Consider the following 144,179-nt stretch of genomic DNA (forward strand, 5'->3'; position numbering starts at 1 on the left):
TCAATTTAAATAGTGTCCAGGCAGCTATACATGTAAAAAAGTTAAACCTTTTTGAACAAAAATATGACACTCTTATTTTTGGGGAAACACTGTAGCAGAGGGCCAGAAAATAAAGATTGCTACCTCAAAGGTGCACATTTTAATTCCTGGTCATATATGTAGAAATGTTTCATGTGAAAGGTGTCCTTAGCCTAAACAAGAAATTGAGCTTCCCTTCTACTACAATTTTACCCTTTTCTTTCAAACGACCACTAGAGTCTTATAGGCAATAACTAAATATCATTTCTTCCAATACATCTGCATATTTACCTATGAAACATGCAAAGTGTGATGTAACCGATAGCAACCAGATTACAGCTTTGCTTTCATCATTTACATGTGCAAACACTACATTACCTGAACCTGGACCGGCCACTAGGGGCAGCACCTTCAATTTTCACAAAAAGTAGTTCAAACTAGCGGGCAGGAGTGACCATGGTTGACGGCTGTATTACAAGGCCATATGTGAAATGCTATATTTAGTGTAACCACTACAGTATTAGCGTGCGCACATCTGACACCGCTAGGGGGAACGGTTCATTCTCCCCAGTGCTTTATAGCAAAATATTCCCATAAATGATCAGTTTACTTGTTTTGGGGGGGGTGGGTCTGCAACCCTGGACCTCCTCTGCTTAGCTATTCATGAAGCCAGTGTGCTGACAGCTCCATTCCTGCTGCAGTGGCCTGACCTTGTATTACAAGCAAAGTTCCTATTTACTTCAAAAGGAACTATTTACCTATAATACCCAACCTAGCCACTGCAGTGCAAACAGAGCTGTCTGCTAGACCAGTATGCTTCCTGCAGAAATCTGCTTGGCACACAAGCAAACACCTGCGCGGGAGGGATCCTGGGTGGCAGACCCGCTGCTGCTCTATTATTGATGGCCTATCCTAAAAATAAGCCAGAAGTAGTTTACAACTGGCCAACCCCTTTAAACAAGCAGCTATATGTGAGTTAATGTGACATCTTCTACCCGAGACATATTTATGAAAATGTGTACATTTCTCAAACTGTACCCCCACTATTTGGCTATTGTACCACTCCATTCATACACTATCATCTAGTCAAAGAACACCGACTCAATACAAGACTGGTTTTATTTAATAGTTATGTTCCTTAAATTATGTAACTGAAGTGTGTTAGCAAAATAGAGCTGGTGTTGAAGGGGGAAGTTCACTTAATCCTGAAGTTCTACCAGACCCGGCCCCTGAAATGTTGAATGTTTTCCTAGAAGCTTGCTCTGCTGCAGCAGCTAGTTAAGGGAGTAAGGCCCACTGTCCCACTGACCAATCTAGATCCTAAGTGTAAAAGTAATCTTCTGTTTTCAACAACAGTTTGCTGTAATCCAAAGTAACCAAATCAGACTGTTTTAGGCCATGATCTTCTCGCCTGGACATACGCACCTATTACAGGCACATTTATGCCTTCATCTTATGGACATATGAAATAGGCCTCAGTCTTACTGCACATTAACTGGGTGTTCCGGGATTTTTTTCTATTGATGAAAGATAGATGATTGTCAGGAAACCGCCCCTTGGATCCCTGCTGATCAGCTGATCTCCATGACTGCTGTACTGAACACAGTGATAGCGGACCCCAGAAACAGCTGATTGGTGGGTATCAGAGTAGCGGGTCCCTGGCCAATCATCTATTAATGATCTGTCTCATCAATAGAAAAACTTCCAGAAAATCCCTTTAATTCCAGATAATGGTGCTTTGGGTCCCACGTACTTGGAGGGCAGTGTCTAATGAAGCACATAGCTCGAAATACTCTTCTGGAAAAGTTCAACGTGGGTCGTCTTAGTTTTATTTTTTGCAGCTCCGTTTTGTTTCCTGCGCACAGAATGTTTTTTCTTGGTGATGAATAGTCTCTGTTGAGAATATTTTCAAGGAATGAAAATGGAAACTTTTGACAATGGTTTTTATTCACTGACGTCTCGTTTGGGCGGGTCTGTGTGATGCATTGGTTGAGACCGGTTACAGATGCAGAACGGTCAGAGGCCTGCTTTATACAAGATCATGCACCCTTTGGGCTTCATACATAAAAGCATCTAAGAAAATGTTGGGTTACCTACAGCTTCCAATCAGATCACAGCTTCCAATCGACTGGTTCCTGATTGGTTTCCATAGACACACTTTTTTAGTAAAACTTATGTATTACAACTACTGGCGTTGTCCGTGATGCTACAACAAGTAGCAGAGAGCAAATGGATAGTAGTAATAAATAAATAATTTGCTGTTATAGGCTTCCTTAAAAACAAAATATACATTGTACATATACAGCAGGCTGTTCACAAACAGCTTAAACTCTAAAATATGGAATCAGTCTCTATTATACAGCAGAGCTTGGGGCGGGCTTGCTTCAAGAAGAGGGAGGTTCTAGTTTTCGGGACAAGGCTGTTAAGATCTGGCTGAATTTTGTATATCTTTCAGCCTGGTTAACTTGGGCTCCTTTGCTCCCCCATAGAAGCCGCATTTGGAATTCTGTCTTAAAGATTTCACTCATCTCTTCATCCGGCGTAAAGCCTACAATGGAGGAGAACAAATCTCAGTAACGACCTTATAAGAAGAGAAAAACAGCCTAAAAACATAATAAATGCTTTGCAGAGAACTGTTCTAGATGACCGTTTTCTCACAGTCTACTGGCTGTGAAGTGTTCTGTTAGTTTATGGGGTGTAGGGAATGGGCAGGCTCCCTTTAACCCCTTGAGTGGCACGCCCGGAAATTTTCCGGGACGAGCTCCACTGCTCATAGTGACATAGCCCGGAAGATTTCCGGGCTCTGTATCACTATGGGAGCTGCAGAGCACAATGCCACAAGCTGTGACAGTGTGCTCTGCATGCACAGACCCACACAGAGCAGTGCAAGGGCTTTGAAAAACCAGCAGAAGATATTGCCGACATATCGGCAACCTCCTGCTTTGTTTACAGGTTGCCATAGAGACCATCGGCTTGTCAGAAGCAAGCCGATGGTCTCTGTGACAGGGAGAGCTTGGTGCTTGGCTATCAGAGGACAGCTAGGTACTAGCTCTTAAAGCAGAGATCAGAGAAAACCTCCGATCTCTGCTGTGTTAACCCTTTACATGCTGCAGTCTATGTGACTGCAGCATGTAAAGGGCTGTCACCATCAGACCCCCGGAATGTGATCAGGGGTCCTGATAGGTCACTGTGGAAGTCCCCTAAAAGGGACAAAAAAAAAAAGTTAAAAAATTATTTTAAAAAAAATTATAAAAACACTTGTCTCCCTTTACTTTGTAAAAAATCAAAACTACAATCACACATGTGGTATCCATGCGTCGTAATGACCCAGAGAAGGAAGTTAATACATTATTCAACCCCTTAATGACATGGCCCCTTTTTTTCTTTTTTCCCCATTTCTTTTTTTCCTCCCCCCTGTTTAAAAAATCACAACTTGTCCCGCAAAAAACAAGCCCTCACATGGCCATGTCAATGGAAAAATGAAAAAGTTATGGCTCTTGAGACGCAACTGCAAAATTAGTTGAAATTCAATGATTAGACCATTTTAAAAAACCTGCCCTGGTGGGCACGACAGGGTGGTAGGAAACCCGCCACTCAAGGGGTTAAAGATACTCTGTCACCATGTTTTTTGCAGCCCTCTCTGAAGGCACCACCAGGTAGTGCCCGTCATACTGACTGCAGCAAGATTTCTGCTGTGTATCTGTGCAGTAGTTTTGGAGAAACTTGCATTTCATTAGTAGCAGCCAGACACAGAACAAGTTCTGCATATTCATGAGCTGCAGGCTGGCCACACCCACTCTTATTTTGCATAGAGAGAGATGCCAATCATTGGCTAGATTGTGGAGTGGGTGTGGCCAGCCTGCAGCTCATGAAGATGCAGAACTTGTTCTGTGTCTGGCTGCTACTAATGAAATGCAAGTTTCTCCAAAACTACTGCACAGATACACAGCAGAGATATCGCTGTAATCCGTGTAACTCATTACCTTATGCTGCCCTCAGAGAGGGGGTGCAAAAACATAGTGATACAGTTTGTTAGGACAATGCATTTCAAAGTTGGATACATTTCTTCCTTAAATTCATAAAGTCTCCAACAAGGTGCGCACTATGCGGGGAAAGATGGCCTGCATCTAGGTGATCCATAGGTCAACAGGAAATGTATCATAGAAGCAGCTTAAGGCCCCGGTCCAAGGCCGAGGCGAAATATTGCTAGCGATATTCAGCCATGGGGGAGGAGGGGGGAGCGCTGACAGGTCTCTATCTAATAGGCTGACCACAGAGAATCGCAGCATGCCGTGATTTAAATCCCATGAACGGAGAATCGCTATGATTCTCCGCTCGTGGACACTGGCGTTTCTTGGGGTGACTGGTATATGGCACCCCTCCTCTGTTCTTACGGATGTATTGTGGCCTGTATACACGGCAGTGGAGGTTTTGCGCTTCATAATATCTTGCACAAATATATAAACTTGCATTAATAACGTGGACACCGTAGAGGTGAGCGGACACTTACCTTCCAAGAGCCGCTCTGCATTGCTTTGATACAAAGCTGCATTCTGGGCAATAAATCGTGCCGATTCCAGATGACTGAACATTATTTCACATCCTCTGTCGTGGTTTTCCCACCAGTCCATTCCCTCAAATATGACGGACTGACGCTCCAGCAACAGTAGTATAGGCATCACAAGCGGGATTGTTAGTGTGTCCTGGGGGCCGAGCATTGTGCCTACAACAGATGGAAGTTATTTACAAAGTTGTCCATGTTTGGAGCCAAGAGATTCTGGGCAGAATATGTAAGTCTTTGGGTGCATTCACACGAACGTATATCGGCTCGGGTTTCACGCCGAGCCGATATACGTTGTCCTCGTGTGCAAGGGGGGGGGGGGATAGGATGGAAGAGCCAGGGCCAGGAACTGAGGCTCCCGCCCCCTCTCTGCCTCCTCTCCGCCCCTCTGCACTATTTGCAATGGGGAGAGGCGGGACGGGGGCGGGGCTAATTACCGGCCTTTAGCCCCGCCCCGCCTCCTCTCATTGCAAGTAGTGCAGAGGGGCGGAGAGGGGGCGGGAGCTCAGTTCCTGCTCCTGGCTCTTCCATCCTCCCCCCTGCACACGAGGACAACGTATATCGGCTCGGCGTGAAAACCGAGCCGATATACGTTCGTGTGAATGCACCCTTTGGGTCGGGGCCCAAGTGGGCGGCGCATGACAAGGGGGTCCAAAGAACAATAGGGTTTATTGATCTCAAAGGAAACCCCATCTATCAATCAGAACAGTGAGCTACGAACAAGAAGCAGCTCCTTTTTGTCAGGCTGTCCATGTATTTTATGGATGGTCGGTCATTAAGTAGCTACATGTAATACTACATTTCCTCTGTAGTGGTCGCTGTAAGGGAAATAAATAGCAGACCAGAACTAGTTCTGGTAAAATCAGTCATTTGCTGGGATCTTAGGGGTCAGGCTGCAGCGCTGATTGGACTGTAGTGGCGGGTTTCATAGCAATGGGTTGTCTCCACGTGTCAAGCAATTAGGCCTCATGTCCATGGGCATAATGGAATTGTGGAATCCGCATGGGGCTCTAATAGACTATCAACAGGCATCTGCAGGTATTTAAATACATGCAGATGTCATTGTTTTTCCGGCGTGTGATCAGCATGCTCCATTTTTCTGCAGATCCCACAGGAACGGCTTCCATTGAACTCAACGGAAGCCGTCGGATCTGTGGCACGCCTGCAGCTGACGCTGCAAACATGCCATGGGTCTGCGGAAAAGGAGATTTAAAAAAAGAAAAAAGGCACAGCACATGCAGAGCTCATCCGTAGTGCAGAAGGAGGAAGATCCGGCTGCAACAGAGGAGACCCGCTCTGCGTCCGGACAGGTGAGTAAATGTATTTTTTGCCTCATGTCTGCAATCATGGCGCTGGACTACCATTTCGGTGGCCCATGGCATCTGGCAGGAGACGTCCCATAAACCGGTCACGTGGGCTTCTAAAAATCACAAATCATGGCTGTATATAGCATGCTGCGATTTTGTATTCTGGTAATGTCGCCGGCTACAAAACCTCGCTCGTGTGAAAGAGCCCATTGGAAACCAGGAGCTTCTCATACAGGAGTTTTGTAGCCCGTGTGGAAGCGGCGCAACTGTTAAGCCGCTTCGGGTTGCAGTCGTGGCAACATGCGAGTCACAAAGAAACCACGTTGAGTTGTATAAGTGTGAAATGCCAAGTCTACACGGCGATCTTGAGCCATACAACCTGCGCCGCAGGCAAAGCTGCCTGGCAGAATGGCACTGGTGACTTACCGGCTCCCTCATACAAGGCTTTGTTAAAAGGCTTCAGCTGTTTCTCATACGTGATCGCCGTCTGTGTATACTGATGCCTCAAAATCGTCCAGGTATTTTCCAGCCTTGTAATCTGATTAAAAGAAACCAAATACCGTTACAACCATGTCAGTGATATCCTAGAAGTCACAGCGCTGTAACTACACCGCAACGTCCCCTTCACGTCTGACTATCCAGGGACTGCCAGAAAACCAAGCTGATACATGGTGGTAATCCTTGGTTTTCTACTTTTCCATCATAAGAAGTCTACCCCTTCTGTGTAAAGACAACGTAGTGATCACGGCTGACCGCCGCCCCAGCGACTAACGCACCCGACAGTCGGTCTTTAACGTCAATAGAGCATCTCTTGTACCTCAAGCATTTACCTTCATACAAGAGGTGTGGACGGCAGAAGAGCTTCAATGGAGTGAAATATTTACTAACATCATTGGAGCTAGTGAGACGTTTGGCTTACTGATGCTGCCTACAGGTACATGTATGCTGCCTCCGCAGCCCCGGTAAGAACACTCCAGAAGACAGTATTTTTGTATAGACCTCAATAACCCAAAAAATGAAAAACTGAGCAAATTTCTAGTTACTTTACCTTCCGCTTTCTGATATTTATATTTACCCAGTCTGGTTCTAATACACAATAATGAACAAATATCCACGCAGCACAACTCGCAGAAGAGACAGCAAAATGTAAAACTTCATTCAGGTTTCTACAACACATCCATTATTTGGTGTCTTGGACTGTACATCACCTGGGGCATCTCCAGTGCTTTCATGATGGACGTAAACGCAAAGAAGTCTCCCAAATCCTTCAGTTCTACTGCCAGTTGGATGATTTTGTTCAGCGTCGCAACTCTTTCCTCTAAATTCCCCGTACATCCCAGAATATCCACCGCGATCCCTATTGCCATAGTGGTGTGCCTGCAATAACAATGTATTTATTAGGTCAGCACTAGAGAACTTAAAGGTGTCATCAGAAAACTACCTACTCTATAAACTACCTACTCTATAAACTACCTACTCTATAAATCACATTTTGTATTTAACATAAATATTAATCATTTGAGGATTTCTTTTATTTACATTTTGGTCAGAGCCTGTATTATTATTTTTTTTTTAATCCTAAAATCCTGCATTTTTCTGACCGACCGCAGAGCCTAATACTAGTCTGTCACTTCCTGATCTGTAGAGGAAGCGCAGCAGCTGTCGTCTCACTATCCCCACCAGCAGGATTACACTGATAGGTGACACATCCATGCATAGATCATACAGGATCCACCATTCGCAAGAGATATAAACTGTGAGATTATCTACTCCCCTCCCTGCAAAATCCCTTTTGCACAGACCAGGTCTAGAACAGTCTCAATACAAGTCACTGGGTCCCCTCTTGTCCATTGTGTGATGGCCCATGAAGCTGCTGTAAAGCATATCTTCTACATACTGTTAAATGCAAGTGAAGCCAGATGGCTGCCCCCGTAGTCATGTACAGACAATTGAAAAAGAAAATAGTCTACACTCAAAACAAAATAGTGAAACATTTTCCATTTTTCTAATGGTTTTTATTTTAATTAATAGAACACATTTTGGGTAATGCAGATGTTTAAAGTAAACTGATTACACGGGATTCTGAGTGCGGTTTCTCATCTCTCTTTTCTCGGTACTGTACAACCTTGAGTCAATTTTTACCATCTATCTCCAATATATTTTACTTGTCCTATCTTTTAATGGATAGTTTTTTCATACTATACTAATTAGAGTTGAGCGAGCATAGTCGGTAAGGCGATTTACTCGAGAGAGCATCGCCTTTTTCGAGTACTTGCTGGCTCGTCCCTGAAGATTCGGGGGGCCCGCAGGGGTCGGGGGCGGCGCGGGGTAGCGGGGAGGAGAGTGAGAGAGATCCCTCTCTCTCTCGATCTATGCAACCCCCCTCCCCTCTCCCCCCCCCCCCTCCCCGAATCTTCAGGGACGAGCCAGCAGATACTGGAAAAAGGCGATGCTCTCTCGAGTATATCGCCTTACCGAGTATGCTCGCTCAACTCTAATACTAATGTAATAAAAAGCGTTCGTCCCTTATCACGACTCAACTCTTAAAGGGGTTGTCTGAGAAATGGAAAAAAATAAATAGATACCTGAATACCTTTAGTTATTTCTACTTATAACACTGTATTCAGTTTTTTTTTTCACTAACTGCTCGTTTTGTCTTGGAATGATGATGGATGCTAAACCTAGAACCCGCCCTGCTAGGATGGGTAGCATCAGGACAGATAGTTGAGCATCTATCTAAGCTAGTCTTGCTCCTCTACCTGTCAGTAATGACTCCCTACACCATTAACCCCTCTGACACAGGACAGAAATAACTAAAAGGTATTTAGGCATCTATTTATACTACTGTATACATTGGGTTTTTCAACCATTTCTTTTTCTTCTATTTCTCAGACAACCCCTTTAAGGCCCAGGCTGACTTTAGAGATGGACATGGGGATACCACAGTCATGTTGCAGAAATACCAATATTCCTGAGCTAATGTTCATTTAGTCTATGGGATTTATGGCGACAGCCGAGTACAGTGCTTGGCTTTTTGGTCAGCCCCCACAGATATTGAATGGGAGTGGCAGTGCACATGCTCGACCACCACTCCCATTGCATTGATTGGTGGAGTTGTAGCAATCAGACATTTATCACCTATCCCATGAATAGGTGATAAAAGTCCATTGTGGAACAATCCCTTAAACATGTCCTGCAGCTTATGCTACACATGACAGTAAAAAACAGACACTCTTCACATCAGTTTTCTTAGAAACAACATGTAGGTGTCCAAAAATGATCTCCAGCCATGTAGATTAAAAAATTCAATCATTATTAAGGCCCATTTAGATGCAACGATGATCGCTCAAACGTCAGTTTGAGTGACAGTCTTGAGCGATCATTTTCCAAACACTTAAGTAGCTGCTCAGCTACTTAAGAGTTTATTAGCGTGCAAATGAAGCCTTTCGCTGAATGCAGATAACAGCTGGAGGTCTGTTATCTGCATTCAGCTCCTTTGTTCTCCAGCAGGATAGCAGCTGAAAGAATACTATCAGCGCTATCCCACTAAGAACAGTGTGCGGTCTTGATAGGACACATGGCTGACTTTAAGCAGGCTTGAAGTCAGCGATGAACAAATAGTGCGCGATGGGCACATGTTTATACTCAGCATTTATCGCTCAAAAGATGGCTTTTGAGCGATAATCGCCGTGTCTAAATGGGCCTTAAGAACAACATGGCCAACACCACACTGGGTGCACATCCATAAAACAAGTCAAAGTTTACGAATTTCGGATCAATTTAGATCCTTACAGCTGAAATCCAAAAGCCATTAACTGTGCCTCGCTTTCTATATTTGTAATTGCCACGTTTTTCCTGATAGGTATGAGCACCTGTTCCTATCACTATGTAAATATGTAGACCCACAAGAGGATGTTTACCTTTCTATTAAGTCTAAGCGCAGTTGGTGTCCATGCGACAGAGTAATTAGTTCCAGTCCACAGTTCACTCCCATCATCTTTTCCATCTCTGGCGTGACATTAAGTATCCTAGCGACCTGCGAGGTGCAAAGGTGCATAAGTGTATTTCAGGAAGTGTCATGATGTCATGTAGATGTGCTGATAGGAATGCAGGGGGATTAAAAAAAGGATCGTGCAAAAGTAAAGCTGATTTCTTCAGACATGAATTGACATAATGGCCAGAATGACATGAAAAGATAGAACAACTCTCCAAGTTTTTATTGCACCTTACAGATGTTCAAAGTGGGTGCCGCAGATGGGGATACTAAACAACCTAAACCATCACATCTGCTCTGCAGTGGAATTAAGAACAGATATGCTGGGACATGTCGGGGCAGAAATGGACTGCTGACTTAATATCTGTTGTGTTACCAATGGTGCCCACATGGAACATCTGTAAGGTGCAATAAAAACTTGAAGAGTTTTTCTATCTTTTCATGTTATTCTGGCTGCTGTATATCCCTTCATGTATGAATAAATTAGCTCTTACTTTTGCACCATTTGTTTTCAATCACCCTGTATTTTACCTAAGCAGAGTTTCTCGTGGACACTGAAGTGCACCGAGTAGTTAATACAGAGTTGAGATTCTTGGAGCAGCTTACACAGGTTTTTAAGTGATGGACCATTATGGCATATCCAACAAAGTGGACTGGATCACTGAAAGACAGAGGCACTGGTGCCAGAAATGGCTGCTGATACATTCTTTGGTATAGCCAATGTATGTCAGACTGACCATGTGATGCCCACATGTGAATGCTGCATCCCTTCTACATAGAGCATCACTATGGTTTTTTTTATCCCTCCCATAATCCATTCTGACAAAGAGGTTTTACCTTACAGTCCATTCTGAGGATGTGCTTGGCAATGGTCCTTGGGTCATTGTTTGTAAAAAGTTCCTTGGCCCGTTTCAGCAAGACGTTTTCCAAGGGTTTGTTTTCCGGTGGGAGTAAAATGGACTCAAAGTCATTGGGTTTAAAAGAGGAGACATTCTCATACACCGGCCTAATGAACTCCACCTCGTCACCTTTATCATTGTTTTCTGTCTGTGAGCATTGAGATATACTGTCCTCCAATGTGGGGAAGCTCAGTTCGGAGTTGCTAAGAGAGAAGGTCTCCTCTTCATCTGTTTTCTGACTTTCTGTAAAACTGTTGTGTGAGGAATGTGTCTTTGTCCACCCAAAGTCCTCGAGAGGTGTAGGGTGTAGTTCACAATAGTTGGCTTCTGAGCTCTGCCATCGAGTAGGAGACTGTGGCTGCTTTACATGCAGTGACTTACTTGGCTTTGGAGGGGGTCTCGGGCAGATTTGACTGTCTGATCCTCTTAATGCCTCTGCAGAGTGAGTCTCGGAGCTGAACCTCCGGATTTCCGTCGGGCTTAAAGTAGGTTCACTTCCAGTCCTGAAGACATGTGGTCTTGGCGTTAACCTCCCATCCATTCCCGGTGACAAGTATGGCTGTCTGCTGCCTACAGAACATATATACATATGCACACACGTTAGTATGGTGTATGTGTACAAAATGGTAAATGTTTAATGACATGCCCTTTACCCTCTGGAACATTCCCATGACCTACGAGGTCGTGGTGAAATTCTGATCCCATGTGGCTGACCTGTGATTTGTCAACAATAGGTTTTTAGTATGAATCTATGGACTCCAGACGTCTGACACAAGACAGACTATATTGTCAGATTGCATGGCAGCAACTTTACAACCTTTGTGCTTCTGAATGCATCCTACAGCAGCTGCAACTCATTAAAGGGTTTCCCAGGAGTTTTAAAAAGTTGGTAAGGGCAGAAACTAAGTAGTATTTCCCCATTAAATGGCCCTCTGATCTACCACAGCCTCCCCGGTCAAGTATTCTTCATCACTCATATGACTGCTACAGCCAATCTCTGGAGTTAGTGGTCATGTGTGTACGTACAGCATGTGACCACTGAGCCAGGGATTAGCTGCAGCAGTCATGTGAATGTTGAATAGCATGTGACCGCTGTACGAGCTTCTGAAACTAGACTGGAGGGGGCAGAGTTGGCGACGCTGGAATAGGAACCCATTTAAAGGGCGAGTACAGCTTGGGGCCCTTCTTGAATTTGACGAACGATAATTTGTTTGCTACTTGTTCGTTAATCATTTTATGCATGTGTAGGGCCCCGAGGTCCATGGTGGGGCCAAGAGACAAAGCAGGTGATGGTTAGGTGGCCTGCCCAGGGGTACACTCTGTAAGAGGGCTATTGGCACTACAAAATGTGAATGAACCCATTGAAATCAATGAGCTCTATTCATTGCGTATTGGGCATGCAAATGTGCCAGCACGAAGCTGGCTTTACACGGGCATCAAAATCATTGGTCACGTCTTAACAGCAATAGTTAACCATTTCATATTCACCATTATGACATTTACACAACTTATCTGCCTGTATAAACTGTCTGACTGCGTGAACTCAGTCCTTGTTTGGCTCTTGTAAATGATTTCTTGCTCACCCGCGTGGAAGATCCGCAAATCAAGCTGCCCATAGGGAAGCCCGGGCGTCTGCACATGAATTAAAGCATGCAGATTTGTTTTGCGGACCTTTTGGTCTGGAAAATAAATTGCAGCACGCTCCATTTCAGTGTGGCTCCCGCACAGATGGCTTCCATTGAAGTCAATGGAATCCTTCTGATCCGTGGCCCGACCGCAATTGTATTGTAGACGGGGCGCAGATTCCGCAAGAAGCAGGAGTTAAGAAAAAAACCAAAAGACTCTGCTGCGCATGTGTGGTGGCGCGTCAGTCGGCGCTTCAGCACACATCTGCAGTGAAGAAAATAGAAGCCCCGGACGGGTAAGCAATGTCCTCGGCCGCGGGCAGGGTCAGATTCCACTGCGGGCTCCTGCATGCGGAATCCGATCCTCTGTGGACATCAGGCCTTAGGTTGGTGTGAACACATTATAGGACAACAGAGTACTTACCTAGCTGTAGGTAGCTTTCTGACTGGTGAGAGTTCAGTGGCCTTCTCTTTTCCCGCATGTTATCTAAACACGATGGATGGCTGCCGCTCTTCTCTTTATTTCTGGAAGGACCAATATATAAAACACATTACAGATGTAACATAGTAACAAAATAGTGCAGAACCCGTCCGCTACCTGATGCCAAATACGCCATAGGCGATACCTTATTGGCTAACCAAAAAAGTGCCTGTTTGTAAGATTTCAGAGCTCGGACGCCTCTTCATCAGACAGGTGTTACATCAAGATTAACCAGAGCCAAAGAACTGAGGCCTGGGTATAGGATGAAAGGAGAGAGTCGATACAATCACAGATGGGGCTGGTGGGTGAGACGTATCCATATAATAAGTCATACAGCCCGGTGTTGGGGCCATTGTACACGGGCCGATCATTCAGATTCCTGCGGTTCTGTGGGAATCTGAATGGCATCGTCCCGTGTAAACCCCTGCAGCGGTCGAAAGTGACTTGTTGAGTCCTTCAGGTTCTACATGCAGATATCTGTACGACGAGCTGCTCAGTGTAAACAATAGTTGTTCACCTGTGAGCGTTTACCTTCCGCTGCCTCCGTTCACAGTCTGCTTACTGGCAGCGCTGTGAGCGATGCCAATGATACTCGCCCCGGTGCGACAGCCCAGGAGCGAGCAGCACTGGGAATAGTGTCCGGCCTCAGAGGCGTAACTTGAGGCTTCTGGGCCCCAATGCAAAACCTGTAACAGGGCCCCCAACTATAATGCTTTATTCATACTACTGGGCTTCCCTATATGGAGAAGAGAGACCTTATGGGCCCCCTAAGGCTCCTGGGCCCGGGTGCAACCGCATCCCCTATAGTTACGCCCATGTCCGGCGTCATTTGCCCAACAGCTCATCCCGTGTAAAAGGACCTTCAGGGCCATTTTCTGTGGAATGATGATCGTTCAGTTTATCAATGGATCGTGCAAATCTGAAGCTAACTGTTCAGTGTAAACGCTGCCGGAATGTGAAACGCTAATTCATTCACTTTTTTTTTTGTTCGTTTTACATAGACATGAAAATTTAACGAGCGGCCTGTGTAAACAGTCACTCATCTACGATCAACTATCTGCTTACCGGTTTACTACAAGGCTAATGTTACACAGGCGAGTGCGATACGCCGTGAGACTCGGCCCAATATCACGCTCGCCAAGATGCGATGTCCCCGTGCATGTGAGGCGTTTTCGTTCTAAGCACGCCTCGCCTCACTTCAGGGTAACACGGCACCAAACGTTTTTCAGAGAAGTAGCGGTACTCCGCTGTGGCTTTTAGCTGCGGAGGAAGATCAGGGAGTGTTTCCAATTGTTTCCAACGGGCAGCCTTGCATCGCACTGATGTGCCCCTCACATGCCTTACGATGCTTTGCCAGTCACATTGAAAACAATGGGCGATGCGATGGTTTCCGAGGGAGCGTCCAAAGAGAGGGCACGCCGCGATTTTTGATTATTAAAACTTTTAGATCCATTAAACCGTGATCTGGTCCATAAAACTGGTTCCCCACGGACACATCAAGCTTCTGGGCACAGGGGACTATTCATTTGTTATGGCCTGATGGAGCGCTTGGTTAGCCGCTAGAGGCTTCACCTCTATAATAAATACTCTTGTATAAAAAAGAGAAAAGTAACATTTCACAAATTATACCTTAGTAAATACATAATGTGTCTTGTCGGCAGCGGTGATAAGATTCTTACAGCCCGTGTCCTGCTAGTAGTTCACAGCAGGACGTAAGCTGTAATTGTGGAGAACAATACAGCTGTTTGCTTATGCAGAACAGCTGTATTGTTCGCCAAGTGATGGCGGCGGTGTCACACTCCGCCTGCATAGCTCTTTAGTAGCTACTATAGACTATGCAAAGATGATCGCTCAAAACTGTCACTCAAACTGTCATTTGAGCGATTTTTGAGCGATCATCTGTCAGTGTAAATGGGGTCGAATACATTTCTAGATTATAATTACTGTGCAGGAAAACTGATGCAGATACAAAGTGGAGGAGTTGTCTATAGCAACCAGAATCTGACAATCATCAAACCTGAGCTGGAAAAATAAAATATCAAATCTTGATGGTTGCAATGGTCCGCTGCATCATATCGTATCTGCTTCATATACCATAGTAAATAATTCTCATTCTACTCTAACTGATGCCAATCTGTAATATACAGTCAGTCGCTCTTGAGGAAGGTAAACCAAGGGTTATTAAATACTGTATAAAACCCCAATATTTCAACTTGTAGGCATCCTGAGCTTTATGCACAGTGCTTGTAAAATTAAAGGTATATCGTCATATTTATACGCAGCATGGCCACTAGGTGGCAGTATTCTCGTAACAGAAAACAAAACAGTACCGGCAAGTAAAATGCTAGATGGAGAGTTTAATTAAAGGGGTATTATGGTTTCAGCAAATAAACGCTATTCTTTGTACAATGAAAAGTACAATGAAAAGCAAACACGGAAGCTTCCTATTTAGAGGAGTTCTCCAAGATTTTTAGTAATTTAAAGGAAAAGTGTATGAAAAACAAAAATTTCCTTTTGAACGTTCCCATTGCTTCACTCCCAGAAGATCCTTAAACAGTCATCTTCCATTCACATGACCTCTGCAGCCAATCGCTGACTTCAGCAGGATGTGTGCATAAATGGTATGTGACAACTGAGGCCAGAGATTGGCTGCCCGCGTCATGTGAACGATCAACAGCATGTGACCAATGCTGCAGCTTTCACAAAACTGGAGCAGCCAGGAGAAAAACTGCAGTGCTGGAGCCGCAGGACATTCAGAAGGTAATGTCTTTTCCATACACTTATCTTCTCCCCTTAAAATTTTAAAAAATCTCGAAACCGCAAGCTGATACAGAAAGTATATGAGAAAGTTGTCTAACTTTCTGCTTCACAAAGAAAAAACATTTAACAAAACAGTAATCGCTCTTTAAGTAACTTTTTCTTGAAAGGGCTTATCCAAGATTAGAAAAACATGGTTTTTTTTTTTTCAGAAACAGCGCCACACCTGGCCACAGATTGTCTGTGGTACTGCAGCTTGGCTCCAATAATTCTAATTCTGTACAATCGGTTTACAGCTTCTAAGGGTGTTTTTATACCTGCGCCTGGGGTTCTCCTATCCTGGGGAGCAGAAAAGGGGAACCTCCTGGCCGAGCAGCTCAGTCTTAGGACATAACTGAACAGCAACAAATGGTCCCCATTGACTATAATGGGGTCCGTTCGCTTTCCACTCAGATGCTCGTAGTCAGAAGAAAAAGCGCTACATACATCCCAACGCAGATGTGAAGCCGGCCTAAACCACATTTTTTGATGCAACAGTAATTTTCAATTACATCTCGTATGGGAAAAATTGTTCCAATTTTACTTTTCACCATTCGCTCATTCATTCATTCATTCATTCATTCATTCATTCATTCATTCATTCATTCATTCATTCAATACAAGTTTTCTCACAAACCTTAGTAGATTTCCCCGGACCACGCTTTGCTCTGGTGTCAGTCCATGCCCATGACCTATATTAAGACTAAGTCTTTTAGGGGTTTCTGACTTTTCTTCCAGTCCTCCCATTTCCAGACGTCTAACCGGGGAGACCCCGTACTTTTCCTCTATACACCTTAACGGCACTGTCCTGTTGATAGGCTGGAAAATGATGGCTCCGCTCTGCTGTGACACTGGCTTGCGGTTCCCCACATAGTATCTCACCAACGCAGGGATGTTATCAAAGCTTTCGTGTTCGAACTGGTACTGAATCCGACTGTAGGCTTCGTTGAGCCGGATTATTACTTTATTTATCTTGAAATGCTGCGAGAGGTTCTTCCACTGACAGGTGAGCACAAAGTTTCCAGGACTGGACAAGGAATCCCTGATGAGAAAGTCTCCATCCCTCCTCACCAGGCTCTCCGATACCTGCAGAGAGAAGAACGTGCATCTAGTGTCGGTGACTGTAAACCAACCAAGTCATAATATATCTCATCCTGTAGAATACTATATGTGTCATCCTGTAATATAATATACATTAACCTGTGTCAGTGCTAGGACAGGGGGTATTCAAAGCAGGCAGCTACCCAAGGCGCTACTGAGAAGGGGGAGCAATTTATGGGATGCGAAAGATGAAACCTTGATCTGCCATACATTTCTTCATACAACCATTGTGTCTGAGCTTAGTGTTAAAAAGTAAACCTCCCATCTGTAACACCTTATATGTAGTCCATCCTCGTTAAATCATCCTCGTTGGGGAAACACTGTCATTGCTTGACCCAAACAGTAGAAAAAAAAAGGTGTTCCAGCTAAAAGATAATCAAGTATTGATTTGACTAACCTCAAGATACAATAAAACTGGATGGCAAACAGACCCCAAATCCAACAGTACGTTTTCTACCTGTTTCAAGCCATGTGCCTCTTGCCATGAGTTAAAATCATAGGGCTTGAAACACGTAGGAAAAGTACTGTTGGACTTTGGTCTGTTTGCCATCCAGTTTTATTTAATCTTGTGGTTAGTAATAAAAGTATTGGATTTTATTCTTTGGTTGAAACAGCTTTTTTCTACCATTGTGTATGAGCCGATCATTCCATAAGTGCTGTGAGATGAGGAGTGCTTCCTTTCATTATGACAGACAATTACATGAATTATTGTCCATCCAGCCATTATGGTACCACACTTCAGGGACCCGTGTCTCTGCCTGATGACTGCATTGTGTATTGAGCCATCACATTTGCTTTTATTACTGTTGGCGGGGTGTAGGACATGGGAATATAGTCCATGTAATGGAAGCATTTTCCTGCTCTCAGCTCTGACCTCATGTCTGGGGTTGGGAACAGAGGTCACCATCCATTACAACCACATCTGACAGATTATAGTCCCTGGGGACAAGGAAGGGAATATTATGTGCTTGTTTCACTTCCAACGGTGACACTGTGTAATAGAGAGATGAAAGGAAAATCAATGCCCTCCCTGCTTTCATATCGGCACACATCTACCAGCTGCATACTCATTGACTCGTTTCGAGCTCTTGCTGGAATTCAGTGACTTATTCAGATACGAGCACGTGTGATCAGGTCACATGTGGCGAACCAACACGGCTCCCTTCCAGGACGAGGGCTGGAAACAAGGATCACAGTTAAAAACCAATTATAGTAACTAACACAGCAACCTACCTGTGGCTCTCTGGCAGTTACTAAATTGTAGCTCTCAGCATGCCTTGTGAGCTGCAGTTTTCTAAATGGCACTTAGATCTACACTGTTAGGACTTAGGCCTATAATAGATCTCTATGCTAGCCTACCAAATGTAATTAATTGGTCACCTGAGCAAAAATCAAAAGTAGCATTTATTTACATGTGTTATACTTAGTGGGGCTTCTTTGGCCCTAATGGTATTGAATATTCTATGTGGCATACTTTGGACTAAGATCTGATATATTTCAGCTCGTATTTCCCTCCATTCATCCTGCAAAGTCTGGCAAGTTCTCTTAAAAGGTGATCGATGCTGTTCATATTTCCTGACATCCAGTTCATACCGCAGTCATTTAGTTTAGGTCGGGACGTTGTGCAGCCAGTCGAATCGTGGAACATCCATATCCTCAAGCCAGCATAAGACAAGGGTTTATGATGAGGCGCGTTGTCTTGATGGAAGTGTTGCTGACCATTTCCAGAGTACTACCACATGGTCAGCAGCACATTGTCTAGAATATCAAGGTCCACCTCCATATTCATGGTTCTTGCCACTACAATCAACAGACCGAGACCATAATGGAACCTGCACCGTACTTAACTGTTGGCACAACACACTCAGGCAAAAGCCGTTCGTCATGCATCCTACACACCCAGGTACGTCCATCTGATTTGAAGATAAAGTAGCGCAATTCATCACTCCATAGGACATTCTTCTATTGCTCAACTGCCCAATGATGACGCTTCTTGCACCATTCTAGATGGGCAGAGAGAACTTACTAGACATTTGCAGGATACATGGAGGGAAATACCAGCTGAAGTGTAGCAGAATAGATTTTTATAGCCTGTACAAGATAATATATTATTACTCTTCATTGCTGGATGATTCTGTGTTTTTTGCTTTTTTTCATAAGAGTCAATCTTAGTAAAACATTGCCGCAGCGCAGAGGTGACATACCAGCTCATCAGAGGACACTGGGCATACAATGGTGCAGCCCGGTTTGTTAAGGGCTTGTGTTATCTCTGTTCACTTATTTATACGAAGGTGTTTTAGGCAAACAAGTCAGGCCTGGTGAGCTCAGTGACAATACGCCCATACACCTGCTGCTTACTGTACACAGCGCCGCAGTACAGAGGTCTAGAAGAACAGACTTTCCTGTACTGTAGGGAATCTCAGGACAGCAACAAGATCCAACCGCATTATTCTGACCGGACTGGACGCAGCTCGTTAACACTATACTTCCCAACGTCTTTATATACTGCTTCAATTCAAGTCATTTAACCCATCAATTCCCTATGGCTGCACTCACCTGGCGAGGAATCCTGCCATGGTACCAGGCATGACTGCGTAAATCTTCGCTGCTCAGCTTCAACTCCTCCTCCAGCTCCTTTTTTAATTTTTCAGGTGTCGCTCCATCCATAATATATCGCTCTTTGGAGAACTGAAAGACAGAACAGGTGAGCGTGAGCCGAGGCGAGACTCTCCCCTCCTTGCCGATATCACCTGGCTACCTCTACAGCCGTCACAATGCAAACGGGAACTTTCATTTTGATACTTGTCACATGCTGTGTCACCAGTCCCCGGGATGTGGGTGTTCCTAAGCCTGATTGCCTGTGTGATCAAAAGCCGTCATGCAAGGATCGGATACACAGAGGCTACACCTGGGCTCATGGACGGCCTGCTTTCACATGCTCCAGCTGCCCTTTGTACTGGGTTTATGAGCCTCAGCCTACAGCTTCTCATCACTTAACTCATAAATCATCAGGTGAAGCAAAAATGAAAGGGGTTTTATGGCTTTATAGAACACAAGAAGATCTAATAAGTAATAATATATGCAAAGTAAAACCTGAACCTCACCTGCCAGTACTGTGAGCATGCGATCAGCCATACGGATAGGCTATAGGTAGCAAGATCTATAGACAAGATATATATAAAGAACTACAGATCATCACCAAGTATTAATAAAGAGTATATTAGGATATCAGAGAAGGTCTCATGGCGCCTTATTAGGTAATGGTGACCAACTTTTCAAACAACTTGTGCTTATACAATAGCCAATGTAATAACCAGCAAAACTGCTATTTACTTCACCTAAAATAGCATTTTCGTGCTGAAAACTCTCTATAAAATGCTAACCACCCTTCCGCCTACCTTACTGTCCACTACCTGCTATCAAATCAATGACAGGAGACCTGCAGATAGTAGAAGAGGGGAGTGGAGGGAGAGACGCACACAGATGTAGCTGCTGGAGCCAATGGGAGTTGTCTGCTGTTTATTCACATGCACACTGCTCTGTGCTGCTGTACACTGAGCTACCGGATGATGATACATGTCTCTTTGTACTACACACAGCTAGGAGACCTGTATACTGAGGCACAGAGAACTGCAGAGTCTGAACACAGCACAGCAGCCAGGTTCCTACCACCAGTCCTGAGAGAATATAAAATCACAGATACATGCTGCAAGGGGGAAAAACGCATAAAAATACATGCTTGACACAAAGACGCCTCGCGCTCATGGTAAAATCGCATGTTCCTGAGCACAATATCAGGCAGAGTTTCACGGCCCGATATATCACTCGCCCGTGTGAAATTAGCCTTAAGCTTTTTTCACATGACCATCTTATCGAGGCGATCTTGCTGCGAAAAAGCGCAGGCCGAAAATCGCAACCATCTGAAGCAATGGATTCCAATGCAAGTGTTCAGAGGAGTGATTTTTGGGGAAGTAAAATCATCTGGCTGGCAAAAATAGCGCACGCAGTGTGGATTCCAGCTGGACGTTTTTACGCAGGACCGGAAAAGAAAGGTTTGGACCTATGTTTTCCTGTAATATAGCGGCCGGTCCCATAGACTCCTATGGAATCTGCTGGAAAAGGGAGGTGGGAGAGAGTTTAGCAGTGGCTCTGCTAAACTCTCTCCCCCTTCCCTGCTCCTCTTTATCCCTTGCCAGCGGCCGGCAAAGAGAGGGGCGGGACAAGGCAGGAGATTAGCGCACTAGCTCCTGCCTCATCCTGCCCTCTCCCCTTGCTGGCATGCTATCTCCCGCTTTTCACTTTGCCCCTCGCCTGACGGTATTCTGCGCTGCGCGTATATATGCTGCAGCCCCCGAAGTCTGAGGGGACGTCAAAACAAGAGCTGTAGCTGCCTCCCACTGCATGTGGCCAAAAATCGCTTTGCCTGTGTGATGGAGCCCTCAGTTTCAGTAGTCAAACATGAGCGCTCGAAATCTCTGACATTGGCATTGAAATGAATGGAGTAGCAGCTCGCATGCCTGACCTCCGCTCCATTCATGCGGGGACCATAGAGACCCCCGTTCTTGGTATTGGTAGGGGTCCCAGCACTCAGGCCTCCACTCAAAATTATACCTTATCCTGTGAATGAGGAATACCTTTAGATTTTAGTACACCTCCTTTAATAAAATTGTAGTTTAACCAGTAGACATGCATCGAGCCACGGGTTATCATATACAATTAGTAAGAAGTTCTAAAGTCCACAGCATATAAAAAGTCATATTATTCACAAATATATAAAGTGTTCCTTGAGGACCTCAGAAGTAGCGGTGCCTGAGAGAGTACATTACTTTTCTAGGTTTCCCGTCACCAATTTCCTTCAGCCTCTTCCTTAGGGTTGTTTTAGAGGTATGATTATTGCGCCTAAGTGAAAGCACAGGAACTATAATCAGTCAATGAATGGCGGTGGAGCGTACCGGAGATGTCTTCTGGAAGCTGCCTCTGATCATAGTAAACAGGCAGTTGTTCATTGATGAACGACTGCCTATTTACTCAGGCTGATCGTCACTTGATTTTTATGCCTACGTAAACTGGACGAACAATAAATGAATGAATTAGCATTCCTCGTTCACTTGCTGGCAGCCTTTACACTGAACGATCATTCAGAATTGCACAATCCAACAATCTGAATAATAATAGTTCTGCCTTAATAAGAAATGGATAACAGGGAACAATAGAGCACATTTAACTGAAAAGCATATTCATGCAAGTATATAAAATTTACACAGACTTTAAAGGACTTTATAGATTTAGTGTTCCTTTAAAATAAGCTTAATTAGCCAAGTCCATTGAATATTCCAGTTATCTGGGTGGTAAACCGCTGGGTATTTTCTCCCTTGATACAGAGATTGTGTTGCAGCTAAAAAGAAACAAGTACAAGATCTGCTGAACAGCTGCAGGCCATCGAGCTCTAAAAGATACTCGGCACATAAGGCGCATCTGATTTGCACTATTAGTGGTGGAGAAGAACAGACTATAGTGATGGCATCATGTGATGGATGAGCATTAGAAGTGAGTCAGATTCCCCAGTACACGGCTTCCTTGGGTGATTGCTAGAAGCCCCTGAAAAACATAGATTTTGGAAATAAACAGAGACAAAGAAGAACTAGCAACCTCGTGACGGTATCAATTTGCCTTTTATAATAATTAAAGGTAATGATTAGTGGGCTGCATCTAACAGAATGCATTCCTCCCAATTAAATACCAAAGTCCTACATCTGGGTAAGAAAAATGAAAGACACAGCGAATGCGAGGAGTTGGGTTAAGCAGCAGCACATGTGAAGACTAGTTGGGTATACTAAGACATCACAGACTGAACATGAGTCAACAGTGTGATGCAGCAGTAAAAGACAAACAATTCTGGGATGTATTAAAAGTAGTGTGGAGTCTAGATCACTTGAGGCAATTATCCCCCTCTACTCTTCCTTGGTCAGACCTAATCTGTGTCCAGTTCTGGGCGCCCCAATTAAAAATAAAAAAATCATGATCTATGAGGAATGCTTAAAGGATCAGGGAATGTTTAGCTTGCAAAAAAGAAGGCTGAGAGGAGACTTAATAGCTGTCTACAAATATCTGAAGGGCTGTCACAGTGCAGAGGGATCAGCCCTATTCTCATCTGCACAAGAAAAGACTAGAAGCAATGGGATGAAACTGAAAGGGAGGAGACACAGATTAGTTATTAGAAAAAAAACCTTTCTGACAGCGAGGGTGATCAAGGAGTGGAACAGGTTACCACGGGAAGTGGTGAGTTTTTTCTTCAATGGGAATCTTCAAACAGACTGGACAGACATCTCTCTGGGATGATTTAGTGATCCTGCACTGAGCAGGGGGTTTAACCGAATGACTCTGGAGGTCCCTTCCGACTATGATTTTATGATAATTCTAAGGGGTTGGACCACCATAGCAACTTATAACGCATTCACAGGATGGTGTCTGATCAACACAGTTCAAAATGCTGGAACCCCAATCAATCATTATAGGGGCAGTCCAGAGTCTCCCCATATAAATGGAGTGGCGGTCACATTTGTACTGTACTAGGGTAAGTCTGGCAGTCCTACTGAGAAGAATGGAGTGCTAATGCACTGGCGTGACTGTTGCTCTGTTCATAATAGTAGGTTTGGTAGAGAGTCACCCAATTAGCAGTTTTGCTATGGGATCCTTGCATATAGAGCCCTATATAAGTAGGAGTCGTTCATGGATAAAACAGAAAACCCCCACTCCCTGGGTGCCACCATCGCACATCAACAGTCAGCTGCTGAACAGAGTTCTTATAAAGCTATACTTGCCTATCCCTGGAATACCATTTTAAATTAAGCACCAACCGAGATACTATATTAAGCATAACCTGAAACGTCACCATCCTAAGGTCATATCTTTAACAGAAAGCCACTTCCCCTTTATATAAATTTGCCTTGGCATAGTAAAAGTATTGCCAGCCATCGATGGGGAGAAGAACAGAACATAACCGTGTAGCAAAAATAAGGCATTTTGATGCCGTATAGACTGAAAGAAATGTTAATCTCAGGTGACAGGCCCACTCTAATCCTCCCATTACCAATCACTCATGTACCAGTCACCATTGTGGGACGTTAAAGACACAAAGGAGTCTTTAGAAAATGCTTAAGAATATGGAAAATGTAATGAGAGGATTGTGCAGCTTAGGTTTCAGTTTTACACAAGCCAACCCTGAAACCATGAGGAATTCCGTCAATTAAGAGAAAGTTCTTGAGAAAGTAAAATTTGCACCTGCTGCAAGAAGTCCCATGTAATCGGTATATATCATATAATTGGGTCCCCTTAAAGTCCCCTTTAAGAAAGCCTTAAAGTATCTTGTATTTATTTTGTTATAGATGATGCTAAAATGATAGTGTAACATACTGCACATACACTATCCCTCATATGAGCTGGCACAACACTACAAAAGAGTTTAATCGTTCTCCTCGTCTATCTTCAGGTTATTACAGACCAAAATTGTTCTTGAAAAGTTCGAAGATTGAACACATTACCATGGTTACCACTGTCAGCCCTATAATGATCTCGGGTTGCCGACACATTCCTTTGCATGTTACTTTGGTTGGTTCACTCTCCTGGTTCGACTTCTCCCCGATATTGCATTTTGCACCTATTCGTTTAATGCTTGGTTTGGTTCTGACAACACCAATTGTCCGCAGTATTTACTTATAAGTAGCTGAAGACAATGACCTGGGGTTCTCCTTACATACCTCTGTGACAGTGTCAAGGTGAAGACTCAGGGAATTCCTTAAAGGAGATGTCTCGAGGAAGCAGTGTTTTTTTTTTTTTTTGCCCAGTCCCCCTAATTAAACATACATTACTAATTACCCCTGTAAATGACTTTCCTAGCTGGTTTCTACTTACCGTTCCAGCGTTTCAGCAACTTATAAAAAAGTTTCCCCAAGATGGCCGCCGGCTCTTTCCCCGTCGCTCGCTGCAGCCCGACGTGCGCGCTCCCGAGACGCTGCCAGCTGTGTCTCCATGGCAACCGGACGCCAAGCAGCCGCCGACCGGACGCCCCGCAGCCGCCGACCAGTCACCCACCGCCAGGCAGAAGGTAACCGGCGCAGCCCCCCCCCCCATCACAGCGACAGCCCCCCCGATCACAGCGACAGCCCCCCCGGCCTAGCGCTAGTTCCCCCATCACAGCGGCAGCCCCCCCGGCCTAGCGCTAGTTCCCCCATCACAGCGGCAGCCCCCCCCGCAGCAGCGACAGCCCCCCCCATCGCAGCGACAGCCCCCCCGGCGCAGCGACAGCCCCCCCGGCCTAGCGCTAGTTCCCCCATCACAGCGGCAGCCCCCCCGGCGCAGCGACAGCCCCCCCCCGGCGCAGCGACAGCCCCCCCCCGGCCTAGCGCTAGTTCCCCCATCACAGCGGCAGCCCCCCCGGTGCAGCGACAGCCCCCCCCCGGCCCAGCGCTAGTTCCCCCGGCGCCAGACCCCCCCCCCCCCCCCCGGCGCAGCCCGGCGCAGCGGCAGCCCCCCCCCTCCCCGACCCATCACTTACCTGGGACGCTTCTCGGGGCTGCTGGGCTGGGCTGGGCTTCTCCGCTGGGCAGCTCCAGTTTCTGCACCTTCCTCTAACAGAGGAAGGTACAGAATGGCCGCTCCAGCGCGCTCCCGAGCAGTGACAGCTCGTCTGCGCATGCGCAGAAGAGCTGTAGCGGGGAGCACACTGAAGCAGCTCGTGCTGAATGGAGAAGACCGGACTGCGCAAGCGCGTCTAAAAAAGCAAGCTGCCGGCGAATTTAGACGGAACCATGGAGACGAGGATGCTAGCAACGGAGCAGGTAAGTGGAATAACTTCTGTATGGCTCATATTTAATGCACGATGTATATTACAAAGTGCATTAATATGGCCATACGGAAGTGTATAGACCCACTTTGTTTCGCGAGACCACCCCTTTAAGCTACAGAGATCATTCCTTCAAAAAAAGTTTGGTACCATGTTAGGCAGTAGAGCAAAATGTGATTGTTCCCAGCAAGATAAACCAAGTAATCTTGTAGATATGATACCTTTTAATGGCTAACAAAAATACACGATGTTGTTGCGAGCTTTCGAATCTCTCAGGATTCTTCCTCAGGCCTGACAGTGTCTTTGTGAGCTTTTGAATCTCTGAGGATTCTTCCTCAGGCCTGAGGAAGAATCCTGATGATGTCGCTGCAAGCTTTCGAATCTCTCAGGATTCTCCCTTAGGCCTGACAATGTCATTGCGAGCTTTCAAATCTCTCAGGATTCTTCCTCAGGCCTGACGGTGTCTTTGTGAGCTTTTGAATCTCTGAGGATTCTTCCTCAGGCCTGAGGAAGAATCCTGATGATGTCGCTGCAAGCTTTCGAATCTCTCAGGATTCTCCCTTAGGCCTGACAATGTCATCGCAAGCTTTCGAATCTCTCAGGAGTCTTCCTCAGGCCTGAGGAAGAATCCGGATGATGTCGTTGCGAGCTTTCGAATCTATGTATTTTTGTTAGTCATTAAAAGGTATCATATCTACAAGATTACTTGGTTTCTCTTGCTGGGACCAATCACATTCCTTCAAAAGGATGTGTCCTGTTATAAAGGTGGACAGCATGGCTCTGCAGCTGTACCTTTGTTGACCCTTTTCTTCATACTCGTCTCCATTCACCCATATTAGCTATTTTTTAGATTTGGCTCCCGATGTTGTGAATTTGTCAAGTGGGCAGACCCACCGCTCACTGTTAATGTGTGATGCAAGACTGTCAATCAAGTCCTACGTCGCCCATCAACAATGAGCGGTGAAGACCACCCACTACTTGACAGATTTACAGGGCTGGGAGTCAAGAGATGTAATCTGTATGGGTGAATGGTGGGTAAGTATCAAGAAAAGGAAAGTGGTGATGGAGTTAACAGAGCGGCAGTTGCAAAGTGATGCAGTGAGCCCTGCTGATATTACAACAAGAGAGGTCCTCTAAGTTACTCATCCCCATACACATGCGCACTTGTCTCGACTGAGCATGCATGTGTATTTAATGTAGAGCAGAGAGAAAGCTGCTATTAAACATCTCTGGCATAGGCTTATCTCCTGAGAACAAAAAGAATCAGGCAGTTGAAGTCCTACTGCCTGTTCCTCATCTACCATGAGGGGAGAGTCTGAAGACCCCATACACATTAGATGATCAGCAGGTCCCAGCAAAATTGGTGGGTTCAGCCGATCTATATTTAAATGAGTTTGGCTACTCTTCGACTTTGCACCTCTGTTTAACTACTTTCAATTTCAAATAGTAATTACGTTTTGAGACAGGAAGGGCAAAGTTTCTACTTAGAGAGAGTATCTAAGAGACATGAGGAGACTTATAAGGAAATTTATGCAAATAGAAAAGATGGAGCAATGCCTCTACAGCGCCACCTTTTAGGAGGCAGCTTTCCTGCAAATTAATGTCAGACCTTTTAACAAGCCTTGTAACAATGACTGGGAATATAAGCCAAAACCAGAGTCTTTCCGAGAAGGAAAAGATAACCATTTACAGACAGCTGTTTCAGTATTTTTGCCCCTCATGCAGTAGAGGCATTGTTCCATCTTCCATTTGCATAAATTTTGAGAGGGATTACGGTGACTGGTCCATATGCTTCATGACTTTGTCTCAATATTATAGTAAATTTTGCCAAGCTAGATACCACAGAATAAAATAGTTCCATACCTGTTGAAGAAGTTTCTACTGAGCAAAACTACAGGAATCTATTAACCTAGACTCCAAGACTAATTTCCTAGTCTGCTAGTCTGGATAACAGCTTGGTAACTTGGCTGAAAAAAAAATTAAAAAAATATCTTCGGTGTGAGCGTCCTCCTGAAAATAGATGAAAGCGTCTAAGGCTCATCAGAGCCCACAATGACTCAGATACTGTGATGTGCTGCCAATATGCTAATAGTAGAGCATGGCATACTAGAAAATAGTCCTAGTGTACTGATCAAAGCCTGAATGCATATAATACAGTGTATCCCAAATACAATAGAAGTATTACTGCACACTGTAAAGTACAAGGCAATTCTGATAGCTTAAAGTCACGGTTAATTAACTAGATCTGCGAGGATTATTACTGCTCATACAGGATTACTAGACGATCCCGAGGACTGCATCTGTCATTCTGTATGTTCATCTCCAATTAGCACAGTATTAGTGTATTGATGTTACTCTGCACAGGGCAGACATTAATCAGTGTCGTATTTTAGACCTAATTAGATTAAAGTGGTTGCCCCCCCAAAAAAGGATACTTATCACCCAACTACAGTCTGCCCACTAGGACCCCTACTGATCATGAGAACAAGGGCGCTGTGTCCCTTTTTGAATTGAGCAGTGGTTGAACATGCGTTGCATCCCCATTTGACATCTACTGGTGGGACAAACATAGTCAAAGCATGCTCGGCTATCTCCATCAGTGTTCGACTTTGACTGGAACAAAAGTGAGTATGCTGGGCTGCTGCTTCATTCAGAGCAGGGGGACACAGGACCTCCATTCTTAAGCACGGTAGGGGTCCCAGCGATCAGACATCCTGTCCTCTGGATAGATGATAATTGGCAATAGTCGCAATTAAAATTAAATTACTGTATATACTCAAGTATTAGCCAGGTCAATATGTTTAACCACAAAAAACTGGTGAAACGTATTGACTCGACTATAAGCCGAGCTATACTCAAGTACATACTGGGTAAAGAAAAAACGCAATACTCACCTCCCAGCCGGCATCTGTGTCCCCGGCATGATGGTCTCCCCGGCAGTGCGTTAAGCTGCTTGAGACTTCTCCCAGCTCGGCTTTGAATTCCTCCGCCATCAGCGCTGTGTAAGTAAGCTCTGTGATTGGATCGAGTGCCAGCCAATCACAATCGGGGCTCGATAAACCAATCACAGCCATTCAGTGATGTCATCCACTGAATGGCTGTGAATGATCAAACACCGGTTGTCAATCCAATCACAGCGCTTACCTACACAGTGCTGATGACGGGGGAATTCAAAGCTGAGCATAGAGATGACAGCGGGGAGAATTCTCAAGCAGCTTGCCGCACTGCCGGGGACACCATCACGCCAGGGACACAGACAGAAGCTGGGAGGTGAGCATTGCAGGGTTTCTTTTGTTGTTGTTTTTTTACCTCACTCCAGTATAAGCCGAGGGGGGCTTTTTCACCATTAAAAAATGTGCTGAAAAACTAGGCTTATACTCGAGTATATATGGTATATGTAAACATATTTTCAGTGCCCTAGATCACTGCAAGCAATTAAAGGCCCATTTACATGCAACAATTATCGCTAAACAACCGCACACCTGAACAAACTACTGCCATTTTTTAATAAAATTACAGGAACAGATAATTGCTTTTAATCATCTGCATTTCCTCCACGAGTTGTTTGCTCAGCTGGGCATGTGTTTATGTTATGGTTATCTGGATTCCATTGTCTCCTCCCTGCAGAGTACATATAAGTAAACAGTATACTCATTATGTTTGCAAGGCAAACAACACCCATCATGCAGCCGCTCAAAATTCCATTCAAAGTGAACAAATTTTGAGCGATCAAACAATGTTTATGCTGGATAAAAACTGTTACTAAATGACAATTGAACGAACAATGCACCACTGCCCCCGTTTACACGTAACGATCCCTCACCTTCGGACGTTTGAACGAATTTTGAGCGATAATCGTTGAGTGTAAAAAGGCCTTAACTACTTCAACATCACCAGTAATATTAGGTGTTGACTTCTTCCCCAACCTAAGCTTCCAGTAATATTACCCATTACTCCATAATGTACAATATTTACTAGTAATGCCTTCACTACCCTAGATCACTACAGGTATTAACTCCTACAGTTCTCCAGACTACTAGGGATATTACCAGGAATACTATTACCACCCTCCTAAACCATCTATGTGAAAAATGTGTGAAGCAGTATAGTTGGCAAACTTAGAGCAATTGAGGGAGTGGGTATGACTTTGAAACTCCCTTTTATACTCCGCTCATTTGGGGCGAGGGGGCTCTTTTGTCTTCTATCCCAACTATGTAGCTGTTCCACAGAGGAGATCTGCTGTGAACCAACATCTCTAGAATAGAAATATAGATATGTAGTCGATATTAATCTAAGTATATTGTACACAAGTTTTGGGTAGGTATTAAAAAAAAAAGTAAGAATACTTTGAAAAATAGAAGTGTTAATAGTTTATAATAATAGGTATTTAGTTGTCAATTAAAATGCAGTGTGTACAAAAGAGAACTACAATCAATATTTGGAGGAACCCCCCTTTGCCTTCAAAACAGCACCAATTCTTTTAGGTACATTTGCATCAAGTCAGGGAATTTGTAGGATTATAGTCAGGTGTAGAATTAACAAATTCTATACAAAACAAGTGGTAATGATCATCATTTTCATATATAGATTGAAACACAGTCATGAACTGAAACAGCTGTGTAGGAGGCTTGAAACTGTGTGAGGAACTGCCAAACTCTGCTGCAAAAGGTGAAGTTCTGGAAGACAGTTTCCTCTCACAGGTCACACACTATGGCAAGACTGAGCACAGCAACAAGACAAGATAGTTATGCTGCATCGGTCAGGTTTCTCCGAATCAAAGATTTCAAAGCAGGAAGAGGGAAATGCCGGCTCATCTGTTTTTACTGAAAATCAAACACAGAGCAACGAAAGCTCCTTGTTCAGACTTCCAAATTCCTTCAAAAAAACCTGAAAACTCCAGCTCCAGTGAGGATTCCAGAAAATTTTTCTTTAACATGCGTTTATAAGAAATGTTACAGTAAAGTTCACATGGACACAAGAGAAGTACAAACGTGTTCACTCTTACGTGACAACAGTTCTTCCACACCTGCCTAAAACTTTTGCACAGTGTTGTAGATGTTCCAGCCCTTCATCATACAGTTCCCCAAATATTACCAGAGGTCATATACTGTAGCCGCTCTCTAATGAAAGACTTGTCTGCTATGTAGAATCCGCCTGCACGCCTCCCCAACTTATCACATTCACAGTATAAATATAGGAAAATTTCGCTTCGGGGTAAATCCCAGGTTATTAATATCCAGGCTATTTTACAGCATCCACATTTATTAATAAGCCACATTTGATGCCATTAAGCAGTGTATGCCCAGTCCGTCAGTCCGTCCTCCAGAGGGAGAGTTTTCCCTAAAGTCCACAGAATGAGCCTCACAACCGCTGAGGGGGTCTCATACTTCCATGTAAACTGATGCCCCCCAGAGACCCGCTCTATCAGCCCATCAATGGACCGCTGCTGTTCTTCATGGCTTGATGTCATCATCACAGCAAGTGTATCGTCTTTTACAGCCAGGCTCACATCTAGTAGGCCAGAATCTAATTAGGAGCTGCCTGTTGGATGAGGCATTACTGAGGGATTGTATCAATAACCGCACGTTGGGGAAAAGATTATCGCATATCGGAATAGGTCTATTTTTCATTCAAATCAATACACATACAATTTTTTCTATAGAAGATTTAAATGATTTTTGCGCGATTTTAACATTTTTGTTGTGGTATTTGGACAGTCACTCTTGGAATTTAACCAATATCAGCTTTTTTTTGATTTTCAGGCTTCCAAATATTCATTTTTTGCCATTCATATATGACTGCTTGCACATATCTGCTTATTATCCTTGGATCCCAATGGCAGATCTTCACTCTGTTGTCACATGGGACCTAATGTTGACAAAAAAGGGGTATGCACATCTTAGAAAATAGCGCCATCCTTGTCCATAGGCTGTTTTTGGTATTGCATCTTACCTGTAATGAAGTAGCAATACAGGACAAAAGCCATTGACAAATGTGGCGCTTCATGGACACTTTTTCCTTATCTCAGAAAGTGGCCTTAAAGGGTTGTACCAAGGTTTATACAAATATAATGTACATAAGGTGTCTGACTGTTGGAGATTTAATTGATAAGGTTGCTCTAATTGATTATGACAAATTGGGGTCCTGTGTCCCTCCATTTTAATGTAGCATCAGTCATGGCTGTCCTCTACTACTCCATTCATTCCTAGAATTGAACAGAGCAGTAGTGGACATGTCAGACCGCAGCTCTATTTACACAGGGGGGGCACAAGGACCCCTCTTCTCAGGATCAGCAGGATTCCCAGCAGTGGACAGGGTGTAAGTGTAAAGCTTGGCACAACCGCTAACTATTCATGTGTCATCAGAACTCCCACAATGCACTGCCCTCCCGTAACAGGAGTTCTCAGCTTAGTTTTAGGCAGGAATGGAGAAGAAAACACGAGGCGGCTCAAAATCCATGGAGATAGAAAGAGCATCGGATTTACTCATCTTACATGAATTTCAAAAGTGGAGTACAGTAAATTCACGAAAAGCAGAGTTCTCCTCAACCCCTTACTAACTCACTAGCCTCATCCACAAGGCTGCAAAATCTGTAATTCTGATATGCTTTTTTATTTCTTTTTAACGACATTCACCATGCGCTATAAATAATGTTACATTAATTCTGCGGCTCAGTACGATTACATTGATTTCCAATTTGGATAGTTTTTTAAAACTTTTTCACACTTAAAAAAAATACCTTTTCTCTTTTTTTCCCCACTACATTGAAAGACCCGTAACTTTTTTCCCTCCACCAACGGTGCTGTGTGCAGTATTTTTTTCGAAGGGGGGGGGGGGGGCAAATTGTACTTTTAATGGTTCCATTTGGTGATCCACATGACTCTTTGTTTGTAAAAACGTGCATGCATCAGAATAAAGCCCCTTAACGACTGCCATAAAAAGGCATATGGGCAGTTGTTAAGGGGTCAAAGAGGTTTATTCTCACATGCCCTCTGCATATCTACAGCATTGAAAGTCTGACAAAGGCAAATTGTACTTGTCAGAAGAGACAATGAAAGTCAAATGCGTTCATCAGGTAGACATACACTGGGGAGAGTACTGCAAAAATCATCTAGAGCATTTTTCTTTTTATGGCTACTGTAAAACCAAACATGTCCCAATAACACAAGAGGTGGTGGTTGTATTTCTTATAAATGTACTGCTAGAATAAAGGCTTTTCTGTTGTCTAAACCTAGCGCAGCAACCCATAGACAGACTCCGGACACCTGGCACACGTGGGGAGCTGGGAGAATATAGTGTTGGCTTGTCACGGTGGCACTCACCAGGCTCCTTCCCGGAGGGATGACACTTACCAAGGCCAGTGTATCACTGCAGGCCACTGGGGACACGCCTAGGATAGGGAGATGTCCACTAAACAGGATAACAGGGGTTGTAGTGGTCACGGGCAACGCTACCGTTCCTTCACACACCCTCGGTGGAGAGTAAATGCAGCCACAAACAGTTCTTGAGTACCACGGGTCTCTAAGAATGGTTAGAGCCCGGCATAAACTTTACTTGAACGCTTTAAATAGGTAATATAAGGTAGTTCAGTTAAAGTCTTTACAGCGCAAGCAAGACAAAAGATTTGAGGTCAGGGAGGAAACTCAGGATGACACCGGTCCTGCAGTGAACATTATCTGCCAGGAACAGATCCTAGAAGGGGTACACTCCAGAGGAGGAAAAGGGGTAGAGTCACTCCACAGACACTGACAGAAATTATTATCTTGCAGTACCTCCACCCAGCCTTGGAGAAGCATGGGTATGACAATTAAAGGGTGTACCTCTACATGGTGTTCCAGGCCCCAGACTGCTGAGTAGGAAAACTTAGACAATGAGGTAGTACCTCTGCACTGGCCTTGAGAAGAAGTAGTTATTTACAAATGCTCTCTCACTCTTGGGGGCTCACTCCTCTTACATCCAGAACACAAGCAACACGGGAAATCTGTCCTCCTCTTCCATCTTCACCACAAGGAGGCTGAAGGTGCCTCCATGTGGCTCTGTGTTAGTTGGTAGCCAAGATGGAACACAGGTTGAAGATGAAGACTAGAGATGAGCGAGCACCAAAATGCTCGAGTGCTCGTTATTGAGTCGAACTTTCAGTGATGCTCGAGAGTTCGTTTCGAGTAACGAACCCCATTGAAGTCAATGGGCGACTCAAGCATTTTTGTATATCGCCGATGCTCGCTAAGATTTTCATTTGTGAAAACCTGGGAAATTCAAGAAAGTGATGGGAACGACACAGAAACGGATAGGGCAGGCGAGGGGCTACATGTTGGGCTGCATCTCAAGTTCCCCGGTCCCACTATTAAGCCACAATAGTGGCAAGAGTGAGACCCCCCCCCCCCCCACACTGTCAGCGTAAAGATCGTTCTCCTCTGACATTCAGCTGAGAGCTGCCCCTGAGCCAATCAGAGGCAGTGCTCACTCACCCATTCATGAATTCATGAATGGGTGTGAGTGAGACCTGCCTCTGATTGGCTCAGCGCTGAGCCAATCAGGGGCAGGTCTGACTTACACCCCCTTCACACCCACTGCAGGCCGGCCGCGCTGAACTCCGTCTGCCGTGACAAGGTGAGTATATATATTTTTTTTATTTTTACACATTTCTGGATGAATTGCAGGGAAGGGCTTATATATTTAAGCCCTTCCCGACAATTCATCCCGCGATCGCCGGCAGCCCATTGCTTTCAATGGAGCCGGCTGTATTGTTGGCTCCATTGAATTCAATGGTCAGTGCTCGTTTAATCGAGACGAGTACCGCGTGGTGCTCGTCTCGAGTAACGAGCATCTCGAGCACCCTAATACTCGAACGAGCATCAAGCTCGGACGAGTATGCTCGCTCATCTCTAATGAAGACCCTTTTCCCGCTCTCAGCACACACATTTATACCTTCTCTCATACCACATGACATGACATTTACATGCAGGCTTTGGATTTTATTAAACATTTAACCCTACTAGTGCTGCAGCTGTGCAACACACACACTGGAAATCTAAAGACAGGTTTGCACCGTGCATCAACACGATGCAAGACAAACATGTATGACATTTATAGAGGGGACCAGGATGATGTACTGGGCCACTACACTAGAAAGCACACAGACTCCAGAAAGGGAAAGTTCTGCATTGTTAATACTGGATACTGAAAAGATTTAGGAATGTGCCCTGAAAGTCAAGAAATCTCAGCTGCGCCTCCCCAATTAAAACATTCAGGCCCGGCTCTGGCCGCACACATATTGACCTACTGTACACTGGATGTCCGGCGGTTCTCTCAAGAACCACAACTGGACCTATCAGCTGTATCTGCAACAAATTCCTATTTCTGGCACTCCACACTCTTTACTCACTAATGACGGTGTGCTTTTTCTTAAATACCTGCACTTATAAAAGTTAAGTATACGGTGTAGTTAACAGTCTATATATGAGTTTTATCATTTGCTAACCAGTATTCATAGAATTATGAACCCGGTGTTGCCCTGAGTGTTAAGGCAGTAGAAATGCAGTCCTAAGCTCTCGCTCACGACCTGAAGGTTGAGAGTTCAATCCCCACATGGTTCAGGTAGCCGGCTCAAAATCGATTAAACCTGCCATCCTTCCGAGGTTGGTAAAATGAGTACCCCAGCTTGGTGGGGGGTAATAAATAAGTTACCTGAAAGTGCTGCGGAATAAGTTGGCGCTATACAAACATTTTTTTTTTATCAGTCTGTGCACATCATGTTTGCTTTTGTCATTTGCTAACCAGTATTCATGAAATTACTAAACTCAAATACCTTTGCTATGTCGTTCTCATAAAGTAGTCATACTAGCAGTGCTGTGCATGACACTAATGAACCTATGAAACTACCATACATTTCTAATTAAAACGTAAGGAAATCTGTACATGGGAACAGTTTCACCAGCCATCTGTCAACATGTTTCCTAGTTAGTATTGTGAATGATGTAACAGACTTCCTGTGGAAACTCTGGACCATAATACTACAAAATTAGTAACAATCTGAAATAACCTGCTCAGTGAATTTCACTTGAATTGCCCCATAAATGCTGACATGCTGGGAGTGATCAGACGATTCTGCTTTGGGCTCAGTCTGAATAAGACTGGATCAAATCAGTCAACTGTTAAATGGTCATTGGAGCTTTAACTTGTGGTAATATGATAGATAAAGTGCAATTCACTTTATTTACCCAAAATATAAACCATGCCACTATGGGTCTTCCTGCCTTCTAATTTGCTGTCCGCTGCCTGCTGTTAAGTGATGCCTGTCACTAGTAACAAGCAGATGGAGAACAAAGTGGAGAAGGGCTTTGAGTCGTGCTACCCATAGAAGTCTATTGGCAGAGAGGAGGGGCGGGAGGAGGAGGAGGAGAGAGACACTTACACACAGCTGGTCCACCTAGTTTTTTGGTCAAATTCTGATAAGTCATAGACGTGTGTCACACAGGCGTATTTGTGCACTAAAAAAAAAATCATGCGCAATACGCAGAAAGTAGAGCCACTGATTTAAATGGGTTTGATCACAAGTGTGTATTTCGCGTGTCTAACTGCGTTGCACAAAACAAAACGCAGCATGCTCTATTTTCCTGGGATTATATGACTTGGAATTGAAAATTTCCATCTTCCTTATTTGCATATTTCCCATAGGAACATGAATGGCCTTATAAGTCTCCTTACACACCTAGGTGCTCTACTTAACCCCATAAAGCTGGTCAATATATCGCGGGTGCCGACTGTTTCTGACATCTGACACCCGCCTGCAACAGCTCTGATAAGCCAACCCGCTCATCAGAGCCATAAACCCTTTAAATGCCCCGACCAATGTTTGAGGACCCCACACTGCCCCCCTCGATGAGATCACAGGCTGCCATGTGGTTGTCACGGCAGCCGGGGCCCTTCTGAAAGGACCACGGCTGCCATTGCAGAGTGCCTATCAAGACATGCCTGTGCGTGGCTTAATAGAATGCCTGTCAGATCGCAATACGATGTAATGTTATGGCACTACATCATACTGCAGGAGCGATCAAAGCATCGCTAGTTCATGTCCCCTATAAAAATAAGTTTTAAAAAAGTGTTAATTATTAAAAAAAAATGAAAGTTAATAAAAGTTGAAAGAAAAAAAGCAACTTTTACCATATTTGTAATAAAAGAATCTAAATAAAACAAAAATACATATTTGGCATTGCTGTGTCCATAAAAGTCAGATCTATGAAGGTAATGCATTATTTACCCCGCAAGGAGAACATCGTCAAAAAAATAAAGAACGCCAGAATAGTACTTTTTTGGTCACCCTGTCTCCAAGAAAAAATACAATAAACAGTGATCAAAAAGCTCATATGTACTCCAAAATGGTACCAGATAGAAACTACAGGACAACCCACAAACAATGACGACTTGCACAACTATGTAGACGGAAAAATAAAAAAAGTTATGGCCGACAGAAGATGGCGGCACAAAATAATTGAAAAAAATTAAATATCTTTGAAAAAAATAAAAAAGCACAAAAAAAAAACACGATATAAAATTTGGTATTGTATTAATCGTACTGACCCATAAAAAAAAGGTATGTCATTTTTGTTGCAGTGTGTATGCCGTAGAAACAAGACGCACCCAAGGATGGCAACATTTTTGTTTTATTCCCCATTTCACTCCACTTAGAATTTTTTTAAAGCTTTTCAGTACATTATACGGTACATTAAATAGCACTATTGAAAAATACAACTTGTCCTGCAAAAAACAAGCCCTCATGCAGCGACGTCGATGGATAAATAAAAGAGGTACGATTTTCTAAAAGGGGGGAGGAAAAAAAAATCAAAATGGAAAAAAAAGCCTGCTGGTTAAAGAGAAACAATACCTTTCCCGACTCATGCCCTAGTCCTCTCACTAGCCAAGCCAGAAACCTACTGTACACTGATGAGGAGCAATCACCCCAAAACTGCTGTCTCTGTATGGATTCTGACTGGTTTATAATTCCCAGTTACAAGGCTTGTACAAAGAGTCTGACATTGACTTGCAGGAATGCTGCCTTTCCAATAGGTGGCGCTGCAGAGGTATTATTCCTTATTTGCAGATGGTCATCATACATGGTTAGGTCAGGACACCAGTCCATATTACAGATGCATAAATGCAGTCAGCATATACTTGTCTGCAACCAGCCTTATAACCATGACAAGTGTACAGCCATTTACATCCTGTATAACAGACCAAGATGATTTTACAGACTTACCAACTTCTTCATAGTGTCTACTAAGAGCACCTTCTATAGAAGGTACAAATATGTATAAGGTCCCCGCTGGCACATTCCTCAGTGTGACACTGACATGACGAGGCCATTCCGTATGGTTAGTGACAGCTACTTTCCTTTATCAGACATTCACGATTCTCTGTGATCATTCTCCATGCATTTTATATGTGGCATCTCGCCCGCAGTGCCCAGTATTTGCCACTTAGTCTTATTGACATGGGACAACATTGCTTCATAAATGTCACTACTGCTCATCATCTATTCCCAACTGGACTGTATCTTCTTCCTCGGCTCTCCTTGAACGTCCTTCACCTTCTCTACAGAATGTTATATTTACACCATATCCAATATTCAGAAGGCCGTTCGTCCATGGTGGATGCTAGGAACTTTTAAGTTACATTCTTCCAGTTGCTGACCTCTGGAGCTTAAGGGCAAAAGACATGGGAACTGCATGAATGGTATGTTCAGCTGGACACAAAGAGCAGATTAAACCACTGTAGATCTTAATTAAAGCCCTAATAATAGTGGGAGACGAAGGTCGGGACGCTGGAGCTCGATAATCTCTAACATAGAACTAGTTCTGCATTCCACTATTCATATGTTCATATTGCAGAACACGTCTGTCGCAGGCGGATTGTTGGGAGAAGTTTCCACGATGGGCCGCTGGGTCGTGTTTTACTTGGTAATTCTTTCTCCTATATGTAATGGATGCAGCTGTACCAAAAGGTCGCACAAAATAAACACATCCGACCAACGATATAAATACTCAGCTGAAATGTGAAGAATCAGGACAGCTAGATATAGCCGTGCATCTGGCTGTGGGAGAACACACACCAGATTAGAATGCAGGCTCACCTTTGATGAACCGACCAGAATAGGTTTCGCAATTAGTTACATTGTACGTTCTCTAATGTAACAGTTAATATTGATTTCTTAGTATACTGTTATTATTGGAAATGCGCTTTAAAAAGGGGTTTGACTTAGGAAATTCTGAGTTAATAGAGTAGACTCCAAGGGAGCCACATCAAATAGCCAACATGAAGAACAAATAAGGGAGATGGAACAATACCCCTGCAGCATCACCTACTGGAAGGAGAAAAGATAGTGTTCCTGACTAGAGATGAGCGAACCTACTCGGCCACGCCCCTTTTCCGCCCGAGCGCCGCGATTTTCGAGTACTTCCGTATTCGGGCGAAAAGATTCGATGGGCAGTATGGGTGAGGGGGGGGGGGGAGGGAGAGAGAGAGGGCTCCCCTCTGTTCCCCGCTGCTATCCCCCGCTCCGCCACGCCACCCCCCGCCCCCCCGAATCTTTTCGCCCGAGTACGGAAGTACTCGAAAATCGTGGTGCTTGATCGAGTCATTAATTGAAACGAGTATATTCGTTCATCTCTATTCCTGACCCATGTCACAGGCCTGTCGCTAGCCAAGCCAGACACCTACTGCACACTGATGAGGGGCAAACCCCCCGAAACAGCTGGCTGTGTATGGATTCTGGCTTAGCTCTCAATTCCCAGTTATTGTTACAAGGCTTGTATAAAGGGTCTTACATTGACTTGCAGGAATGCTGCCTTCCAGTAGGTGGCGCTACAGAGGTATTGCTCCACCCCCGCTATTTGCATATTACCCAGAGGAGCATGAATGGCCTTAGAAGTCTCCTCGCTCGCTCACCTTCTAGGTGCTCTCCCTAAGGAGAAAAGCTAACGTTCTGAACAATAAGGACTTACCAAGACAGCCTACAGATTTTAAGAAGAACTACGTTGTAAGAGCCTTTGGGGATACTAGGGTGCATGCTCAGGATCTGCATGGGGGATTTACTGAAGTCAGAGCTAAGATTTGGATTGCAAGACCCTCTAGAACGGTGGCCCTGAAACTAGGGGACTCATCGGACCTGGAGCGGATACCATCCCCACCATACTGAGGGGCTCTTGACTCCAATATTGTAATAGACCCTGTCGCAAGATTGGAGCAATGCAGATAACGGTTTGTTTGGTGGAGGAAGCATTGGAACAGATATGATGCGCTGAACATTTATTAACAGCAGAACGATGCCGACAAATCAGATGCCACCCTTATCGGGTACAAGGTAGGTCTTAAAAAATAAAGACCATTCCAACCCAGATGAAAAGCAGTAACACAACTGAAAGTGTTCCTAATTCAAGTGCAGCGCAGTATTTGGAATACCAGTCCTGATTCGCGTATCGTGCAGGCCTCTCTCAAGTGGTAATTTAGAGAGTTTTTTTCCCCATTGATTTTAATGAGGTTTCAAACAAACAGAAAGAAATACATAAAAGGCTTCAGCTTGGTTCTGTTCAGTTTCTGTTTTTGAGGCCGGTGAAATAATATAGTCTGCAGCTTTATTTTTCCCGTAAAAAAAAAACAAAAAAAAACAAAAACGGAAACCTGACAGAATGTAAGAGAACGGAAGTCTTTCCGTTTTGTTTTTTTTTGAAACCCTATTAAAATCAATGGGGAAAAAATGGATCCATATTATTTCAGTTTGTCTCCTCCAAAAACAGAACAGAGAGACCGAAACCCTGAACTGAGTCTAAACGCAGGTGTGAGGTCACCCTTACAGAACTCGGACTTGTTCACGTCAGCGTCAGACGTTCCGTTCAGAACCTCCGTTTCTCATTTCCATTAGAGAACATGACGAAAAAGCGCAAACTCTAGCAAAATGCCAGACTGCAGGCCGGACATCGAACGAACCCCATTATAGTCAGTGGGATGTCCGTTGGGCACAATTCAGTTTCATCATTCTTTCATGTTAATTGCCAAGAATAACCTATTAACACTTCTGTTTTTTTAAAGTATTATTAGTTTACAATATTTTCCTCCACACCTGCTTTTTTGCACAGTACTGTAAATGTAAGAATGCGTTACATAGCCCACCGACGGTTTGTCTGCGCTGTATCTTTAAGTACTGTTTTGTTAACAACGTTTGTTATAATGCTGTGGCCCCTGGGCGCTGGGAAGGCCAACCCGTGACTGAAGCAACGTGCCAAAGATCCTCATCCCCCTGGTAACCAGGGTGTGCCATATATCAGAGGGTGGTGCCCCCGGGTAGAGTAAGTCAGGTCAGAGATCTAGAGAGTTGACGGAGTGTGCCAAGCTTAAGAGTTAGTGAAGCGGGGATGATCGACTGAGCCCCACGGATTGTGCCACCCCAGCGCCCAAGGAGAAATCAAGCATCGTATAGACTACAATAAAACCCGTTAAGTTGATGATTGACGTGGGCTCCGCTGCTTCTTACGATGTGGAGAATGAGCCGTGGAACAGGAAGGAGTACCGGTTACCAATAGCCGGAGCAAGACGGTGGCTGAAAGACCCTTTGTGAGCAGCCGGATGATGTATTGTTACTCCATCCTCTCCAAGATGAGGAGCAGCATTGGTCTATACAATATGCATAGGTCTGGTGGCCGGTATAATTAACCCTACTGTGTAAAAGGAGTCCATTAACATACAGACCTCCAAATACAACATCTAAATAAGATCAGGGGGCGTAGTGTAGGGCGTTGATTTACAGCATACACCAAATACAAGTGAAGCTACTTGAAGCCCTCACCATGTGTCCACTGCACAACCGCTCTACAGGCGTCCCTGATGTTTAGTGTCAACTCATCCGAGAGCAGATGTCACCTGTGTTTGCAATAACAGCGCTTACAATTCAGGGCTACAATAGGAGACCTCGTGCAAATACGGGTCCAAAAACTAAATAAAGTATATGACTATTCATAATCAGTAGATGACTATTGATATAAGAGGCACAGAAATGGTGATTTAAGCCCAAATCAGTATAAAGATGAACTTTGTTTAAAGCGACCCTCCAGGTCTGGATACACAAAGATGGCCGCACCACTGCTCTGACTGCCTGCTGCACATTATATATTAGTATGCATTGGTTGTCACTGCTCTGACTGGTCAGCACTGCTTATGTGGGCAGCACTGGTTAATGAAAGCAGGCGTAGTGTCTTATAGTAATGATACATACTAATACACAGTGCACATCAAGTAGTCAGAAAAGCTGGTGCGGCGGGTCACTTTAATGTCTGCTAAAATAATGAATGCCATGGACAGCAGCTATAAATGAGGTCGTATTTTAATATAGGGTGATCTTCACGGACATGCATGTGTGGACTGCAATCAATCATAGGCTATTATTGCATAAGGCAACAGATCATCTTGCTTGAGAGTTTTCCAATGTATATATAGTATATGTAATACACAGCCGCCAGAGGAGATGAGCAAAAGTGAATGATAATAGTTTGTTCTAAATACGAGCCGCAGAATGAGGCGTTAAAATCATCGTTGGCTCATTCACGTATCGATCAGTTTAAATCGCGCTCCGTCAGTCCTTCTCGTTCACTTATAGAGCGAATGTGATAGACGGAATGATACTGAGCGATTCTCGTTTGAACGAGCCAACGATGTATCTGCCTGTCTATACAGCCTGCATGATAGGGAACGAGCCAACAATGTCGCCACTCGCTCGTTAGCACGATTAATCTGCTGGTCTACAAGGCCCCTTACTACTGTCCTTGTGCTGTCCCGGGCATGTGACACGGCGCAGTGCGAGTAACACTAGAGATACGTGACGTGGAAATCATCTACACAAGACTATAAATAGAGAGCGACAGATCTACGGAGGGAAGAAAAAGCTGAAAGGAAACGTCTCCGCTTCTCTGGCACGAAGCATATTTTGGGTTTTCTTCCCAGGCTGCAGCACGCTCATAAATACTATGTTACTCTCCCCCGGGACCAGATGAATTTGTTCAAATGGAAGGGACTATGGGAACGTCAGGACTATTTCAGAAGTACAAATAATAGCGACTTCTATGTCTGGACTGCTAACTGCAGCTGAAATGAGCTGCGCAAACATTTAATTGGCACTCTTAGGTCGCCTTTACACAGCCGAGAAAATTGTGCGAGATTTGTGCGTTGCGAACGCACAAATCTCACACGAATATGAACCCCCCTTTTTTTGAATGGGGTCATATATCTGAGCGATTTCTTTTCTGCATCGCTGTGCAGGAAAAAAAAAAAAAGTCCTATCTTTTGGTGTTCCCTCGGAACACCTCGCCCATTGTTTTCAATGGAGCTGCGAAACACTTGCTGATTGCAACTTTTCAGAAGTGATGGAAAACGTTAACACAAAAAAGCCTTGCATCCGCAGGGACATCGCACATGCACGATATCAGGTAGATTTTCACAGCCCGATATCGCGCTCACCTGTGTGATATTAGCCTTGGAGGGGTTTTCCAACACAAACAAAAAAAAAGTTAAAAAGAAGGACTTAAAGTCAAAAAACAGAATCCTCCCCTATCCCGTCCAGCGCGGCAGCTCCGATGCCCTCAGTTTCTTCCAGATTCTATGTGGCAGGCACTGGGGCTGCAGTGCTGGACAGTATAGGGGAGTGCTGTTTATTGTGCACATCACTGCTCAGCCAATCACAGGTTTGAGCTCCCATAGAAGAATCACGGCTGAAGCCTGAGAGTGGCTGAGTGGTCAATGTGCATAATGAACGGCACCTGACCACCAGAGCTGGACGGGATAGGCGAGTGGTGTTTAATGTGCACATAACTACTCAGCCAGGTTTCCATGGCCATGGAAGAATCACACTGCTGAAGCCTGTGAGTGGCTGAGTGGTCACGTCCACAATAAACGGGCACATGACCACCCGCTGTTTCTTCCGGGTTCCGTGCGCCGGGGTTGCAGCGCTGGATGGGGAGCAGCTTCTGAATGTGAATGGCTGAATGATATGCGAATGCAAATACAAATGAAACGGTGTACGATTTATCTGCCTGTATAAGCAGGCTACACGAGCGAACAAGCGACCTCCGTCATCATTCGCTCGTGTGAATAATTTGTCACTGTATACAAGGAGCATTAGCAAATGATGGATCATACATTTGGTGCATCTTTAGACACCTTTGTCTAATTGTATGCTATTGGTTGCCTTAGTTTGTGCCAAAAATTTGGTGAACATTGTGTCATCTAACCAACCCCTTGCACCACTGTCGGGCGAGGTGCAGTGGATTCTTCAACTAAATTAAGTCTAAAACTTGGTGTGATATCATGTACTACAAATGTGGCACATTTAATGACCAGATCCACGTACAATCAAATTAGTAAATCTGTCACTCCATGTTCAGTTCTGGAGAGCTCACCTACATAAAGAAGTTTATGGAGAAGTAGAACAAACCCAACGATGGGCTACACAACTGGTGGGAGTCTTGAGCACCAAGAGGGGTATTTTCATCTCATACATATAGGATATGTTATAGATGACGCCTAGATGCAGGTTCCACCTCTCGGACTTGCACCTATCACCAGAGCAGGCATCCCTTGACCCCCTCCCCGCTGCAACCATTGGCTGTCCTATACTGTTTCGGTAACTCATTCAGTTATAGAAACTTTGTAGAATAGGTGTTTTAGCTATTTCCATACTCCCAACCACCAGTGACAGCAGCATATGGGCTGCATACTCGTCTCAGCCATGTTCGAGAAGGGGATGCCTCTTTAAAAGCACCTAATTTGTATATTCTAGAGAAAAGAAGGGGGGGGGGGGGACCATGATCGACACCTTTAAGTACACTGAAAGGTTTAAAATTCAGGAGCGAAGTGTTTTACATGAGAAGCTAAAACCACTAGAAGAAGGGGGCACAACCTGAGATTAGTAGGGGAAGGTAAGAAGCCATGTCTGAAAATATTATTTTACTTAAATAGCACCGTAGTAGATGTTTGGAACAAGTTTCCAGCAGACGTGGTTGGAAATCAACTATGAATGAATTCTATTATGCCTCGGATAATCTTATCTCTCGCCTAAGAGGGGAATAATGTAAGGGCAGACTAGATGGACCGTCTTCTACATTTCTCTGATTTAACAGAAAATCAATCATCTCTTGCAATTAGCTGCAAAGGCATAAATGATCTTTACATCAATCCGCCACCATAAATGCAACAAGCCGACTAGTCGAACCATCAGTTTCCACCCATCATAAATCACAAACTGTGCCAAGCGACACACTAAAGCCCTAAAATTACAATCCCCTAAAAACAACCAATGACTAATTTCTATGAGTATACAAAAGGATTCCATCGAGTTCTGAAACTTATTCCAGTTCTCCATTGAAAAAAGTTAAAATGTTATTAAAAGAGTTAAACTTGTAATGAGTCAAATATGCCATTACTAATCAGCTAGACAGATGCAGCTAAAGTGGTAGATAAAGTAGAGGAGCCAAACTACATTTAGTGGACACGATACATAATTTGGATACTGGTCAGCGTTATTCACTACGCTCACACACAACAGATAAGAAGTACAGATTCTGTTCTTCTCACTTACCTTAACCCCAATAACAGACTTCCTCTGGTAGAAGCAGCACAAGGCTGCCGTGACACTCTCAACGACATTGCAGAAACAGTCCTTGGACATTTTCGGATGTTCTCTATGGCTAGGACTAACAGCAAGAAGACTAAAGTGTGAAATGCTATTCCTCCTCACAGGGCTTGTGCCTTCCTCCAAGCTCCCACATCTCTGTCCAGCAGGACATTTGTCTTGGCTTATTTGCTCAGATGGAGCAGTGTCTGTGAACTCAGTGCTTTCTGGCATGCGAGCCCCCAGCCTGCCATGTATAGTGCTACAATCCTCATGTGATTCCTCTTACTCACCAATGAAATCCTAACCATCTGAGAATCTCTCACCAGCTGAGCTCCCCGGGGCTTCCAAGCTGTATACAAACCATTACAGATTCTCAGATTCTCTGCTGCATACTTGATGCACCATGCCTGGATCATGACTACCGGCAGCAGCTCCACTTCTCCATCCAGGAGTCACCGTGCCAGGAAGGGCATGCACTACCCCAAACCATGCATGACCCACAGCGCACAATCATCAGCAGTGCTATTGCTTGTAGTATTACTCATTTATCAGGTAGAGCTCATCTGGTTTGTTTTTAATTAAATGGTCTGTAATGGAGACTAGACACATTAAAGCATCTAACACGAGCCTGTTCTAATCTGCGGTGTTTAATTAGCTGGGTCAATGACAAACAGTAACCCCAAGTCTCATCAGAGTGCTAGAAAACAAGCCACAAAACTCTGTGTATTGTAACGAATAGTGGAAATGGGAAAGAATAAGAAAGAAGAATGGATCATCACTGCTCACAATGCAAGAATGATCATCGTTCAAAAAAGTTCAAATGAGCCAAAATGAATGATAACTTTTTGTTCATCACTAGAGATGAGCGAGCACCAAAATGCTCGGGTGCTCGTTACTCGAGTTGAACTTTCAGTGATGCTCGAGAGTTTGTTTCGAGTAACGAACCCCATTGAAGTCAATGGGCGACTCGAGCATTTTTGTATATCGCCGATGCTCGCTAAGGGTTTTCATTTGTGAAAACCTGGGAAATTCAAGAAAGTGATGGGAACGACACAGAAACGGATAGGGCAGGCGAGGGGCTACATGTTGGGCTGCATCTCAAGTTCCCAGGTCCCACTGTTAAGCCACAATAGTGGCAAGAGTGAGACCCCCCCACTGTCAGCATAAAGATCGTTCTCCTCTGCCACAGCTGTAACAGCTGTGGCAGAGAAGAACTATGTTAGCCCATTGAATTTAATGGAGTCGGCAATACAGCCGGCTCCATTGAAAGCAATGGACTGCCGGCGATCGGGGGATGAATTGTCGAGAAGGGCTTAAATATATAAGCCCTTCCCTGCAATTCATCCAGAAATTTGTAAAAATAAAAAAAAATATCCTCACCTTGTCCCGGCAGAACGATGTTAGCCCATTGAATTCAATAGAGCCGGCTATACAGCCGGCTCCATTGAAAGCAATGGGCTGCCGGCGATCGCGGGATGAATTGTCGGGAAGGGGTTAAATATATAAGCCCTTCCCTGCAATTCATCCAAAAATGTGTAAAAATAAAAAAAATATACATACTCACCTGGTCCCGGCAGACGGAGTTCAGCGCGGCCAGCGGCAGTCCTCCTGAACTGCTCTGAACAGCTGTGAGTAGTATTCAGCAGCCTGGGATTTAAAATCCCCGCCTGCTGAATGAGCTGCCTCTAATTGGTCACAGCCTGACCAATCAGAGGCAGATCTCACTCACACACCCATTCATGAATGGGTGAGTGACTGCTGCCTCTCATCTGATTGGTCCCTGCGCTGAGCCAATGAGAGGCAGCAGTCACTCACCCATTCATAAATTCATGAATGGGTGTGTGAGTGAGATCTGCCTCTGATTGGTCAGGCTGTGACCAATTAGAGGCAGCTCATTCAGCAGGCGGGGGATTTTAAATCCCCGGCTGCTGAATACTACTCACAGCTGTTCAGAGCAGTTCAGGAGGACTGCCGCTGGCCGCGCTGAACTCCGTCTGCCGGGACCAGGAGAGTATATATATATTTTTTATTTTTACACATTTCTGGATGAATTGCAGGGAAGGGCTTATATATTTAAGCCCTTCCCGACAATTCATCCCGCGATCGCCGGCAGCCCATTGCTTTCAGTGGAGCCGGCTATATTGCCGGCTCCATTGAATTAAATGGGCTAACATCGTTCTGCCGGGACAAGGCGAGTATATATTTTTTTTATTTTTACACATTTTTGGATGAATTGCAGGGAAGGGCTTATATATTTAAGCCCTTCCCGACAATTCATTCGCGATCGCCAGCAGCCCATTGCTTTCAATGGAGCCGGCTGTATTGCCGGCTCCATTGAATTCAATGGTCAGTGCTTGTTTAATCGAGACGAGTACCGCGTGGTACTCGTCTCGAGTAACGAGCATCTCGAGCACCCTAATACTCGAACGAGCATCAAGCTCGGACGAGTATGCTCGCTCATCTCTATTCATCACTCATTTTATGCAGACATAAAAATCATCGCTGGCTCGTTCACTTATCGTTTGGTTTTAACAGCGCTCGCTCAGCCCCTCTCAGTTACTTATGCAGCGAACGTGAAAGACAAAACAATTCTGAGCGACTTCTCGCTTGAATGAGCTAACGATGTATCTGTCTAAACAAACGGCACAAGCGAATATTGACGTAATTCGCTCGTTCAAATAATAATTGGCTCGTCTATCCTGGGCGGCCATCGGACAGGGTCCCTTTATCCTGGGCGGCCATCGGACAGGGTCCCTTTATCCTGGGCGGCCATCGGACAGGGTCCCTTTATCCTGGGCGGCCATCGGACAGGGTCCCTTTATCCTGGGCGGCCATCGGACAGGGTCCCTTTATCCTGGGCGGCCATCGGACAGGGTCCCTTTATCCTGGGCGGCCATCGGACAGGGTCCCTTTATCCTGGGCGACTAGAGATGAGCGAGCGTACTCGTTAAGAGAAATTACTCAAGCGAGTATGAGCATTTTCAAGTACATGCCTGCTTGCCCCGAAAAGATTCAGGGGTCGCCGGGGGGCGGCGAGGGATATCTCTCTTGCTCGCTCTCACTCTCGCTCACTCCCCACTGGCCCTCGAATCTTTTTGGACGAGCAGGCATGTACTCGAAAATGGCGATGCTCGCTCAAGTAATTTGCCTTAACGAGTATGCTCGCTCATGCCGCCGCACAGGGTCCCTTCGCCCCGCGCGGCCGCCGCACAGGGTCCCTTCGCCCCGCGCGGCCGCCGCACAGGGTCCCTTCGCCCCGCGCGGCCGCCGCACAGGGTCCCTTCGCCCCGCGCGGCCGCCGCACAGGGTCCCTTCGCCCCGCGCGGCCGCCGCACAGGGTCCCTTCGCCCCGCGCGGCCGCCGCACAGGGTCCCTTCGCCCCGCGCGGCCGCCGCACAGGGTCCCTTCGCCCCGCGCGGCCGCCGCACAGGGTCCCTTCGCCCCGCGCGGCCGCCGCACAGGGTCCCTTCGCCCCGCGCGGCCGCCGCACAGGGTCCCTTCGCCCCGCGCGGCCGCCGCACAGGGTCCCTTCGCCCCGCGCGGCCGCCGCACAGGGTCCCTTCGCCCCGCGCGGCCGCCGCACAGGGTCCCTTCGCCCCGCGCGGCCGCCGCACAGGGTCCCTTCGCCCCGCGCGGCCGCCGCACAGGGTCCCTTCGCCCCGCGCGGCCGCCGCACAGGGTCCCTTCGCCCCGCGCGGCCGCCGCACAGGGTCCCTTCGCCCCGCGCGGCCGCCGCACAGGGTCCCTTCGCCCCGCGCGGCCGCCGCACAGGGTCCCTTCGCCCCGCGCGGCCGCCGCACAGGGTCCCTTCGCCCCGCGCGGCCGCCGCACAGGGTCCCTTCGCCCCGCGCGGCCGTGCTAATTGCCACAGGTTGAAGCAGCGCTTTCCCGGCAGAAATCTCACAGCTTTTCGCTGCGGCCAAACTGCGAGATTCTGCCATGTGAGAACCCAGCCTTAGACCCCCCTCACACATGCCTTTTTACAATGCTCCCATTTCAATGGGTCCTTGCAGACCTGTACTCGAATGCAGCGTTTTCTGATGCCACGATTTCCGAGCGCTGCATGCTTTATTTTGGTGCGTTTTCGTGCTTTTTAAAGCACCTTATCACTCATCACAATCATGATGCGTTACAAAGCTCTGTCAAATGCAGTAGCCGGTGTTTGAAAATGCAGATTTAAAAAAAAAAAAAAAAAACACGAGGCAAAACGCCCCAATCGAAATCTTGCCGTTTGGCTGACACAGTATGCAAGAATGGCATCAGAAATATTGTAAAAATAAACATGTCCACGCAGTATGTGGCTGTGATAGGTCTCGCATTCCTCAACAATGTGCACAAGGACTAAGGTATATGGAGCAGCGGCTGACCCCTCCAGGCGGCACCTCTACAACTCATTTAGACTTCTAAAAAGCAGCCACAGTTTTTGTCTATAAACTGCATAGCGTGAAAAACACAATCGGACACAATCGGACACAATCGGACACAATCGGACACAATCGGACACAATCGGACACAATCGGACGCTCCTTCTACATGCATGTAACAAGTCTCAGAAAAAGTGATTGTCGGTCTGATAAATATGGCGTTCAGCCCGAATCCTTGGGTGCAATTGTTGGTTCCATAATGATGAAGCTGGATACATATCCACCGAGCAACAGACTATTGGACACAGAATGGGGCCACTGCATTAAAAAGTGTCATTTTGCTAACAGATTTCTAAAACTCAGGCCATGTTCACACGGGTGAGTACAATTTTGGTCAGTGAGAAACTGACTGACACTTCTAATGGGGGGGGGGGGGGGTTGGCCCAATAGATGTTATTTAAAACGCAAATCATGTGAATACATTTAGTTTTTTGTGTGAGCACACACCGAGTTTAATGGGGCCGAGTTCTGTCCCATGTGAGTAAGCCTTATTGGACATCCACAATAAGCACAAAATTTGCATGAAGACGTGTCAAATTGTATTCAAACGTGGCAGATGACACATGGGAACACATTTTGACACAAACGTCTATGTACGTTTCAGCATATTCTCCAAAGCCTGAAATGCTGTACTATAAATGCTTTTGTGCCCGTTTTCGGACCTCCAGTATTCTCTTAGTAATGTGTTAGACCGGGCTCACACAAGCGTTATTTCATTGCGTATTACATGTGCTATATACATCCTTCCCTCCTGCCACCCCTTCTCTCCAGTATATACCATATTCCATTGCTATACAAAACACACATTGCATTCCCATGGCCGGCAGCAGCTAATCGGCCGCTCCCACCGATCCAGCCGGTTATTATGGGAGAATGTACTGTTTACTGATTAAGACGGAGAAAGTCATAATCACGGTTATTGAGGGAACTGATGTGGTTGAAAATTAAGTGTCATGGGACTGCGTCTTCATGAATGTCATTGCTAAGGATATCATTAGCCTGGGAAACATGGAACAACATCACTAACAGCCCGCCGCTGCCGGGAGGAGACATGGAAACTTCTGGCTTCAGGAATGCCATGTAAACAACAATGATTAACACAAGAAGCAACAGCAGCGCTCCCGGCCAAGGGGCTCCGGGCCCCGAATAGCAACTACTCCTTTATGGCACATCCTATTAAACCGAACACATGACGACACTTGGGGGAGGCGTAAAACAGCAGTGTACAGACATTGTCAGGGTGCATTCACACTGGCATCGTGGGGGGCAGCCATAAAAAGTTTACACACCAGTTTCTGGCATTAAAAAAAAAAAAAAAATTGCTCAAGTTTGGATTTCCACAAAAAAATTGACTTTTCTGCTTTTCATAAAAAGTGGGCGAGGCTTGTCAGGAAGGGGCATGGCCACCCACAAACCAGCAGATCAATATAGAATTTACACCACAAGCGGACGTACAATTAGACCAGAGATGTCCACCAGGTTGGACCTGGCACAGATTTCTGCTCAGGCATACGGAGGAGCCGGGATGCATCCATTACATGAAGAGCTTTATACCTCTTTACGAATTAGGCACATCGTGCCTTTGGGGCAAACATATTAAGATGGGGGTTTATAATGCTGGTCTTATAAATTCCCCCCTTGGTGTCCGTTTAGAACGGAATCTGTATTGCATTGCCGGATTAGGCCGGGTTTACAAGGGACTGAATTCTGCATGTGGGAAGCCTACAGCGCATTCCGGCTTTGAGCCCGGCCGGTGACCCTACGTACCAGATTTATCTGTATTGCAAATTACCGCGGCGGCTTGCTGTCGACCATGCGCAGTACAACTTTTTTTCTTCCTCAATATTTCTATTTTTTGTGCCATCATTAAGCGATGATGCGGGCTCCCCAATTAACATTGCATATGGACTGTGGGTCAGACGGCCTTCATTGACTTAAATGGAGGCTGTCTGCAGCGAAATAGAGCACGCTGCATTTTTTCTTCCGCTCGAGGAATATGCAATTTGTATATATATTCCGCAAGTGTGAGCGAAAAAGCAAAAAAGTACATGCTTTTCAATGCCCGCTTCTTGCCGCGGATCCTCCGTATGGATGCCAATCGTGTAGTCCGCAATTGGAATCCACCCGTGTGAGTCTGGCCTTAGCCCTTTCCAATTCACTGTCTGACGTCTGAAGACATTCTGATTGGAGGCTGTAGAGCTCTGATGTCGGAAGACGTCCGGCAGGGTATTCTTACTGTATATTACTGGCCGCTCTTGTCGGGGGCCTCTCCAGCATGTCCCATACCACAGTACTGGCTCTAGCCAGCAGATGGCGCCATTGTATAATGGCAGAAAGAGAAAGCCCCCTAGGAAACCCTGAATCCAAAATTGGATTGCAAAGGGTTAATTGTATAATTAATACTAAGTGTTGCATGGATCCCCTCTAACGTATTATGGAGTCGGCTGGGTTCTCTGTTCTCTGTATTGACAGCATGCAACATTATTCTATCCCTCAAATCCTACAAAATTTGCAACAGAGGCTTCGAAAGGAGGTGCAGATGTGAGCAGAGCCGATGTAGAGGATATCTGCGCATAATGGCACAATTCAAAAATTGCTATTCATGTGTCCATCATGGAGATCTCTAGGTACATGTTGCATAGTTACCCCCTTTACAAATATTGTTTTGGAATAGGTGGTCTGCCCTTCTCTGCTATGAGGAGCGTGAAGCCCTCATCCTTGCTCTTCTGTGATTGGGGGGGGGGGGGGGGGGCTGTGTAAAGGCGCGATCCTGCTGATTTATCTTTGCTATGGACTCGCCCTTCCTTGGGAAATTCTTTCCAACTGTCCACTCTTCAGTCAAGACTACCAGTTTCTACCAGTGGCAGCCTACAGTCCGATGAAGAGTCTACAGGGCAACTTGAAAGAATTTGAAACCAAGGCTACAAAGAAGGGTTTCCATTAATAAACTTATAAAGTGGAGTTTAAGTAATGTCCTAATATATTTTTTAGAGTGTCTCCGGACACCGAGCTTCATGCTCCCAGTACGCTATCTGGCTCATCGAAAGGAAAGTCTGCCCCCCCCAACAGCTGTAAAACAAAAACACATAACAGGTGCAGCGTACGGGGTCCAGCAAAATATCACAAACTACCACCAGCTCTGAGTAAACAGAAGAAACTTTAAAGAAGAAACTTGGCATCAAATGTCAATGAAAATGAGATATATGTGCAGGTAAATATAATTTAACTGAGAGATCTGTCCGCACAAGCCGTTATTTTCAACAAACCAACTTAATTTGGAGAATTAAAAAAATATATTAATTATATATACACTACCGTTCAAAAGTTTGGGGTCACCCAAACAATTTTGTGTTTTCCATGAAAAGTCACACTTATTCACCACCATGCGTTGTGAAATGAATAGAAAATAGAGTCAAGACATTCACAAGGTTAGAAATAATGATTTGTATTTGAAATAACATTGTTTTTACATCAAACTTTGCTTTCGTCAAAGAATCCTCCTTTTGCAGCAATTACAGCATTGCACACCTTTGACATTCTAGCTGTTAATTTGTTGAGGTAAGCTTGAGAAATTGCACCCCACGCTTCTAGAAGCATCTCCCACAAGTTGGATTGGTTGGATGGGCACTTCTGGCGTACCATACGGTCAAGCTGCTCCCACAACAGCTCAATGGGGTTCAGATCTGGTGACTGCGCTGGCCACTCCATTACCGAAAGAATACCAGCTGCCTGCTTCTGCTGTAAATAGTTCTTGCACAATTTGGAGGTGTGTTTAGGGTCATTGTCCTGTTGTAGGATGAAATTGGTTCCAATCAAGCGCTGTCCACTGGGTATGGCATGGCGTTGCAAAATGGAGTGATAGCCTTCCTTATTCAGAATCCCTTTTACCCTGTACAAATCTCCCACCTTACCAGCACCAAAGCAACCCCAGACCATCACATTACCTCCACCATGCTTAACAGATGGCGTCAGGCATTCTTCCAGCATCTTTTCATTTGTTCTGCGTCTCACAAACCTTCTTTGTGATCCAAACACCTCAAACTTGGATTCATCCGTCCACAACACTTTTTTCCAGTCTTCCTCTGTCCAATGTCTGTGTTCTTTTGCCCATCTTAGTCTTTTTCTTTTATTGGCCAGTCTCAGATATGGCTTTTTCTTTGCCACTCTGCCCTGAAGCCCAAAATCCCGCAGCCGCCTCTTCACTGTAGATGTTGACACTGGTGTTTTGCGGGTACTATTTAATGAAGATGCCAGTTGGGTACCTGTGAGGCGTCTGTTTCTCAAACTAGAGACTCTAATGTGCTTATCTTCTTGCTTAGTTGTGCAACGCGGCCTCCCACTTCTTTTTCTACTCTGGTTAGAGCCTGTTTGTGCTGTCCTCTGAAGGGAGTAGTACACACCGTTGTAGGAAATCTTCAATTTCTTAGCAATTTCTCACATGGAATAGCCTTCATTTCTAAGAACAAGAATAGACTGTCGAGTTTCAGATGAAAGTTCTCTTTTTCTGGCCATTTTGAGCGTTTAATTGACCCCACAAATGTGATGCTCCAGAAACTCAATCTGCTCACAGGAAGGTCAGTTTTGTAGCTTCTGTAACGAGCTAGACTGTTTTCAGATGTGTGAACATGATTGCACAAGGGTTTTCTAATCATCAATTAGACTTCTGAGCCAATGAGCAAACACATTGTACCATTAGAACACTGGAGTGATAGTTGCTGGAAATGGGCCTCTATACACCTTTGTAGATATTGCACAAAAAACCAGACATTTGCAGCTAGAATAGTCATTTACCACATTAGCAATGTATAGAGTGCATTTGTTTAAAGTTAGGACTAGTTTAAAGTTATCTTCATTGAAAAGTACAGTGCTTTTCCTTCAAAAATAAGGACATTTCAATGTGACCCCAAACTTTTGAACGGTAGTGTATATTATTTTATTTATATTTTTAAATTCCTCACCTTTATTGCCCAATGAAAACAAAGCGACTAATGAGCGACTTTTTGCTCAGTGTAAACAGGCAGTTAATCTCTGAACGACTACCTGTTCACTGTGAATAGAGATCTCTGGCGCGCTCCACCTCCATTCACTGAATGACTATCTTGAAAGCACAGGATAGTCATTGGGATGGCTGTTCTCCAATGTAAAAGCACTCTTAGATGTAGGTACATTTCATACAGTCAAATTGTGTGTTGGCCTGGGTTTGTTGGGTTGTACCAGTGTTCCTACCTCCAACAGTGAGGGTAAAAAGCTGCAGATATACTGGGGCACATTTACTAATACTGCCTGACAGTTTGACAGTGCAAACTTGGACTAGACCGTCTTAAAGTGTGGCAGATTTATCCCAGTGGCTCTGCTGAGCTGTCAGCTGTTTAGATTGCCAAGTCTCACCTTATACCACTTAGTTGGTTTAGTTTACACTAAAAATTGCACCAAAATTTGGTGCAATTTTTGGCACAGAATATCCCTTTTAGACCACTTCCTATTTTCAAAAAGCCATGCCCAATTGTTGGATGAGACGTAAAAAGTATTCAAAAGTGTCTAAACACATGATAAAATGTGGTGCAAACCACACAAGGTAGCTTTCTGGTGGAATTCCCAATAGTAAATCTTCCCCACTGTGTAAAACTACTAAAAAACACAAAGTGATGCAAATCCCAAACTACTACTGTATGTATAAAACACCAGTGAGTGTTCTGGAGTACTACAACTTGCAGAATGCCTTTATCATTTGGGTAGAAAAGGTCAAGATGAATAGCACTTAGGGTGCTTTCAGATGAGCGTGTGCATACAAAACCACACGTCTATTAGAACCATTGTTCTTCTAGAACAGCTGTGACAGAGGATCGCGATGTTCTCCCATTCCTTTAAATGGGTCCAGCACTTCTCCAGCCCCATTGAAAGCAATGGGCTGCCAGCAAGCCCTGTAGGGATTTTTCGGGGAAGGGCTTAAAATATAAGCTCTTCCCTGAAAAATCATCCCTAGAATGTGTTAAAAATAAATAAAAAATACTCCTCTCCTCAGCCGCCAGGGCTCAGGCGTCCAGCTGAGTGTTCTTCCTGCACTGGTCTGAATCTCTTTCAGGGATTTAAAATCCCTGCTTGCTGAAAGGGCTATATCTGATTGGCTGAGCGCTGGGCCAATCAAAGGCAGTGCTGTCACAGTGTTTAGTGATAAGGGGGCTCCCTGTGGGGAATATTTACACGGCAGTGGCGGAGAGGTGATTATATATATTTTTTTCTCTTTTACACAAACCGGGGATGCTTTCAGGGAAGGGCTTATATTTCCCATCGTGTATGGGTGGCGATTCATAGATTCATACGCATCCCCACTCTAAAACACAGAGTGGAATTTTTTTTTTAAATGACCGTGTGTGAGAGATACGCAGTCACGCACTCGCTGTCCATACGCGATCTCTGCCAGCATCACAAACACCTGTAAAAGTCATGAGCCCTAGAGTAGATATTACAGCGAGCTCGGATAATCTCAATAAATAATTGACCTTTTCCATATTTTTCTACATCAAAATACACACTGGTAGTTTGGCATTTCTATCCCTCTGTACATATCCTAAAAATGTCCATCTTCTCCATTTCTAAAAACCGCACTATTGATGCAAATTTCGATGTGGACTTTGTGCGGATCCACAGCCGATTTTACACTTTCAACAGAAGGGGATTTTAAAGCCGTTTTTGACGCGGATTAACTGCTGCCGAAAATCAGCACCATTTCTGCCACATGTGAAAGTACCCTAAAAAGAGAAAAAGTTGCTATGATTCCAAATCACAAATAATGGGGAGCTTTTGTCTAATTAAAATTTTAAAAAAGTGGTACAAAAATTGCAAGTTGATTTTGCAAAAACATTGTGACTCTGCAGTCTACAGCTGCTTATGACACCTTTTAGAAAAAGGGCTGCCGCTTGTTGCCCCAACCCGACATATTCATAAGGAGGTGCGGATTTCAATGCTAGAAACTGGCATAAATGATATAAGAAATCTACTCCAACTCACAGCCAGCATATATTTCTGTGAAGGTGTTGTTGCATCGGGGCCCAGGAGCCTTAGGGGCCCATAAGGCCTCTGTTCTCCATATAGGGAGCCCAGTACTATGAATAAAGCATTATAGTTGGCGGCCCTGTTACAGGTTTTACATTGGGGACCAGAAGTTTCAAGTTATGTCTCTGTGCAGCATGGTTTAGGTATGGGTACGGGTACAGATAGAGGGGAGGCAGCTCACGTTTTGCACGTTTCTGCACACTGCAGAGCCGGATTTGGCATGCGGAGCAGTGGCGTCCGCGCGTATCTGTCACTTTCAGTTTTCATCTGTACTGCGAATGGTCCACACGGCGGGCCATTTGACGTGTGCAGTACAGATTTTTTTTCTGTATACTACTGCTTTTCCTGCGTCATCACTTAGAGATATGCGATTTTTCCCAGCAACAGAAACCATGTAATCTTGTAGATAGGATACCTTTTAATGGCTAACATGAAGATACACATGATGTTCTAGCGAGCTTTCGAACCTACCCAGGGTTCTCCTTCAGGCTTGCATGAAATAGATCTGAAAAGATAATATATCTGCAACGGAAGCCATCCGTACGATTTTACGCACAAAATAGAGCATGCTGCGATTCTTCCCCGCGAGCGAAAAATTGCTGCCGATTTCCACTCATGGGCATGGAAGAATCTTTTAACATGGCATGCTATGGACAGACATTGCTACGGAATTTGCAGCGGTAATCCATTTGTGAGAATTAGGCCTTATAGTCCCTGAATTAGTGTTAGGGGGTCACCAGGCCAGCAGTGTTATCTGTGCTATAGATGTCTCATACTTCCCATTAATGCAGGAATCTTAGAATTTAACCTTCTGTTGCAAGTGTCAAAAGTGGTTATAAAAATTTATATATTTTGAAATTCTTCTATGGCTTTGTGACTTGAAATTGCCGATGATGCGAAATCTGCGACCTTTTTGCAATGCGATTGTGGAAGGGCTGATGATCGGACGGCTTCCACTGACTTCAATTCACTCGGAATCCACAAAAAAAAAAAAGGAGCATGCTGTGATTTTTCCTCCGCTTGTGGAAACTGCAATTGGTTACCGCAAGTGTGGAGGAAGATTTGATTTCCCATAGCATGCTATGGGCACTATTTGCTGCAGATCTGCGGTGCGTATTCAGTAGCAAATATCCGACAGTCGTCAGGAGCCCCAGGGCGGGTTGTGTCCCGCAGGAAATCACATTTGGATCAACATTTGAAACACCAGTCTTAATAAATTGCCCCTAACGTGTTTTGGACAAGATGTTCCTTCACATGTGCAGATCATGCTGAGCGAAGAGCTCGGCTTTTATCCACATTATCAGATGTAGAGACATTACGCCAAGCACAATGCTGATTTTGTGAAGTGAAATAGCCACTCGAGTCATCCAAATGATGTTTATCAGCCATAAATAGATGAAGAGGAGACAACTAGAAATCAAAGATCCTTAAAATGTTGGGTTTCAAGTCATTTGTAAAGAACCATTCATATGACGAATGAAAGGGATTCAAAAGCACTTCTATACTCTCTAGCTTGGTTGGGAATGTTCAGTGGTCCCAATACAGCTACAATGTAGCAGAGTTTAAAGGAATATTCCCAAAATAGACTTATCACATCTCCATAGCATAGGTAATAAAAGTCTGATTGGTAGGGGTCTCTTCTTTGAGACCCTCACTGATCCTGAGAACAGGAGTCCTGTCTTCCCTCTTCTCATCACTGCGGGCACATTGCATCTACCTGCAATGACACAAGAGTGAATGGTGCGGCAGTCGCATGTGCATGGTGACCGTCTATTTCAATGGGACTGACAGAAAAGGCCATGTACAAGCACTCTTGTACAGCATGTGTGTTACTTCAGTCTTAGTAAAACATTACAAAGGTCAATTGTGACAAAGTTCAGCGTCTGAGACCCGGTTAGTAAAATTTCACTGCAGTGCATCTTTTCCGGCCCTACTACTTGCTATGCACATGGTACAAATATTATGTACAAGACACTACTGCATGAAATGTAATGCAATACTTTCAGAGGTGCACATACCCTTCAACACTGGGCTATACACAAACATTCTCCAGGGTGGACCCTCAGGAAAACTCCCACGAGACTCACAATGTACAGAATAAGATTACATCAGTAACACACCGAAAATGTTGGACACTGCAACGTACTTTATTTGTATTACAGAATCTATGGCCAACTTCTGCCACTGTATGGCGCTACAGAAGGACACAGCAGAAGCCTCCAGCGAGAGGTTTCCCCCAGTGTGAATGCACCCCAAGCAATGCTGCACCTGTATATGTTACATAGTAACATAGTATGTTAGGCTGAATGAAGACAATGTCCATCTAGTTCAGCCCGTTTCTACCCCCCTCCACCCTCTTGTTAATCCAGAGGAAGGAAAAAAAAAATAAAAAAAAAAAAAACGAGCCAATTTAGCTTATTTGGAGAAAAAAAAAATCCTTCCCGACTCCATAATGTATCAACATTTGAGATCAACAACCCGCTGGTCATCTAATGTCTATATCCTGTAATATAGCGCTCTAAAAAGGTGTTTAGTCCCCTCTTAAACTCCTCTATGGATTTTGCCATCACCACGTCCTCAGGCAGAGAGTTCCACAGTCTCACTGCTCTTACAGTAAAGAACCCCCTTCTATGTTGGTGATGAAACCTGCTTTCCTCTAGACGTAGCGGATGCCCTCTTGTTACTGTCGCAGTCCTGGGTACAAACAGATCATGGGAGAGATCCTTGTATTGTCCCCTCATGTATTTATACATAGTTATTTGATCACCCCTTAGCCGTCTTTTTTCCAGGGTAAATAATCCCAATTTGGATAGCCTCTCTGGGTATTACAGTCCCTTCATTGCATTTATTAGTTTAGTTGCCCTTCTTTAAACCCCCTCCAGTACTGCAACATCCTTCCTGAGCACCGGTGACCAGAACTGTGCGCAGTATTCCATGTTCTCAAGCAGCTCAGTTAGGGCCGGGTCACATTAGCGTTTTTGCTTCGGCCGAGCCGTTTTATAGTTTTCCTGCCCATAGAATACCTTCAGTTTCAAACCATTTTTTAATTTTTTGTCTCCATTCTCATTTTACACCGCAACAGAAGAGCTGACTGATCCGTTTTTGTTCCGTTTTTTTGAACTGGAAACACAAGGGCGGCCATTTTTTTTTTACATTGTAGGCAATGGGAAACCGAAAAAAGGAGCGGAAGCAATCTATTGTCAACCATTTCTCATTTCAGTGTTTGGATTGGGTTTAATATCTGAGCCTGCGCAGGAGACATCCGGAACTAATGGGGGGAGGGGAAGATACAGAAATAAACGGAAAACTCCTTACTTTTTCTGAAGGATCCACCGAAAAAAAAAAATAATGTGAAGAATGTTTTATGTTCATTTCTATTTCCCTTCTGTTTTATACACGTTTGTTTTGTAAAAAATTAACAGGATCCGCAGGGAAAAAAAAAACATTAGTGTTGAACTCAGCTGTCTGTTCTATAGCGAGACAGAAGCGACCTGAACCCGAATACACCTTCCTGACACTAGCTGCCCATTTGAACGATTTTTTAATCATTCCGCATAAATTATGACAGGATCGGACGGCAGCTCTAAGGCTGGGTTCCCACGGGGTGAATTCCCGACGGAAATGTCACGGTTTGGCCGCAGCAAAAACCGCGACATTTCCGCCGGGAGAACCGCCGCGGAAATAGCCGCGGCGGCTTTCAAGCGGCCTGGCTGCTCGCTCTTCCGCTCCCATAGAGGAGAGCGCGGCCGCAGCGGGGGGGGGGGGGGGGGGGGGGGGGGGGAATAGACTTGCTGCATTCGGCAAATCCGCGCTGCAGCAGCGGCTTCTGCCGGCTTAGCCGCAGCGGATTTGCCATCCCGTGTGGACGAAATTTCTGAGAAATCTCGTCCACATGGCTGGCTAATCCCGGGATTAGCGGCCGCATGCAGATTTACCGCGGCGTAATTCCGCACGGAATTTCCGCGGCAAATCCGCCCCCTGTGAACCCAGCCTAACAGTCCATATCATAGAGGCATGTAGCTAATGCACTGGCTGTTACATTACATGATCGCACTGGGACTACAAGGATTCGTAGGCTTCATCTGTATAATGAAGATATTAACCCTAGAACTACCCCGGGACACTAAACCGCTGCCAGAACTACCCCGAATGACATTAGCCGCAGTTGTACGGTTCACAGACAGTAACAAGCCGTGAGATGAGATACTTGTGTGTCACGTAGTGGAACACTTCATATTAGATATAAATGCAGCAATGTATCATCCGGCACTCTGTATAGTGCGGCGCTTCATGAGCGGACACTGCGCCCATTCACAGCAGATACTGGACATCTGTAGGAAATAAGCCGGCCGCGCAGATACAGACATTTCAGAACCAGGGACTAAAATACACGCGGAGAACAAGGACACTTTATGGGAATTCATATCCACCGGAAATGACAGAATTAAAAACAGATTACGGTACATACTGGCGATCGCTCCCAGAGATAACAGAACATCTCCAGAGACGGTCACAGGAGGACGCGGTCACAGCGCTGCGCCGCGGTCAACTCCCCCGGGTTGTGCTCTATTCTAGGTGGTCAATACCAGTGCCAGATTAGGGATATGCTGGACAATAATGGTGCCAAATGGACCCGCTGACTATAATGGATCCACCAGGTTCAGTAATCGTATCCGGGGTGTCACTGGACAAAAATACCACCATCTTTTCCAGTAATTTAATGGATTCTGCAACAGAGGCTCAGCTTATAACCTCTTGTACAAGTGTGAACAAGGCCTTAACCCTTTGCAATCCAATTTTGGATTCAGGGTTTCCTAGGGGGGTTTCTCTTTCTGCCATTATACAATGGCGCCACCTGCTTGCTAGAGCCAGTACTGTGGTATGGGACATGCTGGAGAGGACCCCAACAACAGAGCAGCCAGTAACATACAGTAAGAATACCCTGCCGGATGTCTTTAATCAGCCTTTAATCAGAATGTCTTTAGGTGTCAGACAGTGGATTGGAAAGGGTTAAAAGAACATGTTATACATCGGGCCCGCCACCTTATTTTATATGGCCATCCGGCCATGTATGAGATGCGTGTGTTGCGAGAAGCACAAATGTGAATCCCATCCATATGGGGTGAGCGATTCTTTTTCTGCATGGCACCGCAATGCGGGATACAAATTGTGGCATGTTCTATCTGGCTGCGTGATCTCGCATCGCACCCCACTGGCCTCAATTAGGCAGCGGCAGCAGTGCCAACCCTGTCGAAAGCACTAGCAGATCCTCTGTTGCGTCTGCTACAGCTGCGGTGGGGATTCCCTTCATCCCCGGAGTGATGTGAGGCGGTTTTCACATGGATGGCGAGGGCGATATAAAGCCATGATTCATGATGCGATAGCGCCCTTGCCCGTGTGAAGCTAGCCTTATTAAGCGCTGTGGAATAGGTTGGCGCTATATAAAGATTATTACTTGAGGGGTAAAATCCACGGTGAAAACCGTAGCATTAACCCCCGCCGCAGACGGGATTTCTTGAACCGTCATCCACACGGCCGTACTGTAAAATGATGCAGATTTTCCACAACCAATTCCACTTTGGAAATCCTAAATCATTTCTGTAACATGTGGAAGCACCCCGAGGACGGCTCCACACAGTGGAGAAAAATCACTCAAGATGTGTGCGTTGCGAGACGCACGAATATGAACCCTATTCTTTTGCATGGGAACATACACATGAGCGATCTTTTTGCTTTTCCAACAACTCGATGCGGGGAAAAAAAAGAGTCACGTCCTATCGGTGGGCGTGCCCTCACATTGCACATTGTTTTCAATGGGGCAGGTGCCAGCATCGTGCACCTAGTGCATGTGGTGCAATCAAAGGTCTCCCCATTAAAGACAATGGGAGAAACTCTGAGATCCTCCGCTGTGGCTGGCAGCCGCGCCAAAGTTTCACTACTTCCCCAAAATGATGCAAGGCGGTTTTAAGATAAAAACGCCTCTCATTCGTGGGGAAAACGCATGTTAGTGAGTGTGATATTGGGCAGTGATTCGCGGGCCGATATCGCACTCGCCTGTCTGAATTAGACCATAAATGCCGCAGGGCTTCCACTGGAGGAATCTCTGAGGAAATTCCACGGTATTCACAATAAGAGCCGTTTGGAGGAGATTGCATTTGTACATACCTGTTGATTTCTGTGGGGACGTTTGGTGCACAAATGCGCAGAAAAAGAGTAAACTTTTTTTTTTTTGCGCAACCGAAATGCACATATATGAATGGACCCATTGAAATCAATAGATTCTATTCCCTGCGTATTGCGCACACACATTCTGCACGCACAAATACAGCTGTGTGAATCTGGCCTTATGGTGACAATCTGTCCTGTAACACTATTACCAAATGGTTCAAAAGCGGACATCATCTCATATTTTGTTGCTCATTTAAAGAACACTTCCATCCACGCCAGATCAGCCCACTAAGTACATGACGCCATAAGATGCGTATCGTGGCAACCACTTATACGCCAGTGCATGGAGCACCATAAATTAGGAATTACCATGATTTACGGGGCCGTCTGTACGATCGCTGTTTCATAAATAAAGCACTATCACTCTCTGCATCAAAAAGCACAGTTTCACGTTTCCCCAATTTAGATTACAAGTGGATGTAAACCAGATGGCGGTTCACGTGCGGTCACTACTTTAACTGCTGAAGAATACATTTCCATGGGAAACTAGAAAATCAAAAAATGTGACGCTATGCATCCTCATGGCCAGCAGATGGCGCCATCAGGCAGCAGCTACAAGATCTGTCTCTTGTAGGACCGCATATGATCAGTCGCCACAAACCATAAACTGCATTCAGCATGAAACCAGAGGAAGAGGATGGTCGCTGCAGGTTTATATACAAGAAGGCGCGCTACGCTGGAATCATATTCATATATAATCTTTAGCGATTGGGAAAAATGGAAAACAGTCAACTTCTGGAAAAAGGATCTGATGTGTCAGCAATATTCAGAAGCCATGTAGATTCTACTTTGGAACGTGGAGCAACTTTAGTTGTCCGCACTTAGTCATCAGAGCTGATATAGAAGGAGTTGGGACGGAAGTGACTGCATGTGTTATGGCTATTCCAGCTGTTAGATAGCGGTGTGTGCCGAGTGCGCCCCATCCGGCTGGACTGCTGCGGGAAAACTGCTCATGGAGAAGCCAGCAAGGAGTGAAACCTATCAAATGACTGATCATTCAGTAACATTATACAGCAAGTCCGGTAACCACCGATTTATCGTAGACGACCACGCTATTGTATTCACTAAGTATAGCAGAAAGAAATGGAGTCCTTGTCAAAAGGTGTGCGTTTGATCAAACCCTTCGTGACCAGCCTATTGCGTGCCTAAGGGGGGCTTCCCATGTTCAAAACGCCTGTGATAGCGGAATGTTTTAGCGCCATGAAAGTCTCGCAACCCCGCCCCCTCCCAGTTAAAAGGCTACTTATTCCTTTAGCCTTTGATGCGCAAATGTGCCTAAAGCGAGAATGAACCCATTACAAACAATGGGTTCTATTCTCTGTGCAATGCGCGCGCTAATACACATACAAATATGCCAGTATGAAACTACCCTAAGGCCCCCTGTCCAGGGGCGTGGCGAAATATCGCTAGTGATATTTCGCCATGGGGGAGCAGGGGGGAGAACTGACAGGTTTCCGCGATGAGCCTATCCGATTTGAATCCCGCAAGCAGAGAATTGCTCGTGGATGTCGGGCTGCGCTTTCCATAGTTAAGTCTATGGAACGCTGTCACTGTGTTACCCGCGGCCGCAGATACCGCAGTGACATATTGCCCGTGGACAGGAGGCCTGAAGCTATGTTCACACGGGCTGGATAAGCTGTGGAATGTCCGCTGTAGAATTTCCGCAGTGCAGCTAATAAAACAGTCCTGAAATCCGCCAAAGTGGTGGAATTTGTGGCGCTTTTCTCAAATAACGGCGCGGATTTTTGTGCGATGTTGATTTTGTTTGTTTATGCGGATTTTCTGCAGCATAAGATGCTTAATTTGTTAGTACTTTTTAAAATTTTACCACGCATGAAAAATAACAAAATCTCTTAATTGCCTGGGTCATTATAAACACCCACCGTTTCTCTGAAAATAAGACCTATCCCGGAAAGGGGCCCTAGCCTGATTTAAAGGGAGGCTTCAACTATAAGTCCTACTTACAGTGCATAAAAAAAAAAAAATTAAATTACCTAGCAGGGTCGTCCAGGTCTCTCCCGCTGCTCTCCAAAGCTCAGACATGGGTATCACAGTCCTCGGCCGCTCATACGTCACTTCCTGGTTACAGGATTTATAAATCCCACCTCCAGGAAGCAATGGCTGTGATTGGCTAAGTAGCGCTTGAAGAACCAATCAATGTAGTGCTTGCTGAACCAATGCGATGGCTGTAATTGGTTTTTCGAGTGCCACGGCTCAGCAAATCAATGAAGCGCTCAACGCACCGATCTCAGCCATCGCGTTGTGGAGGCGGGATTTATGAATTGGCTGAGCGGCGTTCGTCTCAGCGGAGTCTCTGTATCTCCGATGGCAGCTTCTCCTTACTCTGCAGCAGACATCACTATCCCCTCCAGAGATGCAGAGACTCCACTGACACTAACGCCACTCAGCCAATTCATAAATCCCGCCCCCACAATGTGATGGCTAGGATTGGTTCTCCAGGCGCTGCTCAGCCAATCAATACAGCGCTCAAGGAACAAGTCACAGCCATCGCATTGGTTCATCGAGCGCTGCATTGATTGGGTATTTAAGTGCTGCTCAGCCAATCACATCCATTGCTTCATGTAGGCGGAATTTATGAATACCGTAAACAGGAATTGATCTTGTGCGGGCGGCCGAGGACTGCAGGAACTGTGCCAGTGCTGTGGAGAGCAGCGGGAGGGACCTGAACAAGCCTGCTGAGTAAGTATAATACGACATCCCCCGAAAATAAGACCCAGTGCCTCTTATGGGGCAAAAATTAATAAGACGGTGTTATTTTCAAGGAAAACCAGTATTATGCTATTGTTTTTTCAACTTTTTTTTTGCAATTTACTCATTAAAATTTTTTTCTTTCAATTGAACTTTAATTACATTTTTTATTCCCTTGCTAGAATAGTACACTGCATTACTTGTGAAACTCTGCGGGAGATAAGGCCTAAAAGGCTTAGTTACAAGGCAGACATGGAAGCCTATGTCAGGCTTCCAGCTGCCAAAGGAACCCACTGATGCCTCGTATTCGCAGTGCGTCTCCACCCCCCATCCGTTATCTGCTTACATGCTGCTGATACTATTGATTCTGGCATGTATGTGGTTAAACTGCCAGGATCTGAGGTTTCTCTGTTCCTGGCAGTTAGAGCAGGAGCTCGGCTGTCAGTGGTCAGTCAAGCTACCACTTTAAAAAGATGTATGTGTAGGTTTAAAGCCCACTAGTGAGGTCAGTAAAAAGGCGTATTGTGGGCACGAAGGGACAGCGATCAGGTCTGTTCAGGGGTTTTTTCACAATGCCGTTTTCAACACCTGTGACAGAACCCCCATATAGAATCCCACTGGGCAGGAGGTTCTTCTTCCAATAAGACAATGACCCTAGGCCAGGGGCATAACTATAGGGGGTTGCAGGGGATGCAGTTACACCCGGGCCCAGGAGCCTTAGGGGGCCCATGAGGCCTCTCTTCTCCATATAGGGAGCCCAGTACTATGAATAAAGCATTATAGTTGGGGGCCCTGTTACAGGTTTTGCATTGGGGCCCAGAAGCTTCAAGTTAGGTCCTGTGCAGCCTGGTTTAGGTATGGGTACGGGTACAGAAACAGATAGAGGGGGGGCCCCAGCTCACGTTTTGCATCAGGGCCCCTGAGCCTTTAGTTACACCCCTGCCCTAGGCACACAGCCAAGAGAATAAAGGAGGGGCTTAGGGACAACTCTGTGAATGTCCTTGAGTGGCCCAGCCAGAGCCCTGACTTCAACCCAAAAGAACATCTCTGGGGAGACCTGAAAACGGCTGTCCACAGACGGCCCCCATCCAACCGGACAGAGCTTGAGAGGAGGAGCAAAGAATGGCAGCAAAGAATGGCAGAAAATCCCCAGCTTTTCAAACCTTGCGGCATCCTACCAAAGACGATTGGAGGCTTTAATTGCTGTCAGAAGTGCTTCAACTAAGTACTGAGTACAGGGTGTGAATACTTTTGTCAATGCAAAATGTTCATTTTATATAAATTTCTAACATTATGTTTTCACTTTGTCATTCTGGGGGTCCTGAGTGCAGAATGATATTTAAATTTGCACAACGCCATCACATAACAAAATGTAGAAAAGTCATAATGTGCTAAATATTTCTGGCCACACTATGTAGCCGTTACGGAACTCATTGGAAGTTGTAAAACACTATGCAGAGAGCGCATCCTAGTGGCGGCTGCAGGGAAACACTACGTCAGTGTGTCAGGAGGCAGGAGAAGCAGTTTAGTGCAGACCACCTTCTTGCTCCAGCCCCATAGCAGTCACATGACCCAATTCTATGGTAGGTATGCCACTGGTGTGACAATTCAAGGCTTTAAAATAATAGTATATCACTTTTCATGAAATAGAGTTGTCTAAGCACATGAATCCTGCAAGATACAGAACAAGGGGTGTATCCAAAACTATTACTTTTTAACACCCCCCTTCTATGTTCGTGTCCTGGGGAATAAGCCATGAGTGGCGTGCCCTACATTGCCTATATTTAGCTAGCAGCCGCTTGACTATTGAGGTAATAAGCTCCGATTCAGTACAGTAACTCATTCACAGCCTGGGCTGATTCTTTGTCCCACGAGGGGGGGATGGAGCTTGTCCTGTGGGATGTGCACACACAGGCAGAAAACCTACAAGACCAGCTAATACATGCATTATCCGCCTCATACACCGTGCACTAATCTCACATGGGGGACAACGTGCTATTGTCTTAGCAAAGCTCTCTCCATGGCTCGTTAGCAGACAGGCTCAGGGCTGTGCCCACTGTTTAGACTTCTCGGATAAAGGGGAATTGTGATCGAACAATTACAAGGGAAGCATCACAGGCCGGGAGACAAAACAGGGTTACTGGTGTGTGTATGCAACTACGAACCACAGTCCAGAACACCGAGTCAAAGGCACCAGAGCACTAGACCATCCCTGCAGAGTCTAGATTAGAGAAACTGGAGCCAAGTCTAATACCAAGCCACTTCTTGTTACTGTAATATTTATAAAGTATGTACTCACTTCTGGTTTATTATAACTTTATCTGTATATACACCGAATGGCCACTTCCTAGTCATTGGTGCTAGACTAGCTGGGGCCAGGAAGTTAAAAAGCTGTAAACCTTGTGGGGTTCTCTCATGCGATGGTGTAAAGGGTATACTAAGAATGGTGTGATTAAAAAAAACATCCAGCAAAAGGGCATCCTGTAAATGTAATAATTCATAAAAAAAAGGGGTCAGAGGAGGATGTCAAGAATAGTTATGCTGAACAGGTGGTGGGAATTCAAGTAAATTGTAGCTTAATACGACTGATGCTTCCACTACGGTGTCCAATGCGTAGCTCCTCATTTTTAAGCACAGATGGGTATAAAAGCAGATGACTAGTTTGAGCGCCACTGCTGTCTAGGAGAAACAGAGAGGCGAGACTCCAGTGGGGGGAAAAAAAAAAAAAAGCACAAAACTTGGATGAATCCAGATTTCCGTTGCACCATGTTGATGCAAGGGGGAACATTTGGTGCAAGCAGCATGAACCAATGAACCGCTTCCGTCAGCAGCTCAGGCTGGTGGAGGTGGAGTAATGATGTGGGGAATGTTTTCTTGGACACACTCGGTGCTCCAATACCTATGCATGGACGCATGCTGAATTGCTGCTTTTCTGCAGGCCAAAGGAGGTCCAATGTGGTACTAGATGGAGGTTTCTAATAAAGCGGCCATTTAGTATATATATATATCATTATTGACCTCACATAATTAAGGCAACATTAAAAGGGGGTTTCCAGGCAAAATATTACTGATCACCCATCCTCAGGATAGTTATCAATAGTTGGTCAACTGGGGGTCCATTGCTTGGGACCCTGATCAGATCAGCTGATCGGGTGCCCGCTGTCAGCTCTACAACACATAAGGCTACCGTGCTGGTCGTGGCCAGCACTAAAAATTGCAAGCATGGCTGTCATTGGTTTTAATTGGAGCTCACCTGCAATTACGACTACTACACAGGGGTCAGAGCTAACCGCTTCTGCCATGTACCCCTGTGTGTTGCGGCTCTGACCGTGGGCAACCAAACAGCTGATTGGCCGATGTCTCAAGTGTTGGACTGCAGCTGATCAACTATACTATTGATGACCTATCTTGAGGATTGGTCTTCAATAGCATTTGCCTGGAAAACCCCTTTATGGCCGTTTTCACAAATACTGGAATATTCCACATCTGAAATCCGCATACTGTATTGGGGAATATTCTTGCATGTGTGAAAGCTGAATCGCTGGCTCCGCCCGCTCAGCGCTTTACATAAAAGGTGATAAGCCAGTGAGAACCCAGGGCGAAGTCTTTCAGTCTAAACACACTGTTCAAGCGCGGACAACCCTAACGGTGACGCCAGCACTCATGCAGCAGTTTAAACGACTGTCGGACCGTGTAAAAGGAGCACAAGTTACAATTCTAGATAAACACAAACTAGACTAATAACACACAAACAGTTGTATCATTCATGCCTGAGCACACTAATCAGCAATCGAGTGCAGAAACCCTGGTGATTCCAGGTTTCACTTTTTTTGCAACCGTATATCCCGCTAGTAAGACTCTCCCTATGATTTATGATCCGCTACAGTTATCAAATATCATGGACATGTCAGCAGGCTTGCAGTTCTAGGTTCTTCTGTCTCTGTTGACAGTCAAAACAAGAGATGTAACTTTCCCCTGCGTAATGTTTAGTACATAGGAGTTTGGAAAACAACCTTGATCCCTTATGCAGAGCAGCTTACCTTGACATATTCCATTGCAGAATCTGGAGACTTGTAGTTCCTGCAATAAGAAGCCAAACAAGTGTCAGTAAACAGGGCATCGAGAGTCCGAAACGAGACGTGCCAGGAAGAAAAGATCATTTTACAAATAGCACAAAGCGACACAAAGCAGGACCGAGAATGTAACCGCTAACAGATTCCAATGCTGTTACAATGTTATCCATCATGCTGCACAACATTCTAGTTTTCAAGGCTGAAATGTCCCCATTAATGTTACTATATTTATTAGCCACAAGGGTGACATTGTAGCCTTATCATGAAGCAGGGGCGCATCAGACAAAACCCAGAAAATCTCAACCTTGGACATCCTGTTTGTGTATTTCTGTTCCACTGTTGATATAGAACCATCATAATCTGCAGCTCAATACAATGGGGGACATTTATAAAGCACTAATAATTGCAGTAGCTGCCAATAAGATTTTTCAAAAGTCCCAGAAAGACAAGAACTAAAATCTGATACATTGCTGTTTGCCACTAGTCCACGGTTCGCTTGCACTGGGCTTTTACACAAATGTACCCTTTGCAAGGAGTGAGAACTGTATACCAAATAACCTTTTATCAGCAGTATGGAATGAGAAACACTGCAGTACAAGTTGGTTGCACCAGTGTTAGAATAACCTGGAGCCAAGTGTATCAGTAGTTCAGATCGGGAATTAATTAGGAAGCTGTATGCGATTATGAAAAAGGGAGGTCAAAGGAAGAGAAAGAAGAAAAAAACACTATGTTTACTCGCTTTTGAAAAACAAACCATTAAATCTGCAGCTTAAAAAAGGGAATTTGTCAGCTCCTATGAAACCCAAACGTAATGTTAAGTGAACTAAACCAGTCAAAACCAGTTTTGGGTCAAACTATGGTAAAAAAAAAAAAAAAAGGATGCTGAGGAAGGGAGGGAAGGATAGAAGCAGAAGGAGGTAGGAAGCAGAAAAAAGGTAGGAAGGGAGGGAAGTGAAGAATGAAGGAAGTGAGCAAAGGGGGGGGAAGTAAGCAAAAGGAAGAAGAGAAGGAGACAGGAAGGAAGGGAGGGAAGAAGGGAGGGAGGGGAGGGAGAGATGGGAGGAAGGAAGCAAGCAAGTGTCCATGGTCAGAGGAAGCAGTGTGAGCGCTGGCTTCACTCCCATTGAATTGAGTTGGAGCGCTGCGCTGCCCCTATAATTACTGTTCAGGACAGGATAGGATGTCCTGACCATGAGAGGGAACTGAAGTGGCTATTACACTTCCATGTCTGTCCCAAGGTTGGAGGCAGGTGTGCCAGAAGAGTAATAGCCGGCTTCAGCTCCCATTGATTCCAGTGGGAATTAAGCCAGCTAGGGCATTTCCGCTCCTGTCCCCCATGATGCACGTCTGGCTCATTCCCGAGCGGTGGATCACCAGCAATTAACTCTTCATGACCTATCCTGAGAACTGGTCATCAATTTTTCTCCGAAAAATCCCCTTTAACTTCACATCAAAAGAACTGAAACCGAGCAGATTGTGACTATAAAGCATGACTCAAAATGACTTATGTAGCTCATCGTAACTTTGAAAATTGCTCCAGTTAGGGGAAAGTTTCCAGTTGGAAGAATATTGAGAAGGAACTATAAATGTAACCTCAAAGAACAATTATATGGAAGCTACCAAAGCTATAAAAACAAGGAGTCATCAAGTGGTGAAGGAGTCCCCTGGAATCTTCCACACCACTACCTTAATCCAATCCGGCCCGGAAGACCATAACCAGCGAAAAACTAGGCCACGACATCATTACACAAATATGAGATTGCAAACAAAAGGAGAGAAGGAACATGTTGGATACAAGATTTGGAAAAGTTGTGTCAGTGACCACAAGGCTCTGAAATGGTCAATTCCCTTGGAATCTGATCATCTGAAATGAATTGTTGAGTTTTAAATACAATGGAAAATCATCTCAGTGAAATCCTGCTGTACTGGCACCGTACCGGAATCCCATGAACATTCAGCTGCGAGCCGTGGTTGAAAAACGGAGAGGCCCTGCTCTTAATTACAAAGGTATTTATAAGATACACAAGACGTATTAGGTAAATCCGCTCCGCAGCCAATGACTCAATGTCAGAGCCAAATCTTATCCAGCATAGCAGGCCTATGTCAAGCGAGGAAAGGACGGCGATGTAGTCACACAAGTGTTATGATTGCAGCATCTGGTATCATTCTCGGTAATGTGCATGTTATGGTGAATTTCTCATGCCTAGACGTGGATTAAAGTTGGGACCTATCTGTCTTATAGCAAAAAGGGTCCTCAAGAACAGGAGGGGATGACACAACCACTGGGTTGGTATCAATGTTTAAATCCGTGGAGAGATTTAACACTTTGTCAGCCACAAACAATAGAAGTCTGGGAAGATACATTGGCCTCTTTTGTAGGAGACCCCTTGGGGGTCCGGAGGCGCTATTTTCACACACACTTTTCAGATGCAGCGTTTTGTCTCTGCCAGACTACAAAAGCCTCAGGTTTACATGACCCTTCTTGCTAGGAACTTCACAATGGAAGTGACATTTTTTTCAGGTTCCCAAGTTCTCAGCCCACTCACCGAATAGCAATAATAATAAAATCGCTAATTGCTTTGAGCAAATGGGAATTCCTCATGGGAGAAGCACGGCACAATTAAATGAAATCACATTTATTGTTCATTAACAAAAATAATTTAGGCAAAAATAAAAAAGTAAGAGTTTTGATGCTTTTTAGATTGAGTTTTTAAGCACAACTTTGAAACAAGAAAACAGCCACATACATATGCAGGATGTATCAGGGGTAGAGATGAGCGAGCATACTCGCTAAGGGCAATTACTCGATCGAGCATTGCCCTTAGCGAGTACCTGCCTGCTCGGAAGAAAAGGTTCGGCTGCCGGCGGCGGGCGGGGAGCGGCAGGGGAGAGCGGGGAGGAACGAAGGGGAGATCTCTCTCTCCCCCCCGCTCCCCCTCCTGCTCACTGCTGCAACTCACCTCTCACCCGCGACGGCAGCCGAAATTTTTCTTCCAAGCGGGCAGGTACTCGCTAAAGGACAATGCTCGATCAAGTAATTGTCCTTTAGCGAGTATGCTCGCTCATCTTTAATCAGGGGCTTTGTGTCAGTATTTTGGCGTTAAAATGCCACAAATTTTGGCACAGGCAATTTTTTGCAATGAAGTTTGCGTTTTTTTACTCTTTCCACCGCTTTTGAAATGTCAATATAAAGGCCTGGGGTTTCGAGGAGAAGCATAGTCAGCAGCGGCCTGGAAGTGTATTACATTTTAAGCTAGAAAGAACAAAAAGTGTTGCAAATATATATCTTCTCGTGACCGGCATGGGTTTCAAATTGCGGTTTAAAGATAGTGCAAGATGCCCAATATTTATTGAGATGTGTATTTAGATTTACATTTAGCGTGACTTTACTGTATATACTGTGTCAGTATATTCTGCAGAGCTGTACATAGACTGTCACCACCTCTGAGTCCCTATCCTTGCACAGTCTAAGGGTGGCTTTAGAGCGAATGTAAAACAACAGTTCTGAGCGCAAACAGCCGTCACCAGGGTGGCGAGTGATAATTCGCTTAGTTGTAGCTTCATTTCACTTCACCTTCAGAAAAAAAAAAAATTGTTGTTGGTGGATCTAAAGTCACCTGATGTGAAGCCAGGGTCATTGGTATATGGACAACCTGCAAACAAATTTACCTGAAGATATTTATTGTTCTCCCAACTACTGGATACCAATCACTGTATATAACCACACAGATACTCATTTGAATGCTTGAATGACTATATGTACAATAATTGCAGTGTAAAGCCACCCCAAGTCCTACTCTCACACATACTAGCACCAACTTACCAATTATTGGTCTTTTTTGGGAGTGTCCGAGAAGAGTGACACCAATGCAGAGACAACACACGAAATCCATAGAGGTTTGCCTGGAATCCAGGACTCCAGTGCTGCAAGGCAATAGTACTAACCACTTGAGGTCCTTTAGGCTAGAGCTACAGAGTGACCTTAGCAGCATAATGTAGCATGGCCAATGATCGTACTCGTTGCCCTGCCTGTGTTGCATGCAATGCAAGTGAACGCAGTCACATTGAGACTCAAGTTTCTGCAAGTTGTCAGCTGCAAGAAATCCAAACCTGCTGGACTTCAACTGTTGGGTTGCAGTAGTGGCAACTCGAGAGATAGGACATGGGGACATTCACTCCTTTGGAGTACTATTCCTCCCCAGGCAGTCTTCTTACCGCATCTTCTCTTCACTGATCTTCTCTAGTTTCCCGGATCACCTCACCACAAGCCAGACAGATTGTCTTCTTCTCGTTATGGAAAATCCATTCTTGGCATTCTTCTTCCTGCAGGTCAGTGTAGGTTATGTCACTAGTTACGTTCTCTGCCTAGGAAGAAATACTGATCTACTGCAGAGAGTGTCCATGCCCGATGCTTCGCCGTGAGAGTTCATATACTATTGCAGAGAGACAGCACGCATGCGCAGTCTCTGCAATAGATCAGCACTCCCTGCTAGGCTGTGAAGCCTATGTCACTAGCGACTGGGTACACTGAGCTGCGGAAAGGAGAATGGATGCTTCGTCACCGGACGAAGAATCAGCCGGCTTGTGCTGAGGTGACCCAGTGGGGCGGCAGGAGCCAGGAGAAGATCGGTAAGGAGAAGATAATAAAAATAATAAATTATTTGTATAGTGCCAACATATTCCGCAGCGCTTACATAGACAGGGGGGATACAGGGAGACATAAGTACAAATATTACAGAACCACAGTTACATAGTAATCAATTGATGGAAACAATAGGGGTGCGGGTCCTGCTCCCACGAGCTTACATACTACGAATAGTGGGGTGATACAGAAGGTAAAGGGGATGGAGATGTGCGCCCTATGGCGAGGTGGACAGTGAGGGATGCTATACTCATAAACAATGGTCAGACATTTAGCCGTGTGACAGCAGAATCTGCATGACTGCAGGAGCGGTTTTTGATAGTTAGCAGGGATTGCAGTCAGTAGGTCAGGGAACATGTTATCAGGCGGAGTACAGAGGGGTTTGTTTAGGGAATGCGGTATGCCTCCCTGAAGAGGTGCGTTTTTAGAGCACGCCTGAAGTTCTGCGAGTCCTGGATTGCCCGGGTAGCCTTTGGTAGTGCATTCCAGAGGACCGATGCTGCTCTGGAGAAGTCTTGGAGGCGGGAATGAGAAGTTCGAATTAAAGGGGCGCTCAGTCTGGTTTCGTTAGCAGAGCGGAGAGCCCGGGCTGGTTGATGCGGTAAGAAGTCTGATGGGGGAGGAATAGGCAAGTATAGAATTTTTGTTTTCTAATGACAGAACCCCTTTAAGGCCCGACAGCTATCCCAACAACCATTGCTCCCATGCTGTCACACAGGAGTAATAGCAGTTTAGTGAAGGGAGGCAGAGTCTGCTGGACATCTCTTATGTGTTCCATTTACTGTGAACAGGCAGTCATTCATAGATGAACCACTGCCTGTTTACACCGAGCAAGAAGTCGTTCATTAGTCGCTTGGTTTCAGTGAGCTGAACTGAAGCAATTAGTGACTGAGTGATTTCGCACTCAGTACTCTGTCAGGTCCTGCTTTTACACAGGATGACGATTGGTTAAAAAAAAAATAGAATTAAAATCGCTTGTTTGGAGCGATATTTCAGCCAATAGTTGGCCTGTATAAAAGTACCCTTAGATTGCAATGTAGCACCAGGATGCTGCTGTCTTTGGCCATATAACATTTGTCACAATCAAAGTTGCTATGTAACCCTAGACTAAAAGTCTCTCCCATACGGATGGGGCTGTGAAGGCCAATTATAAATAAAGCAGTATAAAGACTAGAACATATCACTATCAGAAGTCTAATAAAACACCACTGAAATCATCCGGTCTAGTAAAGTCTGTCTCACATATGTTCCTGGGAGGTAGTCACACATGACCCGGGCACAGGGCAAGCATTATCTGTTACAGTACCAGTGGCATCAGATCAGAGAGACAACCACCAAGACTTGTAGGAAGTGAATTTCTATGTGCGCTTTGTAATTTCTTCTCAGATACCTTTTCAAACAGCAATAACGTCTCCCAGTTGTGACCAAGAATCTACATTTGGCACTATCTGCTTGCAGTCCCACAAGTGTCCCACATTACCCCCGATCATCAAACACTGCAAGCTTGGCATGTATATACAGCTGGAACAGTTGCCATTTTTTAAAAGGAGGGCTGCTGGTAGTGACAAAGTTCTCCGAGTGGGTGGGAGCTGCTGTATTTCAGATACTACATCTTGTTATTTCAGGTTTTGGGTGAGGTTACATTCGGTGCCAATAAAGATATCTAAAACTTTCGAACTTTTACCCAAAATGTAAACCTAATGAAAAGTCTAGAAAATTAGCAAATCGTGCCCCAAAATGAACTTCACAGGTAGTTTACGGGCAGTCCTCTCCAGGAAAGCTGTATATTGTGCTTCTGGAAATATTTGTCCTGATGAATAAGCATGATTCCTAAATTTCCTTCAACAGCTATGACCTGAATGAATGAGACCCAGTATGCAGCTGTTGATAGTTGCTGGTTTTGGATGTCACGTACAGCAATAATTACCATGGAAGCGTTGATTCACTAAAAGGAAAACGAGACCCATAAAACAAAGGGAGATGAAGTTGCTGAAAGAGAACCTGATAAGTTTCAAAACACTACAATACGTTAGAAAAATAGCCATAAAATCATGGTGTCAGTGATGGAAGTGAAGTTGTCCAAGGACGTGCCCAAATACATGCAACTTTCAGAATTTCCTATTCCTCCTGAAAATCATAAAAGGAGCATTCCAGCCATATTAATGATAACCGTGGATTGAAAATAGATGCTTTGGTAAAATACAGCCACTAAGCCGGACATATAACAGTACTTGCATGTTGGTTAATTGATTGTTCATGTCAACAATCCATAGAAACACCTATTGTGGTCAACAAGCCCTGAGTGAGGAGTGCAAGTTCAGTTCAGTTCAACACAAACCCAAACCTCAGATGGTTAATCTTGTATGAATCCACCAAAATCTCTTCTTCCTTTTCCTTCTTATTCATTTGCCCTCTTCTTTCAGCCTCCTCTTCTTCATTAACTTTGCTGAAGGTTCTGTTAAACACAAACCCAAACCTCAAAGTGGTTAATCTTGGTTGAATCCACTAAAATGTCCTCTTCCTTTTGCCTCCTCCTCTTCCTTTTGCCTCCTCCTCTTCCTGCCTCCACTTTGCCTTATAATGCTATAAAATACTTAGATACACTCCTTTGTGACCTAACAGTGTTATACACCAGTCTTAGGGGTACTGGTGCAGTTCCAGTTTGGTTCAAACTATTTCGGACCAAACAGCTTTTTGCTGAAATTTGGTGAGCCAGTAGAAATAAGCCTTTGTAAAGTTCGTTCAACACTTGTGCCAGGAGGTTTAACTGGCTAAAAATGAAGAATTCTGGTTGGTGTGCAGTTCAATAGCAACATGACTGGAAGAAAACTCAAGCTGTTAATACACAGATAACAGTTGCTGAAAGCTCATTTGGCCAACTGCTACAATTCCCGATCATCCAGTACTGCTGAAATCATTGGGTTCAGCTGATCTATATCGTGTAGGCCACCTTCAGGTTCTATCCACATCTGCTTGGCAAATTCCCATTTGATGGAAAAACAATAGACACCATGATGAAACCAGATGGATCCCATTATAAGCTCATTTGTTTGTCAGATGCCGTCCGTGCCAATCGTGTGATTGATTGGTCACAGCACAAATCCCATTTTTCGACTTCTGTAGTGCAACAGAAAACCAGAATTCACAATGCAGACTTCTGCTTGTGATCCAGTAGAAATCAATATACAGTAGATGGCAGCCTGGGACATAAGAAATGTACGACATAAGATTTTTAATAAAAAAGTAGCAGTTTTATTGTCACCTTGTCTGTGTTCACATTACTGCAAATATGCCTTAATTATTGCTGTACAACTTATAAATGGTCCTGAGGGCAAACATTTTCGAATAGCCGCAGACAAGAGACCACAGACTTACTCACAAGGTAGGCATTTCAAACCTGAAGTATGTAGGATAAAGAAAACCTGTATTTCCTTGTTCAAATATACTCTATGATGGTTCAATAACCCCAAAATAGGTGGTAAATGGCATCATCAGTAGAGCGGTATGTAGCAAGCTGCTGTGAATGTCAACCGCCCGAAGGATAAGACATTTATGTAGAAATACCACATTCCACCTGCCTGGAACTTCATGACTCAACCCCCTACCCCACTTCTCCAAAATATGTCCATTTATATTTATAAAGCTTGACATAAATATGATGATAGAATGATGAGCGAGTCAGAAAACATCTGTAGGGGCTTGGATCTGACTCATTTCCTTCTCCTGTTGATTCTAAAATTTGGGTAATAATGATTGATGCCAGACAGAGGGCTCTTGATGAACGTAGTATGCAATGCTGAAAAAAAACCCCAAAAAAACTCAATCTACTTGAGTCCATTATCCAAGTAGATAACTGGCCTATTATACAAAAATGTATTAGGTCTAACATCACTGTTAGACAGTATCTTATTCTATGCCAATACAAAATATACAGTACTTTACCACCACTTGATGTACCTTCCATGGCAGAGGCGCAACTTCAAGCTTCTGGGCCCCATTGCAAAATCTGTAACAGGGCCCCCCCCACTATAATGCTTTATTTATGGTAATGGGCTGCCTACATAGAGAAGAGAGGCCTTATGGGCCCCCTAAGGCTTAAGGGCCTGGGTGCAACCACATCCTTTGCATCCCCCATAGCTGCGCCCTGCTCCATAGTATTCATTACAAGCCTAGACCAGTTATGAAGAACCCTAGTGAGCACATGAATACCAGCAACCCGCAATGTACTCTAAAACGGACTAAAGCAGGCCATACACATGAGATTATAGGTTTGTACAACTTTTGATTTAACTGCAGTCATCTGAATGAATGACTGACTGTCTCATGGGCTTGATGACCTCCTGATTGCTCCCCTATGCCAGATGTCTAGGGAAAAAAAGGGATCGGGCATGTGGGATTTCAGTATACTAGACATTGAGTCTTGCTCCCAAAGAATGTAATATGCTTCCCCATGTGCCCTTTAAAAAAGGCTCTCGGAGGTTACTTTGGTCTTCGGTTTAGTATATGTCCTGTTGAGAGATCATTGACGGCTAGATCTGCCTCTAGATTTTGCCCAGTTAACAGACTTTGAGAGGAGGTGTATCATTGGAGTGAGAGAAGCAAGATGGTTGCTTTGACAAATTGCCCGCCATCTAGGCCGTACTGACCAAGTTTTTAGTAGGTGTTGAGGGCAGTGGTTACATGAGGGCAGGTACACCTGGCGAGAGCAGTTTATAGACAGCCCAGACAGACCATCAGTAGAGAGGATCTTTTGATCCGCCGACGAGCATGAGCAGATGCAACAGTTTTGTTGTCCACCATCCAGACATAGGTGGCACCTTAATTACAGAGCCCTGTCTCTGCCCAGATCATTTCCAGGCACTTGGAAGACGTTTGCTGTCTTGGCAGCCATCACACATTCTGCTATTAACACCCCAACATTGCATTTATGCGCACTGGTGTCGCAAAAGAGGAACCTGGACTGCTACCGACCGGAACCGTATTGTGTTTGGCGATGATTTCAGGTTCTGTTTGGAAGCCAATGACAGTTGTGTTCAAGTATGGAGGGTGTAACGGTCAGGAAAGTACTTTCAGTCCTACATACCTATCCTCCAAATTAACAAAACTACTAAGGTAACTCTGGGGTTAAAGGAAAATTAATTTGAGTCACAAAAAGCTATTCTAGGGTAGTGAATAAATGTGATTCTTTGGTTCCTTTTTCTCAGGGCAATGAATTCATTCTACGTGAATCACGCAGTAGAGAGGGTTCTTGACATGGAATGGCTTCACACAGGGCTGCTCATTCTCTGCCCTCCAATACTTGGCATGAGACTTGGCATCTCAGCAGTAGAGGAGTTCTTCTAATGATGCCGAGTACGTTGGGATATCATATGAAGGCAAACTTTACATACAAAAAATGAGATCCGACGGCCGTAAATGCAACTCAATGTAACCAACACGGCTAATAGTTTGCCAATTCATGAATATACATTTCTGTGCCCGATCCCTGCCCGAGTATTATAATCTCTCGCACAGTCAGAACATTGTAATTCATATACAGTACATACATACATGAGGCTCACTAGGAGAGCTTGGCAAAGGGACAGACCGGGTTTTTTGATGGAGTGGCATCCATCTGCCAAGTCATTCCCAATCTCACAAGGCTTTGTTTATAGTTTGCTGATGTCAGATGAAGTACAATGTAACCAAATGACTGTTTTATGAGCGGCTATTGTCTGTGTGCAGCTTCCATGCCGCTGATGTAATGCACATTGCAAATCTCTGAAACTCCTTTAAAAGTGCCAAAGAAAATTCAGAAACCACAACCGAAGAGTAGATTGGTCGTGGACGGCTCTGCCCATGCTGCCAGTTGCAGAATATGAATATAAATTGTGTGCTAACAATGTATTGTGCGAGGGACTGAAGTTATATAACTAAGTTATATAACTAGGTGTAGCTCACTTCAATTCATTCACCATAGAGAAGGATGATGAGGAGTTGATTTATGGAGGTCGTCAGGACTGGGTCACTGTTCCGTAGGACTCTTCTAAGGCAGCCCTTATAGGACTGCAGCTGATATAATACATATTAGATTCATTTTTGGAGGTATGACATCACTTACCCTATTAATTATGTGATCTTTTGTAATTGTGAAACTATTGCAGACAATGTACTGTATATACTGCAATCACGTATATGTTCATATTTAACGTGTAAAGCCCTGCAGGCTCACAGGTCGCATCATGTCTGTGTTAATATATAGAAACTATTAAAGGGGTTGTACACTATTCATTGTCCACTCGCAGGGCAACCCATCGGTAGTAGATTGGTGGGGTCTGCTGCCCAGGATCTCCAACGGTCAACTGTTCTCTGTGGGGGTGCACTTATGCTGATTTCTGTAGGAAGCAGAGAGCTCTGTTTCCATTGCAGTGGTCAAATTTGGTATTGCAGGCTAAGTTCCTATTCACGTCAATGCTTGTAATATCAAACCTGGCCACAGAACAGACCCGTCTGCTTCCTGCAGAAATTGGCTTCATGCATGAGTGCACCCCTACACAGAACAGCCGATTGCTGGGGTCCCGGAGGGTAAACATCCGCTAATCTAGACAACCCCTCAAAAAAATCAGTAAAGAAAACAATTCATTGGGCTGTCTTAAGATTTACTTATCAATGTTAAACCAAATAATTGTATGGCTTGGTCACTAGCCTGTATGTTCAAAAACAGGACATGAAAGAATAACGGAAAAGTCAAATCACTTAAAATTTGTAACTCCGGGTTAAGGCTCTGTTCACATCAGTGTTATCGATTTCTGTTGTTGGGCTCAGTTATAGGAACTGAATAGATATGAGCGAGCGTATTCGCTAAGGCAAAGTACTCGAGTGAGTAGTGCCTTATGCGAGTACCTGCCTGCTCATCTCTAAAGATTCGGGTGCCGGCGGGGGGCGGGGAGCGGCGGAGGAGAGCGGGGAGGACCGCTCTCCCCCGCCGGCACCTGAATCTTTAGAGACGAGCGGGCAGGTACTCGCATAAGGCACTACTCGCTCGAGTAGTTTGCCTTAGCGAGTACGCTCGCTCATCTCTAGAACTGAACACCACAAATCATGGACCTACCAGATCACAGACAAATCGCAGACTACAGACCCCACCAACTATATAGTAGGATGTGCAGCCTTCCGTTGTGCCCCCAGCATTTTACTCAACAAAATAGGACAGCTGGTTACATCATTTTAACCAACAATACAGTACTACATTTCCAGCATTTCCACCCAGATCAGCGCTGAATGCTCTGGCCTGATCTTCTGTTCACATCCATGTTGGAAGCTTCTAGGACCCATTCACACCGGTGTATTTTCTGTCTATATTCAGTCCGTATTTTTCACTGACCGAATATGGGCAGCACACAGACCCAATAAAGTATATTGGCGTATTCAGACATTTTTTTTTATTGTAATGTTGGGTGTATATAAAAAAAAAATAAAAATGCAGCAAGTCCTATGAATATGGACATAAAATCACCCATTAAAGTCTGCATACATCAAAAAAAAAAATCCATCCATGCCAACTACATTTGGGATTTTTTGTGCATGCAGTTTTCTGTGGGTTATGACAAAACTGACATCACTGGGCCTTCTTGCATTTTTTTTTGTGCATGTGAAAAATGGATAAAATGCAGATGCAGCCAGACATATAATCAGCAAGAACACATGTAACATGCTCATAGTGCCCGATGCGAGGGGTCCGGCACATTGTTGTGTATGGTTATAAACAAATGCCACACAACGCTGATGTGAACGGAACCGTACTGACGTAGATGTCTGTAATGAAGCCTGTTATATATCAAAGTCAAACGTAGGCAAACGGTCAAGTCTGCTCTAGTGACCAAACTGACCCATAATCCCGTAGCCTCAGCTGTCAGTTGATTAGACGAGTCAGGCGGCAATTGGTAACGTTGACTGGGTAACCTGGTGACCACTACAGCTCCCAAATCTACTCTTGCAAAAGCTGTAGTTAAAGTTGTTGCCAAGGGAAAGGCCATTCAATGAGGTGGTGCCAACCCCTGGGAGTAAAGTCAAAGGTGAGTTAATTTGGGCAACTGTCTCTTGCTTTCCTCTTTAGACTGACCCAAGACTACGTATGTATTCCTACAGCGTGATGTTCCTAACACTCCACGGCATGGACCTCCTGTTGGAAAAGTAATCTCTACCATCATCTCTCTGACCAAACTTGTGTTCTATTGCAGCCCTGTTGGCATTGTACTTGGACTGAGCGAGACCTTCAGAGCTCTCCAGTGAAGTAGTCACATTCTTTCTGGCTGACCGTCCTTTACATAAAAGTTGCAGGACATAATTACTTTGTGGAAGCATACTCCAGTTGTCCTACACGATAACATCTGGTATTTTCAGCTTCTGGTCATAGACCAAATGTACGTTGTAATAAATGTGCAAACTAGACTGAGCAGGCAGAGTGCTGCCCTGTACTGTACAGTGGCAATCTGCTAGCTGTTTACCCATTTGCTGTACGCCTATAACTAATAGGCTCTTTGTTTTCTATAAACTCCATCTACAAAGAGCTTTTAACTTGTGTCGCAGCTATTGACTTCTGACAACTGGGTGAAGGCTTGTAAAAATACTTTGGAATACGCTCCGCTTCTGCATTGTGTCCATCATGTCTGCTAAATATTTGCACTATGTACTTAAAAGGGTTCTATAGCTTTAACTAAATATGGATATACAGTACATCATTTAAAGAAGGTAGGGTGTGTTAGCATAGCTGAAACCATGGGCGTACGTATAGGGGGTGCAGAGGGGAGCCCATAAAGTCTCTTCCCCATATTGCAAACCAATACCATCAATGAAGCTTTATAGTTGGGGGCCCAGCAGCTTCAAGTTACGCCTCTGGCTGAAACCATACATAAGCCAACATTTCCCAAGTAGCAGTGGATTTAAAGCCCACTGGAATAGGTGAGCTTACAATCTTTTTATTGTTACTGCATAGTCCAACATACAATGCCTCCCTGCAATAGTGGTTGAATGGAGCGGTGGCCGAACATGTGTGTGGCTGCTCCATTCACCTCTACGGTACTGCTGGAGTTAGTTGAGCCCTTGTATTCAACCATCTCTGACAGTGCCATTGAATGGAATGCAGCGGCTGTGCAGAAGCTTGGGTTGCACATACACACAACAGTATACTTACTTCTATGTATTTTGCAAGTTATACACATGACCTGACCGGGCCAGTGCGTGGGAACTGCTCACTTGTTGGATTCGCTTGATTTTCAGCTCCCCTAAAAAAATAACCAACTATTGGCCTATGTAAACAGGCAGTGGTTCATCAATGAATGACTGCCTGTTTACGGTGAATGGAAGTGGGTGGCCAGAAGAGATCTCCAGCCCGTTCTAGCTCCATTCAGTGAGCAGTCATCGCTTCTGTGTAAAAGTACAGGAGCTAATCGTTGGGATGGCTGTTAGGGTACTTTTTTTAACCTGAGTCAAATGTCAGAATCCCAAGTCTTATATGACATCCTTCAGGATTTATACCTCTAAATATGCTAATAAGGGGGCAAAACACTGGTAAGCAGCTGCTGCAAAGGCAAATCGGATCATGAGGTGCATCAAAAAAGGTCTAGGGGTACATGATGAGAACATGGTTCTCCCTCTTTACAAGTCACTGGTCAGACCACACTTGGAATATTGTGTACAGTTTTGGGCACCGGTACTCAAGGAGGACATAGAGTTTGAGTGGGTACAAAAGGCAGGCAACTAAAGTAATAAATGGAATGGGCGGACTTCAATACCCAGAGAGGGTAAAAGCCAAAACTGGGGTTATTTAGTTTAGAAAAAAAAAAACAGAGCGGTTATCTAATAACTATGTATAAACATATCAGGGGACAATACAGAGATCTCTCCCCATCATCTATTTATACCCAGGACTGTGACTAACAAGGGGGCGCCCTCTATGTCTATAGGAAAGAAAATTTCGACAACAACATAGAAGTGGGTTTTTTATTGTAAGGGCAGGGAGATTATGGAACTCTCTGCTAGAGAAGATGGTGATGGCGAGCTCACTAAAAGATTTCAAGACGGGCCTCATTGTTTTTTGTTTTTTTTTTGCTATGTATGAAACATTGGGAGCCAATAAGCTGAAGTGGATGGACACATGTCTATTTTTGGCCTAACATATAAGGTTACTATGTTAAGGCCGATTTACATGCACAGATAATCTTTCAAATGACTGAAAGATTTTGTGATCCATTTGCATAAAGTGTTAATGGCCATTAATGTGCATTAACACTTTATAATCTTCATTTGCATGTAAAAGGGCATCTGGGGGCTGTTTGCAGAGCCCAGCGTGTGATTAATCACATGCCCAGCTGTGTACGCAGCTGTATTGTTCTGCTCACAGCACATTACAATGTTATCTGCCAACTCCCGTGGAGATAATATGGTGTGGTCTACTGACATAAATGTCAGCTGAACAGTGAATATTAAAGTTCACCTTAAAATCATCGTTCAAACAAAAAGTGCACGATTCCTGCGTTTACATGTAACGATTATCACTCACTTTCAGTCGTTTGAATGCATTTTGAGCGATAGTCGTTACATGTAAATGGGCCTTTAGTGTTCCCTATATGCAAATAGCCTCCTCCCCTCTGGAATAAAGCTGATGCACTGTATTAGTGCCTTCCAGCCTGAAAGACTTGCAGGAGGGCTTGAAACTAATTTTAGGGCCATTCATAAGCTCCTTCATTGTTTGTGACAAACCTAAGTGTCTCAAAGAACAACTCTTCCCCCATTAATAAATACTACACTCTTTCTGTTCTCCAACTGGCATACATGAAAGATGTCCTTTAATAGGGCCTACATATATATTTACTCTGGTGTCGACTCCCCTGACCTTGGCAGGAGGTTTGCTAGCTAGCTATTATATGGGTCAGTTACTGTCCCGCTCATTGGAAAGTTTATGCATGGAATAAAATGAACAAACTTTGTAAGTCACATGGACCGTAATTGTTCTAAATCTCATCCAGGAACTATATGGAATCCGTATGACCCTTCGAGTTAATTAAGGCTTTAAATACTCAGATTCACATTTTCTACCTTACCTTGTGGGATACATTGCCTTTCTCCAGTCCGGACATGGATATTCCTCTATTATATCCTGCATTTTATGGCTAGGTAGCCTGTGTGACTTGAAGTGTGGTAAAGTTCCCATGTGGCTGAACATGTCACTGGATCTAATGAGAGTCCTGTCCTTCTTTTTACGCGGTAATGTGCCATGGATAGATACTTCCTGAAACGAATCAGCCCGTCGCTCAGCAAGGGGGGACTTGCTACTTAGAAGATCCATTGATGATGCCAGTGGGAAAGGATGGTTCGTTTGCACGTTTCTAGGGTAACTGGCAAATTTCCCAGCAGCCATCATTCTTCAGTCCTAACCAAAAAAAAAAAAACGAAACAGAACAGTTTACATAATTGTTGAGACAAAAAGACACAGAATTCTCCATTTTCAAGAGTCCTAGCAAATGCCATGTCAGGTGAAAGAAAGAAACTACATTCCCATTTACAGAGTGGTCTCTAATGCTCAGCACAGAATGTGAGACGTTTCCCATTCACCGAGCCTCTGTTCTCCGATGTGACTTTGGCTACTTTCCATCACAGTCCCAGCTACTTCTTGACAAGTCCTTCGTGCTTTTATACTGGGTTTTGTTACCGGGGTTGACTGATTATGTAATTGTTGCTTTAGATCTGCAACCTCGAAATCCATTTGCTCAAACTGAACACTTCCGAACACAATAAATAGTCACTAGGCCCTTTTTTTGCTTGACGTTCCTCTGACCTGAATACATAGTAATTTGTATATCACAGTCTGGGTTTCTAAAAGTGAGTCACATTCTGAGGCTAGGAAAAAAAAAGTTCTAGTTCCTATTTCAACTGGAACACGCCATCTTGTGTTTACAGATGTAGCAGAATTTAACTTGACACTTCAAGTTGTTATCTGACATTTATCACACATTTATCCTAACCGGCTAGGCAAGAAACCTACTGTACATTGATGAGGGGCTAACATCCCGAAACAGCTGTCTGTGTATGGTTTTCTAGCTTGGTATCCCATTCCCAATCATTGTTATAAAGACCTGTAGAAAGGGTCTGACGTTGAAATGAAGGAATGCTGCCATCCAATGGGTGGCGCTGCAGAGGTAGTAATTCATCTTTCTTATTTTAATACATTTATGGCATATCCAAAAGGATATGACAAATTATAACTACGTATCATACCTCTGGAACCCATCTCTATAGCCAGAATCGGGTCCCACGACTACATTCTGGCTCACTTTCGCAGCCACCAGTGGTCCAGGGTACAGCTGAAGTGCCTGTTCTACGACGTTTCCCATAGAAGCAAGTTGGAGCTGCTTAGTACAACATGCTACACTGTTACAGAAACACACTGGCTCACTTATATGAGAATTACGTAAAACAGTGTAGTACAGGCAGTTCTGTTTCCGTAATCCTGACAATGTGTAGCCTTGGCATTAAAATGGTTATTTGCATCTTAGCCATTATGGGCCAAGATAGAAATACCCCTTTAAACACGGATGACCTGTGTGGTTAGATTGATTGGCTGGGAGGTATGTTTCGTAGCCAGCCAATCAGCTTGAGTTTGTAGACATCTACTCCGGCTCCTCCCCACAGAAGATACTTGTTATACTCTAGTCAGTGGCTTATGCTCTAGTCCTGCATCTCTGTTCAGATAAGTCAGTCTGGCCATTTACTTCATCCGGTTTTTACCAGTCATGTTAATGGCCGGTAAAAAATAAATTTCGAGCCATGAGCCCGCTGGTCAGCAACCCCACAAGCATTGAACTCACTCTCTGCAGCTTCCTTCCGTCAGACTCCTGCAGACAACGCAAGTATCGGGGGTGGGGTGGGGGGTGGGGGGTCAGGGATCCCAGACTGATCGGCTAATTACAACAGCAGTGGTTAGTAGAAGGGAGCTGTGGATGGAGTGAGTTCAAAGCTTGTCGGGTCACTGCTCGAGGTCCATTATTACTAGGCCCACTAACAGGGTCAGCATTACTGCTGGGGTCATTAAAGGAGTTACTATTACTACTGTGGGCCACAAAAGGGGACACTGTTAGGGGCACTATTACTCTGTCACTGCAGACAAGTGTCAATGGTTTAAATACATGTCGAGTACCGCTGCGAGAATTCTGCGACCCGTGCCCCGGTATTAACTTTATACTCACCCGTCCGGCGTCTTCTCTCTCTGCACTGCGATGTGCCGGCTGGCGCACAGCCTCACATGCGCAGTGCAAAGCCGGAGCGTCACCTGCGACGTTTCTGTGCGGGCCTCTGCGAGGCTTGCACAGAAATAAGACATGCCGTGATTTGTTTACTGCGCGGTCAAATCGCGGCTGTCTGCATAGGATTGCATTATCTAATGCAATCCTATGGCAGCGTGCATGGGCGGAAATTCTGCGGGAAATCCCACCGAGGAATATCCGCCTGTGTGCAGGGGGCCTTACATGTAGTAATCAATTGATTGAGACAGTAGGAGTGAGGTGCTCCAAAGAGCTTACATACTACAGATAATGGGGTTATACAGAAGGTAAAGGGGCTGGAGATGTGCACGGTATGGCGAGGTGGAGAGTGAGGGATGCTATACACAGACAATGGTCAGACAAGCTGTATAGTGGCCAAGTTGGTATGACTGCAGGGAGCGGTTGATTGCAGCTAGCAGGGATTGCAGTCTGTAGGACAGGAGCAGCTTATCAAGGGGAGTAAAGAGGATTTAGTTTAGGGGATATGGTAGGCATTCCTGAAGAGGTGCATTTTTAGAGCACGCCTGAAATTTTGTGAGTCAGGGATTACCCGGATAGTTTGGGGTAGCACGTTCTAGAGGACTGGTGCTGCTCTCGAGAAGCCTTGGAGGCGGGAATGAGAGGTTTGAATTAAAGGAGCACTTAATCTGATTTCATTAGCAAAGCGGAGGGCACTGGCTTGGTATTGAAGCTCAATCCCATTCACTTAAATGTGGCTGTGCTGGAGAAAAGGCCATGTGACCAATGAAATTGATGTCATAGGTCGAAAACAAGGTCGTAAGGCTGACCGGAGCACAACATCCCCAAGGATGATCGCGAAGGGTGCTGTAGTTCACACTACCATGGATCTGAAAGACTCATGCTTGATCCTTGGGATATATCATCAATATAAGTCCCAGATAATCCCCTTAATGCATTAAATACACTGTAAGCATTACATATGATAGCATTATCCTACCCTTATACGGGAGATGTATCCTTTTGTACTGAAGTTCAAGTATAAAAGGTTTTGGTAGCAGGACATAGAATTTAATATTTAAAAATGTAACTATTACAGTTAGATACTCTTATGTTTGCTGACCTGTATGGACTACTAGGACACCTTGATGGGAGTCTGAATGTAGGGACCTCTATTATGTCCCGCACCCCCCAAAAAGGGGTCTGCATTTTAGAAAACCCGAAAAACAATGTCACTCTTCCTAGACTAATGACCGCTAGTAATCAAAAATATTTTAAAAAATTATGGAATCATTTGCATAAATATACAGCAGTATGAATTGTGAAATAATTTTGGACGGCTTTGCAATGCACATGGTGGGTTAGGATAGGATATACAGCATGAAACCATTATTACACTCCCCACACCGACTCTGGGAGCATGAAGTGTGCCAGGCTGCACTGTGTAAATATGTAGCATGCCCTATTTAGTAGGTGATGAGGTGCTTGGCGTCTGTCGGTACCTTCCTCTATTCTCATGCGCTGAGGCCATTTACTATGAAGTCTGCTCTTACTGCCTTATAAACAAAAGGAATGTCGTCAGATCACCAAACACTATTGTCTCCCAATCTTTACTACCATCTAAAAAGGAACACGCAATCATAGCATGTCAAACATTACATATCTGGGTATACGAGGAGGTAAAAGAGTCTGTTCAAGCAGAACAAAAAAAAAGTAAATAAAGTAGTTGGTTACGCCGATTCATATACTAAACCAAGCACATCATTATCTCTGTACTCACTAGACGTTCAGATCATTGAAAAGTTGACCAAACACAAAAGATCCGGCCATTCCAACTTCAAGTGGCCGTATGCATTATATAGTACACACATCTATCTTGCCCATAATAAGTGAAACAGATGAGTATCTGAAGTCATACCTGAAACAGGTCTCTCAATAGCAGACATTGGTGCACAGACTGGGGGCTCATATGATGATCAGTGCATCCTACCAAAATGTGAATGCATTACATAATGGGGATCTGCTATACTGCAGAGCCTGCCTCTACAATACTGGCCAAATCTGGGCAATTTTTAATCCTTTGTACCAAGAGGGCCTTTGCTAGCCAGCCACGACAGTTATAGAATATGCAGGAAACAAGGTAAAGAGTCAATTACAGGGTGGTTTTACACACAGCTGAAGTTTTATTCAAAAAACACTATGGCTCCAAAACTGCATCAAAAGTGCAAAAGTGCAAAAGTCCTTTAAAAAGACTAGAGGAAAAACTACCATAAAAACTGCAGCTTTTTCCCAAAGATATGCTGTGCGTAAAACCATCCATAGGGCTCCTTTCATGGCTGAAAGATAGACATGTCCAAATACTTTTGGTAGGATAGTGTAACAGTAGAGTAGATTCTATCTTACTAGCATATGTCACATAAGATGCAGACCCTTGGAGGTGTCAATCATAGTTTGTGTTTGGAACTACACGCTATTGAATATACAGGCTATGCCGCTGCACACCAGCCATCCATCACAAAGTGCAATGCATCAGCCTGTCTACAATAGTGCAAGGATCATAGTCATCGGACAGTTGAGCAATAGAAGAACGTCTACGGAGTGACAAATCATGCTTCAAGTCAGATGGAGGTACCTCAGTGTGGAGGAGCCTGGGGAACACCTTCTGCCCGAGTGTGTTGTGCCAACCGTTAAGTATGGCAGAGGTTCCATTATAGTCTGGGGATGGTTTACGTGGCATGGTCTCAGTCCGTTGGTTGTAGTGGCAAGAACCATGAACATGGAGGTGTACCTTGACATTATAGACCATGTGCTTTCAACAATGTGGTAATACTCCGAGAATGGTCAGCAACACAACGAGCCTTGTCACAAATCCAATGCTGTTTCCCGTTGTGTACAAAGTAAAGATGTACTTCATGTTTTGCCCTTACTTTTTTGTTTTCATCAGTAATAGAGAAAATAGCATTAAATCCAGAAACTAATCGAGGGCATCACACATATAACAAAGTCTTTGGTTTGACATGGGGATATCTGCCTGGTATCACTGAGTGCTACTTCCTTGGTCCAAGCAGCCAAGTCACCATTATTGTGATAGTCGTGAAGTAGTCACACATGGTCATCTTGTGACAAGATTTTCTACTGGGTTCTATAGTGGTTCCCATTGAGACACCGACATTAGGAGATTAATCATAGATGTTTGCCGTTACTATATCAGTCTATAGGCTGAAGAGAAAAAAAGAATCAGCATATCATAAAGGCCCAGCAGGCGGTATAACACGTTCTTACAAGCATGAACTTCTGTGCATATTCTTGGAGTAATTCCTCATAGAAGCCTTCATCTTTAAGACATATATAGTTGTAGTTTTACTGTTTAAGGGGTCAGGTTCACATGGGGCTGCTTTTTGATGCTCTTTTGCCCCAGGAGTGTTTTACCGTACAAGAATTGGATGTAAAAAAAACTAAATTAGTAGATAAGGCCCTTTTCACACTATTCGTGTGATACATTTGAACCAGGAAAACTCAACACAAATGTTGAAAAAAAAAATTTCCCTAATAGTCTATGGGTGATTGATGCCAGTGTATTTAATTTGTCACCGGCAAAATTAGGCAACAATGTAAAAAACAATCTAAGGCTCTGGCGCAACCTATAGGTGAAAATATGGAGTCCGATGGTAAATAATGGTCATAGCTTTAATGAAAAGTAACCTGGTCATGGGCAATGAGCACCATAAACCAAGTAATGGTGCTCATAAGACAAGTTCCCAGGACTGCAGGGAGGGGTTTTCTATGCTTACCTACCCGTTGGTGCCTGCGCTGCCAGCCCCGAAAGTAGGGTTGCAGACCGTGTCATCACATTGAAAGCTGAAGGCTGTGCACACGTGCTCCCATTGATCTATGCAGGAACCCTCAGCTCCATGGGGCAATTGGTGGTCAGTGGTCATAATTCTATTAGTCGTCAGTATGATACGTCTACTTATAGCTGATGCCACCAAGTTAAATAGCAGGTGATCCGCCAACAACAGATCACCCGCTGTTTATTGAAAGAAAATACAATATTGACCACATAATATGCAATTAACTCTGTTAATAATATAAACTCTGATGTCATTTAAAGGATAAGGCCTCATTCACACTGACTGTAAAATCACATCAGTCAAGAATAGACGTGATCGAGTCCTGAGAGTAAATTTGCAATTTCTCCTCCATTCACATTAGCGTATTGCATGAAAAAAAAACAAAAAAAAACGCTGCAGTGCGGAATTCTGTTGGTCGGCTGCAATTCTTCAAATAGCTTCAATAGAGCCAGCTGTCTATTCCAAGCGCTGGATGCAGATAAACGCTGGAAGCGCCCATAGACTCCTAAAGGGAGGAGGAGGGAGTTTTTCGTCAAAAGATAGGTCAAGACTAGGGACGAGCGAGCGTACTCTGAAAAGCACTACTCGCTCGAGTAATTTGCTTTATCCGAGTATCGCTGTGCTCGTCCCTGAAGATTCGGGTGCCGGCACGGAGCGGGGAGCTGCAGGGGAGAGCGGGGAGGAACGGAGGGGAGATCTTTCTCTCCCTCTCTCCCGCCCGCTCTCCCCTGCTTCCCGCTGCGACTCACCTGTCAGCCGCAGCGGCACCCGAATCTTCAGGGACGAGCACAGCGATACTCGGATAAAGCACATTACTCGAGCGAGTAGAGCTTTTCCGAGTACGCTCGCTCATCTCTAGTCAAGACCTATCTTTTTACTCTGAGAAAAATCGGCACCTAAAAATCACCCATGTGAATGAAGACATCGGAATCCAATGCTTCACACGGTAGCAATTTTTGGCTGATGTTTTATCATGACAAAACATACGCGTAAACCCGCTCGTGTGAATGAGGCCCTAGGATGGTCAAAAAAAGCCACAGCAGAACTGGCATGTCCCTCTTCACTTCCTAACAGCTGCTAATATTATCGTATACTCTATAAAGAAATCTCCAGACTTCTGGTATACAGCGCAGAACATCAGAGACATAGGCGTGATAAGAGACCATACAGGGCCGTTGTGGTTCACATTATAAGGCCTCCCTCACACATGGCAATCGCGCTATAACGTTCCCATTGATTTCAAAGGGCCCCGCAGACATACGTGCGAACACGGCATTTTGCCAACGCGGTGTGCGACAGTGGCCTAAAACTATGGCTGTTATCAGGCATTACACAGTTTATTTCTTCTGGGGTGGAAGTACATCCAGCCGACCCCTCTGCGCATGAACTGCTGCCCGGCACAGCTGTGCACTCCCAAAAATTAGGCGGAAAGTGTGCAGCTGTCACCAGCAACGTGAATAATGTACTTTCACATTCAATCGCGCTCCTTCAGACTAGGATTCCTGGAATTTTACAGCAGGTTAGCAATTCTCCATCGGGTTGTTGTGTCCTCAAGGCTAACAGATCCGTGGCGCTCCAGCAAAAAGTGTAAGTGTAGATTCACCCTTGTAGTGTGGATGTGCACAATCCCCAAAAAGTCTAACATAGTAGTCGTAAATATATGTCATGGAACTAAAGGAGAACGCCAAGTAAATGTAATGAACGCAACCCGCCGTGTAGATTATATCTTCTACTGATGAATATACACTGAATGGCCACTTTATTACAGATACCTGTCCTTTCGCGATTGGAGCTTCCCTGTATGGAAATTAGGCCCGTGACCTCAGAGTGCAGCATAAACTCAAGTGAGCAAGTCTTCCATGGATCAGTTTCAGGTTGGGTTCTCACAGGGCGGATTCTCGGCGGAAATCTTGCGGTTTGGCCGCAGCGAAAAACCGCGAGATTTACGCCATGAGAACCGGCGCTGCAAAACCTGCGGCAGCTTTGAAGCGGCCCGGCCGCTCGCCTTTCCACTGCGGCCGGCGCTCCCATAGAGGAGAGCGCGGCCGCAGCGGTAAAAAAAAAAAAATGGACATGCTGCGGTCGGCAAATCCGCACCGCGGCGGCGGCTTCTGCCGGCTTAGCCATGGCGGATTTGCCATCCCATGTGGACGAGATTTCTGAGAAATTCTGCACAGAATTTCCGCAGCAAATCCGCCCCGTGTGAACCCAGCCTTAGTGTGAATCCACATTAGAATGCACAACTTGAGTGATATGAGCAACTTTAGATGAGGCCTGGTCATTGGTGCTAGAGTAGACAGGGCCGGGATTTCAAAAACTGCCAACCTTGTAAGGCTTTCTTGGGCAATAGGGTGCAGAGTACTCTGAGAAGGATGTGATCAACGGAAAAAAAAAATCCAGTGAAAGGGGATCCTGTGGATATAAAGTAATGGTCAAAAAAAAAAAGGGGTCAGAAGAGGATGTCAAGAATCTGCGTTGCATAGTCAGGCAAATTGCAGCTGAACTAGCCTGTGTGAACAAACAACTTGTTGTTCCTTGCTGAGGATAACTAGTTCCATTACAAAAGGAAAGAGGAAGATTCCAATGAGCAGAGAAAAAACATCCCCTGATCAGATGAATCCAGATTTCTGTTGCACCATAATGATGAGAGGATCAGAAATTGGAATAAAGCAGCATTACTCAATGAACCCTCAATGTCAGCTGCTCTAAGCATATCAGTACCTCCACCTAATTTGCAGTAACAAGCAGCTTCCTGTCCGCAGGGGCCGATATTCCTGCAGAATTATTTGAACATCTAGTAGAATTTATTCCATGCAAATTGCTGCAGTTCTGAAGGCCAAAGGGAGGGGGGGGGGGGGGGTCTCTAAAAATGGGGTCACACTAGCATTTAAGTCACAGTTTTGGCTATCCAGTTTTGGCTATCCATCTCCCTTTTCCATTTTTTGGAGCAGAGATGAAATTTTAATGGAATTGGAGTAACTAAAATGATATTAAACAGCTGTGTTTTTACCATCATGGATTTCAATGGGGTTATTAAAAACGAAAAGTAAAGGGAAAACTTTTTATTTGCTTCCCTTCCATTAGGTTTCATTTTTTTTTTCTTTCGGACATACAGGGCAGTCTGCAGCGCTAGTTGTGGTGTTAAAAAAATAAATAAATAATCGAAACCCAACAGAACGGAAACAAATGGAACAGGGAGATGGAAAGCCAAAAAGGAGATTAAACACTGGTGTGAATCCCCCCCACTAAAGAGGCCGGCGTATAATGTAAATGCAGGAATCAGGCTTTTAGTAGGAATCCTGCAATTTGCCCGTGCTTCATTTCCCTCTGTGTGTGACAAGTGTTGACATGCATCACTGTGTGAGGGACGTCCGGTGAATTGGCCACCAGAGATACGGATGAGTAATATACTAAGACAACAAATGGCAGAAGAACACATATAGGGGTTTAAAGGGCCCTTCATCTGTAAGCTTCGTAAAGTCCTTTTCTTTCCTTGATGATCAGATCACTGCATCCTGTAGACTGAAGGCGATCCTGTCCCTGTTATTTGTTTAGTTACACCTAAGAGCTAAACCTTTCAGATCTTCTCATCCCTCAAAAGATGGGAAGAGCAAATGCTGGTTACATTACAGTTGGATGAAACTGAGCCGAGAGCTCAACATGCGCCCCTACAACACCGCCGCCATGGGGAGACGACTTGGAATTAGTACTATTTGTTTGCATTACTCTACTGAGATGTCACAGAATTGCCTCTAGCAAGAAAAGTATTATAGTGAAGAGTAGGGACATTTTATCCTAAGCAGAAATAGCTGGCCGCAGTCATTAGCTGCCTCAACATAGATTTATTGGGATGACGGTGTAATTTGATGGTGATTAATCCCAATAAATTGCTTGAGATCTTTTTAACAAGTTCCTTGGTGACAGGCTGAAGTGCAGGAGGGAGGGTCAGGCTGTCAAAAGAGAAAGCTATTAAAAGGAGCCAAGTTAAACATGTCATCCTCTTGAGAGGTTCCTTGAGACCACATCTGTAGGATCATCCTTGCTATGTATACATGCACAAGCGTGCACAACTGTATATGAAAAGAACTGCATATATGGATAGAATTTCTGCACGGTCTATTCGTAAGCTCTGCTATACAGTCATGAGAGTGCAATATATCATAGAGATCGATGTATTTGCTGTCAGTTAAGAGCTCGTCAGAAACGCTATCTCTTCTCCTTAAGGAGAGCACCTAGAAGGTAAGTGAGTGAGGAGACTTCTAAGGCCATTCATGCTCCTCTGGGTAATATGCAAATAAGGGAGATACAGAGATATTGTTCCATCTCCCTAATTTACACTAAGAGCTAGTTACACATCTCATTCATATGCACTGCACTTTTGACATACACGAGTAAATAAACAAATTCCTATATGGGCCCCGGGATCCATACTTGGGAACTTTGTTTTGCTAAATAATACAATCATTGACAAAAAAAATGGGAGGGGAAAAGGGCCTTGTTATTTGTATAGCAAAGTTTTGCAGCAATTCGACATTTCTATACTTGGACTCCCATATTAGCCTTTGTTAGGGTCCATGTAATACATCACAAGAACGTTGAGTAATGTGCCAAGGACAACATAAGATAGGGAGTCCTTAGAGATTAACCTGTCTGTGTAGCAGTAGAGGTTTTTGTTTTCTTGTTCCTTACGTAGCTCAGTTATTGTTAAGCATCCACTATTCTCTACATTACTTTTATATGTAAGCCTTACTCACTTCTTTAGGACATCTCACATTCCAACCACATCAGTTCCACCATCCATCCACTGCTCTAAACTGGTAATGACAGAGGATATTAAATCCATTCTGCCCCCCTTCAACATATGCATGTTAACCTGCCAGCCTTCTACAAAATGAGTTTGACCTTTGAGTAGTTGTGTAGTGACCTCTCTTTGGTGATTTGCAAAGCATTTTTAACCAACATTCCAAGTGTCTTTGGGAATAGTTAGAAGAGGTTCTACATGTGAATCTTATTTAGTGTTCTTAGGAAATATTTTCCCATAGACCTAGGCAAATTTCACAAAGCACAATACCTTGGCCCATCTGGAATGGTGCAAGGGGCGTCATCACTGGACAGTTGGGCGATAAAAGTTTTATAGTGTGACGAATCAGGCTATGCCATCTTCAAATCACACACATGTACTTAAGTGTAGAGGAGCCTGGGGAACGACTTTTGCCCGAGTATGTTGTGCCAACAGTTACGTACGGCAGAGTTCCGTTATGGTCAGGGGATGTTTTGTATGGCATGGTTCTCAGTCCGCTGGTTGCAGTAGCAAGAACTATGAACACAGAGCTGTTTGCTGACATTTCTACACAATCTGCTGCCGATAATATGACAATACTCGGGGAATTGTTACCAATACTTCCAAAAAGTCAACGTACCTTGCCACAAATCCAACACTGGTTTGAGTATATGGATGCTACACTATTGGATCGGCTTGCACAGAGTTCTGATCTGAACACTACTGAACATCTATGGAATGAACTGGAATGTCCATTCAGGAAATATGAACAGCATCCGCCTTCTTTGAGAGAACTTACTAGACATTTACAGGATGAATGGAAGGAAACACCATCTGAAGTGTATCTGACATTAGTATAAAGTATCCAATGTCATTAGGGCCAAAGGAAACCCCACTAAGTATTAACATATATAAAAAACTACTGATTCTTGCTCAGGTGTCCAATTATTTTTGGTAGGATAGCATATTTTTATTACGCTATTCACTCCCAACAAAATAAGGTAAGAAATGGACATGGGAAGCAAAAAGGTGTGAACAGGGCCTACCGTGCCATCATCAAAGCAGTTTAATGACAAACTAGGGCATGCCCACTGGACCCAACCAGGGCAAAACAGGCATTTTTTAAGTGTTACTGGCCTTAAAACTGCTATGAATATCCAGAAAGTTATACAATAAGTAGAGATAGCCTTAAAAAGCATTGCTATCTTTTCAGAATACGCTGCCGTATGTGTACATGAGGAACACAATATTTCTGGCCATTATATGACTTCTGTTATCTTGTATTTTTCCTCATTTTCTCCTCTATAGTGTGTACATCTTATTCTCAATCATCTCGAAGCTAGTAGAAGGAGCCAGGCTGCTCTGCTGTTCTATAGACTATACACAGAACACTTAACATCCTGATCTCTAACTGTAACACACGGACAAAATAGTCAGTGTACAGCAAGAATGAATAGTGATGTGATTTATGAAGCTAAAAACACAGTAAACAGTCACATTCATTTGCTCTTTATACATTTCAATGAGCAACAATGACTCATTTCCCACCCATCTCCTGTCAATCAATTGAGAGCAGGCAGGGAAAAGCAAGCAAGGAGGAAGGGAAACCCTTAGTAACCATCACTTTAGAGAGATTTTTCAGCACAAAAAAAGTAAATAGCAGCATTTTTCTTACTTATCACACTGGCTATCATATTTTTTGTTTGAAAAGTTAGTGACCATTTAAATAGGCACGGTACATTCAACAAACTCTGCATAAATCGAGTGTACAAGCTTAACTTTCTAATATATCCTAAAAGAAAAATGCCTCTCCCCTAGAGATGAGCGAGCACCCAAATCTCGGGTCCACGTTATTCGAGTCGAGCTTTTTGTTAAATTCGAGAGCTCTACTCGAGTAACGAACCCCATCGACTACAATGGGAGACTCGAGCATTTTTGTATGTGGGACGCCGGGTCCCGAGCTTTTTCTTCTTTTCTTCTCTCTCTCTAGCCAGCCAATTTGCCAATGACGCGCGCTGCGTTGCGGCGGGGAGGGACCAAAACAGGCACGTCACAGTGGGGAGGAGCCAAAAACTGGGGTGGGGTCAAACACGATTTGATGCTCGTTGGAGTAACGAGCACCATCGAGTACGCTAATACTCGAGCGAGCATCAAGCTTGGCAGAGTATATTCGCTCAACTCTACTCTCCACTTATTAGTCACTTCTTTCTTTTGTCTACTGGGCTGATTCATTCAGAATTTATAGCTAAATCTATGTTGTGAGATCAGATCGATTAACAGATCACCGAGGAATCAGGTTACACACTGCTCATAGAAGTCTTTGGACAGGTGAGGGGGAAAAAGGAGGGAGCAGCTGCAATTTGAGGCAGGCAGGCACACACACACACACCCTCTGGTGAGCACAGAGAACTTTAATCTGCCTCTAATGTTTTAGATCACCCCAGTACTGGATTCACAGCTACATAGCTCAGTACTGCTATATAATGTACTATGTGTGAGAGAGTTTTAGGGGAGCAGTATCTCCTCTTATTTCTGTGCTGTGTATAGGGGACATCATAGCAGCTAGTCTTCACCCACCAGCTCAGGGAAAACTGACAATTACAAATAGAACACGCAGAGCGGAAAACTGTTGAAAAATTCCACATACAAAAGTCATATAACATTTAGCGAAAGGTGCCACTCCTCATGTATATACGATCGCTTGTTCTGAAGAGTCATCTGAAATTACTGGTACGCTTAAAACCACGGACTAGTCTGCTGTTACAAGTTTACAGCCAAAATGTGCAATTACTCATATCTGAAGAATGCAGAATAATCAATTAAATCCTCCGACAAATTGATATGAGAGGTAAGTGTAAACAGGAGACTGAACCAGCATCTCACACTGATAAGAATATGGCATAACTACAGTTTAAATTATTCACCACTCGGTGCAATTTAGGGAGGTCCAATTCCATTCGCTGTGGGGGATATTGAATTCTAGAAAGATAATTGCATGAACCTTTTAAGTGGGAATAAATATCTGTCCGGCATATTAATTCAGCAACAACAGCTGCATAGCAAGACATGAAAATCTATCCATTCTTCACACACGATGCCATCATGGGCGTCTGGTACATAGGGATGCACCTGAGCTCACTTTTTCACTAAAATTTTCCCTCTGTCCATTGCAATAACTCACAGAAGATATAATAGGATAATGTAGCGATTTGTACCTAAAATTATATGGAAACACACAAAATAAAATGTGCAAAATGGTAAACTCTGCTCTACAGCATACACCGATTCAGCTCTGCTCAGTCTGTACACAAGGCTAATTTTGTGTCAGAGACACTCGCTGGGAATGATTTTGCAACCAATGTGACCAAACTCCCGACACAACGTTCCATTCATGTCAAAAGAACAATGATACAGAACAATGTTGCCCAGACATTTAGAAGCAGCCTACTTGTTCAGTCCTCTCTTACTAAGAAGGCCGATTGGAATGTGCGTCTCCTCCAACTGTCTCCAACTGCAGAACACTATAAACCTCTATCAGAGAGATGGTAAGCCAACAATAAGCCAGATGGCCCGAGCAATGCCCTGCAAAAGGGACAAACTTCAAATACATTTCCAGCACAAAAGGGCATTTGAGCGCTCAGACGGGCACACTAAAACCTTCTACAAGCAGCCACTCCTGGTTAACAGAACCTTCTCTGTACTCTAGTGAAATACATATGTTAAAGGTGCCAACATGCTCATTAGTACAACCACGTTACTATTAAGAATTACGAGCAGCCTGGGTGGTGCCGGGGTCCCTTCTCTACACAAGAACAGGACTGTATATTGATGTGCCGTTACAAGAATCTCCACACTTGATTAGGGCGCAGAATAGCATTTCATTTCCACTATAGAATTAGATACATTTATACGTGTAGTTTTTGAAGTATCTATTGAGTATAAAATGGTATGTGTGCTAATTCTTTGCATAGTCTCCTTGTGGTCAACAGTTTTCATTAAGGCCGCCGGCACATCGCAGAATCAGGAGCGGGCGTCCGCCTCTGGATTCCGCAGGGAATACTGCGCATAACATGCTATTGAAAAACGCTTTTTCCTCTACACGAGTGGAAATCAATTGCGATTTTCCGCTTGAGTAGGAAACAAGTTGCAGCATTTTCTATTTTTGAGTGTAGTCAATGGAAGTAGTCTAATCCACGGCCCTTCCGCAATGACATTGCGGGAAGAACGTGGAATCCGTGTTATCGCTAGGCAATGATACAGGAAAAGCAGAGATTTAATTAAAAAAAATTAAAAAATTTTAAATCTGCTTTGTGCATGTCTGATGGCTCGCCCGGTGGACCATCCACAGTACAGAGCAGATTAAAAGAAGGCAGGTACACGCAGATGCCAGCCGGGCACAGGGTTAGAATGCAGAATCCGACCCACCCATGTGCAGCTGGCCAAAAGGCTATGAACACATTGCAATCCTTTTATTTATTTATTTTTAAATCAGTGCATTTTGGGAAATGAAGATGTTTTGTAAATTGGTTTTCATGTCATTTCGATACTTGTATTATGTTTCAGGGCACTGCAGACTGGGGGACTTCAATCTAAGCAAATTCTGTCAGAGTAGACTGACAGATTGCACATTCACAGCAGGGAAGGAGCTGAGAAACATTCACTGCCTTTCCATTGAGTTATTACAAAGGACTGTATAACAGTGTTGGAAGGTGATGGAGATCAGGAGGACAGAGAGCTCATCAGAGAAAGCTACTACTACTACTACTACAGAGGGCCATTGTTCACTATGGGTTCATTTTCTTCTCTTATGAGCAGTGAGGTGAAAGGGACCAGCAGCTACTTGGAGAGATAGCTGTACAGTACTGAGTAGATAGCCTTTGAAGAGAGGAGAAGTGGGGAGCTAAGGCTGGTTTCACTTCTGCGTTGGAACCGTCTGAAGGTTCCATTGCAGACCTGACTCAAAATACCAAAAGGAATAAGTGCTGCATGCAGCACTTTTTCTTCTGTCTAAAAGCAAGGCAGCTGAGCAGAAACTGAATGGACCCTATTATAGTCAATAGGGTCCATTAGGCGCTGTTCAGCTGTGGGGATTCCCCTTTCCTGCCCCTTAAACAGGGAAGGAAAGCAGAACCCCGGCGCTGTTCTGAATCCACTCTTAGCTGAAAAAACAGCTGATCGATGCTGGGCAACTTCAATGTAGGAGATGCTGCAAACTAAGTATGACGCTTTCTAAATGCATGAGAAGGAATACCCAATGCAAGGAACACATAAATGCAGCATTTGCTTTCTGCAGAGTCTCAGTAAGGTATGCGTGTATTCATTTTTAATGCTTCCCTGCCATTTAAGGGGTTGTGTTTTAAATAGTATGACTGCGTGCCAGATTTAGTAAACGTTCTGCAACATTTTTATATGTCCAAAAAGCAAAGTACAGTATAAAAAAAAATAAAAAAAATAAAAAAAAAACAATCCGCACAAAGCTTGGAGATATACAATTCTCTAAACTATGAACTGAAAGGGCACCATAGGCCCCTTCAATGTAATGACTGAAGTGGTATCAGCTACTAGTCTCCCCATAGACATGAGATAGTCAGAGGATTCCCTCAAGCTTGATGGGTATCCCCAATACAAATCTAATGCATGTGAGATGTACTGATCCAAGTATAGCTGGCTACATAGGGAGCAATTATTAAAAAGATTCAGTATCCCTGTCATTCAATAACGACAGACAATGAAAAAAGCCCCGGGATAGGGCTGTAACACTGCACCGAACATTGTACTCAGTCATATTGCTGTTGTGAACTGCACCAAATGTAATTACAGGCACGAACCTCTAAATATATTTAGCATATCTTTCAGGCTGTCAAAGTTGCAATTTATACCAATTTTTTGCACCGCACACTTTTAGAAACAGAGGCTAATGGTAAAAGATCCAAAGTTGCAAATCACGACTGATCAGAAATCAGGCTTACAGAACATGAATGATCAAAACAAATATGCCCCAATGTCCTTTGCAGAACTAGGACTTATCTAAAAATGGCAGTGGGTTTTCCTGATGGGTCATTTCTTTGTACCGTGTCTTTAAGTCACCAGCTGATGTCTGTGGGACCACCACAAGACTAATCATGCTCACTGAGAAACATCTGTGAGATGCTACTCTGTTGGAGTCATTTCCCAACAAAACCTAAGCCGTACACCCTTATTATACATGGACCTGGAGCTTCTCAGCAGGATTTATAAACATGAGGTTCTTTGTTACATTTTTAACAAATTCTACAAGCCGACTAGCCACTTCACGACGACCTCTTTTTAGTGCTTCCCTACACTACTGGGTGCAGTACTGTATGGTGACCCTTGCCACCACAACACAGCACCCACAGATTGGGCAACTGGGTTGTTCCTTAACACCACAGCTGCCAGGCTCAGTCCCTATGACTGTGGGTCACACCACACCGTAATAACCAAGGTCACCATTCAGCACCGCACTACATGAACAGGTCTCTGGAATCGGGTAGCAGTGGTGGCATCAAATACCAGTATCGGATAAGCCTGACCATATTTATTAAACTGACTATTTACCCTGTAAGTAACAGCTGTCTGCATAGCTGCGATGTTTGCCAAAATCAAAATGTGTACACAAAGTCTCCCTATCCAAACCACAAAGTATGCGGCAAGCAGCATCATCCAGGGCAGCGTTGGTCATGGTACAAGAAATGAAAGGATTTCGGCACTCCTAATAACTCCACTCACAGTACTTAAAAATACCTTCTTTGGGACAAGTGCATTACAAATGTCTTATTATTAGGGTTTGCAAATAAATACGCAGAGACTAAAATAAACTATAAATACTTGTAAATGTGCATGAGAGAAGACGCGTATGGGAGGCGATCTCAGCTATAGTCAGCAGGTTTGCCTTCCTGATTCCCTATGAGCAGGAGTCATGTGCTTCTTGATAACATAGGAAGAAAGAAGGAATGATGTATTTCTAGGTTGACTATATATAGCAAAATGTACCAAGAAGTTACAGAACGAGGTCATATCATATCTCATCTGGTCACCAATCATGTGACTTGCATGGAACCGAGCAGAAAAAGCATATATATGAGCAGGTTGTCCTACTCTCTCTGATATGGATCAGTGAGCTCTGTATTCTCTGGACAGCTCATTAATCCTTACCATCAGAAGGTCAGGTCATCGCCATTAAATATTCAGAGGGTTATTATTACAAAGAGGATAGGGAGGCTTTGGTTTTATGGTAACCAATAGAAGTTTCGACACAACTTTTGTGGAACTGGCCACCCATAGGGAGAGGTCTCCTGTGAAATCTACAGCAGGTTGGTCAAAACTCTCAGACTCCCACTATGCCATTTTTGGGCAAAAAGGGAAAAAAATCTTGATATGATGCAAGCCTTACAACAGTTTATGTGCATGTCCCCAGCAATAACCACATCCTGTGCTTTTGGGATCCCCAGGCTTCTTTAAAAAACTTCAGTCACATAACAGTCATCTCTCTATTGACTTAATCCATTCAGATGCTATAGAGATATAATAAAAGGATCCGCACATAGTCTGTACCATCTCAGTATCAACTTACTTCCTACACTGATGACACCTTTGATCATTTACCGTACATCCTAAGCCACGGACATATGTAGTTTAATATAGACGTCACCGGATCAAAGTGATCAAACACTTTATATGCTATCTTACCAGAAGTAAGTGGACATCTGACCAAAAGTTTTACCTATACATGTTAAGACGACCCTCCAAGCCTGAACATCCAAAGATGGACGCACCACTTCTCTGGCTACCTGATGCACACTGTACATAGTGCAAACCGGTATTCTTAAACACCACATGCTGCTCTGACTGGTCAGTACTGCTCATGTGGACAGCACTGGTCAATCAAAGCTGGTGTAGTGTCTTAGAGTAATGATGCATACTAACGTATAAGTGTTGTTACCAGAGGGTTGCTTTAATACTTCGTGTGGCCTCCTTTGACAACAGATGCTCTCCATGGTATACTTTCTACTAACTTCTGAAACACTTCAGCTGGTATTTCCTTTCATCCATCCTGCAAATGTCTGACAAGTTCTCTCAAAGAAGATGGACGCTGTTCACATTTTCTGATCTGACATTACAATTTGTCCCAAAGAAATTCTGTAGGGTTCAGGTCGGGCCTCTGCGCAGGCCAGGCTAGTCGTGGAACATCCATATCTTCAAACCAATGTAAAACAGCATTGGATTTATGACAAGGAGTGTTGTCTTGTTGGAAGTATTGCTGACCATTCCCATATAGTTGGCAGCACATTATTGTCTAGAATGTCTAGGTATACCTCCATGTTTATGGTATCCAATGGACTGAGACCATGCCACGTAAAACATCCTGAGACCATAACGGATCCTCAAACCATACTAAACTGTTGGCACAATACACTCAAGCAGAAAGTGTTCCCCAGGCTCCTCCACACCCAGGTACATCCTTCTGATTTAAAGATAGAGTAGAATGTTACTCCATTATTCAACTGTCCAATGATGATGCTCCTTGCACCATTGTGGACGGACTAAGCATCTTCTATGAGACTGGCCAGATGTTTGCAGGGTGAATGAAGGGAAAGCCCAGCTGAGGTGCACAGACATTAGTAGAAAGTATGCCACGGAAAGTATCAAATGTAATTAGGGTCAAAGAAACCTCACTATGTAAATAAATACTACTTCTGATCAATGCTTAGGTAAGGCATCCAATTACTTTTAGTAGGCTCATGTATAACCCATGTATAGCACTGTTTGACAGCAATTTTGTTGAACAGAAGCATGTTCTATGAAACAAGTACATTTCATGGCAGGATCTGTCTAGTAGAGACAGCCTTGTAATTCTTCAGGACTGATACTTGTGTTCAAGGTGTTGCTTTTAGACAATGGCTTGTGTCTCATCAGTGACACTTGCAGACAACTTACCTCCCATTTACACGGAGCGATAATTCGCTCAAACGACAGTTTGAGTGACAGTTGTGAGCGTACATCTTTGCATAACTCCAAGTAGCTAATTAGCTACTAAAGAGTTAATGCAGGTGGAGCGGTATACTGCCGCGATAGCTCAGAGAACAAAGCAGTTGTTTTGTATGTACAGCTGCTTTGTTTTCGTCGCTTTCTGCTGGTGCCCCGATGAGAGCTGCCAGCGGGATACCAGCTGAAAGAATGTTATCAGCACCATCCACTGAGATATCAGTGTGCGGCGCTGGTAAGGCTCATCGATTGGCTAGAAATGATCAATGAACGAACAGTGCACGATGGCCGCGTGTTTAGACTCAACGATTATCGCTAAAAGGATGGCTTTTGAGCGATAATCATTATGTCTAAATGGGCCTTACAAACCCTACATAAATAAAATATATGGCTACTTGTTCGATATATACAAACAAGCTTTTTGTTGCATTCAAGTAGTGAATGAAGTGGAAGGTACAATGTAAGTAGAAGCTTCACCTATAATTATGGAGGCCCCTGCTTACTGGCAAAAAGGAAGGGTCATGTAACCATTAGGACATTGCAAACACTGTATGTCCAGGTCATTATAAAATGAGTATGTCTGGGATTGGAAAAAAAAAAAGCAGCAGCTACCACCAGTTTATGTGATAGAATAAGGTCTAATGCCCTCGGCTGGATTTCCGCCGCGTAAAATGTGGCGGAAATCCGGGGGGGGGGGGGGGTTCACTGCAGCTATTGGCCGTCTGCAGACGGCCGGGTCGGATCCCCCAGACCCCTGCTGGAACTAGTGCGGGTCTCGCCTTCTACCGCCACTCCGGCTCTCTGATGTGCTGGCTGCTGGCCAGCCGGAGCATGCGCAAAGCGGAGCCGGCGGCCCGGGAATGACATTTCTATGTGGGCCTCTGCGAGACCCGCACAGAAATAGAGCATGCCACGATTTGTTTTCCGCGTGAGTATAGCATAAATACGCGCCGCGCCCACCGCGTCATATGACTCCGCCGGCGAGTCATGCGCTTTACTGCGAATGCGTGCTGGAGCGTCATGCAGGATGTCGCGCAGCGGAACCAGAGGTAAGTATGGGGTCTTTTGGGAAGGGGGGGGGGGGGGGGGTGCCGGACTCCCCTGCGTTATTCCGCTTGCGGAGCCCATCACGGCCGTGTGCATAAGGCCTAAGAATTGACTAATGCCTGTTAATCCCCGGTGTTCTCTGCTGGTCTTTGTTTACTATGATGTGCCACACACCCATATGACCACTACAACAAATCACTGGCCTTGTTCCATACAGGCAAGCATCACTCCTGAGGCCAGTGAATAGCTGCACTGGTCACGTGGGGTTATGGTGTGTCATTGAAGTGTCACTGCTGGAATGGAAGAGGATTTAGCAGATTAAAAATGATCATTTTTAATTTTATCACTTTTACCAATTCTCTTTAACCCCCAACAACCCCCTTTAAAAGGTTTGCTTTAGAAAAAAAAAACAAAAAAAAAACATCTCCATAAAGGGCTTATTCACATATGCATATTTTTTGCAATGGGTTGCACATGGACCCATTGACTGCAATGGGCCTTTTCCACCACACAGTTTTTTCCACAGACCTGCAGTCCTTAACTAATCAATTTGGATCCTGACAGCAGGGCAATGATGTAGCTTTAGGGGGTGCAGCAGTAGTGAGCAGGCGCCTAAGCTAGGGGGCCCCCCCAATAGCCCCCCTGACGACATGCCATCACTGGGCTATTTCCTGCCTTCATGTCGCACCACAGTTAAAAGTAATGTCGCACAAAGTAATTGCCCTAAACTCCAGTCAGCAAGCAGAGGGAAACCTTCCTCATTCAGGCTGCTGCCTGAGCAACCCGAGTCCTCCTACCCCGATCTCCTGCTCATACTGTAGTAAGAGCAGCAAACTGGGAGGGTGGTGGGGTCCAATATATTGCATAAAGTAGAGCCAAGTTATCTATGATGCGACTTCCAGTTGCGCACACAACAGGAAGCCATTGGTTACCAACTTTGCTGTTAGACCTTTGTCCACATGTTGAAGTTTTTGTAAAAACACCTAAAACCTTGGGGAGTAAGGACATATGCTAAACTGTTCCAGACAGTACTGCGCTGTGATCCACATTCAGCTCTGCATGAAGGTCACAAGAAACTGGAACACCGCTGAGCTTTCATTTGCTAATGTACACAGTAGTGATGAGCGTAGAATACATTACAGCTGTCAGAGGCGATGATGCCACAGAGGACAGGCCCTACAAAGAACTGCTGGAAATTAAATTGGACTTGCTAAATCTTCATTGATTTATCCTGGGGGAGTCCAAAGGATCTTTTTTTTTCTCTTTCTGCACCCAGTACAGCAGGACAGGAACAGTTCATGCAGGAGACCATCATAGTTACTATGTACAGGGCATAGTGCATGAGAAAAGACAATACCCTCCTCCCCTGGAAATAACTAGTCACTTAGGGTGCATTCAATGTAAAGTTACGCATTGAAATCAGTGGATTATTTCCCCGTGTGAAGTCCATCCATATTGCAATCAGACGGAACTTGCGTGGGAGAATCGTTCATGGGAATGCACCCTTAAGGCTCCTTCACACGAGCGTGTTCGCGCACGCAGATTCTGCGCATGCTAAACACAGAATATAACCCATCGATTTCAATGGGTTCGTTTTTAATAAGGACCTGCTCTATTTTCCTGCATTTTGTGCAGCAAAGGCCCCATAGAAGTCTATGGGAGATGCTCAGATATGCACGGGGAAGGGTGAAACACTGCGCAAAACACAGGAAAAGATGGCAGCTATACCTCATTAGGCTTTAAGAGCAAATCAATTGCACGGAAAGGGAGTTTCACATGTGTGTGTGTGAACTGGCCCAGCGCGCAAATATAACAGTAATATGAACCAGCAAGCGCATTAGGCCATCTACGTTGCTCTTCAGACATCGTTCGTGCGCAAATACGCTGCGCTTTGGTGAGCGTATTTGTGCAAAAGCTCATGTGACATCGCCCTTAGGCTTTATTCACACGTGTGTATATCGGCCGCGTTTTCACGCCCAGCTGATATACACGACCATCTGAGGCATTGATCTCTAATGCACTCATTCACACGGGCGAAGTTACGGCGTGTAAAAATGTTGCGCCATAAAAAAAAAAAAAAAAAACGGAACAAACAAGACGAAGTACGCTGTGCAATTATACGGTGGGCAAAAAGACAGTTCTGGTTTTATCTTTTAAAAGATATACGGCAGCAGCTCCCATGGACTTCTATGGGAGCTGAAGGAGAAAAAAAAAAGGAAGGGGGGCATTTTAGCAGCATCCAACGCTGCGAAAAACTTATAGATGCCTCTATTTAGGCATTTCCGAGGATTTATGCCGAGCGAGGGCTTTCCGGCGTGTAATGTATTTTTTCGCTAAAAACGGTCATGTGAATGGACGAGAAAATGCTAATTAAGTTTGGGACTTGATTCTGGAAAATCGGCCATTCATGCGAATTTATGGCGCAGACGAGAGAACGTACGAACGCATACGCTCGTGTGAAACGGCCCTTATGGTAAGATTGTTCTAAAAACGTTATTACCCAAATTATCCCTGTGGCCACAGCTCCCATGATTATGCTATCCGACTGCCTCTACTACACATGTAACATTGGATATGCTTCCATGTGATAAGGAAACAGTATACAGTGAGGACCAATGACTAAAACACCGATCAGATGATAGCCTAATGAATCCACAATTTGCAGCTAATGACCCTGTAAGGTGACCCATATCCTAATCAGCAATACCCCTGACATCAGTAAACTGAAATACCATTTATCTGTAGGCAGCATTTGTTTGCAAATTCCAATCTTTATGGCTGGACCAGAGTGCAAATCCCCAGGTGACATCAAAGCAGCATAGGTGTAGCCTGCAGAATTACCTGGAGGTGCGAGTCCTCGCTGGTCACATAGTACTAACTGCACACCATTCACTCCATGGGTCATAATTACATGTATATAACGTTCCATAATAACTACTATAATTAATGATTAGTTGAATAATCTTAAACATAAATGACAGAGATGGACTCTAAACCCTGGCTAGACTATAGTCTCAGACTGGACTGAACCCATTGCTGTCAATCACAGCTTTTCCTTAGGATTTGCCCCGGTTATGGCATGGTTCTGCAGGCTTGTACAAAGTTACAGGCTCCATGCAAACTATTGCTGAGCGGGCATGTAATAAAGGGGATCCTGCATGCAGTTTAAAGGTCCAGCCGTCTGTAGTGCCTCACCTGTTTGTGCCGAGTGTTATCCTCCGGCCAGCATAGCGGACAGTCCAGTGTAATAACTCCTCGCCTCCCCAGTGGCAGCGCTCTTCAGTAGCCACACATTGCCCGGTGCAGATCCCCGGCAGCTCGCACTGCACACAGCAGCTCCGGGCAGGCTCAGCGCTTGGCAGCCACTCCCCTGCCCTGCCTGCTAGTGATGGGGAGCCTGGGGCTGCTGCTTTACACGTGATGACCCAGCTGTGTCCCGCACTACACACAGGGGACAGTTAGACTTTGCCCACGTGACCTGCAGGAGTTCCTGGGGTTCCCCTCTTTGTATCTAAACACAGATACTTATTGCTACATTGTCAGCCAGTAACATAAAGGCAAATGTGTCTGTAGCAATATATCAAGTAAGTAGAATTAGGCGACAGCGATTTTGTAGCGTCAGGACTCCTTCACACTGGCGAGAAAATCGGGCGATGTTTTTTCACACCTGTGATGCTCCATGAAAAAAAAAAATTGCAACATCTCCTTCCTTTCTGTGATATCGCCCATTGTTCTCAGTTGGGCTGGCAGCAGCAGCGCCGGCCTTGTTGAAAGCAATGGGAAAATATTGCAATCACCTGCTGCAACTGTGACGGCCGCAGCGGGGGATTCCTTCATCCAGGGATTTCACTTTGTCTTCAATGGGCCCCATTGAAAGCAATGAACGAATGTTGCGATCTTGTGCCGCTGCTGTGATGGCTGCGGCAGGGGATTCCTTCATCCCCTCAGGGAGTCCCCTCACCACTGAACACTGTGACAGCAGGGGCAGGGTGTTCAGTGATGATGGGACTCCCCGCGGGGATGAAGGAATGTCCTGCTGTGGCTGTCACAGGAGTGGCAGAGTACTGCGATCTTCTCCCATTCATTTCAATGGGGCTGGAGCCACTGCCGCTGTGAAATGGCCCGATATCGCTCTTGCCAGTGTGCAAGAGCCCTTACTTGAGGATAATCTCGCATTGCAGCGCTGCCACCCGTGACAAAATGTATCAGGAGAGATTTCTAATGTTAAAATTGCATTGCACAAAAATCGCAATCTTTTGCAATGCGATGCAGGGCTAAGTTCCGCGAATTAGCCCCGCCCCCGTACCGCCTCTCCTCATTGCAAATAGTGCAGAGGGGCGGAGAGGAGGCAGAGAGGGGGCGGGAGCTCAGTTCCTGCTCCTGGCTCTTCCATCCTCCCCCCCTCCTGCAGATGAGGACAACGTATATCGGCTCGGCGTGTAAACCGAGCCGATATACATTCGTGTGAATGCAGCCTTAGGGTATGTGCACACATAGTGGAAATTTGCTCCATGTAATCACATTGAAATCTACACAAGACATTATTACTGATTTCGTTGATTTCAGACTTCGCTCACTGCATTGAGCTGCTTTTCAGCAGCAGATTTGATCCACAAGATCACTAGATTCCACTGCAGATTTCTGATGAAGTTTGATAAAGCCCCGCTCACTGACGGCACACTGCATTGTAGTTTTGGGTGCCTTTTATAAATTCCACAACAATTCTGTGGTGTTTGAACATACCCTTAGGCCGAATGCATACATTTGGGTCAGATTCCGTATGCGGAATCCCGCAGCGGAATCCTACCCAGTGCCCGCCCCCTGCGAACCCATCCGGATCTGTCTTGCGGATGTGCCGGGTGGGACATGCACATTACAGATAATGCCGTACCATCACCAGGTGACAGCTGCGGACAGGCTGTGGATCGGACGGCTTTCATTGACTTCAATGGATGCCGCCCACGCGGAATCTGCACCAAAATAGAACATGCTGCAATTTTCCCTACGAGGGTGGAAAATCGCAATTGATTTCCGCTCATGGACAGGGAAAAGCGATTTTCTATAGCATATCTATGGACAGTATTTGCTGCAGAATCTGGAGACGGACGCCCTCTCCGGATTCCACAATGCGAATACGTGCATTGGGCCTTAGGCTTCCTACATGCGACCATATGTGTTTTTACGTTTGCCCGTATGCACCATATAATCGCATGAATGAAGATTTGACCCCGTTGAGTCCCGAACTTTATTTGCGTATTTCAAGCTATTTGCACAGGGGGGCACTGCTGCGTGAATGTTAAAAAATACGCAGAAGCGATAGAAATCAAAGAAAATGCTCGGAATGACCTATAATTAGAGATGAGCGAACGTGTTCTTCCGAGCTTGATATTCGTGCGAATATTAGGGTGTTCGGGATGTTCGTTATTCGTAACGAACACCATGCGGTGTTCTGGTTATTTTCACTTCCTTCCCTGAGACGTTAGCGCGCTTTTCTGGCCAATTGAAAGACAGGGAAGGCATTACAACTTCCCCCTGCAACGTTCAAGCCCTATACCACCCCCCTGCTGTGAGTGGCTGGGAAGATCAGGTGTCACCCGAACATAAAAGTCGGCCCCTCCCGCGGTTCGCCTCAGATGCCGTGTGAGTTAGATGAGGGACAGTGCTGTTTGTACCGGAGCTGCTGTAGGGAAAGAATTGGTAGTTAGTGTAGGCTTCAAGACCCCCCAAAGGTCCTTATTAGGGCCACTGATAGCTGTGTGTTGGCTGCTGTTAGCAGTGGCAAATTTTTTTTTCTCAAAATCGCCTCTGCAGACCGTTGCACCTGGCATTAGGGACAGAAGTGCTGCATAGGCAGGGAGAGTGTTAGGAGTGAGTGTAGCCTTCAAGAACCTCAACGGTCCTTTCTAGGGCCATATTTATCCGTGTGCAGTACTGTCCAGGCTGCTGTTAGCTGTGCTGCATTTTTTTTTGCTTCTCAAAATCGCCTCTGCAGACCATTGCACCCTCCATTGATACTGCAGGGAAAGAATTGTATAGGCAGGGCCACAACACAGTTATTATTCATTGAATATACGCAGTGCTGCCTTTTGGTGCCAAAAAACTGAAAACAAATCTATTTGTCCAGCCTCTGTCCGTCCTAAGGGCGGTGGACACGTGTGAGCTGCGTGAACAACATTGCTAAATCAGACGCACCCAGCTACGCTTTACTGCTGGCTTCGCCATTTGCTTTCCTTAATTGGGAAAAAAATACCTGCTCTCCAAGAGTTATAATAACTCTGCTACCCTCACGTTCTGTGACACATAAGCAGGGACACAGCACAGTTATTAAACTTCTCATGTTCATTGAATATACGCAGTGCTGCCTTTTGGTGGAAAAAAACTGAAAACAAATCTATTTGTCCAGCCTCTGTCCGTCCTAAGGGCGGTGGACACGTGTGAGCTGCGTGAACAACATTGCTAAATCAGACGCACCCAGCTACGCTTTACTGCTGGCGTCGCCATTTGCTTTCCTTAATTGGGAAAAAAATACCTGCTCTCCAAGAGTTATAATAACTCTGCTACCCTCACGTTCTGTGACACATAAGTAGGGACACAGCACAGTTATTAAACTTCTCATGTTCATTGAATATACGCAGTGCTGCCTTTTGGTGGAAAAAAACTGAAAACAAATCTATTTGTCCAGCCTCTGTCCGTCCTAAGGGCGGTGGACACGTGTGAGCTGCGTGAACAACATTGCTAAATCAGACGCACCCAGCTACGCTTTACTGCTGGCTTCGCCATTTGCTTTCCTTAATTGGGAAAAAAATACCTGCTCTCCAAGAGTTATAATAACTCTGCTACCCTCACGTTCTGTGACACATAAGCAGGGACACAGCACAGTTATTAAACTTCTCATGTTCATTGAATATACGCAGTGCTGCCTTTTGGTGGAAAAAAACTGAAAACAAATCTATTTGTCCAGCCTCTGTCCGTCCTAAGGGCGGTGGACACGTGTGAGCTGCGTGAACAACATTGCTAAATCAGACGCACCCAGCTACGCTTTACTGCTGGCGTCGCCATTTGCTTTCCTTAATTGGGAAAAAAATACCTGCTCTCCAAGAGTTATAATAACTCTGCTACCCTCACGTTCTGTGACACATAAGCAGGGACACAGCACAGTTATTAAACTTCTCATGTTCATTGAATATACGCAGTGCTGCCTTTTGGTGGAAAAAAACTGAAAACAAATCTATTTGTCCAGCCTCTGTCCGTCCTAAGGGCGGTGGACACGTGTGAGCTGCGTGAACAACATTGCTAAATCAGACGCACCCAGCTACGCTTTACTGCTGGCTTCGCCATTTGCTTTCCTTAATTGGGAAAAAAATACCTGCTCTCCAAGAGTTATAATAACTCTGCTACCCTCACGTTCTGTGACACATAAGCAGGGACACAGCACAGTTATTAAACTTCTCATGTTCATTGAATATACGCAGTGCTGCCTTTTGGTGGAAAAAAACTGAAAACAAATCTATTTGTCCAGCCTCTGTCCGTCCTAAGGGCGGTGGAGACGTGTGAGCTGCGTGAACAACATTGCTAAATCAGACGCACCCAGCTACGCTTTACTGCTGGCTTCGCCATTTGCTTTCCTTAATTGGGAAAAAAATACCTGCTCTCCAAGAGTTATAATAACTCTGCTACCCTCACGTTCTGTGACACATAAGCAGGGACACAGCACAGTTATTAAACTTCTCATGTTCATTGAATATACGCAGTGCTGCCTTTTGGTGGAAAAAAACTGAAAACAAATCTATTTGTCCAGCCTCTGTCCGTCCTAAGGGCGGTGGACACGTGTGAGCTGCGTGAACAACATTGCTAAATCAGACGCACCCAGCTACGCTTTACTGCTGGCGTCGCCATTTGCTTTCCTTAATTGGGAAAAAAATACCTGCTCTCCAAGAGTTATAATAACTCTGCTACCCTCACGTTCTGTGACACATAAGCAGGGACACAGCACAGTTATTAAACTTCTCATGTTCATTGAATATACGCAGTGCTGCCTTTTGGTGGAAAAAAACTGAAAACAAATCTATTTGTCCAGCCTCTGTCCGTCCTAAGGGCGGTGGACACGTGTGAGCTGCGTGAACAACATTGCTAAATCAGATGCACCCAGCTACGCTTTACTGCTGGCTTCGCCATTTGCTTTCCTTAATTGGGAAAAAAATACCTGCTCTCCAAGAGTTATAATAACTCTGCTACCCTCACGTTCTGTGACACATAAGCAGGGACACAGCACAGTTATTAAACTTCTCATGTTCATTGAATATACGCAGTGCTGCCTTTTGGTGGAAAAAAACTGAAAACAAATCTATTTGTCCAGCCTCTGTCCGTCCTAAGGGCGGTGGACACGTGTGAGCTGCGTGAACAACATTGCTAAATCAGACGCACCCAGCTACGCTTTACTGCTGGCGTCGCCATTTGCTTTCCTTAATTGGGAAAAAAATACCTGCTCTCCAAGAGTTATAATAACTCTGCTACCCTCACGTTCTGTGACACATAAGCAGGGACACAGCACAGTTATTAAACTTCTCATGTTCATTGAATATACGCAGTGCTGCCTTTTGGTGGAAAAAAACTGAAAACAAATCTATTTGTCCAGCCTCTGTCCGTCCTAAGGGCGGTGGACACGTGTGAGCTGCTTGAACAACATTGCTAAATCAGACGCACCCAGCTACGCTTTACTGCTGGCTTCGCCATTTGCTTTCCTTAATTGGGAAAAAAATACCTGCTCTCCAAGAGTTATAATAACTCTGCTACCCTCACGTTCTGTGACACATAAGCAGGGACACAGCACAGTTATTAAACTTAGATAATTCATTCACTAGAGGCAGTGGGGCCTTTCGTTTTCCAAAAAGGGCAAAAATTATATTTGGCCTGCAGTCTTGCGCCAATTTATTTCCTGCCTGTGAAATCAAATCACTGGTAATACAGCATGCTGAGGGGTAGGGGTAGGCCTAGAGGACGTGGACGCGGCCGAGGACGCGGAGGGCCAAGTCAGGGTGTGGGCACAGCCCGAGCTCCTGATCCCGGTGTGTCGCAGCCGACTGCTGCGCGATTAGGAGAGAGGCACGTTTCTGGCGTCCCCACATTCATCGCCCAATTAATGGGTCCACGCGGGAGACGGTTATTAGAAAATGAGCAGTGTGAGCAGGTCCTGTCCTGGATGGCAGAAAGTGCTTCGAGCAACCTATCGTCTACCCGCAGTTCTGCGCCGTCCACTGCTGCCAATCCGAATCCTCTGTCTGCTGCTCCTCCTTCCTCCCAGCCTCCTCACTCCACTACAATAACACCTGCTCAGGAGCGGGAACACTCCCAGGAACTGTTCTCGGGCCCCTGCTTAGATTGGGCAGCAGCGGTTCCTCTCCCACCAGAGGAGTTTATCGTCACTGATGCCCAACCATTCGAAAGTTCCCGGGGTCCGGGGGAAGAGGCTGGGGACTTCCGCCAACTGTCTCAACAACTTTCTGTGGGTGAGGAGGACGATGACGATCAGACACAGTTGTCTTGCAGTGAGGTAGTAGTAAGGGCAGTAAGTCCGAGGGAGCAGCGCACAGAGGATTCGGAGGAAGAGCAGCAGGACGATGAGGTGACTGACCCCACCTGGTGTGCAACGCTTACTCAGGAGGACAGGTCTTCAGAGGGGGAGTCAAGGGCATCAGCAGGGCAGGTTGCAAGAGGCAGTGCGGTGGCCAGGGGTAGAGGCAGGGCCAGACCGAATAATCCACCAAGTGTTTCCCAAAGCGCCCCCTCGCGCCATGCCACCCTGCAGAGGCCGAGGTGCTCTAAGGTCTGGCAGTTTTTCACAGAGACGCCTGACGACCGACGAACAGTGGTGTGCAACCTTTGTCGCGCAAAGCTCAGCCGGGGAGCCAACACCAACAGCCTCACCACCACCACCATGCGCAGACATATGATGGCCAAGCACCCCGCAAGGTGGGACGAAGGCCGTTCAGCGCCTCCGGTTTGCACCCCTGCCTCTCCCCCTGTGCCCCAACCTGCCACTGAGATGCAACCCCCCTCTCAGGACACAGGCACTACCGTCTCCTGGCCTGCACCCACACCCTCACCTCCGCTGTCCTCGGCCCCATCCAGCAGTGTAGTTCAGCGCACCGTCCAGCCGTCGCTTGCGCAACTGTTGGAGCGCAAGCGCAAGTACGCCGCCACGCACCCGCACGCTCAAACGTTAACCGTCCGCATAGCAAAATTCATCAGCCTTGAGATGCTGCCGTATAGGGTTGTGGAAACGGAGTCCTTTAAAAGTATCATGGAGGCGGCGGCCCCGCGCTACTCAGTTCCCAGTCGCCACTACTTTTCCCGATGTGCCGTCCCAGCCCTGCACGACCACGTCTCCCGCAACATTGTGCGCGCCCTCACCAACGCGGTTACTGCCACGGTCCACTTAACTACGGACACGTGGACAAGCACAGGCGGGCAGGGCCACTACATCTCCCTGACGGCACATTGGGTGAATTTAGTGGAGGCTGGGACAGAGTCAGAGCCTGGGACCGCTCACGTCCTACCCACCCCCAGAATTGCGGGCCCCAGCTCGGTGCTGGTATCTGCGGAGGTGTATGCTTCCTCCACTAAAGCACCCTCCTCCTCCTCCTCTGTCTCGCAATCAAGATGTGTTAGCAGCAGCATGTCGCCAGCAGTCGGTGTCGCGCGGTGTGGCAGCACAGCGGTGGGCAAGCGTCAGCAAGCCGTGCTGAAACTACTCAGCTTAGGCGATAAGAGGCACACGGCCCACGAACTGCTGCAGGGTCTGACACAGCAGACCGACCGCTGGCTTGCGCCGCTGAGCCTCCAACCGGGCATGGTCGTGTGTGACAACGGGCGTAACCTGGTGGCGGCTCGGCAGCTCGGCAGCCTCACGCACGTGCCATGCCTGGCCCACGTCTTTAATTTGGTGGTTCAGCGGTTTCTGAAAAGCTACCCACGCTTGTCAGACCTGCTCGTAAAGGCGCGCCGGCTCTGCGCACATTTCCGCAAGTCCCACACGGACGCTGCCACCCTGCGCACCCTGCAACATCACTTTAATCTGCCAGTGCACCGACTGCTGTGCGACGTGCCCACACGGTGGAACTCTACGCTCCACATGTTGGCCAGGCTCTATGAACAACGTAGAGCTATAGTCGAATACCAACTCCAACATGGGCGGCGCAGTGGGAGTCAGCCTCCTCAATTCCTTTCAGAAGAGTGGGCCTGGTTGGCAGACATCTGCCATGTCCTTGGTAATTTTGAGGAGTCTACCCAGGTGGTGAGCGGCGATGCTACAATCATTAGCGTCACCATTCCTCTGCTATGCATCTTGAGAAATTCCCTGCAAACCATAAAGGCAGCTGCTTTGCGCTCGGAAACGGGGGCGGGGGAAGACAGTATGCCGCTGGATAGTCAGGGCACCCTCCTGTCTATTTCTCAGCGCGTACAGGAGGAGGAGGAGGAGCATGAGGAGGATGAGGAGGAGGGGGAAGAGACAGCTTGGGCCGCTGCTGACGGTACACCGGCTGATTGCCTGTCATCCTTTCAGCGTGTATGGCCTGAGGAGGAGGAGGAGGAGGAGGATCCTGAAAGTGATCTTCCTAGTGACGACAGCCATGTGTTGCGTACAGGTACCCTGGCACACATGGCTGACTTCATGTTAGGATGCCTTTCTCGTGACCCTCGCGTTGCACGCATTCTGGCCACGACGGATTACTGGGTGTACACACTGCTCGATCCACGGTATAAGGAGAACCTGCCCACTCTGATTCCCGAAGAGGAAAGGGGTTCGAGAGTGTTGCTATACCACAGGACCCTTGCGGACAAGCTGATGGTAAAATTCCCAGCCGACAGCGCTAGTGGCAGAAGGCGCAGTACCGAGGGCAAGGTAGCAGGGGATGTGCGTAGATCGAGCAGCATGTACATCCCAGGCAGTGCAACAGTCTTTAAGGGCCTGGCCAGCTTTATGGCTCCCCACCAAGACTGTGTCACCGCTCCCCAGTCAAGGCTGAGTCGGCGGGAGCACTGTAAAAGGATGGTGAGGGAGTACGTAGCGGATCGCACGACCATCCTCCGTGACGCCTCTGCCCCCTACAACTACTGGGTGTCGAAGCTGGACACGTGGCCTGAACTAGCGCTGTATGCCCTGGAGGTGCTTGCTTGTCCTGCGGCTAGCGTCTTGTCGGAGAGGGTGTTTAGTGCGGCTGGGGGAATCATCACAGATAAGCGTAGCCGCTTGTCAACCGACAGTGCCGACAGGCTAACACTCATTAAGATTAACAAAGGCTGGATTTTCCCAGACTTCTGTTCTCCACCAGCGGACAGCAGCGATACGTAAGCAATACGTAGGCTGCACCCGCGGATGGAAGCTACGTTCTCTCTCACCATCCAAAACGGGGACATTTCTGTTTCATCAATCTGTGTCTAATATTCCTCCTCCTCCTCCTCCTGCTCCTCCTCCTGAAACCTCACGTAATCACGCTGAACGGGCAATTTTTCTTAGGGCCACAAGGCTCACTCAAATAATTTTTCAGAACAATTTTTATAAGTTTCGATGCGCTTAAAAGCGTTGGAACTTTAACTTGAACCAATTTTTCGTTACACTGGGCTGCCTCCAGGCCTAGTTACCACTTAAGCCACATTAACCAAAGCGATTCACCTGCCATCTTGGTTGGGCATGGCCAATTTTTACTGAGGTACATTAGTACTGTTGGTACACCAATTTTTTGGGGCCCTCACCTACAGTGTAATCATAGTAATTTCTATGTTCTTCGCCTGCACTCATGGTACAGAAAGGTGTGTGGGGTTGGCCTACAGTTTAGCTACATAAATGTAACTTGTGCCTTGGCTATACTAAGGCTACTGAAATGGAACGAAGACTGCGCTCCCGCTATACTGCTGCTTCAGAATTGTTAATGGGGCCTGTCCTGAGTGCTACTATTGCTTACATGGAACGAAGACTGCGCTCCCGCTATACTGCTGCTTCAGAATTGTTAATGGGGCCTGTCCTGAGTGCTACTATTGCTTACATGGAACGAAGACTGCGCTCCCGCTATACTGCTGCTTCAGAATTGTTAATGGGGCCTGTCCTGAGTGCTACTATTGCTTACATGGAACGAAGACTGCGCTCCCGCTATACTGCTGCTTCAGAATTGTTAATGGGGCCTGTCCTGAGTGCTACTATTGCTGACATGGAACGGACACGTGGAGAGGACACGTAGTGCCTCAAAAACATCCCCCTCCAACAGGGAAAACATTGTTGGCAAATGCCTTTGCATTGGTTCGTCTGGTGGCAGTCCAAGAATTTCACCTTTACCGACACAACAAGAGAGCCCCCACACCATCCCCCCGCCACGGCCCACTTAATCCTGGCCACATTCCGAAAACCAACAAAATACAACCGTGCTACTAGGTCCGCAGTCACCACCACATTACCACCAACGCGGTTACTGTTAAGGTGCATATAACCACGGACACGTGGAGAGGAAACGTAGTGCCTCAAAAACATCCCCCTCCAACAGGGAAAACATTGTTGGCAAATGCCTTTGCATTGGTTCGTCTGGTGGCAGTCCAAGAATTTCACCTTTACCGACACAACAAGAGAGCCCCCACACCATCCCCCCGCCACGGCCCACTTAATCCTGGCCACATTCCGAAAACCAACAAAATACAACCGTGCTACTAGGTCCGCAGTCACCACCACATTACCACCAACGCGGTTACTGTTAAGGTGCATATAACCAGTCTGACTGGGGCATGCAGACACCTTGACAGAATGAATAGTGTGTGGCACATAGCTTCCCCATTGCTATGCCCACGTGTGCAGCTCCTGATGGCGGTGGCACAGGATTCTATTTCTCATTGCTTCTGTACAGCATTGTGGGCTATCGCCCCGCCCCAATTAAAGAGGGTCGCTGCCTAGCCGTGCCAACCCTCTGCAGTGTGTGCCTGCGGTTTCTCCTCATGGCAGACGCACTTCTAAATAGACATGAGTGTGGCGTGGCATGAGGGCAGCTGAAGGCTGCGCAGGGACACTTTGGTGTGCGCTGTGGGGGGGAGGGGGTGGGGCGGTTGGGCAGCATGTAACCCAGGAGAAGTGGCAGCGGAGTGTCATCCAGGCAGTGATTGTGCTTTGTTGTAGCTAGTGTGGTGCTTGGCAAAGGTATGCCATGCTAATGAGGGCTTTTCAGAAGTAAAAGTTGTTGGGAGGGGGGGGGGGGCACTCTTGCCGGTATTGTGGCTTAATAGTGGGACCTGTGAACTTGAGATGCAGCCCAACATGTAGCCCCTCGCCTGCCCTATCCGTTTCTGTGTCATTCCCATCACTTTGTTGAATTGCCCAGATTTTCACACATGAAAACCTTAGCGAGCATCGGCGAAATACAAAAATGCTCTGGTCGCCCATTGACTTCAATGGGGTTCGTTGTTCGAAACGAACCCTCGAGCATCGCGGGAAGTTCGTTCCGAATAACGAACACCCGAACATTTTGGTGTTCGCTCATCTCTACCTATAATGTCTAATTAGGGCGAGCTGTATTCTTTTCCCAGCATTGTATGCAGAGTAACTCCCTCCCCCTCCCTTTTTTTCCAGCTGCCACAGAAGTCTATGGGAGCTTGCTGCATATCACGCCAAAAGACCGATAACGGATTATTTAACTCAGCAAAAAAAAACGGTCATCTGAATGAACCCATTGAGATCTAATGGTCGCATTTTATGGGCGATATTTTTTTACGTGCCAAACTACCAGTGTAAATACGATCATCTGAATGCGCCCTTGGGGTTCCGTCACACAACTGTGTTTGCACACATTTTTGTACGTGCAAAATTTGCGCACGCTAATCCTAAATAATAGAACGCATTGCTTTCAATAAACTCGTTCTCGTGCAATAGAATGGATTTGCTTTAATAAGCATGTTTTGCGCATGCATTTCTTGCTCTAATTTCCTGCTTTTGCGCAGCAATAGCCCCGTGGAAGTCTATGGGAGATGCACTAAAAAGTGTAAAAGAAAGGGTAAAACACTGCGCAAAACACAGGAAAAGAAGTAAGCTGGACCTCATTAGGCTTTAATAGCCAGTCAATTCTATGAAAAGGAAGTGTCGTCACGCTCGTGTGTGAACTGGTCCTGCGCATGCAAATATTACAGTAACATGCGCTGACACGCACGCAAAAGGCTGATTGCGTGGCTCTTCAAACATTGTTCATGCACAAATACGCTGCGCCAAACATTTTTGCACAAAGGCTTCTTTTGAAGGAGCCCTTAGGGCTCATTCATATGGGCGTATTTGCTCACATGAAATTTATGTACGCGATACGCAGAGAATAGAACGCATTCATTTCAATGGGTTCATTCGCTATATATTACTCATGTAAAAAATCAGCACTTAATACACGGCATAAATGTGTGAATGAGCCCTAAATCGGCAGTGACCAGCTCCACACCTGAATTGCGCCTTCACATGCAGCGTAATCACATTAGGCTTTCTGTAGTGGAAAACCTGCAGTGATTATGCTTCAAAATCGTAATAGTTAAATCTGCATCTAAAAGCATTTGCGTAAATACACTCACCACAGCAGAGCAACATAATTAGCGTGTTGCGCACGTGTCTGCACATATTACTGCACTTTTTTGCGCACGCCAATTCACACACATATGACACACCCTTTCCATGGAATTTAATGGCTATTTATGCCTAATAAGGTCCAGCCGTCTTCTTTTCCTGTATTTTGCGCAATCTCACATCCTTCCCGTTGCGTAATTTCGCACCTGCCATAGATTTCTATGGCAGTTTTGCTGCACAAAGAGTAGGAAAATCGAGCAAGTCCAATTTTTTTGGTGCACGCATGAAATGCGGGCTTATAAAAACGAACCCATTGAAATCAATGGATTAAATGCTCTGTGTTTAGCACGCGCAGATTTCCCGTATGTAAAAATATTTGAATTCTGCAGCAGTAATAGACTTGCTGAGGATTCGGCATGGAAAATTTGCACACTAATTCAAACACTGCGGATTTTCCACTCTAATTCCGACAGTGAAAATCCTGCAGTATTTGGGGCTCATGTGAAGATGGACAAATGGCTGCTTTCAAGGGCTTCTTCACACAACCATATTTTAGGAAATTTTAAAAGAGACAGAAAAACTCACTTGATGCGCTCCATCCAACTGTATCAACCAGTATAAGTCTTACTTGATGTGGGGTGCCTTGGACTCCTGGCACCCCAATATCCAAAGCAGCAGGGAAATTCCAACGATGCAGGGGTGTATTTCATAAAACAATTTATTGTACACATGCAAAGGTATGTGGATAGATAACCATATTTTAGTGCATTTTGTTGTGCAGGAGCGAGCATATTTTGCAATACGCCCACGTGAATCCGCCCTGATTGAGGAACTGCTGCAGATTTTAACCATTGTATTTCAAGGCTAGAAATCCGCAGCATGAATAGAGATTATGCGTGTTCTGAGTCCGCAGCACGAATAAAGATGACACGTATTCCAAATCCACAGCATGAATAGAGATGATGCGTATTCCAAATCCGCAGCATGAATAGAGATGACGCGTATTCTGAATCCACAGCATGAATAGAGATGACGCGTATTCCGAATCCACAGCATGAATAGAGATGACGCGTATTCCGAATCCACAGCATGAATAGAGATGACGTGTATTCCGAATCCACAGCATGAATAGAGATGACGCGTATTCCGAATCCACAGCATGAATAGAGATGACGCGTATTCTGAATCCGCAGCATGAATAGAGATGACGCGTATTCTGAATCCGCAGCATGAATAGAGATGACGCGTATTCCAAATCCACAGCATGAATAGAGATGACGCGTATTCTGAATCCGCAGCATGAATAGAGATGACGCGTATTCCGAATCCGCAGCATGAATAGAGATGACGCGTATTCTGAATCCGCAGCATGAATAGAGATGACGCGTATTCCGAATCCGCAGCATGAATAGAGATCACGCGTATTCCGAATCCGCAGCATGAATAGAGATGACGCGTATTCCGAATCCGCAGCATGAATAGAGATGATGCGTATTCCGAATCCGCAGCATGAATAGAGATGACGCGTATTCCGAATCCGCAGCATGAATAGAGATGACGCGTATTCCGAATCCGCAGCATGAATAGAGATGACGCGTATTCCAAATCCGCAGCATGAATAGAGGTGATGCGTATTCCGAATCCGCAGCATGGATAGGTATGACGCGTATTCTGAATCCACAGCATGAATAGGCATGATGCGTATTCCGAATCCGCAGCATGAATAGAGATGATGCGTATTCCGAATCCGCAGCATGAATAGAGATGACGCGTATTCCGAATCCGCAGCATGAATAGGCATGATACGTATTCCGAATCCGCAGCATGAATAGAGATGACGCGTATTCCGAATCCGCAGCATGAAAAGAGATGACGCGTATTTCGAATCCGCAGCATGAATAGAGATGACGCGTATTCTGAATCCGCAGCATGAATAGAGATGACGCGGATATGGAATCCGCAGCATGAATAGAGATGACGCGTATTCCGAATCCACAGCATGAATAGAGATGACGCGGATTCCGAATCCGCAGCATGAATAGAGATGACGCGTATTCCGAATCCGCAGCATCAATAGAGATGACGCGTATTCCGAATCCGCAGCATGAATAGAGATGACGCGTATTCCGAATCCGCAGCATGAATAGAGATGGCGCGTATTCCGAATCCGCAGCATGAATAGAGATGACGCGTATTCCGAATCCGCAGCATGAATAGAGATGACACGTATTCCGAATCCGCAGCATCAATAGAGATGGCGCGTATTCCGAATCCGCAGCATCAATAGAGATGGCGCGTATTCCGAATCTGCAGCATGAATAGAGATGACGCGTATTCCGAATCCACAGCATGAATAGAGGTGATGCGTATTCCGAGTTCGCAGCACGAATAAAGATGACGCGTATTCCAAATCCACAGCATGAATAGAGATGATGCGTATTCCGAATCCGCAGTATGAATAGAGATGATGCGTATTCCAAATCCGCAGCATGAATAGAGATGATGCGTATTCCGAATCCACAGCATGAATAGAGATGACGTGTATTCCGAATCCACAGCATGAATAGAGATGACGCGTATTCCGAATCCACAGCATGAATAGAGGTGATGCGTATTCCGAATCCACAGCATCAATAGAGATGGCGCGTATTCCGAATCCGCAGCATGAATAGAGATGATGCGTATTCCGAATCCGCAGCATGAATAGGCATGATACGTATTCCGAATCCGCAGCATGAATAGAGATGACGCGTATTCCGAATCCGCAGCATGAATAGAGATGACGCGTATTCCGAATCCGCAGCATGAATAGAGATGACGCGTATTCTGAATCCGCAGCATGAATAGAGATGACGCGGATACGGAATCCGCAGCATGAATAGAGATGACGCGTATTCCGAATCCGCAGCATGAATAGAGATGACGCGTATTCCGAATCCGCAGCATGCATAGGTATGACGCGTATTCTGAATCCACAGCATGAATAGGCATGATGCGTATTCCGAATCCGCAGCATGAATAGAGATGACGCGTATTCCGAATCCGCAGCATGAATAGAGATGACGCGTATTCCGAATCCGCAGCATGAATAGAGATGATGCGTATTCCGAATCCGCAGCATTAATAGAGATGACACGTATTCCGAATCCGCAGCATCAATAGAGATGGCGTGTATTCCGAATCCGCAGCATCAATAGAGATGGCGCGTATTCCGAATCTGCAGCATGAATAGAGATGACGCGTATTCCGAATCCACAGCATGAATAGAGGTGATGCGTATTCCGAGTCCGCAGCACGAATAAAGATGACGCGTATTCCAAATCCACAGCATGAATAGAGATGATGCGTATTCCAAATCCGCAGCATGAATAGAGATGATGCGTATTCCGAATCCACAGCATGAATAGAGATGACGTGTATTCCGAATCCACAGCATGAATAGAGATGACGCGTATTCCGAATCCACAGCATGAATAGAGGTGATGCGTATTCCGAATCCACAGCATCAATAGAGATGGCGCGTATTCCGAATCCGCAGCATGAATAGAGATGATGCGTATTCCGAATCCGCAGCATAAATAGAGATGACGCTTATTCCGAATCCGCAGCATGAATAGAGATGACGCGTATTCCGAATCCGCAGCATGAATAGAGATGACGTGTATTCCGAATCCGCAGCATGAAAAGAGATGACGCGTATTCCGAATCCACAGCATCAATAGAGATGGCGCGTATTCCGAATCTGCAGCATGAATAGAGATGATGCGTATTCCGAATCCGCAGCATAAATAGAGATGACGCTTATCTTGAATCCGCAGCATGAATAGATATGACGCGTATTCCGAATCCGCAGCATGAATAGAGATGACGCGTATTCCGAATCCGCAGCATGAATAGAGATGACGCGTATTCCGAATCCGCAGCATGAATAGAGATGACGCGTATTCCGAATCCGCAGCATGAATAGAGATGACGCGTATTCCAAATCCGCAGCATGAATAGAGGTGATGCGTATTACGAATCCGCAGCATGGATAGGTATGACGCGTATTCTGAATCCACAGCATGAATAGGCATGATGCGTATTCCGAATCCGCAGCATGAATAGAGATGATTCGTATTCCGAATACGCAGCATGAATAGAGATGACGCGTATTCCGAATCCGCAGCATGAATAGGCATGATACGTATTCCGAATCCGCAGCATGAATAGGCATGATACGTATTCCGAATCCGCAGCATGAATAGAGATGATTCGTATTCCGAATCCGCAGCATGAATAGAGATGACGCGTATTCTGAATCCGCAGCATGAATAGAGATGACGCGGATTCGGAATCCGCAGCATGAATAGAGATGACGCGTATTCCGAATCCACAGCATGAATAGAGATGACGCGGATTCCGAATCCACAGCATGAATAGAGATGACGCGTATTCTGAATCCACAGCATGAATAGGCATGATGCGTATTCCGAATCCGCAGCATGAATAGAGATGACGCGTATTCCGAATCCGCTGCATGAATAGAGATGACGCGTATTCCGAATCCGCAGCATGAATAGAGATGACGTGTATTCCGAATCCGCATCATGAATAGAGATGACGCGTATTCCGAATCCGCAGCATGAATAGAGATGACGTGTATTCCGAATCCGCAGCATGAATAGAGATGACGCGTATTCCGAATCCGCAGCATGAATAGAGATGACGTGTATTCCGAATCCACAGCATGAATAGAGGTGATGGGTATTCCGAATCCACAGCATCAATAGAGATGACGCGTATTCCGAATCCACAGCATGAATAGAGATGACGCGGATTCCGAATCCACAGCATGAATAGAGATGACGCGTATTCTGAATCCACAGCATGAATAGGCATGATGCGTATTCCGAATCCGCAGCATGAATAGAGATGACGCGTATTCCGAATCCGCAGCATGAATAGAGATGACGCGTATTCCGAATCCGCAGCATGAATAGAGATGACGTGTATTCCGAATCCGCATCATGAATAGAGATGATGCGTATTCCGAATCCGCAGCATCAATAGAGATGGCGCGTATTCCGAATCCGCATCAATAGAGATGGCGCGTATTCCGAATCTGCAGCATGAATAGAGATGACGCGTATTCCGAATCCACAGCATGAATAGAGGTGATGCGTATTCCGAATCCGCAGCATGCATAGGCATGACGCGTATTCTGAATCCGCAGCATGAATAGGCATGATACGTATTCCGAATCCGCAGCATGAATAGAGATGACGCGTATTCCGAATCCGCAGCATGAATAGAGATGACGCGTATTCTGAATCCGCAGCATGAATAGAGATGACGCGTATTCCGAATCCACAGCATGAATAGAGATGACGCGTATTCCGAATCCGCAGCATGAATAGAGATGACGCGTATTCTGAATCCGCAGCATGAATAGAGATGACGCGTATTCCGAATCCGCAGCATGAATAGAGATGACGCGTATTCCGATTCCGCAGCACGAATAGAGATGACACATATTCCGAACCCGCAGCATGAATAGAGGTGATGCGTATTCCGAACCCGCAGCATGAATAGAGGTGATGCGTATTCTGAATCTGCAGCATGAATAGAGATGACGCGTATTCTGAATCCGCAGCAGGAATAGAGATGACGCGTATTCTGAATCCGCAGCATGAATAGAGATGACGCGTATTCCGAATCCGCAGCATGAATAGAGATGACGCGTATTCCGAATCCGCAGCATGAATAGGCATGATACGTATTACGAATCCGCAGCATGAATAGGCATGATACGTATTCCGAATCCGCAGCATGAATAGAGATGATTCGTATTCCGAATCCGCAGCATGAATAGAGATGACGCGTATTCTGAATCCGCAGCATGAATAGAGATGACGCGGATTCGGAATCCGCAGCATGAATAGAGATGACGCGTATTCCGAATCCACAGCATGAATAGAGATGACGCGGATTCCGAATCCACAGCATGAATAGAGATGACGCGTATTCTGAATCCACAGCATGAATAGGCATGATGCGTATTCCGAATCCGCAGCATGAATAGAGATGACGCGTATTCCGAATCCGCAGCATGAATAGAGATGACGCGTATTCCGAATCCGCAGCATGAATAGAGATGACGTGTATTCCGAATCCGCATCATGAATAGAGATGACGCGTATTCCGAATCCGCAGCATGAATAGAGATGACGTGTATTCCGAATCCGCAGCATGAATAGAGATGACGCGTATTCCGAATCCGCAGCATGAATAGAGATGATGTGTATTCCGAATCCACAGCATGAATAGAGGTGATGCGTATTCCGAATCCACAGCATCAATAGAGATGGCGCGTATTCCGAATCCGCAGCATGAATAGAGATGATGCGTATTCCGAATCCGCAGCATAAATAGAGATGACGCTTATTCCGAATCCGCAGTATGAATAGAGATGACGCGTATTCCGAATCCGCAGCATGAATAGAGATGACGTGTATTCCGAATCCGCAGCATGAAAAGAGATGACGCGTATTCCGAATCCACAGCATCAATAGAGATGGCGCGTATTCCGAATCTGCAGCATGAATAGAGATGATGCGTATTCCGAATCCGCAGCATAAATAGAGATGACGCTTATTCCGAATCCGCAGCATGAATAGAGATGACGCGTATTCCGAATCCGCAGCATGAATAGAGATGACGCGTATTCCGAATCCGCAGCATGAATAGAGATGACGCGTATTCCGAATCCGCAGCATGAATAGAGATGACGCGTATTCCGAATCCGCAGCATGAATAGAGATGACGCGTATTCCAAATCCGCAGCATGAATAGAGGTGATGCGTATTCCGAATCCGCAGCATGGATAGGTATGACGCGTATTCTGAATCCACAGCATGAATAGGCATGATGCGTATTCCGAATCCGCAGCATGAATAGAGATGATTCGTATTCCGAATACGCAGCATGAATAGAGATGACGCGTATTCCGAATCCGCAGCATGAATAGGCATGATACGTATTCCGAATCCGCAGCATGAATAGGCATGATACGTATTCCGAATCCGCAGCATGAATAGAGATGATTCGTATTCCGAATCCGCAGCATGAATAGAGATGATTCGTATTCCGAATACGCAGCATGAATAGAGATGACGCGTATTCCGAATCCGCAGCATGAATAGGCATGATACGTATTCCGAATCCGCAGCATGAATAGGCATGATACGTATTCCGAATCCGCAGCATGAATAGAGATGATTCGTATTCCGAATCCGCAGCATGAATAGAGATGACGCGTATTCTGAATCCGCAGCATGAATAGAGATGACGCGGATTCGGAATCCGCAGCATGAATAGAGATGACGCGGATTCCGAATCCACAGCATGAATAGAGATGACGCGGATTCCGAATCCACAGCATGAATAGAGATGACGCATATTCTGAATCCACAGCATGAATAGGCATGATGCGTATTCCGAATCCGCAGCATGAATAGAGATGACGCGTATTCCGAATCCGCAGCATGAATAGAGATGACGCGTATTCCGAATCCGCAGCATGAATAGAGATGACGTGTATTCCGAATCCGCATCATGAATAGAGATGATGCGTATTCCGAATCCGCAGCATCAATAGAGATGGCGCGTATTCCGAATCCACAGCATCAATAGAGATGGCGCGTATTCCGAATCTGCAGCATGAATAGAGATGACGCGTATTCCGAATCCACAGCATGAATAGAGGTGATGCGTATTCCGAATCCGCAGCATGCATAGGCATGACGCGTATTCTGAATCCGCAGCATGAATAGGCATGATACGTATTCCGAATCCGCAGCATGAATAGAGATGACGCGTATTCCGAATCCGCAGCATGAATAGAGATGACGCGTATTCCGAATCCGCAGCATGAATAGAGATGACGCGTATTCTGAATCCGCAGCATGAATAGAGATGACGCGTATTCCGAATCCACAGCATGAATAGAGATGACGCGTATTCCGAATCCGCAGCATGAATAGAGATGACGCGTATTCTGAATCCGCAGCATGAATAGAGATGACGCGTATTCCGAATCCGCAGCATGAATAGAGATGACGCGTATTCCGAATCCGCAGCACGAATAGAGATGACACATATTCCGAACCCGCAGCATGAATAGAGGTGATGCGTATTCCGAACCCGCAGCATGAATAGAGGTGATGCGTATTCTGAATCTGCAGCATGAATAGAGATGACGCGTATTCTGAATCCGCAGCAGGAATAGAGATGACGCGTATTCTGAATCCGCAGCAGGAATAGAGATGACGCGGATTCCGAATCCGCAGAGTTTTTAAAAGATTCGGCAGATTCGTTGCAGAAATTTTCCTGAGCACATAAAGGAGATTTCTGCTATCTTCTCCGCGCGGCTCGTACCGGAGATGCTGTGGAAGTTCCAATGTAATTCCTGCAGCAGATATCCCACATTTCTGGCCCGGGTGAAGGTGGCCTTTGGGCTCCTTCACACAAGCATATGCACATTTGCGCGCGCCTCAGCACTGCATTCTTGTGGAACGAACTATGATTTTTTTGCACGTGTATCTGTGTATTTTACTGCACTTTCTCAGCCCACAGAGCATGTTTATTTGCGCAAACAAGACACACCGCTTGAAATGGCTAATAAGTTCATTTTCCAGCGGAATTACGCAGCATACTACGCATCTCCTTGGGTATTGAACAAGCATTTGCACAGCCCTCTATTGACTTCTTTGGGGACCTTTGGTGCGCAAATGCGCAGAAAAGTAGAGCATGCTGCGTTTTGTTTGCACACGGAAATGTGAACAAACCCATTGAAGTCAACGGGTTCTATTCTCTGCGTATTGTGTGCACAAATACGGTCATGTGAAGGCGCCCTTAAAGGGCTTGTGCTAGAATTACAAGTGGGGATGAGATTTACTAAAAGCCCTTCCACATGGCTTCTACTGTAAATGAAGTGGATTTTCGATGCGCAGCATGTCCCCCATGTGGGACATATTCTAAGGCTGGCTGGATGGATGCACAATGTTTTACGGTGTTTTTCTGTGTGTTTTTCAACACTGGTTTTCTCTGTTCTTCATCAAAAACGCTCAGCCTGATGTTTCTTTAAAGGGAAACGGTCACCAGGTCCATGCTGCCCGAACCAGGACCGCGGGGCTGATGCACCCACTCGACCCATGCCCGAACCAGGACTGCAGGGCTGATGCGCCCACTCGACCCATGCCCAAACCAGGACCATGGGGCTGAAGCACCTACTCGACCCATGCCCGAACCAGGACCACAGGGCTGATGCACTCAGTCGACCCATGCCCGAACAAGGACCGCGGGGCTGATGCGCCCACTTGACCCATGCCCGAACCAGGACTGCAGGGCTGATGCGCCCACTCGACCCGTGCCCGAACCAGGACCGTGGGGCTGAAGCACCTACTCGACCCATGCCCGAACCAGGACCGCAGGGCTGATGCACCCAGTCGACCCATGCCCGAACCAGGACCGGAGGGCTGATGTGCCCAGTCGACCCATGCCCGAACCAGGACCGTGGGGCTGATGCGCCCACTCGACCCATGGACTAACCAGGACCGCAGGGCTGATGCGCCCACTCGATCCATGCCAGAATCAGGACCAAGGGGCTTATGCGCCCACTCAATCCATGCCAGAACCAGGACCGCGGGGCTAATGCGCCAACTCGACCCATGTATGTTTTATTCTGAATTGCTGCTGCGTTTTGGAAAAGACATACTTGGAAGTTTGACTTGTAGTTCAGCTGGAACGGAGCTCCGAGTCAAAGAGGCGGCCACGCCGGTCTTCCCCCACCTGCATCATCTAGACCAGTGATGGCGAACCTTTTAGAGACCGAGTGCCCAAACTGCAACTCAAAACCCACTTGTTTATTGTAAATTCCCCCCCCCCCCCTCAGCTCCTCTGCTTTCTGCTGTTTCTGCCACTGATCCCACGAGCACATTGTGACGTGCTGCCAGACACCTCCTCCCCTCCCCCCCTCCCCTGCTCTTGCGGAACCAAGTAGGAGACGTCAGAGGAGGATCCCAGCTGCACACTGACATCACAGTGTGCGCCGGAATCAGTGCTTCTAGCAGCGCTGCTGAGTGAATACCAGCAGGGGAGCTGCGGCACCACTGCCAGTATTTACTAATGTGGTGAGCGGCCAATGGCGGCGGGGAAGGCTCTGAGTGCCGCCTCTGGCACGCGTGCCATAGGTTCGCCACCACTGATCTAGACTGACAGCTCCTCTCCCCATACACAAGCAGGAATAGCAGCTGGCAGTCCCTATGTCGAGTATGTTTTTCTGAAAAGTAGCAGCATTTTAGAATAAAGCATATATGGGCCGAATGGGCATATCTGTCCGTGATTCAAGCAGCATGAACCTTGTGACAGGTATCCTTCAAAGTGCATACTGAAATATAAAACTCAGTACATGCAAAGCATTTTGGTTTGTGTCATTTTCTCCAAAATGCAGCATGCTCTAGGAATAGTATGGTATCTTTTCTTGCACCTTTTACCCATAGGCCAGTCTATAGAACATGAAAAATGCTACAAAAAACAAGATTTAAATGATAAGAGAAGAAAAAAACTCCACCAAGAATGCTTGCAAAAAGGGACATGAAATACATGTGGGACATGTGGCTTCTGTCTGTGAGGGGGCCCTAAAATCACCATGAGTGGGTGAAGTACTGGTCCTGTAATGATGGCTGTCAGTCCAACAGGTGCGATCAGCGTGACGCGTTTCACCCCGGCGTGACATCATATACTGCAGTGCAGCTGGCCGCACCAGGAGCTTGTGAATTGCTACTGGCCATGTGAAATCTTTCATGCACTTGTCACCCTCTAGTAAACCATGAAAAACATCAATCTGAATGAAAAGCTACAAAAGTGACTTTATTCCATATTAAAGAAACACTCCAATAAACCCATTGATTTACAAAATCACGCAAAATTTGTGTGATGTGAGAGGCACATATGTCACAGCAATATCAACCCTGCGGAGTCATATACATGAGCGGTGCGGGAAAATATCACGGCATGTCCTATCTTTGGGCATTCCCTCGTAACGCATCACCCATTGTTGTAAATGAGGTCGGAAAACGCATCGCACGCAAATGTGATGTGATGTTTCCCATTCAGAACAACAGGATCGCTACTTTATCCGGAAGTGATGGGAGGGACATCCGCGGGGACATCACACATGCATGAGCGTGATATCGGGCCGAGTTTCACAGCCCAGTATAACACTCGGCCGTGTGAAATTAGCCAAAAATAGAGCATGCTGCGTTTTTTGGGGGGAAGCCACCTTAAAACCTGCTCTTTCTTTCTGCGTTTTACGCAGCAAATGCCCCCATAGAAGTCTATGGGAGCTGAGCAAATACGCAAGGTGAAGTGTGAAACACTGCGCAAAACACAGGATAAAGAACACATCAGGACCTCATTAGGTTAAATAGCCTTTTAAACCTCAGAAGGGGTGTGTCGTGCGTGCGTGTGAACCAGCCCCGCTTGCGCAAAAACTACAGCACTGTGTGCAGGCATGCGTGCAAATCAACCTCATGCAACTTTGTTCATGTGCAAATACGCTGCACAGCGGCGAGTGTTTTTATGCATACGGTCGTCAGAATGTTGCTTTATTTACGTGCGTAATACGTGCATGAAAAAAATGCAGGCGTGAGCGGCCCAATAGAAATCAATTGGCTTTTAGCACCACGTAATACATAAACCCGCGTGAGTGAGCCCTAAGTGTAGTGTAACCTGCAGCATTACACAATACAAGCACTGTGGAACAAATCTACAGTATAAATTGAACTGTGGGGCAGATTTGAAATTCCCAGCATATCATTTTATAAGATGTAAAATGTGATTGTTCTCAGTATATGTACCCCGTTTTCCCGAAAAGAAAACACACCCTGAAAATAAGACCTAACCTGAAAATAAGACCTACACTGAAAATAAGCCATAGCTTGATTTTTCAGGATTTTCTGGGAGGCTTGAAATATAAGCCCTATCTCAAAAATAAGTCCTAGCTGCATTACATAAAAAAAGGAATACATTACCTAAGAGGCTCAATAAAGATCCCTCCCGCTGCTCTCCGGAGCTCCAACGCACTTCTTGCAGTCCTCGGCCGCTCACAGAAGAACACTACCTGGTTACAGGATTCATAAATCCCACCTCTAGGAAGCGATGGCTCTGATTGGTTCTCGAGGTCTGCTCAGCTGAGCAATGCAGCGCTCGATGAACCAATGTGGTGGCTACTATTGGTTCATCGAGTGCTGCATTGATTATTTCTTTGACTGCTGCTCATCCAATCACAGCCATCGGGTTGTGTAGGTGGGATTTATGAATTCTGTGGCTCAGCCAATTCTTAAATCCTGCCTCCACAACGCAATGGCTGTATTCTTCAACCACTGATCAGCCAACCAATGCAGCGTTCGATGATCCAATCACAGCCATTGCATTAGTTCATCAAGCGCTGTATTGCTTGGCTGAGCAGACCTCGAGAACCAATCAGAGCAATCAGTCTCTGGAGGCGGGATTTATGCATCCTGTAACCAGGAACAGATCCTCTGTGGGCGACTGAGGACTGCAAGAAGCGCATCTGAACAGCAGTGGGAGGGTTGTGGACCAAGCCTGCTAGGTAAGTATAATAAGACATCCCCTAAAAATAAGACCTAGCGCTTCTTTTGGGGCAAAAATTTATTTTCGGCAAAACCGCAACATAAAAACCGCAGCAAAACCGCAACAAAGCCGCCCTGTGTGAACCCAGCTTAAAAGTTTTATGGTCTCTAAATTGTGTTGGGGGGTCAACAGACCTGTGTGTTATCTCTGCTACAGATTTCTCATATTCTCCAAAGATGCATGAATTTATGAGGTGGATTGGTTACAGATTTGTTGTGGATTTTCTCAATGAAGTCAATGGGGAAATAACATTTTACACTGAATTCCATTTTTTGGAGATTTCTCAGCGGATCTGCAGCACAACCTGTAGGTAGGGACATCTGTAAAAGTTAAAATAACAAGTGAAACAAAAAAACAAGAAATATTCATTCACCTCCTCCATCTGCTCCGCGCTCCATCCTGAGTCTTGCCTGCTCCCTCACTGGTCTCTGCATCCTGGCCCCCAGTGATATTCCATAGCAAATCCATCCTGTGTGAACATCTCCTTCTAGAGTCAAAGAAAAGCCCTACCTATGCACAATCCTAACTGATAAAGTAATAAAGCACTAGAGTATATAAACAGCTCCATGCAACATCTAACTACGGCCCCCTGCACACAGGCGGAAATTCCGCGGCGGGATTTCCTGCAGAATTTCCGCCTGTGCCCGCTGCCATAGGATTGCATTAGATAATGCAATCCTATGCACACAGCCGCAATTTGACCGCGAGAAATCTCGCGCAGTAAACGAATCGCAGCATGTCCTATTTCTGTGCGAGTCTCGCGGAGGCCCTCACAGAAATGTCACTGGTGACACGCTGGCTCCACTCCGCGCATGTGCCGGATGGGCGGCAACCGGCACATAGCAGAGCGAAGGAGACGCCAGAGGAGGTGAGCAGCGAGGGTCATTGTAGGGGCACAGCTTGCATCCCACTGTGAGAATTATCGCAGCGGGATCCGACCCGGCCGTCTGCAGGGAGCCTACCGGGAGGCACAGACCCAATGAATTATATGTTTTTAGGTTGTATTTTAATACACAGGCTTCATAGTAATTTAACTCTTCATTGTCATTCACAGTGTTTGAAGGTTTCCACCACAGTTTCATTACTACCCATGTTAGAAGGCGGTAGGGAAATAAAATCCATTGTACACATTATGGGGCAATAACTGAACTTCTAACTCGAAGGTTCTTTCCAAAAACAACAAAACGTTCCATAAGTGTGATCTATCAAGAACAGTAATTAGCAGGTTGTCAAACTGAAACACTGATTCCTACTATCTAATTATAATAATATGGGAAGAAAACAGATCCGAGTTCAGTGCCAGCTTCAATCTTTTTCCCCAGCCATATTGGCGCTCCTCACGTCCTATCGGAGCTAAAAAAGAGAAGGTGGGGCAGCCAGTAATGGACGGCACTCGACATTCTGCTGCCTCTTGGATGGAACATAATTATGCCTTCTTGGTTTATTTTAGGAAGGTATTTAAATACTTCTAAATAGTAAAAATATCTCCATGTTGATATTTGAAAGCAAATTTAGGTGGACCATGTGATATAGAGACTGATAGGCCGTCTCCCATTTTGTGTATGTCAGGCCTTATGCCTATCTCAGCTTGCTTTTTTTATTAGCCCATTCAGGCCTGGCTATAGTGTCATCCATTTGGTGTATAGTTAGATTGCTTGTGTAATTCTTCAGATGCCGTTCCACCCATCTACTCACTCCTGCCCATCGATATTCAGATTTAGAAGGGCCATTGTCTCACCTTTCCCAGGACAAGAACTGTGAGGTGCAAATAACCCCTTCTTTTCTCCACTGGTATTGGTTGGTGTAGAATTAGCATGAGTGAATCACATTGTGTGACCATGTAGTTGATGAAGCCTTAGGAAAATTATTCCCCTAGGAGCTGGCTTCTCGCAGACATGCTGGCTCTGACATTTAAATTAGGGAAAAAACTTTTAATAAAGATTATTGGTTGTGTGAGTGTCCCAGCCCAATATGAATTATGTTTTCAGAATCAGGCGGGCCACCTGAACAAAACACATCTACACTGATTGCGGTGCATAGCCCAGAACACTCTCAAATGGCATATCTGCAAGCCTGGTTATAGTTTACGTGTCATGTTTGATATCACTGAATAGATAAAATCATGACCGGAAATATGACAGGCATATATTCCCAATCGGAGGATCTTCTGCAAAGATATGGCTGAAATGGGGAATTATGGTTTATCCACAGGTCCATGCGCATTTACCCTACCCTTCTCTGAATGACCTTAGAGGGGGAGGGGGAAGGTGCATTCTGAGAGACTCAGTGTCAGACTTCAGAGGTATGCCTCAGGGTAATGCTGTTCCCGTTAGTTTCAGTGACTCTACACGAATGAGAACCTCGGGCTGGATATCCCAAATCTGGTATCTTTCTTTTATTTTTCTCCATGTTTTATTTTAAAATACTGTCTTGTTGTGTATAACTGTATACCCTTATACTCCCATGTAACAACCTTTTTGCATAGCCTTTATATATCTATCTGCACTGCTAGTCTTTTTTTTAGAATAAATCAGCAATTTATTAGTTAAGCCTTGTCCGTTTTAAAATGAACCATAACTCTGAAGATTTTGTTCATAATTCATAAGTCTGGGTTCCAGCTTACCTTTAAATTTGGCTGTGAAAGCATATATACAAGCGGCATTGTGGTGTGCGTTAAACCAGATCAGAGGGTGACTTGTGCTTTCGGTCCGCATGTGGCAGAACTCCGTGAAGGCTGGTTACAAATCCACCTGTAGTCTGGTGACTCCTCACTCAAAATCTCGCTAGAGCGATCGGAATCTGCCATGACAAATTGGAGCAATGGTTAGAGCGATCGCCTCCCCCCTCCCTATCCATGACAGACCATACTGCCGTTGGCCAAACCTTAACTGATTTTAACATAGCAATCAGAGAAATGGCAATTGATGTGATCTACCAGAGACCGGGTTTTGAACAATATTAAAATCTCCATACAACCTTTCATCATTTTTGCCTACAAAAGGGAACAAAACTGGTCATCCCTTAGGGTGGTCTTAGGTGGGAGTTGGATTTTAAGCATCTGCCAGCCGCGCTCTGCTTTCACACAGAAGTGCTAGTCATTCAGTGGATGGAGATGGAGTATGCTGGAGATGTCTCCTGGGCACCTGCCTCCATTCACTGCAAGCAAGCATTTCTACCAAATAATTTTTTGCAAAACATAGCTGTAGACACCTCCCCACTGAAGTATAATTACATCCAGAGCTTCACTATCGCTCCCCATCACAATTTAATCACATTCAGCACTTTGACAACCCTCTAACCTTTTGCTTTCTCCCTTCCCAGTAGTAAACATATGGACAAAACTCTCTATCTACTCTCCCCCACCACAAAATATGTGTTAATTCAAACCTTTCTCAGTCCCCAGAGAGAAGATTGAGGTTACCCTTGTGTTAATATATGGGTACCAAAACTCACATGTACCTTCCTAAATTGGAGTGAGTGTACGCTGTGGGCAGAGCTTCCATGTGACACTTTCTCTTGTTCCACTTTCCATAGTGCTAATGACCAACAGCTAATTAATTCCTAGTGTGTCATGGCACCCCTGGCAGGTTCTCATGGTGCCCCAGTATGCCAAGGCTTTCTAGTTGGGAATCACTGGCTTAGGGATTTGTGGACAATTGCCCGTCTATGGTTGTCACAGGAAGTGAGTGGTCAGTGCTTTTGTTTGTTTGAGCTCTTATTCCTTGTTTTATCTTAAGAGTAAAGTAATAAAGCATTCATATACATTGTTCTCCTGTACTTAGTTCACTTACTTAAACATTATGCCCATTCATGTAAAAGCAATCAACTTTGCTGGGCAGAAAGAACTGAACAGTGTGTGGCCAAGAAACGTCTACTGTCCAAATCAAGTCTTTCTGTAATTTTTTTCTCTTTGATTAACAAGTGAATGAAACACAAATTGTGATATAAAAGTAACAATATCCTCAATCTTTAGTCTTTGTTCTTTTGACAGAGCCATTAATCAGCTGAGAACAAGACCAGCAGTGTTGTAGCAGACAATAGGATGAGTTTTGCCAATCCGCCAGGCACAATACCAGGATTATGTCTTGAGGCTGTTCTGTACCTAATGAGAGCTCAGTGCAGATCTTAGATCACTGGCAATCCGCAGGTCCACAGTTCCAGTTTTCTGGTGTATCCGTCATGGCAAATGATTAGTATCCATCCACACGTTTCCGTATTCTGCTTAGGGTGGCTTCAACGGGCATGTTTGCGCATATTACTGTACTTTTTGCACTGGCTGGGCCATTTCACTTGGGCATGGGACACAGCCGTGCCCCGAGTTAAATGGCAATTTAGCCTTATTAGTTCCGTTTTCCTGCAGAATTGCGTAGCGTATTGCGCATTTGGGCAGATATTGGGTGCGTATTTGCGCAACCCCCATAGATACTTTTGGGGCCTGTGGTGCTCAAATGCACACTATAATAGAGCATGCTACGCTTTTTTCGAGTCCACCCTTAGGCTTCATTTACACGAGCGCATAAAGAGAGCGTTTTTACGCCCGACTGTATATACTCGACCATTGGTTTCCAATGCATTCGTTCACATGGGCAAATATACGGTGCGTAAATACGTTGGACCGTGAAGAATGGAAGATACGCGCCATATACGGCGGGCAAAAAGATAGTTCTGGAACTATCTTTTGCCCAATATACGGTGGCGGCTCCTATAGACTCCTATGGAACTGGACAAAGAAAGGGAGGGGGAGGCAGTTTAACAGCGTCTAACGCTTTGAAAAGCTTACAGGCGCCTCTATAAAAGCATTAGGAGACGCCCCGCGGATTTTAGCAGAGTAAGGATTTTCCAGGGTGCAGCATATTTTTTCGCTAAAAACAACGCTCACCGTAGTGTGAATAGGAGAGAAAATGCTTGTAGTGATCACGTAAAAACAGCCATTCGTGCAATTTACGGCGTGGCTGAGAAAACGTAAATACGCATACGGCCGTGTGTAAGAGCCCTGAGGCTGTATTTACACAGGCGATTTTCTCATGCGATTTCAGTGTGTGGAGAGATGTGTGATAACAACACATTATTGTCAGTGGGGTGATATACACGAGCGATTATATTCTTACAGTGATAGTGCGAGCTAGAAAAATTAAAGTATATCTTATATTTGGACGATTCTGTTCAAGAATTGCCCATTTTCTATGAATGCATGGAAAAAAAAATCGGATCACATGCCATACGATTTGCATGAGCGAGTGATGCATGTACAGCAATGCAATTTTTCTGCAAAGCACATCACTATGGCAGGTTTACGCATGCAATATCGGTCTTATTTGTACTCACCTGTGGAAATACAGCCTTAGGGCTCTTTCCCATGAGCGTATATCGGCCGGCTGATATACCCTACGTTGGGAGTGAAAAAATTGGTGAATGGGCGCACAAATCAAATGTTTGTGCGCCCGTTCAGACATCATGGGTACCGGTGTATATATGCTGAGACTACCATGCCGTCGCCCCGTTCCCCTCCCCATTGCAGGCTTGGCTCACCTCTGCTCTCCTCCCAGCTCGTTCTTTGCACTGGGAGGGGGCGGGACAGGGGTGGAGCCAAGCACTGGCACATCCAGTGAAAGCGGCCCAAGTGTAATTCTTCGTAACCCCTTCTTGGAGTTGGCCATACACTGTATTGCCATGGGGTAATATTTTTCTGTATAGGAAAAGGAAAAATCCCCCAAAATTGCAGTAAATCTGTGTGATGATACTTCACTTTCCTAGGTGAACTGCTTGACCAATGTAATTTCCTAATGTCTATGGAATAGGAAGCATTGATGCCATCGGAGTAATTAGTCAAGTATATATTATATATTGCTTTATTGTGTCTACGTTTTTTTTTATTGTCCTGCAGATTCATGGGCGTCCGCTGCCAGGAATAAATAAGGGAGCTCTTGCAGTTATCAAATGGCAGGCAGCGTTATAACCCAAAGACTGCGCATTGTAGGAAGCAAGAACTGGCACAAGTAGGCACTCAGTGAAGACTATATTGGTACACGCGGGGCCATGCCAAGTAGTTTACCTAAATAGAACATAGGCTATTTTCACGTTGTGTTGTAAAGGGTCTGTAAGGGGTCTAAATCTGCAGGATTTACGGACGTATACCTCCGATGGATGCCACAGTACTGTTAGTCATTGGCCCCCACTGCACATAGGCGCTCGTTATATAAAAAAGCACATACGGCACAGTGTACTTTTTAATTGGATGCTTCTTAATGAAATAGTGCAGTTTGCTGCACTACTCCATACAGTAAAAAAACATATACCGACATATACGGGGCAGATGGAGGCCAAAATGACAATCTTTTGTACTTTGGTGGGTGAATAAGGGCAGATGGATATGTTTTCCTGGTGCATTAGGCAAACATACACTGCAAACGCAATGCGAAAGTAGCCATACTAGTTAAAAGGGTTATCCAGGAAGTGCCCGCAGGGATACACCAGGGTCGGAGCAGAAGCGCTGCTCTAACCCCTGTGTAGTGGCCGACGCTCTGAACTGCACACAGCTCTCACTGGAATCAATGGGAGCTGTGCTTACTATTGCAGGCGCAGCTCCTATTGATTTCAGTGAGAGCTATGCTGTGAGAGCTACACAGGGGTCGGAGCAGTGCTTCCGCTCCTACCCTAGTGCATCCTGGCGGGCGCTGCTTGGATACCCCCTTTACTGTAGTGGACCAGCAATTTCAGATATAGGCCATCCACAAGAGTGAAGCTGTTACTGGTTTAAAAAGCCCTCATACAACCCCTTTAAGAGCTCCTTTTAGGAAAAACTACATGTAGACAAAGTATATTAACTTACCTGTACAGCAGCAATGGTAGTTCGGTCATTACATGCTTACGCAAGTAACACTTGATGCTTACAACCCCTTCAATACTGGATAATCTGGCCTGTTAATAGGGCTAAACAGCCCAGGTGTATTAAAGGGATATTAAACTTTAAAAATGATGGAAAAAAATAGATATTTGTAAGCCTATAGCTACACCTACGTATGTTCTTAATAATGCTAAGGCTGGCCACACATTACATGGGTGTTGGCTGATTGCTCATCTGCCGACATTTATCTCTCCTGATCCCCATACACTCGAACATTTCATGTATTATGGGGTTAGGGGAGTACCCCACAGTCAGACTGCTCTGGCAGCGGCTTATCTCACCAGAACAAAAAGGAACAGACATGTTATAATCCGAGTGCCTGATCCTTATCTTCCCTTACATTTGCCATTAAGGGGGAGCGGGAGGCAGATGGTTGACTGATCCTACCAAAATCAGCGGGTTCGGCCAGTATACATCTAATGTGTATGACCCGTTTATACTGAACGTTTAGCTTTGCGGTGCCTGAGCCATACGCAGCATAAAATCCGGACAGGCACACATGTTACAGAAAGGGATGCTTCATTCTTAAACGCTGCTGTGTTTCAGAGAGAAGATGCTTTAAAAAACACCAAGAATAAGGAGAAGAGACATAAGAGCAGCTCTTTGCCAACTTCTTCCCATCTGGATTAGCTAGATTGAATCAGGAAGACTAAATTAATAAGTAATACATTCCGCATAGATACATTTAAAATCAAATATGATAAAATAGAGGAATACTTTTCAGTAACTAAATACACTATCATGCTTTCACCAGCCTGTCATATTCAGCCAGACCTAATGGGGAAACAGGAATAGAAAGTGAGGACAGGGTCAGGCTGGGTGACGTGTAGAATGCAGAAGATGAAGAAATAGCTAGACCTAAAAAACTACACAAGAATGCAGGTGGAACAAGAATTACATCCCTGATCTTGTCATGATAAGACCTCACTATTAAACAGAGCACCCGCCCTGATAAGGGTGACCCTGCATCATAACTTGGAAGGATTCCCTGTATGTCCCTAGATGAAGAATAAAAAAGAGGGACTGATGGAGTAGGGCAGATAAACAAATGGGGTGACAAATAGGCTGTAGACAAATTACAGGAAACACAGCAGATAACATTAGGAGAAGGAGCAAACAGATAAAGTCCAAACACAAAATCACAAAAGGACAAACACAGGTGTAGTAACCAAAAGTGCTAGGCAAAATACTATACACTACTGTAAGTGTATAACTGGCATACTCTATTAGGAGGAGCTGGAATAAGTGTCATCCGAAAGACACTGATAGGCTGACTGCGGCAAATGACAGCCCAGCCAGCCTATCAGCGTTGTCACCAAAGGAAGAAGTTACTCCCTGCATGTCCAACACCAAGTGACAATGTGCGTACGCTGATAGGTGCATCCTGTGGTCTGGCACTAATGTCTTGATGTGACACCGCACCCGCGCAAGCACACAGAGGATGTCGCTGCAGACAGCACCATGGCATTGATACCTTTCACCAGAGCTATTGGTTGAGTTGGATATTTTGACTACCTAATTGCTGATTCTACTACCAAGCTAAGCTGCTGCTGGTGCAGTCTGACTGTAGTCCTTTCTTCTGCCATTATAGACCACAATGTGGGTCCTCAGGTGATGCAAGCAGGCATATGATCCTCAAATGATTGCCATTTGTCCTTATCCACCTAGATTTGTGTCTGCTGCTCACATGTGATACTACTGCCCTCTGATCACTGTTCCTACTGGCTTCTTAATTAAAAATGATTATTCTGCTTCTCTCTTTGTGACAAGATAATCCAAAGAGAGCAGCTAAGTAGTTGAAGCAATCACTGATATGTTTCTCAGCACGCACCGCTGGAGGGCACGTTTGGGGTCCTCAGCCTCCCTACTGGGTATCTGATACATGAGAAGGAAGAATGAGGTCAGTGAAATGGCCCTAGGACAAGGATGTAAGGTAAGCCTGTATGCTACAGTATCACATGGTATGGTAAGTGTGTTAAAAAGTTTATTTTCTGCCCGGCAAAGCCTTGTTATACACTTTATACCAGAACACCCATCTAATAGCAGTTGTACATTACAGTAGACAAGGCTGCAGTTTGATTTACGCCATGTAGCGGTCATGTAAGAACTCCTTATTGATTCTGATTGGAGACTCTTCAGAAGTGATTTCGTTCATAGTTGTAAAAAAGTCAGAAAATTGAATAATATTTCATATCAATGTGTTCCACAATGGATATGGAAGTATCTTTCCGTAGGACTCACTGTGAGCGGTACACCCCACAGAATGGGGCTTTGTGGAAAAACAGCCAAAAAGAAGCCATCACTTAAAGAAAAACATAAGATAATACGTTTGGAGTTCGCCAAACAGCATGTGGCAGAGTCCCCGAACACATGGAAGAAGGTTATTTGGTCAGATGGGGCTGAGGCCTGGGGCACATGAGCAGGTCATATTCCGCATGCCGATATCTGCAGTGGAGGACCTGCAAATGATTGCGGAAGTATATTGCGTATGGTCGCGTTTGCACATGGATTTCCACACAGATGTACTGCGTATGACAGCGTATCGTCTGCGCAGAAGAATGAATGCAAGCATGGAATGACATCAGAAAGTAGCCCAACACCCTTCTATCGCTCAGGTGCAATTCTCTTGTGCCGTCATGGTGAGAGCTGTTCTGAGAACCT

At 45.2% G+C, this 144,179-nt stretch overlaps 1 protein-coding gene across 2 annotated transcripts; it reads right to left on the reverse strand.

Annotated features, from left to right (window-relative positions):
- Positions 1-1,944: 1,944 nt before the first annotated feature.
- Positions 1,945-109,694, reverse strand: BCAR3 (BCAR3 adaptor protein, NSP family member). Of its 2 annotated transcripts, XM_066597364.1 has the most exons (12): positions 109,540-109,694; positions 85,489-85,817; positions 69,733-69,772; positions 19,339-19,470; positions 16,319-16,767; positions 12,829-12,929; positions 10,718-11,349; positions 9,807-9,922; positions 7,095-7,263; positions 6,313-6,424; positions 4,529-4,741; positions 1,945-2,566 (listed from the first exon to the last, which is right to left on the reverse strand). In XM_066597364.1, the coding sequence occupies exons 2-12, from the start codon at positions 85,806-85,808 to the stop codon at positions 2,403-2,405; spliced, it is 2,448 nt and encodes an 815-aa protein (XP_066453461.1). In that variant the 5' UTR covers positions 85,809-85,817; positions 109,540-109,694; the 3' UTR covers positions 1,945-2,402. The 2 variants fall into 2 exon arrangements, with proteins under 2 accessions (XP_066453461.1, XP_066453462.1); XM_066597365.1 differs by lacking the exons at positions 69,733-69,772; positions 85,489-85,817; positions 109,540-109,694 and adding an exon at positions 45,243-45,490.
- Between the last annotated feature and the right edge of the window lie 34,485 nt (positions 109,695-144,179).

This window comes from Eleutherodactylus coqui, chromosome 3, assembly GCF_035609145.1.
Source record: "Eleutherodactylus coqui strain aEleCoq1 chromosome 3, aEleCoq1.hap1, whole genome shotgun sequence".
In the NCBI taxonomy this organism is placed as follows: Eukaryota; Metazoa; Chordata; class Amphibia; order Anura; family Eleutherodactylidae; genus Eleutherodactylus; species Eleutherodactylus coqui.

What these genes read in the sequence shown, in the direction of transcription:
- BCAR3 (XM_066597364.1), bottom strand. Translation starts at nt 85,808, where the DNA reads ATGATGGCTGCTGGGAAATTTGCCAGTTACCCTAGAAACGTGCAAACG. An exon ending in AGAAAGCTACCTACAGCTAG is followed by an intron (nt 11,350 to 12,828) that starts GTAAGTACTCTG and finishes TATGTTCTGTAG; the next exon opens with GCAGCAGACAGCCATACTTG. An exon ending in AGCCTTGTATGAGGGAGCCG is followed by an intron (nt 4,742 to 6,312) that starts GTAAGTCACCAG and finishes CATCTGTTGTAG; the next exon opens with GCACAATGCTCGGCCCCCAG.